This window comes from Crocodylus siamensis, chromosome 6 (assembly GCF_052110815.1).
Source record: "Crocodylus siamensis isolate JL-2025a chromosome 6, ASM5211081v1, whole genome shotgun sequence".
NCBI lineage: Eukaryota > Metazoa > Chordata > Crocodylia > Crocodylidae > Crocodylus > Crocodylus siamensis.
Window position 1 is genome coordinate 23484353 of NC_143400.1, and position 108859 is coordinate 23593211.

The window sequence follows — 108859 nt, forward strand, 5'->3', positions numbered from 1 at the left end:
CCTCCCATCTTTGGGCTCATTTTTAGCCACGATTAATTAGGCCGAGAATGAGGGGGTGTCGGCAAGATGATTTATTGCTCTGCAGAGGGGTGCTTCATGTCTAAAGACAAAAGAGCCCCCCACCTTGAGTTTACAACTTGATATTTATACATTAAACGTTACATAGCTGCGCGTGCATTCAAGGTCTTTTGTCTGCTGTTACAAAGTTGCAGGACACAGCTTTAGACTGTTTGGAACTAGTTCTGTGATTAACCTTGCCGGCAAAAGATTCATGGTTTTGCTTACTGTCAGCAAAAAGCTTAGGGAAAAGTCAGCAAAAGTTTAGCATTAGATCCTCTGTTCAGCAAGGGGTCTTCTGCTTTTTATGGGTTATATTATTTTTCTGACAGTATCCAGGCTAATGACCTCTCATACTCTAACGTGCTTGATTCCAGACCCTTTCAGGAGTGGATATGGAGTCCTGATTCCTATCTCTGTACTCTGATTAGGCTCTCCCCAACCCCCCTGCCACAGCTGGGAGAGATCCCAGGCATTCTGTTGGCTAAGGCACTCTGTGTAGACACCATATGACTCCATGTAATTGAAAATACCTGTTAAGTATCCAAAAGGTTCAGGATGTCCCTAGAATCAGAACTTCATGGAAGGGGAGGCCAGAAGGGGGCACTAGACCAAGCATTTGTGCTGTCTTTAGGCAATAGAATATCTCCTGTACTCAATACTCATTGCTATATTCTAGGCCTCCCAAAACCTAAGCTGTGGGCCTTGGGCAAAGAACTGGCTGTGGATATATGTAGCTGGGGGTGGCGTGGGGAAGTGTCCTTGGCTTGTACAGGGAGAGGGAAGAGTCATAGAGATGTCAGGCTGCCACAGTCCCCTGGGAAAGACCACCCCATGAAAGTGTCTGCCCAACCTGCTCTTGAGGACATGGGAGAGGACCTTCTCAGCAGCACAGCAGCAGAAAGGGATAGGAAAGGTTGTGTAACGATTTTGAAGACCAACAGATGGAGATGATGCACGGTGAAGGACAGGGGTGTGCCGTTGGGAGTAGATGGATCAGAGTGGATGACTTAGCAGTAAGCAACGTCTATTAATTTTGGCCAGCTGATGCACACAGCCTGGAATCAGTAGGAGTACATCCCCAACATGATATGGACTGTGACAGCACTGAGGTCATCAAAGGCATTCTGGACTGGCATCTGTCCAACTATCTGGATCGTTGGAGCTACTTCTCCCCATCCCGTGGCCCCTTGTCTGGTGATACATATGAGCAAAGACACAATCAGATAAAACCCCACCTCTCACACCATGATTTGCCTTTCTTTCTCACACCTAACTCATTGAAATGATCCTTCACAGAGCAGGAGTGCAAGATCAAGCCCCAGAATCTACCGACTCTGGTTTCCAGATCTGCCTGCGTGTATAAGAGATTTTCTTCATGATACTGTGGTGTGATAACCCTTGAATGTGTGCCATACATCTCTATTTGCCTTCAGTGGGACTTGTACCCAGTGCTTCACTGGGACGGCAGAAAACCTTTGGCTCCAGGAAGACCTGGGATGACCATGTTGTTCTGTTCAAACTATGGGCTCATAAACACTACAAGCTTTTCTGCCCCCCACCTTCCAGACAGCAATGTCTCATAAACTCTTTCTAGAGTCCTCTCCAATTCCCAAACAGTTATTTCAAGCCTTGCAAAACCTAGTAGTATATTGGTAGGGGTAGGTGATGAAGGGATTTTTCAGGGCTGGGATCCAGGATTCCTGGGGTCTCCCCCGCAGATCTGGTTGTGGGGTTGGGTCTAGTGGGGTTGGGAAGGTCCAGTGGGGTAGAGAATCAGGGTTGTGTGGTTGGGAAGCAGGTCCAGTGAGGTTGGGAATCAGGACACCTGGGTTTTATCCCAGAAAGAGAAGTTGGGGCGGGGGGGTCTGGGAATCGCATACAGAGTGGAGCAAGATCACTTATCTTTCATTGCAGTGGAAAAGATGAAGAACAAGTGCAGCTTTGCCCCTCTGCTTTTATCCCCACATGAGATAGCCCTGCTGATTCCCCACCCCCGAAACTGTAAATGTCCTCACCTGGGGGGTTGGGGGAGGGCAGAGCCATCAATCCTGCCTTCACCTGGGCTTGTCTCACTTGAGCCAGGATCTCAGGAGGGCTTTGGATGCACCAAATTCCCACCCCTCATTTCCTGATTGCAATCACACTGAGGGCACAAAACACCCGGATCTCACTGGTCTGATTCACTAACCTCCACTGCCAAGGTGTCCTGGATGCACTAAGGCAGTGGTTCTCAATCTGTTTTGTATAAGGACCTATTTTTAAACACTGATGGCCGGTCCTGAGCTCATGCTGGACTTTGGCACACTGACAGGACCTCAAGATGGGAAAGAGAAGAGTGTCAGGAGGTCCACAGACACTTCCATCTTTGTGTCCAGGCCCTGTCACTCCCCACCCCACCCCACCCCCAACCATCCAAGACCACAGCCATATGACTCTGCTCTGCTTTCCCAGCCCTCATACCCCCATTTCCTGTTCTACTTCAACAAGGTTTGAGTGTCCCCTGGTAAAGACCATTGGGCCCCATCCAGAGACAGCTGAATCTTGCCCTCAGCCCTCAGTGCTCTTTGGAACAGGCCTGACACCACCTCACCATTCAGAGAGCAAAGGAGTCACTGAAAGTTTTGCCAATAGTGCTATCTTCAAGAACCATGGCCTTGTAATCCAGGGAGGCACCACCAACCAGTGTCTTGGGTTGCATTCCCACCTCCGCCATGGCCTGCCAAGGGAGATTTGAACCCTCAGTGCCTTACCCCCATGACCAGACAAAGGAAGATACAGGTTCCCCCTCCCTCATTTCATTTGACCCAGTGGGGACCCTAATGCAGCCCCCACTGCACTGGACAGGCAGATGAATGCACCCAGAGAGGATATAGGAAGGGTTCTGACTGGCAACTGGGACTTGATAGGCAGCCAGCTGTTTTGGGATGGTTAGGTAAGGCAAGGGAGAGAGATGATTCTGCACCTGAGGGGAAGAAGAAGAAAGTGGAGTTACCAGAACTGGGCTCCTACTTGGCCCAGCTCCCTAGGGAGCCGCGTGACTGGATGCCAGTGCAAGAACCAGCTTGGGGAGGCACTCACCTATCCCCTCCTTTGGTGGGGGGAGGGAAACCCCTTTTAGCCCCCTGAAAACAGTGCGGCACCGGCCAGCCCTTCTGCACATGTGCACAGTTTAAAAAGGACCCAGCCATGGTACAAACTGCACTTGGGATCCAGCTCCGGCGTGAGACACGTGGATGTATGCTGGCTGCATTGGAGTGACCTGTGAGCAGCTCATCTGGGGGGTGCGGCTCTTTCTGCTGCATGCATCCTGGGAGGTATGGGTGGTGCATGCCCCTAATGTGCACAGGGCAGGGTGGGCTGCCACTGTGGACTGGGGCTCTGGCTGCACTAGGCTCTTCCTGGTTTGGGGGTGGGGTGGGCAAGGGAGCTGTACTATGCTTGGGGTGGGTGGCGGTGGTGATGGGAGGTGGCTATGGGTGCAGGGGGCAAAGATTCCCCAAGATTCACCATAGCCCATTGAATCCCCCTCCCAGCACCACTGTGGCCTGCTCCCAGCGTAGTGTGCCCTGCATCTCCTTTCCCTCCGTGCAGCCCCGAACTGGACTTATTTAGTCTAGAGAAGAGAACACTGAGAGGGAATTTCATAGCAGCCTTCAACTGCCTGCAGGGGGGTTGCAAAGAGGATGAAGCTGAACTGCTCTCAGAACAAGGAGCAATGGGCTCAAGCTGCAGCAAGGGAAGTTTAAGTTAGATATGAGGAAGAATTTTCTTACCAGGAGGGGACTAAAACACTGGAACAGGTTATCCAGAGAGGTGGTTGAATATCCATCCTTGAAGGATTTTAAGACTAGGCTAGACAAAACCTTGGCTAAAGTGATCTAGTTGGGGTTGGTCCTACTTTGAGCAGGGTGTTGGACTAGATGTGAGCTCCTAAGGTCCCTTCCAACCCTCACTTTCCATGATTCTATGAATCTATGACCTGAGACCCCTTTCAGGTTGACCGCTCAATGATTCTATGGCAACTTGGTCTAGCACCCCCTTGTGGCCATGACTTCAAGGACCTCTCAACACCCCCACCTTTAATGAACAGGGCTTTTGAAACACTGGAGCCTCCTTCATGCAATGTCCCCACAAAGTTATCATCACCAGCTCGACACTTGGGTTCTGTCCCAGCTCTGGGAGGAGACTGGGGTCTGGTGCATGAGTTAGAGTGGCACATCCCACTGTCAAAGGGATAACGCCATCCCAGACATCTCATAGGTTTGGTGAAATGAGCCATTTTGCACTCTTTTTAGCTATTTCCCATATCCTGGTCTCCAGGGCTCTATACTTCCCCTGCTGGTTCACTCAGCTAAGACCAGAGATTAGATATAGCTGAGCATGTTTGTGCACATTTTGGGATGCACAAAATGTGGTCATCCTGCTTAAACCTGATAAATCTGGGAGCCCGGATCCCTGGGTTCATCAGACTGGGGAAATGTCATAAGCCCAGTTAGAGATAATAAAGCTGGAACCCAGACTCCTGGTTTCTTGGAACTGGGGAAGTGTGGTCACCCACATCAAAACTCATAAAGCTGGGTGCCAGGACTCATGGGTTCACAGGTCTAGGGAAATGTTACTTTAGTTGGAGCAGCTAAAGTTAGGAGCCTTGACTCTGGGATCTATTACCAATATATCAAGTATATGTTCTTGAATCCTTATATTTAACAATGATAGTAACATTTCAGCGAGTTTCTCCCATAATGGCCACAAAACTATAGAATCATAGGACACGAGAGTTAGAAGGGACCTCAGGAGGTCACTTCTAGTGCAACCCCTTGCTCAAAGCAGAACCAACCCCAACTAGATCATCCCAGCCAAGGCTTTGTCTAGCCAGATCTTCAAAACCTCTGAGGACGGATGTTCCACCACCTCTTTAGGGTTTCTGCTCCAATATTTCACTACCTTTCTAGTGAGAAAGTTCTTTCTAATATCTAACCTTAACTTCCCTTGCTGGAGCTTGAGCCCATTGCTCCCTGTTCTGTCATCTGCCCCCACTGAGAACAGTCCAGCTCCATCCTCATTGGATCCATGCTTCAGGGAGTTGAAGGCTGCTATTCAATGCCCCCTCAATCTTTTCTTCTTCTTCATGTCCCATTCTTAGGCTAAATATTGAGCAGCTGCTTTTTATTAAACCTTCCTTGTTCTCCCCTCCACCCCAGTTTCATCAGCTCTTTCATCAACAAGTGGCTGTTGGACTTGCCCTTTTCATGCTAGGATTGTCAGGCAGTGTGGCCAGGCCTCTAAATGCTGTGTGTGCAGAGGCCCAGTGAAGGTGTGTGGTGGAGCTGGGAGGAAGCTGGGAGCTCAGCACTGGGGGCAAAACTTTTCTGAGAAGTAGGAAGAAAATCGTAGTTTCCCTTGCTGCAATGTCAGCTTCTTGCTCCTTCCATGGTCTCTTGAAGCCACAGAGAAACATCCCCCCTTATACTCCATGGATCACCACTCTCTCCCCTTCAGAGACTGGAAGGCTGGGATCAAATCCTCCCTTTCATTTTCTCTTCTCCAGACTCCATTGTCCCACTTCTCCCAGCTTGCCCTCCTGGGCCCAGTCTCTCAGATTTATCCTTGGCTCTGTTGCTGTCTGAGATCTTTCTAATCTGTCCACGTCACTCGTAGCTCACGTGAATGCGGAGCAGCTGACTTCACCCATCCCCCACCTATGGAGGGGCTGAGTGCAGATCCAGCCAGCCCTGGTATAAGAGCAGAGGGGCAGGGCTGCGGCCACAGAACAGAGAGAAACCAGGAGCAGAGACCATATCCTACATCCCCGCCACCACAGCAGAGCCCAGCTGTGAGCAGTGTAAGATCAAGTGGTAAGTGGCTTGGCTCTACTCTGTGCCTGATCCCCAAGGGCTGCTCTGGGGCTAGAACCCAGGTGTCCTGGCTGCTGTTCCTCATTTGCTCCAACCCACTAGATGCTACTTCCTTCCCACCCCTGTGCTGGACCCCAGGTGTCCTGACTCCCAGTGAACCCCCAAACCAGGAGAGTGTGTGTGTCTCAGATGGAGGGGGCTGACCTTATCCAAGATCCCACCCTCTCTCTGTGCCTCCTTTTCCACAGCTGTGAAAGGGGTCTCCTGCTACTCACCTCCTCTGAGATTTGGGTATGACCAGCCTTTGATAGGGGGAAGGAATAAAAATCCCACTGGATCGCTCCCCATTCCTTAAAGTCCTTCTTGACCTGTTGATCTCGTGGCCCCAGAAAACCCTCAAGCATCCCCCAGTGGCCCCTGATTTCCTCTCACCCCCTTCCTATAGGTCCAGTCTCTCCCTTCTCCTCCAGCTTGAGAGTTCGCTGTACCTGAGATCCCCAGTGCCGACCCCATGGCTGTCACAATGAAGGCTGTCTTAGCTCTACTCTTCCTTCTTGCCTCTCTCCTGACTGCAGGTGAGTCTTGGGCTTTCCCCTGGAGGTGCCCTTATCTCTGCCCACCTGAGACCCAGCCCAGGGTCTTTTGTTTGAGCAACACATTGTAACCTTCCAACAAGGGTATGGTTGTATGCAGAGGGCTGTGGAGAAATCACGGGTGCCTGTACAAACAAAGGAGTGAGCAAGGCTGGAAACAGCAACAGTAAAGTCATGGAATCACCATAGCTGGAGCTGAGAGAACCCAGCTCTTGGTGAAGAAACTCCAAGAGCCCTTCAAATTATCCAGAGGGGTTGAGATATCCCAAGAGTCTGAGCTGCATGGAAGTGCAAGCTAGAAGGGGGCACTAGACCAAGCTATTGTACTGTCTGTAGGTGATAAGTTGTTGCATCTCTATCCAAAACTCAATGCCTGAAGATGTTGGGAATTGGGAGATGGTCCCTCAGGGCTGTTGGTTACAAAAAGACCAAGGGTCTGCAGAGGTCATCTATTGCTCTACAATTAAAGTTGATTATTTAGTTCTTCTCATTCATTGTATGCCTGTGTTGAGTGAGCCCAGTGATGATCACTACACCTCTCCATTCAAAGAGGGTCCTTTTACTCCATGCACAGAAGCCAGGAGATACCCACAAGGCATCAGCAATACCTGGGGAGACAGGGGACCAGGGTGTTCCAACAAGGCCAAGTCCCCACAACTGGTGTAAATGCACCATTGTTCCATGAGGGGGATGGGGCAAAGGCCTCCCTGGGGTGCATAAGGTGTGGCTGCTGCATTGAGGTGGATCTAATCCATCTCTGTTGGGCCAAGACCCTGGCAGATGTCAGTGGCTCTGGCAAGGCCAACTCATCCCAGCAAAAAGGACCTGCTCTGGGGGTACCCAGGCCTAGGGTCAGAGAGGACCTAGTCAGGGAACATCTGGAGGGACTGGATGTATTTAAATCAGCTGGTCCGGACGATCTCCACCCCCAAGTGCTAAGGGAATTAGCTGAGGCCATTGTGGAACCCCTGGCACGGCAGTACGAGCACTGGTGGTGCTCTGGTGTGGTGCCGGAGGACTGGAAGAGGCCAACGTGGTTCCCATCTTCAAAAAAGAGAGGAAGGAGGGCCTGGGAAACCATAGGCCAGTTAGTCTTACCTCGATCCTGGGGAAGTTTTTTGAGAGAATTATTCTGGCACATGTCCACGAGGGACCACCGGGGGAGGTTATGCTTAGGGGCAACCGACACGGGTTCATTAGAGGCAGGTCCTGTCAGACCAACCTGCTGGCCTTCTATGTCCAGGTCACAAAATCCTAGATGCAGGGGTAGCAGTGGACGTAGTCTAGAAATAACGGTCACAAGCTGGCACAGGGTAGATACGGGCTACGTATCAGGAGGCGCTACTTCACGGTCAGGGCAGCTAGGATCTGGAACCATCTTCCAAGAGAAGTGGTGCTGGCTCCTACCCTGGGGGTCTTTAAGAGGAGGTTAGATGCACACCTGGCCGGGGTCGTTTGACCCCAGTACTCTTTCCTGCCAGGGCAGGGGGTCGGACTTGATGATCTGCTCAGGTCCCTTCCGACCTGACCAACTATGAAACTATGAAACAAGAATCATGGATCAGGAGTGGTGCTGACCCTGGGGCTTCCAAGACCGGGAGAGGCCAGAGCGTGATGGAACCTTTCCCCCTCCCCTCGCCAGAGTCCACCCTCCAGTGCGAGCAGTGCTTTGCTCAAGACAAGACCTGCATGGGACAGATGATGAACTGCAGCATTGGAGAGGACACCTGCATGATCATTGCAACACAAAACCTAATAGGTAGGTGTAGTGGGCTGGGGTTTTGGTATCCAAGCTGGACACCTGGGTTCTCTTCCCAGTTACGGAGGGGAGTGGGGTCCACTGGGTTATACAGGGGGGCTGTTGAGCATTGGGATGCCGGGGCTCTGTCCTCAGGTCTAGGAGGGTAGCGGGTGTCTAGTAGGTAGGAGCTGGCAGGAATCCTGAATTCTTTTTCCAGCTCTGAGAGAGGAGTTGGGTGGGAGAGGGGGTTAATGGGGTGGAGTAGAAGGAGCTGATAGGACTCCTGGGTTTTAGCCCTAGATGTCGAAAAAGAATGGATTTTAGTGGTGGGGGATGGAGCTGGGAACAAGGGCTCCTGGGTGCTACACTGGGGCTTGAGGCCAGCATTAGTCCTGAGTACTCCTCTGCAGCTCAGTTTCCCCAAACAAGGGTGAGAAGCCTGCTGTGAGGGGCGCAGAGATGGGGTAGAAATGCCCCTTGGACCCACCCCAGCTTCTTCCTCCCAGATGGTGTGAAGACCATGAGTGTCACCAAGACCTGTGGGGTCTCCAGCAGCTGCAATCAACCTCCCACTCTCCAGAACTTCGGGAAAGCCTTAAGCGTCATCTCCTCCATTCACTGCTGCACGGGAGATGCCTGCAAAAACGCCTCTGCTCTGAGTGCGTAGCTGTGATTGCTCCCTTTCTTCCCTCCCTCCCTCTACCTAGAGCATGATCCTCACAACAGGCCTCCAGGGGGCACCCTTCTGGGTCTCTGGGTCTATACCCCCATTGGAGGCCAGCTGTGAGGGGAATAGTCCTCCAGTCCTGAAGGGGTGCCCCACTGAATACCCGTGGGTCCCTGCTAGAGTCTTACAGGGAAAGCCCCATTGGGTACTACTGGGTATCTGGAGATGGTTCTCCAGCCCTGCTGGGGGCACCCCCATTGGCTAACACTGGACCCATAGGATAGTCTGCCAGCCCTGTTAGGGGCACCCCATTGGATAACACTAGGTCCCTGGGAAAGTTTTGTAGGGGGCACCCCATTAGATACCACTGGGTCCATGGGAGAGTCTTCTGGTCCTGTAGGGGGTGCCCCCTTGGATACCACTGGCTTCAACAGGCAGGTAGGATTATGGGCGACGTTCAGGACACCCCACTGCCAACCTCTCTGGTTCACCCCTCCCTTAGTGTGCCTGGAGCTACATCACTCCCTTCAGGGGCGGGGGGGTCTGCATTGTCCACCCACCGATGACCTCTCTGGAAAGTACCCCAAGGTGACCATTTATGTTCTGCTGGTTCCAGTTCCTAATAAAGACACTATTCCAAATGGGATCTCGTGCCCTGCCTGCTACGCCATAGACTCATCCCTGTGTCCTAAGGAGTCAGTGAATTGCACCGGGCCAGAAACCAAGTGCTTGGACCTCGCCGAACAAGTCACATCTGGTAATTTCTAAGGGTTCCTTTCCTTTCTGCCTCTGTCCTCAGGCCTGGGTGAGACAGGGGCTTTGTCTGGGTGGCAGGAAGCCCCAGTGGTCACCAAGTACCCCTTCCATCAAAGAGTTGCTGGTCCCAAAAAGGACCTGGGGGAAAGAGTAGGGAAATTGAGTTATGGAGCAATGAAGGGAGTTGTCTCAGGCCACGCTGGGAGGCAGTGGCAGAGCTGGGAAGGGAGCCCATGTCCCCTGGTGGTGCCACAGTGAGCCATAGGGTGAGGGTTACAGGAGATCCCACAGCTACCACAAACTGAGTGAATCTTTGGCTGCCTGGAGGTGTCAAACCTATTCTGGAGCCTAGTGAGGGCTCAGGACAGGACCCAAGGGACTTCCTCAGGGAGGCACATCATGTGGGAATGGAGAAGCAGTGGCCAGATCGGTTGGGAGGAGAGGTGCGGGGGGGGGGGAAAGAGGGAGGTCTCGTGTCTGGGTGATCTGAGGGAGTGGAGTGATAGGGACGGGACATGCACAGAAAGGAGGTCCCCAGCCTCTCCTGACCCTGCTGCTCTATCTTCCCCTGCACCAGCTAGTGGCAAGATTCAGCTCATCATGAAGGGCTGCGTTACCCCAAATGTTTGCACCAATTTGCAAACGGGCTCCATGATCAATCAGGGAACCACCATCGACATCACCAAGGTGGCTTGCACGTCTGGGGGGGCCCCGGGACTCTCTGGGCTCCTCCCAGCCCTGGCTGGGCTGCTGATGCTGAAGCTCCTTCCATGATCCCTGCCCCAGGTGACACATCATGGAGCTCCTCATCCATACCCAGCCTTTACTCACCCTGCAGCCCCCAGCTCTGCCTGGCTCCAGGGCTCCATGCAGTTTTGCTTTCCCCATGCATTTGTCCCAGCAAATAAAATAAGCTGTGAGATGCATGTTCTGACCCTGGCTTTTATTTGCATTGGGAGAATGTGTATTTCCATGTGGGGAGAGTAAATTCTAGCAGGGGGCACATGGGAAGGAAACAAAATGTTTGGAGGCCCCTGGTGGTGGAAATCGGCAACACCAGCTGGGATCTCCAGAGCCCAGGAAACCCCTAGGACATGTCTATGCCCCCATGGAAGGAATCTCCCATTAGACTCATCCCTGCTGAGTCTGGGCTTGTCTTCAGCTGGCAGTGCCCCCTGGAGGTGGAGGACCGAAATTCTAGGTCATAATAGCTTGGTGATTGGTCCAAATTGGAGAGAGCAGGTTTGGAATGGCAGAGGGTGTGGAAGGTCTCAAGAGAGTCCTGAAGCTCTGGAGAATGTGACTGAGGGTCAAACTATGCCTAAGGGCCTTGCTGCAGGTGGGGCTGTGACGGTGGGGCCACCAAGACGTTATGGACCATGTCTCCATAGTACAAGGAAGTCCTGCTTTCTCTATATGGACCCGAAGAGCCTTCGCATTGCAGTGTCCCTCAAAGCCCCTCTCCCCAACTCCCTGCCCCCATCCTCCACCCCAAATATCTGCTTCTCATGGACACCTGAAAAAGAAGTCTCTACAGCTTCTCTCCACAGCTTCCTCCTACAAGCTGTCCTCCTCGTTTGACCCTGAGATGCCTTGAGGTCCCCTTCCCAGAGCTTGGGTCTCCATCTACTTCCCTGCTGTTGTCACCCATGACCAACAGTCCTGCCTTCAGAAAGAGTCATTCCTGCTTTTCTTTATGGCAGCCCTTCAGGGATATGGCAACCAGAACTGGGATAGAACCTAGATGTCCTTATTGGGAATAAAATACCACCATTTATGTATTGTATGAATCAGGCCACCTTCACTAAAGACAGAAGTGTTAGGAAGTCCTCAGAATTGCAGGTTCATGGAGGTGTTGGCCACAAAGGGGCACTAGACCAAACTACTGTAGAGTCATAGAAGAACAGAGCTAGAAGGAGCCTCAGAAGCCCCCACCTCCTGCTCCTGGCTGTGTCTGACCCCCTGGGACCCCTCAGAAGTGGTGTTTCCTCATCCAGCTGCTTTCCTTCATGCTGGCTTCTGGCACTCAACAACCTGCCATAGAAAAATCCCTGGGTGCGGCCAGATCAAGCAAATGTGCAAATTTATTAAGAAGATTAATAACTCTCCATTGTTTGGTGGTGCAGCTGGGCTCTGGGGTAGAGGCTGGGCGGTGCTTGTGTCAGTAAATTCTTCTGAAGCTCAAGGTCAGCTATGTCTGGGCTCTCCCAGCTCATTGCCAGCTTGTCATGTGTGTGGCAGTGGCTACAGGAATGGAGTTGGCATTGACCTACAGGCAGAGGCCTGGTATGAAGGGTTCTGCTCTCCATGCTCTAAAAGGAGCACTGAGCTGACTGTTTGGGTGGTAGAAACACTGCAAATGCAGGCCTGCCTGGGTGATGCTGGGAGAAGAGAAGGGTCTGGGGGGCTTAGATCAGGTGGCTGGTTCTATCCCAGCCATGGGCAGAGAGTGAGGTCTGATGAACACGTAGAGAGCTGAGCCCTACCCCTGACTATGGGAATGGGGGAGATTCTAGGACTCCCAGGTTCTACTTCTTGCTGAGGGAGGAGCCTGATATCTAGGAAGTTAAGCTATTGTGGGGAGAGCTAGGACTCCTGGGTTCTGTGTGAGCTCTGGAAGGGGAGTGGGGTCAAGTGGGTTAGAGCAAGGGGGCTGGGAGCCAGGACTCCTGGGTCCTATGTCACCTCAGGAGGAGCATGGGAGCTGTGCCGGGGCGTCTGGGAACCGAGCTGTCTGGGATCTCTTCTGAGTTTGGAACTGAGTTCCGGCCTTGTTCTGGAAGGGGAGTAGGGTCTGAGGAGGTTAGACTCAGATACCTGGGTTCTCTCCTAGCTCTCCAAGGGGAGTGTGGTGTCCTGTTTAGCCTGTGATTAGAGTCACCCCAGCCCAGGGACCTACAGCCTAAGCCCCATGGTCCAGGGAGTCCTTGCAGTCCCTCCACTTCCAGTCATGTGCCCCCTGCTGACTGGGAGAAAACAGAGTCCACAGCACAGGGAAGGGAGACAGATCCTGCTCTACCTACGTGGACTCAGGCACCCAAACTCAGCTCTGTTACACCCTGCTGGAATCCCATGAGCCTATCAACAACTGGGCAGGTCCCTTCTCCTTACAGCTTGTCAGTGGCCCAATTGTATGGCCAAGACATCACACAAGCAGGATTGTGCTTACATCTACTCTGGCACTGCCTCAGTGGATCAAAATTTGGTCCCTGCCCTCCAACCTGGATCTGAATTCTGGAAGGTTCCCCTGAGGGGGAACGAAGCTATGGTTGGTGGAACCATTGGTGACCCCCCTCCCCCTTCCACAGCTTGGATAGAAGCCAAGTGTCCTGGATCCCTGCTCAACCCTACTGCATCCCACTCACATCTCAGAGCTGGGGTTGAACCCAGTGTCTTGGCTCCCAGATCTGTCCATAGATTTCATAGATTTCATAGACATTTGGGCTGGAAGGGACCCCGGAGGATCACTGAGTCCAACCCCCTGCCCCAGGGGCAGGAAGTCAGCAGGGATCATAGGATCCCAGCAAGATAAGCATCCAAATGTCTTGAAGGCATTCAAAGTGGGTGCTTGAACCACCTCTGGTGGCAGGCTATTCCAAACCTTGGGGGCTCGGACAGTGAAGAAGTTCTTTCTTATGTCCAGACTGAATCAGTCACGGCTAAGTTTGTGACCATTCAATCTTGTCATCCCTGGGGGGTCTCTAGTGAACAGACGTTCTCCCAGATCCTGATGAGCACCCCTGACAAACTTATAGGTAGCCATGAGATCACCCCGAGCCTGCGCGTTTCCAGGCTGAATAGCCCCATAGCTCTCAGCCTCTTATCATAAGGTCTGTTTTCCTGACCTCTGATCATGCGTGTGGCTCTCCTCTGCACCCTCTCAAGCTTCTCCACATCCCTTTTGAATTGTGGAGCCCAAAACTGAATGCAGTACTCCAGCTGTGGCCTCACCAAAGCCAAGTACAGAGGGAGAATGACATCCCGGGATCTGCTTGAGAAGCATCCCACTGGAACCTACTCTGTTCCCAGAGCTGAGATACAGCCCAGGTGTCCTGGCTCCCAGATACATCCAACTAGACCTCACCACACTTCCAAAGTCAGAATAGGACCAAGCTGTCCTGGCTCCCAGGTCAACCCTACTGGACCCCACTGACCTTCAGAGCTGGGATAGAGCCCAGGTGTCCTGGCTCCTAGCTCTAGCCCACTGGACTCCACTCTGCTCCCAGAGCTGGAATAGAAACCAGGCATCCTGCTGGTGAAGAGAACACTGTGGAACATGGTCAGAATCAGGCCACAGCATTCAAAGAGCCTTATTCACTCAAGGCAGAGGTGTTGAAAGGCCCTTGGAATCAGCTTCATCAAAATCTACGCCACAAGGGGGCACTAGACCAAGCTACCATAGACTCTTAAAAGAATATGGCTACACGGGCTCTCAGGAGGTAATCTGTATCCCTACCCTTTCTCCAGGCAGCATATGACCTCCCTGGGATGCTGCAGATGTGGTTTTTCACCCCAGTGATCCATGTCAGGCCTCAATGCAAGTGTTAGACCCAGTTTTCCAGGGCTCTGGCACACCCAACCCCTGAGGGCGCTGCATGGGTGGATCATCTTGAGATGACACAAGCCCAGATGAGCCACTGCTGTGGAAGGCTGACCCCGCCCTGTTCCTTGAAGGTTTGGGAGCACCGGATGATGATCTAGGAAATCAGGAGTCCCCAAAGGACATCACAGCTTTTGCCCAAGCCCTCTATAAAAGAAGGAGCACACACACCCTTCGAGCCTCCTCTGAATCACCTGTGTTCTCCCAGCCAGCACAGATCCTGCTAGGAGCTTGTTAGGAGCAGCTGGTAAGTGATTTTTCCCTCTGGTCTCTGGGACTCCAAACTGCCTTTCCAGATCAAGGCAAATAATCCACCAGACCCCATGCCCTAGCTAGACCCAAGGCCAAAACCCAGGGGTCCTAGCTCCTAGGGTGAGAGCCCAGAGCTAGGATAGAACCAAGGTGTCCTGGGTCCCAGAGTCCCCACCCCTTGCCCTGCTCCCACCAGAGCTCATGAGAGCCAATGAGAGAACCCAGGCATCTGGGCTCCCAGCCCCCCAGCCTTCATTCTCCTCCCACATGTGCAGGAAAAGGCCAAAATGCCCCTTTCCCCGTCACTCTATCTAATGACCTTTACTGTATTTATGTATTTCTGATATCTAATGGTTTTTACCATATTAATGTGCATACAAACCTCCCCCACAAAAGGCCCATACCTTTCTCAGAGAAGATGGAGTTAAAAAAGAAAAGAAGATTTTTCCTTTTAACTGAACAGCTCATTCAAGACTCATGGCTCAATTTGTGAGCTTGAAGTTTCAGGAAAAAGGAGTGTGTGGTACGTGAATAAATACGGTATTACTCTGTTGATCCTTCAGCCTGCAACAATACCACAGCCAGACAGTCTACCACCCCATCCTCTCCTGGCTCCCACGATGAAGGCTCCCATCACCCTCCTTCTCTTCCTTGCTGCCCTCCTGGCTACAGGTAAGACAGGATGGTTCCCAACCAGGGCTGGGTTTTTCTCCTGGTCCCAAGAGCACCAACCCTGTCCCAGGCCTGTTGATTCATGGATGCTATGGACAAAGTCTGTCACGTAGGCGTTGTGGTAGAGAGGAGGTGTAAGGAAGCAGGCCAGATGTCCCACCAAGAACAGGGCCATGTGGGTTGATACTAGTCCCAGGGAGGGGTCAAAACCCAAGCAGCATTATGAATGATCTAAAGGGCAGGCATGGGCCCAACATGGGTGCAAATCCATTGCAGGGGTCACATTAGCAGCTGGGGGAAATCACTCCTCAGGTTACAGTGGGGCAAGCCCTGAGGAGCTGTTGGTGCATTGGGATGAAGCCAGAAGCCTAGGGGCCAAGAACCTGGTGGGTGTCTCTGGTGCTGGGCTGCTCTTCAGGGACCCATTTTAGGGGTTGCAAAGCCCAAGGGAGTTCCTAGCCACAGCCTTTGGGGAATGGGGTCCCTCCAGGCAAGGGTGAGGGGCAGGAGGGGCTCTGGGGGGAGCAGGAGGCTGGGGAGCACGGTGGAACTGCTGAATCCTGGGGGCTGGATCCTGATTGAGGCATTTCTCTTCCCCTCTCCAGGAACCTGCCTGGAGTGTGAGGTGTGCACAGGGCTGACCAAGTTTTGCAAGGGGCCCATGGAGCGCTGTGGCCCTGGACTGGACACCTGTGCTATTGGGACAATTGAAACCACAATGGGTCAGTGATGTGGAACTTAAATCATAGTGTGTGCAGAGTGGAGAGCCAGGGAGGGAAAAAAGGGTCTGGGGCGTCAAGCTGGTGGCACTGGTACCCGGGGCACCTGGGATCTTTCCCAGCTCTTGGGTGGTACAATAGAGCAGGGGAACTGGAGGCCCAGATGCCTGGTCTCTCATGAAGGGAGGTGGGGTCTGGTGGGTTCGAACAGCAGGATCTAGGAGTCTGGACACCTGGGGTCTCTTGGAGGGGAGTCAGGGATGGGGCTTAAAGCAAGGGGTTCTGGAAGCCTGGATGCCTGGGTTCTTCTCTCAGGTCTGTGAGGTCTATGGGGGTGGAGCAGAGGGGCCAAAAGCCCAGATACCTGGACTCTTTCCCAGCTCCGGAAGGGGAGGGGAGTCTTCAGTGTTAGAGCATGGGGTTCTGGGAGCCTGGATGTCTGGCTTTTCTCCCTGATCTGGGAGTGGGGTAGGGTCTGGTGGGCTACAGCAGGTGGGGGTAGGAGCCTTGACACCCGGGTTCTCTCCAGCTCTGGAAGGGCAGCGGGAACTGGTGGGTTAGATCGGGGAGTGCTGGGAGCCCAGACACTTAGGTTCTCAACTTCCACCACCTTGTTTCTTCCACCCCCCCCCCACACTCCCCTATAGGTGACATCCGGACAGAGACCTTCAGCAAGCGCTGCATGCCTCGCAGTGTGTGCCAGGGCGGCGCCTTCATCTACAACCTGGGCAAAGCCATGAAAATTCGGAAGAGCTTCATCTGCTGCTCTGGCAATAACTGCATCATGGACCCTCCCATACGTATGTGAGACCCTTCCCCCCCAAAAAATGCCCTTCCCCTGCTTCTTTCAGCCTATATCACCCATCTCTGTCTGCCTGCCGTACTAATTGCAGAGAGGCTCGGGCATCTGTGGAAATTCCCCCCAGCCCTGTAGGGGGCGCTGCGTTGAATATCGCTGGGTTCCTATGAACAGTCCTCCAGCCCTGCAGGGGGGGCACCATTGAATTTCATTGGGTAGAGTCCTCCAGCCCTGTAGAGGGCAACCCATGGAATATCACATGGCTGCTGGGAATGGCCCTCCAATGGTGGGGGGGGGGACGACTCCATTGTATAGCCCTGGGAATGGTTTTATGTGATGGGGGCTCTGGGCTGCTATTTGTTTTCTTTCTCCCCCCCCCAACCCCACAGTTGATTCCATCGGGGCAGAAGCTCCTAGGGCAACTGGTGCCCCCTGGAGGGAGCGGCAACCCCTGCCTAATCCTGCCCCCAAGCTGCCCCTGGAAGATCCACCCTGTTGACCACATTGTTCTGTTTCCTCCAGTGCCCCCTGCCGATAATGTCCCCAATGGCCTGCAGTGCCCGGCCTGCCATGCCATATACCCCAATATCTGCCCAAATGAGACAGTTTTCTGCACTGGACCTGAGACCCGCTGCCTTGAGGCGTCTTCATCTGTCATCGAGGGTAACTTGGAGTTCTCCTTCCACCCTTTTCCTAGTGGATGACATCCTCTGGGAATCTCTTTCCCCATGGGATGGGTCTAAGATGCCATGCGATTCATGCAACCATGGTCTGGGTGCAGGTCAGGGCTTTGTGGGATTCTGCTTCCAGCCATGGCCCCTCCCTGGGCTCCTCTTTCTCTTCCTGCATCTCCTCTTTGAATTCCTTGGGGTAAGGGCTGTACTTGGGTATCGGGAAGTCACTGAGCCCCTGCCTCAAAGAGCTGATGGTCAGAATGGGACCCAAGGGAAACTGAGGCATAAAGAAATCAAGAGACTTGCCCCAGGTTGTTCAGAGAGGCTGTGGAAGACCTGGGAAGGGAACCTGGGTCACCAGGACCCCCTGGTGGTGCCACAGTAAACTGTGGGGCTGCAATTTTTGGAGATCCAATGTCTGCCACCAACTGTGATAAAGTTCTGAACACTGAGTTGTGCCAGTGGCCTTTTTATACCTGGGACCAGTTTGATGGGCAAGAGGGCAATGGGCCTGGCCCACAGGAAGATTGAAGCCTCTGGGGGAGGACCAATGGACACATCACATGGGAGAAGAGGGGAGCAGGCAGTCTTCACAGGCAGAGCAAGACAGTTCGGAGGGCTGGATACATGTGGAGAGGGAAAGGCCTGAGGCTCTCCTGACTCCAATGCTTCTGTTTTTCCCCAGACCATGGTGAGACCGAGCTCATCATGAAGGGCTGCACGACCCAAGCTGTCTGCTCACGCTTGCAACATACCGGGGGATCCCTGGAGGGCATCAAGGCACGCAGCAGCTCCTATGAGTGCTACCCGGCTTCTACCGCAGGCCCGGGACCTGCTGGGCTGCTGCTCCCAGCCCTGGCTGGGCTGCTTCTGGCACAATTGCTCTCCTGAGTTCCAGCTCAACCAAGACCTCCTCTGCAGCCCCCTCCCTGCCACTGCCTGGCCTGGCTCTCTCATAGGCTGGCTTCTCCCTTTTAGCTGGTTCTAGACAATAAAACCAGCTAGGAGCCAAATTGAAGGCATCTGGCTCTGCTTTGGAGGGGTGGGAGCTGTAGGTCAATGACTGCAAATTCCTTCCAGCAGGGGGTGACCTTGGAAAGGGAAGTGGATGTTTGGTGCCTCCTAGTAGTGGAATTTGGTGACCCTGGGGGTCTGTTGTGGGACCTGGGATTGTTTGGGTAGCGAATGAATGTGTGTGTGTGCACATGCAAATGGGTGGGCTTGGAAAGTGCCATACAAACAGGATGTGTGTGTATGTGTGCGGAGGGTGGGGGGTAGAGCTGGTAAGAAGGTGTTGGGTTGGGATAGTGTGTGTGTCCAGGACACCTGGGTTCTGGGTTGGTAGACACATTGGTCTTAGACACATGGTGTGTGTCTTCGTGTGTTTGTGTGTGTACACATGCATGTGCACAAAGGGGTGGGGGTGGGCACATGCCGTGCAAACAGGATGTGTGGCAAGGGATAGAGCTGGTAAGAGGGTGTTGGATAAACAGTGTGTGTATGTCCCAGACACTTAGGTTGTGTTGGTAGGCACACTGGTTTCAGATACCTGGCTTGTTTGTGTGTGTGTGCATACAAAGGGGTGGGAGTGGGCATGTGCCATGCAAACAAAATGTGTGTGGGGGAGGACTAGAGCTGGTAAGAGGGTGTTGGATTGGAATAGAGAGTGTGTGTGTGTCCTGGACACCTGGGTTCTGTGTCAGTTTTCACAATGGTTTCAGATGCCTGGATTCTGTGTGTGTGTGTGTGGGCGGGCGGGTGGGTGTGTGTAGGCATGTGTGGGTGGGTGGGTGTGTTCCTGCAAGATGAGACAAGCCCTGTTTAGTGTGTCCTGGACTCTTGGGTGCTGGGTGTGTGCATGTCCCAGATGCCTGGGTACTGGGTGTGTCTGTGTGTATCCTAGATGCATGGGTTTTGTGTGTGTGTCTATGTGTCTCCAGATGCCCGGCTTTCGTGTGTACATATCTCTATACACATGGTGGAGGGGAGGAGCATAGCTGGGCATGCTGCAGGACCTCCTTGCAGCTGAGTTGTGCCAGTGGCCTTTTTATACCTGGGACCAATCTATGACCCCCAGCCCAGCCTTCCCCTGGCCCACCCACAGCCCCAAGTCCACCATCCTCAGGCCTCTATAGGGTCAGTGGCCCACCTACCTACCCCCTTCCCCCACTCAGCTTATTCACAAGACCCCCACCCAGCCCAGTTCACAGCCCCCTGGCTTCACTTCCCTCCACCCACACCCCCATCTAGCCTCTTGATCCCAGGGTCTGTCTACCCCCACGCCCATTCACAGCCCCACTTGCCCACCCTAAGTAGTGCCCCATGGCCAAACTCCTCACAGGCCCATCCCAGATCAAATCCCCATGGCCTGCCATCCTCACCTCAACGATCCTCAACCCCTTGGGCCTCTTCAACCATCCTTTCCTGCCAGGTCACTGCCCTATACCACCTACCCCATAGCCCCATGAACCCCCTACACAGCTCACCCAAGACCCTTCCCCACCCGCACCCCCCGAGTCACACTCAGAGTAGCTCCTTCCCCTCAAAGCAAGGGTCTCAGGCTCTCTGCAGACCCGGTCACCTTGTGGAGTAGGGGCATAAGTTAGCGCTTTCCTTCCCAATCCCTGTTTGTGCCTTTAAAACCCTGCAGCGCTCTTGTCTGGAAGAGCACTTCTGACCTCTGCTGGTGGATGTGGAGCAGTGCAGCATGAAGCCCCAGGACTATCCCCACCCTGTATTTGGGGAAGCTGTGGGGTTGGTCTAGGACACTGGTTCTCTTCCTGTTTGCCATAGTGAGTCACACCTGCAGCTCTGAAGGTGTTATGTGGGCCACAGCCACACAACTTACCTCCTATGTATCCATTTTTTAAATATTTTAACAGGATGTCATGTGGGCCACAGCAGTGTGCTGATTGGGCCGCATGCAGCCCATGGGCAGCTGGTTGAGAACCACTGATCTAGGGCCGTGGGCTTTGGAAGTCTGTAGAGAGTGTTGGCTGCTGCTGCCTACAGAATTGTTGAGGAACAACAACTCTGTGCAAGCCAGGCCTCATTTGCGTAGGATTTCTGGGTCATTTGGGACATTTTTCATTAAAATCCAGTGGCATTGGGAAAGTAGGACCTATAAAGCACCATCAGTCTTGACTGAGAAGGCAAACAAAGGAGAATGGCATCAAATATGCCCAGGGAGAGGAAGCCACCGAAAATAATGTCTGGTTGAAACTGGAGACTATTGGATAACTCCCAAAGCTATGAGAGAGGATAAAGAAAGGACAGGAGTTGAGGCTGGTCTGAAGAAGCAAGAGGACCTGGAAGGACACAGGGACCAGCCAGTTAAGGTAAGGAGTTATCCAGGAGATGAGAGGGGTCATGTGGCAGGGGTGTGGGGAGTTCAGGTGTGCAAGGGTAGGTTACATGAGTTGGATATAGTACGTGGTAGATCAGAGGTGGGGAATAGGGGTTACTTCAGGGGATGGGGAGCATATTGAGGGGTGTTTTGGAGGGGAGGGGAGGGATGTGGGGAGTTGAGGTGTGTAAAGGTAGGTTACAGACCAGGTTGGATGTAGTAGATGGTAGATCTGCAGGGATGGAGCAGGAAATAGGGGTCACTTCAGAGGGTGAGGGAGTCTTGTGGGAGCATATTGAGGGTGCTTTTGGGAAGGATGTGGGGAGTTGAGGTATGTGAGGGTGGGTTACAGACTGGTTGGATGTAGTAGGTGATAAATCTGCCAGGATGGAGGTGGGAATAAGGAGGGGAGGGAGCAAATGCCAATAAGGAGCATTCATGCCATGGTGGGGGAAGCCAGGAGGAAGATGGCTTGTGCAGGCAGCGAGCAGAGGTGAGAGGACCCGAGAGCCCTCTGCAAACACCCAAAGGGCTGCCACGATGACAAGGGAATACATCTTGTCTATCTCACTGTGGAGAGCAGGACATGGACCAATGCCTTGAAGGTATAGCCAAGTCGGATTAGATTGGAGATCAGGAAAAAGGTATTTGCTGACAAAGCAGGGGGGTCATTGAAGTCCACAGAAGGTGCATCACTGAAGGGGTTCAAGAAGAGGGTGGACAGCCAGTGGGCAGGGGTGACTTCCCAGGGTTATGGGTTTTGCTGGTTGCCTCCACCCCTTTCTGCTTCGTGGGTCAGCAGGTTCTTAAGCCTCCCTCAGAGGCACTGAGTAGTGGCTACAGCCCAGACTGGGGATGGGGATGGGGATGGGGATTGGCCTGTGCCACCGCTCCTGCTGTGACCAACTCCAGAGGGTCCTGGCAAGAGGGTCTTGCCCCTCTGCTTGGAATTAGACTGATGCCAGATTTGGGGCCAGGAAGGAATTTTCCCCCACGCTCAGATTGATATGGACTGGGTGGGATTTGCCTTCCTCTGAAGCAGGGAGTGTGGCCTCTGCCTGGGATCTCTTGCGTGTATATTAGCAACCGCTTTAGAAGCAGGACATTGGCTGCTGTGGTCCCCCTGCTTTCACTGGAGCAGGTTGGGATATGATGTCTCGTGTCAGGGCTGACACTCTACTTACGTAGGGTTTAAATGATGGAAGTGTCTGGGATAGTTTGAATAGGGCGAGATGATTTGGATCAGGCAGGGAGTTGGGCTAGATGCGGCTTCTGGAAGTCCTTTCCAGCCCTGCCTCTCCATGACCATGATTATGACCATGACTCTATGACCTCTGTAGGTCTCTTCCAGCCTGACTGCTTGATGACTTGATGAGTATAAATTTGTATAGGTTGGCTTGGGTAGGGCTGATCCTGCCTCAGGTAGGGGGTTGGACTAGATGCTGCTTCTGGAGGTCCCTTTCAGCCCTGCTTCTCTGCGAGTTTTGTAATAGCGTCACAATATGGGAAGCAGGGACCAGCAGTAGGTGGAGACCACGAGGGGAGGTTGAGGGCACAAAGATGTGTTGGAGGGAACAGCCAGAGGGAACTGAGATGATACAAACACCGTGGTAGGTGGTTGCCGGGAAGACCTATTGGTTTGGAGCTGCAGTGAGCGCAGCTGAGGAAAGGAGTGAATGTGACGGCTGGTGGAGGTGGGAGCAGCATGGAGATGAGGCACCATGGAGGCGGTGGTGGAAGCTGAAGCCACCTCCCCAAAGGCTCCAAGGAGAGCCTCCCTCCCTGTCCCATCAGCCAGGTGAGGTAGCAACACCATCTCTGTCTTGGATAAGAGCTGCGCCAACCAGGAATTTCCTGCTGCAGATGCCCAACAGGAAATCGGGTGTGGCAGAAGAAGAGAGCAGGATAATAGGTGCTTTCTAGTCTACTCAGGGTGTGGCCAGGAAGATGGGTATGAGGGCTATTGCCACAGCCCTGTGGGTGGTGGTGGCCTGTCCTATTTCTAATTCACTGGCTTGGTATTCCCAACTTATCCTTTTCCCCCTGACAAATAAATGCCCTGATTCATGGTCAGCCCATTGCGGCAATATTGAGGTCTATGGGTGGCATTTCAAGACGATGGCACTGACTGTTCCAGAGCAAATGTCCTAGGGAAGCCATCTTGGGATCATGGCTCCAGAAGTGCAGGGGGATTTAACTGAATACCTGCCCCTCTTGCCACCGAATCATGTTCTACCCCTTCTTTTTTAATTGCTGTTGGCTTCCTCTGGCCACTGCACTAGACCTGAGATCCGCTGTCCCTGGGAGCTGGCCTTCTTCCTGGGATCTCTTCTTGAGTGTGTTTTAACAACCTCTTACTTAAGCAGGACACTGGTTGTCCCGGCTTTCCCTGTGGCAGGGTTGGGTGTGATGTCTGCTGCTGGGTCAGGATTGATGGTACTTTTACGAAGAATTTAGATGATGGGTTTGTATAGGATGATTGGACAGGGCTGATCCTGCTTCAGGCAGGGGTTGGGCTAAATGTGACCTCTGGAGGCCCCTTCTAGCCCTGCTTCTTTGACCATGACTGTAGGACCTTGGCAGGTCCCTTCCAGCCTGGCTTCTCTTTGGTCCTATGATTATGGATTTGTATAGGATGCTTTGGACAGGGCTGATCCTGCCTCAGGCAAGGTTTGGATTAGATGCAACTTCTGGAGCACCCTTCCAGCCCCACTTCTCTGATTCATTTACAGTATGGGGTACGCTTCTGTGACTATAGATTAGCCAATGACTTGGACGCTATCAAAATGACAGGGCATTGGCATTGCCCTTCACTCTGATTCTGTGGCCTGAAGTGGTGTGTGAGGTTGGAAGTGGTGATATTGGGGAAGTCCCTTGAGCCAGTAGATGCCAGAGACTGGACTTGATGTCCTTGGAGTTCCCTTCCAGTTCTGTGCCCCTACATGGTGGGTTGCCATCATAGATAATGCAACACACACTGTCTGCCTCTGTTGACTGTGGGACAAGTAATGGGGCATTCTGTTCTTTTAATTTGGAAGGTATTTTCTGGGAGTTCTCCATAAGGAAAGAGCCGTGATTCTCAAATACTTCCCCGTGAGTTTTGTTTGAAGGGTGATACACAATGTTAGCACTCTGATGTGTGCAACACCCTGCATGTGATTCATCAGATAGAGCCAGAGATTTCCAATACACATCCGGAGAGTCAAGCCCATTCTGTTGCATGTGTTCAGAAGAATTGTTTTAGGAAGTTTCCATAGTCAAGAAAGATAAGAGCTGGTATTTTCCAGGGGGGCTGGGATCTAGTGAGGTGAGGCCTAAAAACACTGAGGACCACTGGCATGGAGGTAATCACAGAATCATAGAAAATGAGGGATGGAAGGGACCTCAAGAGGTCACATCTAGTCCAACTCCCAGCTTAAAGCAGTACCAGCCCCAGCTGAACCATCCCAGCTAAGGCTTTGTCTAGCTGGGTCTCCAAAACCACCACAGATGGAGATCCCACCAGCTCTCTGGGGAGCCTGTTCCAGTGCTATATTACCCTCCTACCACCGTCTGGGTAACATGTTGCAGTGCTTCACCACCCTCCGAGTGAGTAAATTCATCCTAGTATCTAACCTAAGCTTCCCTTGCTGCAGCATGAGTCCATTGCGCCTTGTTCTGTCACCTGCCCCCACTGAGAACAGCCCAGCTCCATCCTCTCTGCACCCCCCCCGCAGGGAGTTGAAGGCTGCTATTAAATCCCCGCTCAGTCTTCTCTTCTTGAGACTAAATAAGCCCAGTTTCTTCAGCCTCTCCTCGCAAGTCATGTTCCCGAGCCCTCAAACGCTCTTCATTGCCCTCTAGAGAACTCTTTTCAATCCCTTCTGTAGTGGGGAACCCAAAACTGGACACAGGACTCTAGATTTGTGGCCTCCCCAGTGCCGAATAGAGTGGATGAATCACTTCCCTCAATCTGCTGGCAATGCTCCGACTCATGCAGTAATGTGTCTGGGTAACACTGGCTGCTCATGTAACTCCCAACTGAGTGTCTGTGGTTAGCAGCAGATAACCAACCATCTTCTTACATCTCTTGCTGGGTGGGGTAACCTCATCATCCAGACAAAGTCTGTTCTGCTGCTCACACCTACCTATCAATGTATTCTTTGGAGAGCTCAAAGGAGATTAAAAAGATAAAGCCAAGATAGGTAGGAAAATCTGGGGCTCTGTGACTCTAATTGGCTACTCCAGGGCACCACCCACTGGAGGGAACCCCCCCCCCCATTTTCCCATCCCCATGGAAATACAGTATCCCTGGCATCCAGAACAGAGTCAGATGCATCAGTTCTGTCTCCAAGCTGCTTTTATTTGCTGGAGCCAGTTGAAGGGAGAAGAAAATCTATGTGGAGGTGAGGGCTGGCTACAGCGGGGGCTTGGAGGGGTGTGGTTGTCATCTGTGGTGGGGCTCAGGAAAGAAGTATCTCCAGAAGCAGCCCAGTGAGAGCCAGGAGCAGGGGCCAGAAGGATCCCAGAGCTGGGCCTGCTGTATCGGAGAATCCTGAACACTTTTCGTTGATGACTTTGTACCCAAGTTTTTCCACAATCTCCTTGGTACAGGCAGATGGAGTAATACAGACCCCAGGGGAGCTCTGACCCTTGTTGGTACCTTAGGATAGGAAAGAACAGAGGGGTCAGGGTCACTCCCCTCCCTTGGAAAGCCCACACTAAAAACCCTTCCCCTGCCCTCTCTGCTCTGCTGCCCCAGCCTGTGGGGGACCCTGATAGCTGTTCTCTCCCCAGCAAGGTCTACCTCCCTTGGTAATACCCATTGGGCTCCAGTCCAGAGCCATCTGGCTTCCCCCCACCCCCTCCCCCCCAGCTGTCAATGATATGGAACAGGCCTGACGCCACCTCAGCGTTCAGGCAATGACGGAGTCATTCACGTTTGGTGTGAGAGTGGGATCTCCAGGATCTGCAGCCCTGTAGCACCTCAAGGCACCAGAAAGGGGCAGCAGTGGCCTGCTTCCTTTCCCAGCTCTGCTGGAGCCTCCCAAGGTGACCGGGGGCACGTCCCTTCCTCCCTCTGTGCCTCACTTTCCCTTCTAGTAAAAGGATGATGGAGACCCTTGCACTGTGCACCTAGCTGAGATGTAGGAGGGGAGAGGGAGGCTATGAGTGGGACCAGGACTGGGAGTAGAGCCCTGGCAGGGTCCCAGCCTGCAGCCCAGACTTGATGGGCATGGGGATGTTCTGTGTATGTTGTGGAGAAATCACGCCCCAGTCTGCCTCACTGTGGCAAGCAGACAGCCCCAGTGCCCCTGTGTCACCTGCCTGCCTGACTAACTGGGCTGTAAAAATTCCAAAAGGAGGGGGAACCTGCCCCTACTTTTGTCTCTGGTTCCTGCCCTTGCAGGTCATGTGACTAGTCATCTCACCTGGTCAGTCTGATGTCAATTGGAAGCACCGGTCTGCAGCCAATGGGGCTACTTCTGGTGGGAACTTAGTGATGAGGTCATGACAGGTGTATAAGAAGGTCCCCATGAGGAAGGGGGACAGACATCTTTGGTAACATGAAAGCAAGCAAATGGCTTCTGGAGCTCTTTTAGACTCTGTATGAACATGTGGGGAACCTTCCTGAAATTTAGCCAGTAACTTAGGATCAAGTGTTCTCGAAGCATATCAAAAGGCTATCAAGTCACTTCCATTTGCTCAGGGTTATTCTTTTGATATTTCTTTGCCTTGTACCCCTCCCCATGCCTACCTTCTCTACCCAGTAAAGCTATCTGTTACAGCAAGCCTTGTTGTACATGCTTGAAAGGGATTGGGCAGGCCTTTTTTCCCCTTTGCTTGGCTGACTAAGGGAGGCTACTTTATGGGTTTTTGGCTATAGGAAGCACCCAGATATATATTGCTGGGGCTGAGCAACCCCTAAGTTTACTGGGCCTGTGTAGCCTGAGTGGCACAGAGCCTAAACAGAGACCAGAGCTCAGGTGGTGGCAGCTGTTACCCCAGGTTTGTGGGTGAGCTCCAGGAAGGGGTTGACCAGAAGTTGGTGCCCCTGGGGAGGTATCCAAAGCTTGTTTTTGGTTGGGCTCAGTGAGGCAGGTGGCTTGGTGCAGCAGCACCCCCTACTGGTCTGTCACACATGTAGGGTAAGGAAGGGGGCAGAGATGATCTCACACATGGGGAGGAGGGAGAAGGGGGTAGAGGTACCAGAGCCTGGAGTCCAGGTGACATTCAGGCATCCAGGCTTCTTCATAGGGCATGCTGAGACAACCTTATCACAGCCATAGGAATCCTCTTTTGGCTCACAGATGGGGCAGTAACTGTCAACTGGGATGATGTTCTTGGGTACTGGAACAAACAGAGCAAAGGCAATCAGCTTGGGGGACCTTCCATCCTGGTTTTCAGTTCCAGGTACAAAGACCGGGACCCCAGCAACCTCCAGGCACAATTCCACCCACCCCAGGGATCTAGGGAGACTGAATGGGGAACTGTTTCCAGGGACCCAGTGCTATTCAGTGGGGTGTCCCTGCAGAATTGGAAGACCATTCATAGAGACCCCCAGTGGCTTCTTCTCCAGGATGGAGGTGGACCCATGCGAGGCGGGAATGGAGTTGAGGGGCCAAGGGGCAGAGACCCCATTCCTTACTTTGAACAGGGATGGTTTTGCAGGCATCCCCTGTGCAGCACTTGAAGGCTGCCCGAGCTTTCATGAATGGCCCAAAATCCATGAACTTCGTGCCTGAGCAGACACTGGAGGCCACACAGCCCTTGAACATGTGTGTGTGTATCTCTCCCTCTGGAAAGCAGAAGACAGGAGCTGACCCCTCTGGCATTTCCTCTGCCCTTCCCCTCCTCTCCCAATGGGGAAACTGAGGCAGAAACAGGAGCCTGGGACACATACCTGAGGTCACACAGGCCCTGGAGTGACACCCAGGTGTCCAAGATTCCACCTCTCCCAACCCTCCTGCTCTAGGCCCACCGTATCTCACTCACCTCATAGGGTGGGGAGAGAACCCATGAGTCCTGCCCCCTTCCTCTCCCCCCCACTCTAGCCCAGCAGATTCCCCTCCCTTCCCAGAGCTGGGAGACAGCCCAAGCATCCGGGGCTCTCAAACCCATCTCTTTATTCAGCCATTCTCACTGTGGAGAGAATCTTCCATCGTGGCAATGAAGCAGCTGTCTTCTCCAGGACCACAGGACTTCTTTGTGCAGGTCTTGTCTTCACCAGTGCAGTGCTCACACTCCAGGCTGGACCCTGGAGAAGGGGAGAGAAAAGGATCTGGCCCCTTCCTGAATTTGGGTTTAAATGGGAAGCTCCAGGCCCAGTGCCTGGCTTTCCCCAGGGTTCCTGTCCTAACATCCCAGACACCCTGGGGCTACCATTGGCTTTTAAGAATATGAGCTGCCATATCCTGGGTCAGATCTTAGATCCATCTTGCCCAGGCTCCTGTGTCATGTGGCAGCCAAGAGTAGAGGCTGGAAGGGAGAGTGAGCTGGGTTTTCCCCTGATCCTCTTTCCTTGGCAGCCTCCAGTATTTCAGGCCCAGGAGCTTCTGGTTCGGAGGCCATGCCCCTCACTTCCCTCCTCCGTAGCTCCCAATGCACCTTTCCTCCAAGAACAGGTCTAATCCCATTGCAAATCTGGCTACACTCTCAGCTTCTGCTGCCTCTGGTGGCTACGAGCTCCCCACTTTTCATTCCACACTGGGTGAAAAAGACCTGCCTGGTGTTCGTTAGCAACTGATGGCCTGTTTCTTTCATGTCATGGACCCTCATTCTTGTCTAGTGGGAGACAGTCAGTAACTGCCTACTGCCTTTCTCTTCACCATTTAGTGTGTTGTAAATCCTTCTCATGTCCTCCCTCAAGCATCTCTTTTCCAATCTGACCAGGCCTGGCCTCATTAGTTTCTCCTCTTATGTAACCCCATCCATACTGCTACTCATCCTCATAGCCCTTCTCTGGATGTTCTCTAATTCTTCTAGATCTGCTTTGAGGTGTAAGGGCCAGACCTGGGCACAGGATTCAAGATGTGGATGTCCTGTAGATATATGAAGGGGCAAGACAATGTTTTCTGATGCTTCCTCTTTTGCTGAGAATAATCCACAGGTTGGGAATTGCAATCTACTGGGCAACCTAAAGCTGGTGACACCTGCCAGGCACTTCGCTCTTTGAAGCCCACTCGAACAATGGTGCATTTCCACCCACAGAGCGTACATTAGGATTTCCTGATGATCAGGCGCCTGGCGCCTGGGTAAGAGCATCATTTCTGGCTATCAGCTCCCAGATGCCCTCTTCTTCCATACCTGAGGAAGTGCTAATGAACTGGAAACCTATTGTTAGCACTTCCTACTTCCTTCTGGCTCTGATCCCTCTTTTGTTGTTGTGTTTCCATTACAATTTGATGCTCCTCCCGCCCCTCTGAGAGATTTTCTGCTCTGGTTTTATGTTAGAGAGGTGGTTCACAAACTCATTAACCTTGAGGCACTCCCTTCCCTCAGCTTGTTAACCTTGAGGCCCCCCACTTGAAAAACACCATCTCCTTGCTTTCATAAACTGGGCTTGACAGAAGTCATGTCTGGTCCCAACCCCCTGCTTTAGGCAGGATCAGCCCTACAGAAGTCCTGGTCTGATCTGTTCCTACACAACCCTGTCACACAACTACAAGGCCCATTGCCCCAAGATGCCATGACCCCCTGAACCCCACGTAAAGCAGGAAGAGCATGGAGAAATGGGGCTGGAAGGGACCTCCAGTGGTCATAGTCTTAGTCATGGAGTCATAGAGAAGGTAGGGTGGAAGGGACCTCCAGATGTCACATGTAGACCAACCCCTGCTTGAGGCAAGGTCAGCCCTGTCCAAATCATCCCAGATACATCCATCATTTAAATTCTTTGTAATCTACCAGCAACCCTGACACAACACCTGACATCACACCTGAACCTGCCACAGAGAAAACAGGGGGACTGCAGCAGCCAGTGTCCTGCTGTAAGAGGTCATTATATGCTCAAGAGATCCCAGGTAGAAGCTGTGGCCAAACTACAGAGGAAGTCAATAACTACCCCGGCCTATACCAATCCAAGCATGGGGGAAAATTCCTTTCTGACCCTAAATGCAGCATTGGTCTGACTCTGAGCAGGGGGGTGAGACCCTCTAGCCAGAACTCTCCAGCTTTGATCTCAGCAAGAGCATTAGCACATCCCTTCCCCATTCCCAGCCTGGGCCGTAGCCAGCATCCAGTACCTCTGAGGGAGGCTTAAAGCCCCCCTGGCACATGGCGCAGGAAGTTGGGAGATAACCAGCAAAGTCCAGAAGCCTGGCAAATCCCCACAGCAGAACATGGACATCACTATGCCTAAATCATCCCCACCCAGTGGCTGTCCATCCTCTTCTTGAAGACTTCTAGTGATGAAGAGTCCACAGCTCCCCTGGATGTCTATTCCACAACCTCCTTGCTGTAACAGGGTTGACGGGTGGCACTATCCTGCCACTGCAAGGAAGGTTAAAGTTTTTTGACTATGGAAAAAATCCAGGACTGAGCCTTCCATTGCAAAGAACTGGGGGCCAGAGGGGTTGGGCCACTTGGGATCCTATTAGAAACCTCTGCATGAATTTTGTGGAAGTATGGGTAGATTTGTACATGGTGGTCATGTTATGTGGCACCCCAAAAGAGATCTCATGGAATTCCAGCTGAGAATCACTGCATTAAATAAAAGAAATGGGCTGAGCAGAGAAGCTGTTGGACTGACCTGCATCCAGGAGAGCAGCAAGGAAGAGGAGGAGGGTGATGGGAGCCTTCATTGTGATATTCCAGTGGGTGGAGGTGATGCTGGAGGTCTCTGATGGATAAAACTCTCTGGAATCCGTGTGGCGGGACCTGGAAATGGGAACAAAAGGCTTCATCAATTACACCTCCATCCACCTTGTTTAATGGGGAGAAATGGAGTGAAACCCAATAAGAAGAGGATCATCCCATCATAGCTGATTGCTTCCAATGGCTGAGCTCACTGGCTTGAGGTCCCTCCCGGTAGATCTCCACTCCCTATCTTTTCTTTCCTTTGAAGGCTTCCAAATAAGAATGAGGACTCCTGGGTTCTGCAGCTGACACACGGAGGAGCTGGCATTGCAATGACTTGCTCAGTGCTAACGGGAATACAGGAAGGTCTGGGAGCAGGGGTGATGTGTCATGATTTAGAACAGGATGGGCTGAGCTTCCAAGTGCCTGGGTCCAATACGGGGGGGCGGCTAAAACTAGCACGTTAGAGTGGGGGAAGGGCAAGGCTGGTAGACTGTCTCTTGGAATCCATCTCAAGGACACGGGGAGGTGGTTGCATCCAGTGGCCTTGAGCAAGGGGTGGGGAACACCTGGGTTCAACCTCTGTTCATGGAGGGGAGCGCGCTCTGGTGGGTTGGAGCCCTGGGACGGGGAGAGGATCTTCTGGGTTAGATCATCGGGTGCCTTTCCCATGCTGGGGGAAAGGAGTGGGATTTCCCGGCACAGAGGGGCTGGGAGCTGGGACGCCTGGGTTCTGTCCCAGTTGAGGGAGGGAGGTGGAAGCAGGCAAAAGCTGGGAGGCAGGAGTCCCAGGTTCTCTTCCAGCTGTGGGAGAAGAGTGGGGTCTAGTGGGTTCGAATAGGGAGGCTGAGAGCCCAAACACCTGGGTTCTCTCTAGCTTGAGGGAGGGGTGAGAACAGGAGGGGATGAGAGCCCAGACACCTGGGCTCCCTTCTGGCTCTGAGATGGGGGTAAGGTCTAATCAGCAACCTGTGGGGGGTGTTGATGATGCCCTTCACCACATCCCACCAACAAACACTTCCCAGCGACTCCCAGTGACTTTTCGAACCCCCCCACCCCAACACACACCATCTAGTGACTGCATCCCAGCAGGGCATGGATGGGGAGCAGGACACTTGGGGTCCTAAGCATGCATCTCGGAGGGGAGTCACTTACCGAGAGCTCCTGGCAAGCTTCAGGCTGGGTGTTGCCCTTTGTCTTCCAAGTGTTCCTTCCCTTATGAAATGCAGGCTCTTTTATGTGCTTACAGCCACGGGGCTGGCTCACACATCAGCGGAAATGAAGGCGTGGTTGCAGGGATCTACCATAGAGCACCACCACCTCATTGCCATGTGTGTTGTAATTATGATGGTCTCATGACAGAGTGGGATTTGATTGGCATCAGGGGAAGTGGGTACACTTGGGAATGGATGTTCACCTGATCCCCAATGTGGGGCTTCCTGAGGTTGCATAAAGGTTAGGGGTTGCTTGGACCCTGCTACAGCCTTGGGGTGTCAGACTGAGGCCATAGTCTGTTAGTGGATTAATCTTCCTGGACAGGGTCCCAACAGAGCTGGAGGTTGCATGGATCCCAGCCTTCACCCCGGATGTTTCAATAGAAGGTGTCTCCTGGGTTTTCCTCCTGAACCCACCTCCTTCCTAGTGGACTTTCCAACTGGCCCTGTCTTCTCCTGGATTAGTGCCCCCATTTTGGGGAAGAATGGCTGAACTCGCAGCCCACAGGTATGACATCAAGCAGGAGCTGACCCTAGGCAGAGCTAAATCAGGGCTTTCCATAGTAGAGTCCAATCCCCTCCACCCCCATAAACCTTCCCTGTTAGATTATAGCTGGTAATGAGCAATTTATGGCCAAGAATTCCAGTCCTCCTCCAGCAGGGGGTGCTAGCAGTTGAAAAGTTGGTAGTGCTGGACCTTCTGGGGGGGCTGGGATACAAGACCTTGCCCAACATTCAAATTCAAGCTGGATAGAAACTAGCAATAAAGTCATTACACATTTTCAGGCATTCACTTCACAACTGATTGGCTCTTTTTTGTAGATGGACGGCCATTTTGATTGCCTGATAATTACTTCAAAGGCATGGCCCATGTAAATGTATTGTGTGATTCACCAGTTACTTGCATGATAATTACTTCATATTGTCGCGCCCCTAATGCCGGTGCACCCTTGACCTGCAAGCCTGGGTCGGAACGACCGGCTTGGCACGAGGAGGGGGATTTATAACCGGACAGGTGGGTGATAACGGTGAGCAGGAGTCAGATGATTTAAACACAGCGTATTGGTTACACAGAAAGTTTATTTTACTTATGCTACTGATGTGATGCAGCGTAGGCAGAGTATTTGATTTCTTCAGTTACAGCATGCAGATATCACGTTACCCAGCATTTACAGGGTGGGTAAGAGAGTTGCTTCCGAGCGATTCACACAAGCCATTGCAGTCTGCAGATTACCGAGAGCTCTTGATAAGAAAGATAACGACAAAGATAGACGGGCCGGCAAGACGGGGGTACGCCAGAAAGATACGTAGGTGAAGAGATAATATTTGTTGTGCACAATCTGTTCTTCTTGAGTGTATACACAGTTCGCTGCTTTGGGTGGAAGTTCTTTCAAAGTTATATTTGGCAAAGTGACCAATTATTACACGCCAGGCATGAATAATTAACGAGTTGGCACTTATGCTGTCTTTGCTCAAGTTTCAGAAAAAAAGGGGGGTTATTTTTACTGGGGTGGTACTGGTCCTCTTTGGTCACAGGATGGCGCGCATAGTATATTACTTTAATTTTGCAATTTCTTCAAAGACAGGCAATTTGGTATCTCGTTACCAGGTTATGGTATCTTTCTTGACATCATAGCCCTTGAGTTATGTACAATTCAAGGTTAGCTTCTCTTTCTCATATGGGAGACTCAGGTGATTAAAAATGAGGCACAGACAGGGGTGTATATATGCAGCACTGTTAATACAGAGGGATAAATTACAACCACAGAGTTTGTTGTGTTAGCTTCTGACCTTTTGCCATCTGACCTTTTGCCATCGGCATCTCAAATCAAAGACTTTGATCTTTGACACATATATGTGACTAGTCTTATTTTGCATGTGTGGCCAGTGCAAATGTATTGAGCAACTAACCAGTTAATTGCGCAATACATGTAACGTGTGGCCACAGACGCAATGTGGGTTTTACTGGTCTCCAGTACTGCCCAGTCTCACCACCAGGGGGCTCCAGAGACCTCATCGCCACCTACTACACTTCCCCCAAGGATGTAGAGTTTCTTCCCTAGACCAATCAGAACCAGACTTACCACAGCTACCACCCAGGTCTCTCTTATTTACTCCCATGATTCAACAGGGAAGCAAACCAGTCCACGGCAGCTGCAGGGAGGGCTGGGCTTGGCTGCACAGCCAGCATTCAGTGCCACAGCATTGTTGCCTTGCAAGAAGGAACCCAACAAGTGCCAGGAGCAGGAGCCCTGTGGGTCCCAGGGACTTACCAGATGAACAACCTACCTTGGTCTCCACTATGCCCATTCCTGGGCTTGGAATAAACCAGCCTCCATCTCACCACTCACACAAAGCTCACTCCTGGTTGGTGATAATGGTGGGATATCTGGGAACTGGGGCCCTGTGGTGGATTGCAGGGCTTCCAGGGAGCACCAGTGACCTGGCTTCTATTCCTAGTTTAGCAACAGCCTACTAGGGTGACCTGGGGAAAGACCCTTCATCCAGGCCTCAGTTTTATCCATGGGCGACGGGTGCCTCCTGAGTCTGGGGGTGGGGTGGGGGCACCAGATCACCAACAGAGGCGGGGCTGGGGGGTCCTCAGTGGCTGATTGCCGAGGCCGGAACCGCCTGTGGCGAATCTGGAAATGCACTTCTGCTGGCACTTCCAGTTTCATGGCTGGCACTTCCAGGGGGTGCACGGCCAATCTCAGGGGGTGCACGTGCACCCGCGTGAACCCTCTATGCATCGCCAATGGTTTTACCCACTCATAAAGAAAACCCTTTCTTCGTGGCCATCTTGGATTGCCAGTTCTCCGGAGCAGGGGCAGCTCAGTGACTAACCAGACCTGCTATTACATGGGCATAGTCACTGCCCCACAGAGCCCCCAGCCTTGGTGTAGGAGGTGGAAGGGAGGCCAGAGAGGGCCCGGAGTGGGTAGGACTAGGAGGAGAAGCCAGTAAGGTCCTGATCTGCTGCCCAGGCCACAACCCACCTGTTTGCGGTGGGAGACTGTCCCACACTAATATTGAACCCATGCAGGGAAAAAGCAGTGGAAGAGGTTGATGTTACTGGACTCAGGTTCTGCCACAAAGTCGGGGCACCGGGTTTCCAAGCTGGTGCAACTGACCATCTTGTTTTCACATGGTGCAGGCATAGCAGTTTGGACAGCTCTGCCTGCTGGGGGTGTTGCTCGTGGGAGGACACTGGGGGACACTGGGACCGGAAGACAAATGCAGTTCACCCTGGGGGATCTCCCAAGGAGGTCTTAGGGGCAGGTGAAGCTGAGGACAGGGCAGACCCTCCTCACAACCCTACAGGGGTGCTGTCACTCTGGCTGTACTGAGGAAGGGGTAAAGCAGGGCAGATTGTTGTGGTGGGAAGCCCCTAATCCTGTCCCAGGGGCAATTCACTGGGGGGCAGAGAGAGCGGGAGACTGGCCTGAGCCCCAGCCACTTCATTCAGTGCGGTGCCCCTTTCAGGGCTTGAGGTCTATCCCCAGGTGCTATGCAGCAGGGTGCCCCCTGAAAGTCTGTTCCCAGGGACGCAGTGGTAGTGGAGGACCCCCATCAGGGTTGGAGGTCCATCCCCAGGGTGCCAGAGTGGGTTGCCCAAGGAGCAGGGGGTGCAGAGCGGCAGGTGGGAAGTGAGGGGATGGAGCAGAGGCTTGGTTACATACATGGAGTGGGAGTGACCTCTCGGGCATCCCAGCTGCAGCAGGCATTGGACAGGGGTGGCAAGGCCACCTCCACAACCTCTTGACAGCGTTCTCCATCTTCTTTCCATCAGTGAGGGGCAGGCACCCTCCACCCTGGCCTGTCTGTCTCTTCCTCACAGAGATGATTCCTGCCCCTTGCTCTCCGTATGAGGAAACTGAGGCACTGTGTGAGGGGGTGTGTGGTGCAGGGAGAAGTTGCAGCTGGATACTCCTAGCTCACAACTCCCCACCCACACCCTGCTCTGACCCACCTGAGACCTAACCACCCTCCCCCCCACAACAGTAGACCCCAATTTCTTCCCAGCACTGAGGGGAGACCCCAGGAGTCCTGGTGCCTGGCACTGCCCTGTCCTAAGCCATCACAGTCCCCATCTCCCTTCCTGCAGCCTAAAACCCCAGTGTCCTGGTGCCCAGTATGGCCCTGCTCTAACCCACTGGACTGGATCCCCGCCCCACGCCTCTCCCAGAACCGAGGCTTGGACCCAGGTGTTCAGCACTGCAAGGAGACCCCAGGCCTATTGCACATGTGTATAATGCTGCCGGTGTGCCTGAACCCACAGATATCATATCGGTGGGGGCAGGGCTTTGTGGGGCCTGAGCAGGAGTCGCCTGGGCTGGCACACTTCAGCCCAGTCCCTGGAGAGGGGAGGAGAAAAGGATCAGGATTAGACCCCAGCCCCTTTTCCAACATCCAGTGATACTCACTGGGGACTTGGCCCTACTGACCCCAGGGGAAGGATGAGCTGTTTCCACCCCGGGGGGTTTCCTCGCCTAGGTTCTGCCCCTAGCTGAGAGGGTCTCTGGATATCCTCTCCACAGGCCTCTCCTGCAGCTTGCATGAGGAAGCGCTGACTTCCTGCAAGCTCAGTGTTGACTCTTCTCCCTTTCCTCCCATGACCTCCTCACCTTCCTTCTTCAGCTGCTGATTTTCCACAGTCATTTTAACCCCTGCACTGAGCTGCTTTTAGATAAAAAACAAACACAAAAGAGAATGTGCCAGGCTTGCCTGCAGCCAGGATGGCTGTGCAGAGCAGAAAGGCAAAGGAAGCCTTCACTGGAATAACCAGAGGGGGTCAGCACTGGGGGTCTCAGAGCCATGTTCATGGGAGGGGTCATGTGCTCAATAATTTTTGCCTCTGTCAATGATTTTTAATATCAGAAATGGGCGAAATGTGCTGAGAATGGGATCATCCCAGGGTGGCTGGTGGCAGCTCAAGGCAGATCCTCACTCCCTACTTCTCTCACTTCTGAAAGCTCCCAAGCAGCTCGTGCGGAGGGTCGGGACTCTCGGGTTCTCTGCGGGACACAGGAGGTCCAGGCTTATAATGATTTGCTCAATATTAATCAGATCACAACAAGATTTGGTAGGGTCATACAATGTGTAGCGGGCTTCTGGAGGATGGATGGGACCTGTGGACTCTGTTTGCATTTGGCTGGAGAGTGCAATGTAACACATCAGAGTGATGCCAAGTGTGCGGAGGGACTGGGGTTCTAGCCAAGCTCTGTCCTGGTTCTGGGAGAGAAATGGGTCCTTGTGAATTTGAGGAGGGGGGTTAAGAGCCAGGACTCCTGGGTTTTCTCTTGACCCTGATGAGGGGGTACAATCTAACATGGGGGTCTCAATGTCTCTCCTCCTCCCTTATAAATCTTTCCAGTTCTGGACAGAAATTGACCGCCCCCCCCGGGACCTGGATTTCCAGTCCTCTTCCTTCAGGACACTGGGAGGGGAGGGGACAGGAGTTGGTGGTGACGGAGCTGAAGAGGCACCCACCTGCTGGACTTCACTTGCCCCCATGGGAGTAGAGTTTTCCTCCGTGTCAATAAGACACCCACACTGATTTGTCCTTATTTTATTTGCTGCAATCAATGGAGGGGGAAACACCCCCATGCAGAGCCCTGGAGCAGTTGGCACAGGCTGTCCCAGATGCAGGTGGGGGCACTGGGGACCACATCACTGTTGCCTGAGTGGGGTTCAGGAGAGGAGCTTTGCCAGGAGCAGCCCAGGAGCCTGGCTAGTCTTGGGGCCACGATGGTTGCACCAGAGGCTGGGACGCACTTGAGCTGGTTGATGTGGATGCCCATCTCTGCCAGGCTGGATCTGCTGGCATCCAGAATCTGGCAGGCAGATTCAGTCGCGCAGCCCTTCATGGTGAGGAGGGATGTGCCAGAACCTGTGGGGCAGGCAGGAGCACAGGGGTCAGGGTCAGGACAAGCCCCAAGGCCTTTCCTTCTCCCCTGTGTGTCCCTGTCACTTCCCTCCCTCGGATCGTCTAGGCCGCGATGACTTTCCCCTGCCCTCTGCTCTGCTCCTCCAGCTATTCTGGAGCTCAGTGACCTCCCTTCTTCCCTTTGTCCCCAGTCCCAAACCACCTGGCTCCCCCTCTGCCGTCCAATGGGCTTGGGAGCAGCCCATCTCCACCTCGCCATTCAGCTAATCAAGGCTTCCTGCACTGTTTGTGGGAGTTGTGGGATCCCCAGTAACCTAGGAGCTAGTAAGCTAGAAGTCGAACACGGGAGTCCTGGCTCCGTGCCCTGTGCCTTGTCCAACAGACCCTGCTCTCCTCCCACGGCTGGAGGCAAAGCCCAGGGCTCCTGGCTCTGCCCCATCAGCTCCCTCCATTAGATCCTGCCAGCTGAATGTCCGTCTCACCCACCCCAGTTAAACTGGGTCATGATGGTGCTGCACTGGTTAGCCGCATCGGGGCAGGTTACCGCTGTGCCCGTACAGCTCATGTCCGAACCGAAGCAGACCTTGCACTCCAGACCAAATCCTAGAGAGGGGAAGACACGAGGCTCTATAAGGGTCCAGTTCCTCCCAGCCCTGGGATTAGAAGAGTGGCTAGCCCTCATCCAAAGCCCCTCTGCCCCTCCCTCTAGCTGGGGTTGGGAGTTTGTAACCCCCAACTCAGGTCTTCCAGTGAGCATTGGCTAATCTTTCTTCTATCCCATCTCCTCCAATGGGCTTGGGAAGTGGGTTACCCCTTACTCACCTGAAGCCAGGAGAGCAGCAAGGAGGATGGAGGGAGCCTTCCTCATGGCAGCCAAGGATGTGTTGGTACTCAGAGATCTCAAACACGGCACACTTTGCAGCTGTCATGGGTACTTGCAGGCTGGGAGGAGAGCAAAAAGTACCATATTTACCCTCATACTACACCCAGCACCGTACCTAGACTCCTGGCAGCCCTGGGCAAACTTTAAGTATTGGGCCCTCCTTCACCAGAGATAATGATAATAATAATTGGACAACAGGAAAAAAAATTACCATTTTCAGGCCCCCTTTCTGTCCAGGCCCCAGGCAGCCACCCCGTTTGCCCACATCTGTGTCCGGCCCTGACTACCCCCCTCCCCCCAACTAAGACCTACGCCTTTTCTTTTGTAAAGACAGAATGAAAGAAAAAGAAAGACTTTTTTTTTGTTTTTTCCCTTTTAACCAATCTCTCCCAAATCACTTCCCTCAGTTAAAACAGGCTGCCCAGTTTTAAGTGGCTAATTTTAGAGGAAGGGGAATGTTTGCGTGGTATGTGAAGAAATATGGTGTGTGCCTTATGGCTTGCATACAAGAGGTTATGTCTCTCTCGGTTCTGCGTTGCGTGTCTCGGGTTCCCTCTTCCCTGTAGAAGGACTCCTCCAGGGGAGGATCCAGAGGGGGTGCAGTGATGCAATTGTACCCCCTTGTCAGATTGGACCTCACTGGGGACTTTTTTAAAGTCTCCAAAACAGGTGAGAATCTCCCCCACCTCTCCTCTGTGCTTTAAAGGCTTTGAAGCTTCCCCTGCCCTGGGACATCAGGGAAAGCAGTAGCAGAAGAGGAAGGGGAGGGGAGGGGACGTGCCTCTGAGCACAGGGGGAGAGGAAGGGGCATTTGAGAAATGCAGGGACCCCAAGAAGTTTCTTTCCTTTCTTGCCGAGAAATGATATAGCAGGGATAAGCGAAGCCAACTTTCCCCTAGGTCGGTGATGAGGTGAATAGGGACCCAGATGCCTGGGTTCCAGCTGAAGCAAGACGGCAGCATCACGTGTGGGCAGGCACTGGGTGCCAGGATACCTGGGCTCTTTATAGAGGGGAGGTGGGTGATGTGGTTGCAGGAAGGAAGGAGGACAGCTTTGCTCTGCTCCAGCCCATCCTCCACCACAGATGCCTGACCTCGGAGAAGTCATCTTGATTGCACCCTGGTCCCTTTGTTCCACGAGCGCCACGTTGGCCAAGGAGATCAACAACTTTCCTACATCATCCTATGTGGGCACAAAGCAAATTAGCACCGGTGGTGATAACAAGCATTTCCCAGATCTATTTTTTTTTCAGGCCATCAGTTTGATTGTTCTGCTCTGAAAACAAGAACCATCAGGGCCTGTGTCATGCCAGCAGTCACCCAGATCCCCAGCATTGATGTGAACCCTCTCCACAATACCTTAATCCCTAGTGCAGTGTTTCTCAACCAGAGTCCCAGGGGGATTTGAGACTCTTCTATTCACAAAATCAGCCCAGAGCTTTCCTGTAGTAATCCAGTGCCTAACCCCTCCTATTCTGCTGTGGTCTCTCTGAAGTCTTGACAACACAAGAATTGTTCTGGGATGCTTCAGTAGTCAAGAAACAAGTGAAAGCAAAGAGCTGGGATTTTTCTGAGAGGGATCTGGAGTCTAACAAGTGGGGGGTTGGGTCCAGTGAAGGGTTTCCGGAGTCTAAAATGATTGAAAGCAGCTGGTCTAGGGAGAAGGAAGAATGGTTCTCCCTTTTGAGATGGGTAGACGGGGACCCAGAGAAGTGGGATTTTCCATGTGGCAAGGAAACACTCCCTTCCCGGCAAAACAAATCTGGCACCAACTTCCACAGATTTCATAGACATTAGGGCTGGAAGGGACCTCGGGAGATCATTGAGTCCAGCCCCCTGCCCAAAGGGCAAGAAGTCATCTGGGGTCATAGGATCCCAGCAAGATAAGCATCCAATTTACTCTTGAAGGTGTTCAGTGTAGGTGCTTGAACCACCTCCGCTGGCAGGCTGCTCCAGACCTCGGGGGCTCGGACAGCAAAGAAATTCTTCCTTATGTCCAGCCTGAAACGGTCTTGCAGGAGTTTGTGACCGTTCGACCTCGTCATCCCTTGGGGCGCTCTGGTGAACAAACGCTCCCCCAGATCCTGGTGGTCACCCCTGATAAACTTATAGGTGGCCATCAGATCACCCCTGAGCCTGCGCTTTTCCAGGCTAAAGAGCCCCATGGCTCTCAGCCCATCGTCGTAAGATCTGTTTTCCTGACCTCTGATCATGCGTGTGGCTCTCCTCTGGACTCTCTCAAGCTTCTCCACGTCCTTTTTGAATTGTGGAGCCCAAAACTGGATGCAATACTCCAGCTACGGCCTCACCAAGGCCGAGTACAAGGGGAGAATGACGTCCCGGGATTTGCTCGAGAAGCATCTATGGATGCAAGCTAGCATTTTGGTCGCTTTACTAGCCGCAGCATCGCGTTGCAGGCTCATGTTCATCTTGTGGTCAATGATGACCCCCAAGTCTCTTTCTTCTGTAGTGCTAGCCAGTGTAGCACTGCCGAGCCTATAAGGAAGCTGCAGGTTTTTCCTCCCAAGGTGGAGGACCTTGCATTTTTCGGTGTTAAACACCATCAGGTTCTCGTCCACCCATTTGCTGAGTCTGTCCAGATCCACCTGAATCACCCACCTATCTTCTGGCGTGGATGCTTTGCCCCAAAGTTTGGTGTCATCAGCGAACTTGGCCAGTCCACTCCTGACTCCAATGTCCACATCATTAATGAAGATGTTGAACAGGATGGGTCCCAGGACAGAGCCTTGAGGGACCCCACTGGTCACAGGGCACCACGATGAGTGACTGCCATCAATTACTACCCTCTGGGTCTGACCACAGAGCCAATTTCCCAGCCAGCGGATCGTGGTGGAGCCAAGGCCACAACTGGCCGTTTGGCCAAGAGGTGATCATGGGATACCAGATCAAAAGCTTTTTTGAAGTCAAGATATATGACATCAATCTCTTCTCCCTCGTCCAGGTGATAGGTCACTTGGTCGTAGAAGGAAATGAGATTGGTCAAACAAGACCTACCCGCAACAAACCCGTGCTGGCTATCCCTTAGAATGTTAGCCTGGGCCAGTCCATCAAGGATGGCCTCCTTAATAAACTTTTCTAAGATCTTCCCCAGGATAGAAGTCAGGCTGATGGGCCTGTAGTTAGCCGGATCCACTCTCCTCCCTTTCTTGAAGATCGGCACCACATTGGCCTTCTTCCAGTCTTCGAGCACTACACCAGAGCGCCAGGAGCTCTCGGAGATCTGTGCCAGGGGTTGGGCTATGACGCTTACCAGCTCCTTGAGTACCCTGGGGTGCAGATTGTCAAGGCCGGCTGATTTGAAGGTATCCAGCTTCTCAAGGTGTTCCTTCACAAAGTCAGCATTTATGGAGGGTAGGGGATCCCCATCACCCGGATCTCCCTGTCCCATAGCAGGCATGGGCGTCCCATGGGACTGATGAAAGACTGACGCAAAGTACCTATTTAACAGGTTGGCTTTTTCCTGGGCGTCAGTTGTCAGTTGCCCCATCTGGTTTAGCAGGGGTCCAACATTGCCCTTGCTTTTCCTCCGGCTCCCCACATATTTGAAAAAGGACTTTTTGTTGTCCTTGATGCTTGAAGCTAGTTGGAGTTCAGTTGCAGCCTTGGCTTTCCTGGTTTGCTCCCTTGTTGGTTTCAAAGGCACTTAAGACATTCACAGCAGTAGGCAGGTCTCTGGTGGCCTGTGTTTCTTTCCCAAGGCCAGATAGGACATCTGTGGCTACCCCCAGGCTCCCTTGGTCCTGACAGGGGGGTCTGGTTAACCAGAAGGCCAGTAGGCCACCTGTCCATGAGATCCCACTGCTAACACCCAGGAGGAGCTGTCGCTTGGCTAGTTGGCAGCTAGCAGTAAAGCCATTGAAGTCTGTGGACTCTAGGTCTGGGTTCGAGCGACTCACCAAGGCTGGACTGGGGCAAAGGAGGGAAGAAGATGCCATAGGTCGGGTGAGTTGCAGGGAGATCAGAAGAAGGCATGGACACCCCAGTGGGACTATGGATTATTTATCCCAGTTGCAGACTGGGCCTCACTGGAACCATGGGTCACGGGGGATCTTATCCCACAGACTCCTGTGGAGCTGGGCTGGGTTGGGCTGGTGCCATCCGGTGCCTGGATCTTGCTCCATTTGTGGAAACAGCAGCTGGAAGCTCTCCAGGCAGCTGCCAACATCAGTGTTGGCACTCTCTGCTTTCTGGGTCACTGCAGCTCCCATGTGACAAGCCGGGACTTCCCCTGAGTGCAGGTGACAGGAAATTTTTCAAGGCACTGTATGGCACAGGGAGGGCTCCCTTTGTGTTCCAGGAAGCGCAAATGAGGCTGTTACAGAAGGAGCCTGGCTGGGTAGGGCAGTGGTTAAAACACTCCCCCAGGAGTCAATAGATTTCAAGGCCTTGCTGCTGCCTCTTGCATTTAACAGTCATGGGATAAAACACCCCATACTGGTTCTACCCCCATTGTACCCCCTTAACCATAGAGAGACAGCCTAGAATATTTCCCATTCACTGTATTATGCCTCTAACCATAGAGATGCAGCCTAAAGTGCCCCATGAACTGGAGTGCCCCTAGCCATAGAGACACAGTCTAGAGTGTGCCCCATTCCCTGTATTATGCCTAGGGTGGCCATTCATCCAGTTTTGTGGAGGACAGTCCGGTTTTCTGGTCCTCCGTCCTCTGTCGATATGAAACCGGACGCCTTTATGTCCTCTATTTTTCACCGCTCAGCACCCCCGCCCCCTCCACCACCACCAATACTACTGCAGCTACCTGTGGGAGCTCCCTGCTTGGACTGCCTCCATCGCTGACACCACCGCAGCTGCCTGTGGGACCTCCCAGCTCACCACTGCCATGCCTCCACCACCACCACCACCACCACTGCCTGCGGGAGCTCGCTGTGTCCCCCTACCTCGGGAGGCACGCGACGTTCATGGTGTTGGGGACAGTTGCACTAAATGCAATTATCCTCTATTCTTGAGGTACCTCAATGGCCATCCTAATTACGCCTCTAACCCTAGAGACATAGTCTGGAGTGTCCATGCACTGAAGTGACCCTAACCATAGACAGCCTAGAGAGGCCCCAGGCACTGGAATGCCCTTACCATAGAGACTCAGCCTAGAGTGTTCCCATGCACTGGAGTGCCCCTAACCATAGAAACCTCACCTTGAGTGTACCTTATGCATGGCTGTATGCCCTTTGCCATAGAGACACAACCTAGGGTATCCCCTGTGCATTGTAGTGTGCTCCTAACCATAGAGACCTCACCTAGAGTGTCCTCTCAGGCACTGCCATGTGTCCTTCTCTTCTAGCCATGTAGACTCCCACCCAAGATACTCAGTTGTGTGCTGTCAAGAGTTTTTAAGCAGAATAATACCCCCCCAAAATGTGGTCTTCTGTGGTTTCCACCATACCCTGTAGGTGGACCTCAAATGCATGTGGTCCAATAAAGTTCTCCTTTGTACCTAGCATGGGCGACTTATTGGGAGTGGGTCTAGATCATGCCTTGGGGTTGCCTTGGCTTGGCTGACTAAGGGAGACCACTATTTGTGCTTCCAACTGAAGGAAGCACCCCAAGTTGAAGTGAATCAAGTACCCTGGAGGGCTTCTAGGCTTGTGTTTCCCAGGGTGCACAGAGCCAGAGCCAGCCCTGGGTGGTGGCAATGGAACCCCCAGGCTAGCGGGTGTGCTCCAGGAAGGGGGTTGGCCAGGCGTGAGGCGCCCCCAGGGAGGCACTCGGAGCCTGGAAGGTTGCTGGGCGCGGTGAGATGGGTGACTCAATGCAGGAACACCCCATACTGGCCCACCACAGAGTCCACTTCCATTTTGCACTTCTTTCCATTTATTACTACAGTTGCAATAATCTCAGAACCTTGAGTTTCAACAGCACCACCATTTTTAATCAAATATAGTTTTTGTGCCTGACGTTCTGGGGAGGACTCTAATATGTGAGTGGATTGGGAATTTCTTTTTGTCTTCTGGAACTGGCCTTCAAGTAGCAAGCCCTCTCTCTGTGGCCCTTCTTCTTGCAGGCATGACACTCTGACTTCCTAAACCTGCACTCCCTTCATCTATGTTGGCTGCCACAACTCAGACATGTCCGTGGATTAATTGGCTTATGTGGTGCTGTTGGTGAGGGTATAAATCCACTGAATTTGCTGGTGATGATCTGATTATTGATTTTTTGGAGTAAGTGGACATTGCTAGAAAACGCCTGGCAAATTTCTCTCACATTATGGGGTGCTGCTTCAGCTGCCAAAGCTTTTTCTTGTGCAGTAGCCAAGGTCAAATTTAGTTCAGAGAGCAGGTGACATTGGATTGCTTCATCTTAAGCCCACAAACAAGTTGCCTTTCAGAAAATGAAAATGAAATCTCTCCAGGGTGACAGATAGCCTTGGGCAAAAATGTGCCTTTAGTGGGGCAATAGTTCAGCATAAGACTTGGTGTTTGGTAAGACAGGTGCTGTGAGGGAAAGAACAATGGGAAATGTTTTGGCACCACAGGCTGTCAGAAGGATTGCTTCTTTGTCTGCTTCCAGGTAATAGGATAGACTTTCCAAATAAGAGACCCATGAAGCCAGCTGGCTGACATCAAATTCTTCTATATGCCCCAATGTAGTCATTCTAACTAACATCAGCTGTAATAGAGAGAAAAGAAGAAGAAAAAAACTTCCCTCTAATCACAAAACACACCCTGGTCTCAGAACGTCGTCCTACAATCTAGGGGTGTCTTTTCAGCAAAGTATCCCCTCCTCGTCACCAGATGATATGTTGTGAGTTCAGCAACAACACTCTGGACACTCCTGGGTTGAACTAACAGTTACTTATTATTATAATTTTCTGGGGTCATATCCAGGTGGATCTTAACAATTGCCCCCAGTAGACATGCAGAATTTATACTTGCTCTGCCTCTGACTTGACCCAGTCTAGTCCTTTGGAGGCAGAGGAACCAAGAAAGCCTCTGGCTCTTTGTGGCAGAGAAAATGGAGCCCCTGTGCTGCAAAAACTGCCACAAGCAAAGTGAACCCTGCAGTGCTCAACATGAGAGCTTTGGCCTTCAAGGGACAGTGCAAGGAAAACACGAGACGACACAACAGACTCTATGACCTCTGAAGGTCCCTTCCATGCCTACTTCTCTAGGACTCCATGACTAGGACTATAAGACCTCTAGAGGTCCCTTCCAGCCCAACTTCTCTACGACTCGCTTGTGATTCAGACTGAACTGCTTCTTGAATCAGAGTATCCACAGGGAGAAACATAGTGACGCACCCCACTCAGCAAAAAGAGTTGAGGGATGTTCAGGACTGCCCACCAGCATGCGATGATGTACCACGCCGCCCCTACCCACCTTTTCAAAAGCCTAAATCCACCTATGGAGATGCCATGGCTGCCCACAACAAAACCCCACTGGGATTCAAACTTAGCATTGAGGTCTTGTTGCCAAGGATGTGAAACACTTTGATCAGAGGCTCCTTTAACATCCGCTTTTTGCTTGGCTCCTCTGGAGCGATGTAGCCGTGATGGTCCAGGAAATACTGGGTTTTTCCTGTTTCTTTCCCGTGGGCAAGAAACAACTGAAAGCAAAGAGGGGGCATTTTCTGAGGGGGGCCTTGGCTCTAATAGGGTGGGAGTCTGGGTCTAAGCAGGTTGAGAACCCGTGATCTAGTAGGTGAAGTAGCCCCAGATGAACAGCCATCATCTTGTGCTCTTGGAAAGAATTAACTGGACATGGGTCATGGTGATTTGGCCTCCAGCTGGGGTTGATGCCAATGCTTTGTGTGTTGAAGCTGGCTCTGCATTGGTGGTGAACATGTTGGGCTTCTAATTATTTGGGTGAGTGTCGTCGATGGCATCTTAGCTTCTTGGAGGCACTTTGGTCGCCTGATTTTTCACATCCAGTTGTAATAAACTTTAATGCAATCTGCACTGAGTGGCGTTTCTTTGCCAAAGCATCTGGGGGCCACGTCATTTCAAGAGGTGAAATGGAAACCTGGTGACCCATTTCACACACACACACACACACACACACACACACACACACACACCATTTATTAAGACTGTGGTTTTCCTATTTGTGTCCCCAAGCAGCTGATAGCCTTTGTAGAGGCCAAGAAGCGACTCACAAAAAAAGTGTGTGATGCATGTGCGTGTAGGTCCTGAATGCCTGGGTTCTGTGTGTGTGTGTGTCCCAGATGCCTGAGTTGCGTCAACGCAAGTCCTGGACACTTGTAATTTTTGTGTGGGGCAGGGAGGGTAGGTGTATCCTGGACACCTGAGGGGGTGTGTGTGTGTGTGTGTTCCCACAATCTTGATTCTGCATGCTTGCCCTGGACACCTGGGCTCTGAGTGTGTGTACCTCAGACCACCTGAGGGGGATGGATGGGTGTGTGCCTGTGTGTGTGTGAGTCAGACACTTAGGGGAGGAGTATTTTGCAGATGTCCGAGTTCTGTGCACGTGCCCTGGATGCCTGAGTTCTGTGTGTATGCATCCCAGAAATTTGGGGGTGGTGTATGTGTGTCCCAGACACTTTGGGAGTGTGTGTGTGTGTGGGGGGGGGGGGGCAAGGTGTATTTCCAGGATGCCTGAGTTCTGCATGCGTGTTCCTGGACACATAGGTTCTGTGTGTGTGCATCCCAGACACTTGGGTGTGTGTATGTTTGGGTGTGTGTGTGTCCCAGACACTTGGTGGGGGAGTGCATGTGTATTTCCCAGACACCTGAGTTCTGTGTGTGTGCACCCCAGACACTTTTTTTTTTTTTTGGGGGGGGGGGGGTAATGTGTGTGGGTGTATCTTCCAGAAACCTGGATTCTGTTGGCATGTGTGTTTATGGTGCAGTGTGTGTGTACACTGTATCACCCCCCCCCCCACCGCACACACACTGCCTCCCACTCCCCCCAGGCAGATGGCACCACTCTGTGAAGCCTGGGGTTGGGGAAGGGATCTTAGCTCGGATCCCTCCCTCCCCATCACTGCAGGTTGGATGCAGTGCCCCTCCCACAGACTTGTCATGTGTATCCATATTTGCTGCTACTGCTGGGGAGAAGGGGAGGGCCTGGGAGGAAAAGGAAACAGAAAGCAACTGGTCACAGGAAGAACCCAGGCATCCAGGTTGGCAGGCCAGAGGCCCCTCACCGTGCCCTGAAACAGGCTGAGAGAGACCCTGCCCCACTCAAGCAGGGGTCTGGAGGAATAAGAGACACTCTCACACAAAGGAGGAAGCTGGCAGAGACGGACGGACAACACACGTGTAGACACACAGGCACTCATCTCCTCCCCGAACCACCGTGAACCATCCTGTCACACAAGGCACGGTGAGCCCTGGTATTCTCGTGGGCTTTGAGAGCCAGGTTAGGGTTAGGGTCAGGGTTATCTCTGAGGCTAATATACCTCTCTGTTAGCTCCTATAGGCAGAACCAGACCAATCCCGGCCTTTCCAGGAAGCTGCGGTCCACGCCAGTGCAACGGGGGGGCCTGGGCAGCTTCAGCCTGTTCACGCCAAACTATTTTCCCACTGTACAGTTTGGGAAACTCCTCTTCCCCTTCCCCGGCCAGAAAATCCCTGCTCTGGTCCCATCTCTTTTCCAGTAACACTCAGCCTTTCTTTTCCCCTTCCCCCCCTACAGACATTGCCCTTGACTTTCAGTCCACCTCTGAAGAGCCCAGATGCGTGTGTGTGCGTGTGTGTGTGTGTGTGTGTGTGGTAAAAACACCCAATCAGAAAAACTTCCCAATGCCTCTTATTTTGAAAGACAAGGTTCTTTGGGTAAATACTATCTCTTTTATTAGACCAACTCAAGTAATTGGAAAAATTCTTAGTAAGCATTTGTGTGCATGCACCCTTTGTCAGGCTGAGGAAGCATTTCACCTCCCTCTGCTCCTTTTGTTTGTGCGTTCAGTTCTTCTGTGGGATTGTGCAAAGGCTGGAAAATTTCAGAGACTTGATTGTCTTATATTCTGGGAGGCGAAAGGCTGGATTTTGCCCTTAAAAATAACTGCCGAACTACAAGGCTGGCATATCTCCGAGGTCTGCTTGTAATCAGAACGGAGCAATAAGCAACATAAAAAGTTTTTAAAGCAGCAAGAAAGTAAAAAAAAAAAATCATGATTTGTGCTTGCTCAGAGCTGGAATGCGATATTTGATAGCCTTTTTCCCCTCCCCCCTAATAGCTCATTGACGAGGCCATTGGATGCTGACATCTATACTGAAACCAAAAGCAGCTGGGGCTGGGGGGAGCACAGTTCAAGGTTGATTTGTTTTTTAACTTGTTTTTCCCCCCCACCTCTGTTTCCCTAGAGTTTTCTGGGCTCTGATGAAGTGCGCTGGGGGCTGACAAACCCTTGTGCTAGCCATGTCTGCATTATTTTTTTTTTTAGTCTATAAGGTGCAAATCTGCCCTGCCTTCTTCATGAGCTTATGGACCAATTTGGCTCTTCTTGATCTGGGTTCAAATCCTTTTTTCCTCTGAGATGGGTTCTGCTGTCACCAGGGATCGCTCTCTCCTTTCTTTTTCTAAAAAACAGGCCTTACTTGGTTCTATCCCTTGCTCCTCCTTTTGCCTAAAAATCAGCAATTGAAAATTGCTACTAATATAAGATCATCAGATTTTGGGGTCAGGAAGAAATCCCCTGTGGTCAGACTTGTACAGACTTGGGAGGGTTTTGCCATCCTCTGCAGAGAGGACACAGCCTCTCCCTGGGATCTCTGGAGTGTATATTGACAACCTTGTACAGCAGCAAGGCATTGGCTGCCTCAGTTGCCCTGCTTTCCCTATGGTGTGATGTCTGGTGTTGTTGACGGTAGTTACAGTGTGATGATGGATTTGTCTGGGGTGGTTTGGACAGGGCTGATCCTATCTCAGGCAGGGGGTTGGAGGAGATGTGACCTTTGGAGCTCCCTTCTAGCCCAATGTCTCTGTGACTCTATGGTTATGGACTTTTAGAGATGGTTTGGACAAGACTTATCCTGCCTCAGGCAGGGGTTCGAGTGGATGTGACCTCTGCAGGTGCCTTCCGGCCCCACTTCTCTATGACTTCATGAAGTTATGCTGGCTGGATCCTTCAGGGTTACATCTGGCCCAGCCCCCAGCCAAGAGTCTGTCCATCCTACTCAGCAACCTCTTGACCAATGGTTGCAAAAAAGGCTGACAGCCTCCTGGGTTGTATTCACAGGAGTGCCACTTGCAAGTCAAGAGCAGTGATTCTCCCACTGGGAAAGTCCCCCCTAGAGGCTTGAATCCAGGTGTGGGCCCCACCATTCAAGAAGGGGGTGGACAGGTTGGAAAGAGTCCAACACAGAGCAACAGAAATTATTTGGGGCCTCCGGAAGGAGGACTGCTAAGGATACACTGAAAGAACTAGGGTGACTGAGGCTGGAGAAGAGAAGACAGGGGATTTGATCACAGTTGTCTGATCCCTGAAGGGCTATGATAGAGAGGTTGGAGAAGGGCTTTTTCTCTGTACCCACAAGGGACAGGGCTAGGAGCAATGGCCTCAAGCTGCAGGACAGGAAACTGAGGCTGGAGATGAGGAGGAACTTTCTGATTCTGGGGGTGGTCGAGCTTTGAAACAGGCTTCCCAGAGATCCCACCCCTGGAAAGCTTCAAGAGCAGGTTGGATGGACCCTTGGCTGGGTTGGTTTAGTCAAGGATGCTCCTGCCTTGACCAGGAAAGGACTAATGTCACCTCCTGAGGTCCCTTCTAGCCTGACTTTCCTACGATCCTACATGTGGAAGAGCAAGACCCTCTAGCCAGGAGCCATTGGGTTTGCTAAATCCCATCACTTAGCAAGACGCAACAAGTCATCCTTCCGCTTCACTCAGCCTTGATGAGGCCACAGATGGAGTACTACATCCAGTTCTCAGCTCCATACTTTAGAAAGGATGTGGAGAAGCTTGAGAGAGTCCAGAGCAGAGCCACAGCATGATTAGAGGTCAAGCGAACAGGCCTTATGAGGAGAGGCTGAGAGGTACGGGACTCTTCAGCCTGGAGAAACAAAAGCTCAGGGGTGACTTGGTGTATAAGGGGTGTGCATCAGGATCTGGGAGAACGTCTGTTCACCAGGGCACCCCAAGGGAAGACAAGGTCTAATGGCCACAAAGTGCTGGAAGACCCTTTTAGACTGGACATAAAGGAAAACTTCCTTACCATCTGAATCTCCAGAGTATGGAATAGACTCCTGGCAGAAGTGGTGCAAGGATGCTTATGTTGCTGGGGTGATCTGACCCCAGCTGACTTCTTGCCCTTTGGGCAGGGGCTGGACTCAATGATCTTGCAAGGTCCCTTCCAACCCTGTAAAATCTATGAAAAAGCACCACAGTCCCAACTCCCAGGCCAGGCTGTAGCCAACACCCAATGCAAAAAAAAAGCCCTGATGTCCATAGCAATGGGAGGGGGGAAATTCCTTCCCGGCCTCAAATGGAAACCAGCAAAGCCCTACAGGATCCATCTTATGGGATGGAGGAATCACAGAAACATGGAGAAGTGGGGCTGGAAGGGACCTCCAGAGCAAATAGAGTCACAGAATCATGGGGAAGAAGGGCTGGGAGGGACCTCCAGAGTTCATAGACTTCATAGTCATAGACTCATAGAGAGGCGGGGCTGGACGCAATCTCCAGAAGTCACATCTAGGCCAACCCCCTGCCTGAGGCAGGTTCAGCCCTGTCCAAACCATCGCAGACAGATCCATTGCCCAGCCTCTTAGCAAAACTACACAATCACATCTGCAGGTCCAGTCATTTGGCAGTAGGGGAGCAGCAATTAATACTGCAACTGTTGCCCTGCTACCAAATTTGTAGACCCCCAGGAAGCCCTGTGGGCTGCATCTAGGCACCCCTGAAGTCTATGAAGCCTGGTCCTCTCATGAATCATAGAGGAGTAGGGTTGGAAAGGACCTCCAGAAGTTATGTCTAGTCCAGCCACTACTTAAGGCAGGATCATCCCTGTCCAAATCAGCCCAGACACTTCCATCATCTAAACTCCATGTAAGACCACCATCAACCCTGACACAAAACAGACCTAACACCTGAACCTGCCCAGAGGAACGATGGCAGCCAATGTCCTGCTTCCATGAAATGTTTTTAATATACACTGAAGATCCCAAGCAGAGGGCCACTTCCCAGCTACACAGGAAGGCAAACCCCCCACAGTTTATGCCAATCTGACCAGAGGGTAAAATTCCTTCCTTACCTCAAATCTGGCTTTAGTCTGACCCTGAGCAGAGGGGAAAGACCCTTTAGTGAGGACCCTCCAGCTTTGGTCCCAGCAGGAACATTGGTATAGCTCAGTCAAAATCCCCAGCCTTCCCTCTAGCCAACAGCCAGTGCTTCTGAAGAAGCCCTGAAACCACCATGACACATGTTGCCAGGACAATCAGCTGCAGAGAACATGGCTTTTCTTAAGGTCTCAAGTCTTAGGGGTGCTGGGGGGGCTGTGGGTCCAATATCAACCCAATAACAAAGCTGGTTTCTTCTGGTCTTCTCCAAGGTGACCATGGCTTCAGACGCCTTTGGAGAAGCTGTCCATGAGGGTGACCTGGCTAAAGCCCTCTTCCATGTGCATGAGAGGCCCCTCGAGTCATTCCTCCATGAGCCCCTGGACATCGCAGTGGTGGGTGAGTCAGGTGCCGGAAAATCCTCCTTCATCAATGCCCTGCGGGGTCTCAGGGAGGAAGACGAAGGAGCAGCTGAGACAGGGCTGGTGGGCGGGCAGCAGGACCCTAGGCCTTACCGCCACCCTGGCCTGCCCCTCATGACCCTGTGGGAGCTGCCGGGGGTGGAGACGCCACTGAGTGCCCCCCAGAAGGAGCCTGACCTCAGCCACTATGACTTCTTCATTGTCGTGGGCTCCCAACGTTTCCGCTCGGCCCATGCCAACCTGGCCCACACCATTGAGGGCCTGGGCCGGCGGTTCTTCTTTGTCCGCACCAAGGTGGACCTGGACTTAGAGGCCTCCCGAAGGCAACGTCCTGGCAGCTTTAATGAGGCTGAGGTACTTCACCATATCTGGCAGGATTGTGACCAGGGCCTGCGAGGTGAGGGGGTGGCCCAACCCCAGGTCTTTGTGGTGGCCAACTGGGAGCCCAACCACTACAACTTCCCCCTCCTGCAGGAGACCCTCAAGAAGGAGCTGCCAGCTCTCAGGAGACAAGCATCCCTCTTCCGGCATCTCCCCATGTGCTCACGCATCCTGGAGCAGAAGCAATCCTCCCTGATGCTGGAGGTCTGGAAAGTCACCCTGTTGAGCGGCCTCCTGGCTGCCCTTCCTATCCCTGGCTTGTCCTTCATCTGCACTTACTTCCTGTTCCGGGCGCACTTTGCCCGCTACTGCAAGAGCTTCGGCTTGGATGAGCGGTCCCTCGCTGCACTGGCCTGGCGCATGGGGAAGCCCGTAGGCGAGCTGGAAGCTGTGAGGGAGCACCCGGGAGCGACACGGGTCCCATGGCTCAAGCTGATGGCAGATGCAGCCAGTGCTGCAGCCATATTGGTGGGCAGATGGAAGGGTTTCACCGTTGCTGGCTGCCTGGTATCTGCTGGGCTGGCATTCATCCCCACCTATGCCCTGCTGCGGAAGGCGGTAGGATACCTGGCCAAGGATACCCAGAGGGTCCTACACCAAGCCCTGAAAGCGGAGGGGAAGAAGTCCATGTAAGAACCATCCCATTAGTGCAGGGGTCCAGCTGGGCACCAAGGAAGTGAGGCAGAGCCCCCTCACTTCGCCAAGCAACACATGAGGGCTCTTTTCCCCTAGACCACACAGGGAGACCCCCCCCAATCTTTGCTCTATGGGAGCTGGGGATGAATTTCCAGCAGTCAAAGTCCCTGCTTTGAAACCAGTATTTTCAGCTTCAGCCCCAGTTCTTACCTTCTCTTCAGACCTACCAACCTATCCCTATTCATCCTGAGGAAGAAGCATCTGCATTGACAGCAAAGGTTTTAGTGTGGGTCTGATGGTGGGAAGCTATTTTGTGTGGCGGGGGTGAGACGCAGAAACAAGCCTGTGGTCTAGGGTCAGCAGTGTCATCATTGCTGTGGTCCTCATTAGGGTTTATTGATGTGCTGTCAGCATTGGCATCTCAGGAACCGCGGTATCGACAAGTCACAGACAGGCGATCCCAATGCCAGTCTTGTCTTGAAGGACCACAGGCTCCATTCGGTGGTGAATTTCCAGCCAGGTGTATTATCTACAAGAACTGCCTTTGTTTGGCCTCATGAGTACATCAGACTGGGAGCTAAGACAAGGTCATCAGCACAACAAGGCCACTCTGATGTTCCCATACTTGCCAGCCTTCCTTTTATACAGTGATAGAAACCAGTGGTGTCTTGCGCTCCATCTCCATCTCCATCCTGAACATCTCAAACCATGTTGTACCGCGGGCTTGTTTCACACCCTGACCTGTGTGTTCCCCTTCCAGCCTTATGATAGAATCATAGAGAACGAGGGCTGGAAGGGAGCTCAGGAGGTCACATCTAGTCCAGCCCCCTGCTCCAAACAAGACCACCCCCAACTACATCATCCCAGCCAAGGCATATTCTACCCAAGTCTTCAAAACCTTCAAGGATAGAGATTCTCACCCCATCTTAATACATCCTAGCACTGGACTATCCTGCCATGTACCATAAGTGTAAATTGATGCCGGTATCAAATTTATGTCCAATTATTTACTGCACAGTAGCATATGTAGATGTCTTACTGCACAGTAACATTGTGTGTGTGGACTGACATGGGACAAACTTTAGTCCCAAGTCAGCGTTAATGTGCCTTAATGCCTGCATGTATAGATGCCAGTCTATTCCTGCTTACTGTGCAGTAACACATGCCAACTGTGGCAGTGACCTCAAGAGAGCTAGTCTGTCTACTTTGAACCTGCAAATAAATTATGTTGGTATAAACCTGCCATGTGTCCAGGACCCAGGAGACATCCTGGGTAGTCCATGCTGGTTGCATTCACATCCTCCTGGGATCATTTCTCCTCAGTAGCTTGCTGTCTTCTTATGTACACCCAAATTTCACATCCACCAGCCAGAAAATTGGCCTTGATCTCTGCTACCCTATCCATGTATTTTTGTTTGCTCCTGAGTTTGTAATCATTGCACTGTGGGAGGTGCTGAAGCTTCTATTGGGGTCCATCCAGAGCAGGATGGACATCAGCCCATGAACCCACGTGTTAAGCTCCTGTGCTGCTATTTGCTTTTGTGTTGCATAGACAGAAGGGATGGCTGGCTGGAGAAAGACATATGGATGGTCGGATGGAGATGTGGGAACAGAGACAGAGGGAGAAAAATGTATGGGGTGTTTATGTTTAGGGATGGATGGAAAGACAAATGGATGGTTCATGGAGGGATGGAGAAAGAGAGATGTGGATGGCTGGCTGGGCTGATAGTGTGAGGATAGAGGGAGAGGTAGAAATATAGACGGAAGGTTTGTAAGAATGGATGAATGGAGAGCGAAAGAGTGAGATGTACATGGATGGATGTGTAGGGATAGATGGATGGAGACTGAGATGGAGAAGGGTGGAAGGGATGGGGGGGTGGGGTTGGATGTGCACACACAGTAGAAAGCCAATCAGCCAGCATCACTCATGCCAGTGCTCTTCTGGATCATCCATTGCTTCAGACCAGCAAGTGGTGATGGCATTAACCCTCTGATGACTCTGAAATTCATGCTAGGCTGGGGCCTACTCACAAAAGTTAAAATACAAAATACTGATGCTTACGGCATAGTGCAAGAGGATGCAAGTTCATGGCTATGCCATCTGAGAAGAAATAACGAGGTCTCCCTTCCAACTTATCTTACTATATTCATGATGATTTTAAGCAGGTGCCTAGTTGTCTGGTATGTAACTGTGTGAAATGTCTATCCTTAATTAATTAGTATGGTACATATGTCTCTTGCAATAAACTCATGTTATGTACAGGAACAGTCAATCTCCTCCACAAGAGAAGGCTGAGGGGGATCTAGTGGCCTTTTACAAACTAGTCAGAGGGGACCAGCAGGCACTGGGGGAGTCCCTGTTCCCCCGAGCACTGCCAGGAGTGACCAGGAATAACAGTCACAAGCTGGCAGAGGGGAGGTTCAGACTAGACATCAGGAGGCGCCACTTCGGTCAGGGCGGCTAGGAGCTGGAACCAACTTCTAAGAGAAGTGGTGCTGGCTCCTACCCTGGGGGGCTTTAAGAGGAGGCTAGATATACACCTTGCTGGGGTCATTTGTCCCCAGTACTCTTTCCTGCTATGGCAGGGGGTCGGACTGGATGATCTGCTCAGGTCCCTTCCGACCCTAGAAACTACGAAACTATGAAACAAGAGTGCTTTGAAGATGCGGGACAAAAGGCCTTTGTACATGACATGTGTTTTGCCCTTTTTGTGCTGCAGAGATGATTGTTTGCACAAGTGGGTTTTTATGGATGCTTTAAAAGTCTTCCTGGTGCATTAAAGTAAAATTCCTCAAACATAGTTTAGTTTGGCTCATGGTGAATTAAAGCCTCACATCCATGGATTCATTGCATGCAAGCACAAAGGCACTCAAAGCCATGTAATGAGCCTCTTTGTCCACCAGATGACACTGCGACTTTTTCGTAGTTCACCCTTTAGAATTGCTTCCCCTTTTTTTTTATCTTGTGCCATTTTCCAGCTCCGTGCTCCCACAGCTGCATGGCAGGGCACAGGTTGGGGGGGCGGAGGCAGGCAGCAGCCGGAGGGAGCAGGGGGGCAGTGCTGAACTGTCCCGCTCTCCCGTGGTGCTGACCAGGGACCGGGCTAAGTTCATTCAGAAACCAAGGGCAAGCAAATACTGATGCGACACTCCAAAACAGATTTACATTTTATAAAACTATTTAATTTAATCAGGATTAAACTCCATGGAGTGTACAGGCACTTTAAGGGTGTAAGAAACAAGTGGGACAGCTCAGTGTGCACTTCAAAAATGAAAGATCTCGCTGACAAGAATGGCTGCTGTGCCCCAGCCATCTTGAGACTCTGGAAGAAACAGACCATCTCTCTTGTTGCCTGTTTGGTGAGAAATCATCATCTTATAACTAATTACTGGACTTTCCTTTAATCTGGGCTGACAAGACTTTGAATTCTTGTAGCAAATAAAGCCTTTCTGTCACTCATGGAATGAGGTGTTGTGTCAATCCCTTAGGCTGGTTTGGAAGCCTAGGTTTTTATTTGCTAGCCTTCCCCCGCCCCCCCTGCTTACACCAGAACCAGGTTATCTGACCACAGAGATGCCCTGGGGTCCCTATCCAGCCAGCAAGGCTGCAATGAGAGATACAGCTGGCTCCTGCCCTGGCCTCTCAGCCCCACCACAATTTGTACCCTCAAGCCCCCCCATGTCCCAGCTCCATGAGTCTGCCTACCATTCTGGACAGCATTAATGACCCCCTGTTCCCATCCTATGGGAAGGAGGAGCTCTTATGGGGGTGACCCCCCCATGCTGCACCTTGTGGGGTGGGAGTGGGCGACACTGTGCTTCAAAAGGCAACATGTGGTGGGGGGTTCTGGGTAGGTGTCAAGGTGAAACAGGAGGGGGTACTGTGCAAATGGCCAACAGGGACTCCCAGGGGGCACTAGACACACACCAGCCCAGCTGTGGGTGTAGTGGTCAACAGGGGCCACTAGAGGTCATTAGACCCATTGCAATCCAACTAAGGGTCCACTAGGTGCCCTCTAGGGCAGCTCTAACCAGGGTGGGGCAATAGCAGGGGTGGAGGCAGACTGCTGGGGGTGTTCTGGATGGGGCTTTTTTTCTGCTACTGGCAGTTGGGGGAGGGATACTGGGGCTGCAGAGAGCCCCCTCCAAGGGGTGAATTGGGGGCTGCACCCCCTTTTAGGGTACCTCCCCCTGGGATTGCAGTAGGAGATGCTGTTGGGCTTGGGGGGTGGTAATTAAGACTTTCACTGGTCCCTCCCACCCCTGAACCCTCCCTCCCCCCTCAAAAAATGTCAGTCCAGGACACGGGGATGGATGGACAGATGGACACACACACACACACACACAGAGAGAAAGCCTGGGAGACACCCCTGCCCTTCCCTGGGGGCCCTTTTTTTGTGCAAGTGATACTCCTCCTCCAAGTATGTGCATATACTAGGTTTTGTTGGGGGGTGGGCATGTGGGTGTGCTGTTGGGGGTGGGGAGGGGCTCTACCTGCTCCCAAAAAACCCAGGTGTCTGGGCACTCCATGTCCCACCCTCCCCAGAGCAACTCACCCCCCTTCTCAACAAAACTCTTCTCAATATCTGGCCTTGGGTTATAGGCAGGGGGTGGGGGAGAGAGGCAGGCAGGGTGTAGTTGACACCAATATGGCACTCCTCCACTACAGGGTAACGAAGCAGGAGAACAGGGCAGAGGCTGTGGGTGGGTTGGCCCACTTCCACCGGGGCCTACTGGGAGCTGAGTCTACTCAAACAGCTATGCCGAGATGGACATCAAGGCATTGGTCAACCCAAGGTCTTCATGGTCTGCGGCTTCCTGGCATTGGCTGGCAGCTTGAAGGTGGAGTTTGAAACACCCACCCCCGGTTGGGGAGCTGCTGAGGTCATGGAAGCGGGGACTGGTGGCCAAGCAGGCATTAGAGAGGGTCATCTGGATGGCATCATTGACATCAGGGGGTGGCCGCTCCAGAGCCTGCTCCCAACATGTGACATGGCCCTGTGGCTCAGGAGCTGTGGCGTGGGGTTCTTGGGGACCTTCAGGGTAAACTCAGGTGTCCAGGAGGCCAAGATGGCCACTAACGGAGCAATGCAGGGATTGATGGTACTGGGAGGAGCCGGGGAATGGTCATGACGTCTGGCTCCTCCCAGGGAGCCCTCCTGGTCTCCAAGGGAGGCAAAGCCAGTAGGGAAGGGGCAGAGCCAAGAAGAGGGGGAGGGCTTTACCACTCACCACAGCCTGCCCCCTGCCTGCTGTGATTGGACAGCTATGGGCACTGAGGGGCACTTGTGAGGTGGGGGGTGGGCGTTCCCCAATAATCCCCACCCCAGTCCATAGACCCCGCCTCCCATACAACACACAGATCCTTAAAGAAACAGCAGCTTTATTCAGCAACAGGTGAGCAGCACCGAATGCCTGGGTCCCGTGTCTAGCGAGAGGGGGACTGAGCGAACCCGGACACCTGGGTCCCGCCCCCGGCTCACAGCTGCGTGGTAGGAGCACAGTTGCCTCTTACTTCATCCAGTCCCAGCTGCTGGGGCCAGTGGTCTCCCACAGATGGGGGAAGGGGCTTTGGAGCCCCTGCTGTCCCCAACCTTGGGCTGGGGGGGTTAGATACCCCTAGGGGGTCCGGGGGGGGGGGCCGCTCAGGCCAGCAGGCGGCTGTACTCTGCCAGTGCTGATGACTTCTTCACCCCATCCCAGATCCGCGCTGCATAGTGGAACCTGCCGGGGGCCAAAAAAAAAAAAGGGGGGGCAAAAAAGGGGAGTAAGAGAGAGCCTTGTCCCTCTCCCATATTTACCCAAAAGCCTTTGCTTCCCGAACCGCTTCTTGTTCTGCATAACCCAGAACACCCCTTGCTCAGTCCTGCTGCCTACCTAGAAGCCCCTGCTCTCGCTCCTGTTTCCTACCCAAAAGCCCGTGCCAATACACACTCCCGCTAGTCGCCAACTGCCTCCTCTGCTACCCCAACCCCCCTGCTTCCAATCCTGTTCCCCACCAACAATGCCCTTATCTAGCCAGAACCACCTCTGATCCAGTTCATTATCCACAATCCCATTCCCCTACCCACAATGCCCTGCTCTTCTATCCAGAAGCCCTTACTTCTGAACTTGTTCCATATCTACAGTCCCCTGATCCTGACCCCTACCCAGAACCCCCTTGGTTCCCGTACAGTCCCAGTTAACTCAGCTACCCATAACCCTCTGCTCCCTAATAATAATCCCTGACCCATAACCTCCTGCTTCCTTACACTCCCAATCAACTCAGCTGCCCATAACTCCCTGCTCCCCACCCAGCTCAGATACCCACAACCCCCCTCCCCACCCCAAAGACCGGCTCCTCACAGTCCTACCAGTTCTTCTCTGTGAGGATGGTGTGGGAGAGCTGAGGCCGTGCCATGGACATGATCTGGCTGCGCAGTTTGGCGACCAGGGAGGGGAAGCTGGGGTGGCCCTTGTAGCCCGGCAGCAGTGAGAAGAGGGGGCCGCCCCCGGGGGCTGTAACAATGGGGTGGGGGAAGGGAGGAAGGCAGTCAAAATGGCCCCCTGGGGCAAGGGGGCAGGAACTTGCAGCCCTGGAAGCAATAAGTCGGGTGCCCCTCAAAGGATGCCAGTAGCATTACAAGGCTGGAGGACCCTGGGGGTGGGGGTCCCAAGCACCCACCTGACTTGGGCAGGGTCTCGTCGGCATCAGCGTCCATGAAGGGCAGCAGGAAGAGGTTCACCTCCGTGTCCAGGTAGTCATACGGCAGCCCGGGGAAGATGTTACACTCCAGCATGGAAAGGGTACCTGGAGGGGAAAATAAGATGTTTCAGGGAGGGGGGTGCCCTGCATGGGCCAACAAGGACAACCAGGCAGCGTCAGGTCAGCGTTTCCCCAGCTCAGGCTGCAGTGGCCAACAACAGTTACTAGGGGGCAGCAGACACAATGCAATCCCAATGGGGGCAATGTGTCCTCCCCCCTCATGTTGTGATGGACTGGGGGGGCATGGCAAGCCATAGCCCACCTACACCCTGACCCATCCACACCCGCACATGGCTACTGCCAGCCAATCCCGTACTCCCCAGAACCCAGGTGTCTGGGTCCAGGGCCACCTACCCTTGTACTTGAGGTGTGAGTGCATCATGATCTTATCCACGATCTGGTGCATTTGCTTCAACCTCCGGGGGCAAAAACACTCACGCTTGGCCTTGTTCTGGAGGAAAACTGGAGATTGGGGGGGGGAGTGTGCAAAACTCAGCCCCAGAGCCCCTGCACCAGCATCAGGGGATGCTGTGCTACAAGCAGGACTGGGGGAGGGGCTCTGGGAGCACTACTGGGCACCAGGCAGTGGCCAGTGGGGACCCCCAAGGGGCTCTAGATGTGCATCAGCCCAGCTAGAGGCTACAGTGGCCAATGTGGGCCACTAGGGAGCAGAAGACACAATAATACCACTGGGGAGGGCATATCCCCTTTCTGAGGTTGCGACGGCACTAGGGTGTGTCACTAGGGTGTGTTGTTCTACAGGGGCAGGGAGCGGGGGAGGGCATCTGGCCAGCCTCTGAGGTGCTGTGCAGTGATCTACACAGAACCCCAGGGGATACTGGACATGGCTAAGAGTGGCCACTAGGGGGCATGACACATTGCAATACCGCTAGGGACCACCAGGGGCACCGCATCCCCTCTCTGATGTCCCCAGTCCCAGGGGGGCACAAGGGAGGAAAAGTCAGGGGTCTCTGGCCAGGCCCCAGGTAGGGAGGCCCACCCAGGGAACCCATGCTTACCTATGTGGGGGTAGTACTCAGTGCCCTCATCAGGCCCAGCTGAACCGCTGGACTCGTGGCTGGGGGAGGGTGTGGATGGCTTCACCATCTCAGCCGTCTGCAGGAACCTACGGTGACAAGGCAGGGGGCAGGGGGTTAATTCCTGGGGTGAGGGCAGGGAAGGGCAGGGCCAGAATTGGGCCAGCCTCCGGTACCTGTACCTGTACCTGTACCTGTACCTGTACCTGTAAAGGCTGAGGTCAGTGAACCAATCCTGCACCACGATGACCACATGGCAGACGGTGAAGAGGAAGGCGGCAATCTGCAGGGACTGGAGAGTTGGAGGATTGTCAGGGAGGGAACCCAGGCAGCCAGGAGGCCCTGTCCCGCCCCCCCCAGAGGTCGCTTGGTGGGTCTCCTTTGTCCCCCTACTCCCACCACAGAAAGGGTCTAGGACTGGGCCAGGGGGCAGGGCCCAGGATTGAGCCACCCCCAGAGGGCCCAGGCCCCAGCCACCCCCACAACAGGATTGAGCCCCACACCCACCTGCATCTCTACATAGGTGTGGGGCAGGTTGTACTCGGGGGGCAGCTTCCGGTCGTTGTTGATGAGATGGTCTAGGATGGACGGGCTGAGGATGGGCTGGGGAGGGAGGGAAGGATTAAATCCAGGAAATGCAGGGATGGAGGTGGGGTAAAACTGGATATACACAGGGAACCCAGGTGTCTGGGACACTTGCGTGCCAAATCCTGGTATCCAGGGAACACATGCACGCACACAGAGGGCACCCAGGAGTCCAGGACACATGTACACACGCGGAACCCAGACATGCAGGACACATTCACAGGGAACTCAGGCACCCAGGATACATGTACACGCGCGCGCACACACACACACACACACACACACACACACACACACACACACACACACACACACACACACGAAACCCCCTGCTCCCATTCATTCCTTCCCCCTTGGGTGTCCCAACTCCCCCCCAGTCCCTCTACTCCCCCAGCTACCAGGAGGCTCCCTTGTCCTCCCCTCCCAAACCATAGACACACCGAGACTCAGACACGCCCCATAGCAGGAGCAGACACCGCACTACCCCCGGGTGCCCGGGGGTGGAACTGCAGCTGGGTGCTCCATAACCCAGTGGGGGGTAAGGGGGACATGTATTTGACTTGGCACACCTGGGTGTCGAGGAAGATGATGCGCTCCTGGGTGATGAAGAAGTCAATGCCGCTGGTTTGGTTGCCCCCACGCTCCTTAATTTCCTGGCCCTGGGGGCGGAAGACGTAGGCCCTGGGGTGGGGGTGGGGAAGTCAGGGGCGGAGTCTACACAGGAGACGGGGAAGGGTTTGGATGAAGATCCCCCCCCTACAAAATCCCAGCCACGTGACCCAGAACAGCCCCCAATCCCACCTGTTGTTACTACGCCCCTTTACCCCTCTATGCCCCATGCCCAGTACCTCTGGTCCTCCTCAGGCTGGTTGGCTGAGAGCAGTGACATCACCGTGGACTTGCCGGTGCCCTGAAGACCCAGGATGCCCACCACCAGCACGTCTGTCTGGTCCAGCAGGTACTGGGGGACGGGAGCGGGGGGGTGGTCAGAAGCATAGGCTGGATGGGCTGGGAGCACCTAGGAGTCCGGGGAGGTCGGGGCAGGAGCACAGGGAGGACCCGAGGATCCGGCATGGCGAGAGTTAGGGCTAAGGTTAGGTTTGGGTGTGGGGCACAAGACTAGAGAACCCCGTAGGGAACCCAGGAGTCTGAGCAGGCATGAGGAGAGCCCAGGCATCTGGGAGTGGATCTGGGTGGGGGACCCAGGAGACCGGAAACATGGGGAGGGACCCTTGAGGAGAACTCAGGTTCCCAGGAGCAGGGTCCCGGGGTAGGGTCAGAGGTCAGGGATCACATACGTCGATGGCGCTATCACACCAGTTCATCTGCTCATCCACCAGTTTGATGCTGTGCTTCATCTTCTCGGGGGCCACCAGCTTGGCCTGGCCCACCACAGCTGGGGGCACAGGGGGCAGAGTCAGCAGAGGGGAGGCATCTGGCCCTGCCCCCAGCCATTAGCTCCACCCACTGTGAGCCCATAGCCCTGCCCCTGGTACACCGAGCCCCACCCCTTCAAAGCCCTGCCCCTTCTGCCAGCTCCTCCCCTTGGTGCTAGGCCATGGCCTCTGACCCCGCCCCTTTATGCTAGCCCCTCCCCTTTACCCCAAGCCCTCTTGCTTTACTCAGGGCTGAGCCCCAGCCTGCCCCATAGGCACACCCCTTCCCCAATCCCTACCCCATCCCCCTTGTCCGCTCTTTAGTCCCATCTCCATTAGCTCTGCCCATGGTCTGGCTCCACCCCTTCTGCTTGCTCCACCCCTTCTATTACCACACCTCTGCCCAGTCTGTCCCCCCTGCCCTTTAACCCTGCCTCCATTAACTCCAACCCTTACCTAGCCCCACCCCTTTGCCCAAGCCCAGCCTCTTCCATTAGCCCCACCCTTCATCCCCAACCCCTCCCCTTTCTTAGCCATGCCCCTTCCCTCCAGCATCCACCACCACCTCAGCTGCCCCCCTACCTACCCACAAGCCCTGCCCCGGGGCTCCGCCCCCCACTCACGGTCCAGGGTGGTGCTGGGGGCGGCGGCACCCATGCCACGGTTCTGGATCTGGTAGACAGGTTGCGTGGGGCGCTGTCCCTCCTTCTCCACCTTGGCCCCTGCAGCACCTGTGACCCCTGCCGCCGCCATGGTGGGGGGCGCCCCCCCCTCAGGCTTCCCCTCCTCCCGAGACTTCATCAGCACGATGGGCTTCTCCAGTGGGGGTGGGGCTGCAGGGGTTGGAGTAGGTGTGGGGGGCGGGGCCAGCTTTGACTGTGGTGGGGGGGTGGAGATAGGTTTTGAAACACCTAGACCACCCCCCACAGCCGCCCCGTGATGAAGAGAAGACCCAGGTTTCCGGGCTCCCAGTGACGCCTTTAGTCAGCCCCCCCACCCACTTCCTTCCTGGACGGAGGGAGGTCCCAGCCATCTGGGGTCCCAGGCCCCTTTCTCTCAACCCCCAGACCCCAATCCCCTCCCAGAGCCAGCGGTGACCCAGGGTCCCGGCCCTGTGCCCTCACCCGCTCTGCGGGTGGCTTGGCCAGGATAATGGGTGTCTTCTGCATCACGGTGCCTGGCGTCTCCTCTGGGGGGTCCTGTTGGCGGGGGAGGGGGATCAGAGTTGGGGGTCAGACCCCAAGCCCTCCCCCCTTGTCTCCCTCTCTCCCCTACACTTACCCGGCGCTCCCGGTCCCAGGGGGTGAAGTCCCGGTCACGGCCAGGCCCCGAGAGGCTCTGGGGACCCCCGGGCAGGCCCAGCTCCTTGTCTCGGGGCCAGCGGCGCCGGCGCTCAGGGCCGTACAGCCCAGGCTGGCTGTGCCCAGAGTCCGACATCCCTGGAGAAGAGGCCGCGGGACCGTTACGTGGGCTGGCAGAGGAGCGCAGCCCTGCGTGGGCCGATAGGGGCTACGGCCGGGCTCGGTGGGCCGTAGCGCCTCTACCGACCACAGCAAAGAGACCAGCAAAAGCACGTGCTGGGATGATATGGACCAGCAAGGCCACAGTGGGTCTGTAGAGACCAGAGGAGGGCTGTGGCCAGGGCTGCGGCGGGTCCCCTGCGACCCGGTGTCGCTGCAGCAAGACCCTCCCTCGCAGGCGGCTGCAACGCACCTGCATGGACTCAACACGGGGCCGGACCAGGGCGATATTGGCACTATGTAGGCTGGCGGAGGGATACAGGGTTGTACAGGGATTATACAGCTCTGGGACCAAGAGGCCCTGGCGGAGGGATACCGGGCTGTATCGGGCCATATAGCCCTGGAACAAGAGTCCCAACAGAAGGATCCGGAGCCTCACTGAGCCCATGTGGCTCCGGCGGAGGGATACGGGGCCATATTGGGTCCATGCGGCCCGGAGAAGGGCTATGGGCCCTCCTGGCACTACCCAACTCGGGGACCGGACCCTGTCCCCCACGTAGGTGACTTGCCGCAGAGGAATACCGCTAGCGCGAACTATTTACGGAGCGGAGGGATACCGCGAGGTGAAGGGTCTCGGCTTAGGAACTATATGCCGTTCCCCAATTCACCCTCCCCCGGGGCGAAGCGATACCTCGAATCCACGCGGTGTGTCCTCGGAAGCGGAAGGGCACGAACGAGCAGGCGGCACCAGCCCACGAGGGGCCCCTTGATCGCGCTTCGGTAGCCGGGTAGGACTGAACCCTCGCGGCCACCGTTGGGCATCTAACGGCCCTCCGCCCTTCCCTTAAGCGCGTGCGCAGCAGGTGCCAGGGAAGTCGCGGCGCTGTGCCCTTCCCTCGCGCGCATGCCTAGTCCCGTCCCCAGGCCCACCGCAGACGAGCAGGGCCGCCATCTTGGAATGTCGGGGGAATAGGCGGGAGGGGTTCACTGCGCAGGCGCGGAGCGCGCTCGAGGACTGCAGGCGGAGACTGGACGGGACGGAAGCGAGGCTGGGGGTGGGACCGGACGCCTGGGATCGCTCCCCGCCCAAGAACAAGGCATGGAAGACCAGAAATAGCTCCGTTTATTCCCAAAATATATTCGTCCAATGTACAAAACCCATCCCCACCGATCTCCATAACCATTTATTAAGTAGTTGACAGTACTGGACCCTACACGACTACCCCCCCCCGCCCCTCTACCCTCCGCATGCGAAAATCCCGCCCTGTAGCCATTAGGTGCTTTACGGTAGCGCCCCCCCCCCCCCCGCCCAGATGACATTCACACATTACGGTAGTAGGCAAACAGTAGGGAGCGGAGACCAGTGCAAAGCTCAGGAGCCCCTATCCCCCCCCGTGGCAGCCGACCAACTCTGCATTAGGTGTATTCCAGTAGACACCTGGGCCTTACCGCTGCACACCTAATAGGGAGAACAACCACTTTTTCATACTAGTGCTTAACTTGTGGCAAGCACTACCATAATACCCTAAGACATGTAATAGGTACGGCTGTCACTCAATAAGGTTGCACCTTTATCAGGTGCATTACTGTAGCCGCTATAGCGCTACCGCAGTACGCCTAATGGGGGTGGGAGTGTGTGTGTGTGTTACCACAATGCCCCTAATAACCCCAACAGGTGTAAGCACAGTCGAGTAACTGCCATCTGGCTCTACCGTAATGAACCTAATAACCACTACTTCAAAAAAACCCAACCCAGTGCAATAAATTCCACTGTCCTTGGTGGGTCTCCATGGCCCAGTACAAGGGACACCATGCATGTGCAAAGCCGTGCAAGACAGAACCCTGCCTCTGGGGCTTGCGCAAGGGTCCCTTCATGCCAATACATGCAATGTGCCCAGGGCCGCTGAGGTCCGTCACACTGCAGGAGGTATCGGCTGGTCCAATGTGTCCTATAGGTGGGCCCCAGGGCACTGGGGGGGAAGTTTCCAGCCCCCCCTCACCGCCCTGTGGGGAAGAGGAGACAGATGTGAGATCATAAAGGGGGGGCTGGCCCTTTACACTGCAGCCAGCAGCTCCCTCCAAGGGGGGCTCACCCCAGCATGTGGAGGTGAGAGGCACTGGCAGGGTGGGGTTCTGTGGGTGGGGGTTGAGGGGCACGGCAGGGCAGGCGGGCAGGGAGTGCGGGGCATGGCATGCACCTGGGGGGGTGGGGGGAGGACCGGGGGCCCCCAGGCGCCGTGCAAGGGCATCCAGCTTCCACTCCAGCCCGTCCAGACGCTGCCGCAGCTCCTGCTGCCCGGAGCTGAGCCCCGCGCTGATTTCATCCAGCACCAGCTGCATCTTGGGGACCGAAGGCAGAGCCCAGGGGATCAGGGCATTATGGGACAAGCTGTAACGCCCCCCTTCACCCCCTGCCCCAGCCCCCACTCCCCTCCCAGGGCCCGCAGGTGTCTGGGCTCCCGGCCCCAGCTGGAGAGAACCCAAGTGTCTGGGACAGCGGGGCAGGGGAGGGTTGGGCCTCACCTTGGAGATGTCGACCATGGAGTTCACCTGCTCCCGCAGTGCCCGGTGCTGCAGGCGAACCTCCCGGAACCTGCCGGAACAGGGGTTAGCAGTGCCCCTCGCTCCCGACCAGCGGCCCTGCCGGTGCCCCTCGCTCCCGACCCGTGGCCCCTCACGTGTGCAGGGCGCTGAGCAGGCGGCGCTGGTGCTGTCGGGCTCGGGCTGGCTCCTGGCGGCGCCGGTACCAGTGAACGCGCCAGGCTTCTTGCAGGATGGTGGCTGCCGTGTGCTTCATCTACGGGGAGCAGGGAAGCAAATCAGGGCTGAGGGGGTAGTCCTCTACCTTCCCACAATGCCCTGGGAAAGCCAGAACCTCTCCCCCTCAACCTTGATTTTCCCCTGATGCCCTAGGGCAATGGTCACCCTATTACCACCTTCCCACAATGCCTGGGCCACTGGGGACACTCTCCCCCTCCCCCCACCCAAGCCTTGGCCTTCCCATAATGCTCCAGGGAGGGAGGTGGTCCACTGCCACCTTCCCATAATGCACCTGGCTGAAGGGGCTGCAAAGAGCTGAGTTTGCTCAGTCTCCCTCAGCCCAGGCTGGGAGATCCCGGGGGCGCTGGTCCCCTCCAGCTCTGGGTGGGGGGGAGGAGGGGAGCCCGGACGCCTAGGTGCCCACCTTCCGGGCACACTCCATGCCCAGCATGAAGTTGTGGACATGCTTCTCAGCCCGCGTGAACTCCAGCTTCTCAGCCGCCACTGCCACAAGCAGCGCCGTGCACCCCACACCCTGCGGGGAGAGGGAGAGGGAGAGGGAGGGGGAGGGGGAAGGGAGGTCAGCTAGCTGCTGCAGGTTGGGAGCAAGGGGCAGTGGGGTGGCTGGGGCTGGGGGTCAGGAGTGAGGGCACTGGCTGGGCTGGGGGAGGACAGGGGCCTGCGGGTCGGGCATGAGGGGCACCGGGGGGCTCACCAGGATGCCAGTCACCAGGCAGACGAGACGGCCGCAGATGGTGCTGGGCACAAGGTCGCCGTAGCCAATCGTCAGGAACGTGATGGGCACCAGCCACAGCGTCGCCCCCAGACCCCCAGCGCCCCCTGGGACCCCCCTGCAGCAGGGGCAGTGTCAGAGACTCCCTCAATTGCCCTAGTCCCTGTCCCACAATCCCTTGGGGCCTTGTCCCTACAGTCCTGCCATTTCCTAGGGCCCAGACCCTCCCACTATCCCACAATACCCCAGGGTTTGGTACCTTGCTATCCCAGCATGCTGTAGGGGCCCTGCTCTTGCACAGTCCCCCCAGAGCTCCCGGTATCGCAGCATGCCCCATGGGCTGTTCCCCTACTATCCCACAATGCCCCCACTCCTCTGCTCATCCAGACTGCGCTGGTATCCAGCCCCCTCCCCTCCCAGCCTCTGCTATCCCGCAATGCTGTGGGGCCAGCTCTCCCATCATGCTCTGGGGTCCCCCACTCTCCTAGCCTGCCTGGGGGCCCTGACTGCTCCACTTTCCCAAAATGCCCCAGGGCTGGCTCCCCATCCTTCCCATCATGCTCTGCAGCTCCTGCTCTCCCAGCAGGCCACAGGGCCCAACCCCCTCCACCATCCCACAATGCCCAAGGGCTAGCTCCCCATCCTTCCCATCATGCTCTGGGGCCCCCACTCTCCCATGCCTTGGGGCTCCCCTAGCCTGTCCCAGGGCCCAGACCCCCTCCACTATCCCACGATGCCCCAGGCCCTCACCTCTCACAGGCAGCCAGCACCCAGGCGCTCAGGACCCAGGCGCCCAGCGCCAGCGCCAGCAGCAGGGCGGCTGGGTGCCGAGCCAGGAGGGCGCGCAGGGCGAAGGGGCCGCGCACCCGCACCCGGCCCAGCCCCCCCAGCCCCCCCAGCGCCCCCCCGGCCCCCGGTGCTGCGCCCATCAGGGCGGCGCGGGGCACCAAGTACAGCCGCAGCAGCATGGCCAGCGCCAGGCCCAGCCCCGGGCCGGCCAGGGGGCAGGGAGGACCAAGCGGTGGGGGTGGGGGGTGCAGAGCACACACCCCCAGCTCCAGCAGGATCAGGCCCAGCCGGGCCGGCCCCACTGCTACACGCCAGTCCCTCAGCCCGTATTCCAGCATGTAGAGCTGCAGGGACAGGGGGACAGGGTCAGGGGACCCAGGCATTCGGCCCCCCAGCCCCCCCTCCCACCCCCAGCCCTAACTCCCCTCCCAGGCGTCCGTGCTCCAGTCACAGCCCACCCCCCTCCACTCTCAACCCCCAGTTCTGCACCTGCCCCCCCCAGAGTGGTATGGAGCCCAGGTGGGGAGTGGGCATGGCCAGCAGGGAGGGGGCGGGGTCTGTGGGGCCAGGGGCTCCAGCCTCACCTGGATGTCCTTGATGTGGAAAGCCAGGATGAGGCCCAGGAGGACAAGGGTGGAGGCTGAGACCAGCCCCCGGAGCAGGATGGGAACCGGGGGCCACTGGGGGGAGGGCAGGATCAGGGCCAGGATTGGGCCCAGGTTCCCCCCCCCACCTGCACACACACAAGCGGGGGAGTAGGGAACCCAGGCATCCAGGCCCCCAACCCCAATTCCCCAGGTGTCCGGGCTCCCAGCCCCTCCCCGGCTCTAATCCCGCCCCCCCCCCCCCCCAGTTGGACAGAATCCAGGCCTCCAGGCTGTCCCCCGCATAGGAATTGCCTGCCCCCGCCACCCTCTGGAGTCAATATTTACCCTGTTACCAGGCCCAGCCCCCTCCCCTTCCCCGTAATAAGGGCCCTTTGTACCCTGGGCCCTGGGGGCAGATGCGGGGGGGGGGAAGAACAGGAACCAGGGGAATCCCATGGGGCACAAGGTTGGGGGAGGGGGCAAACAGAGGGCTGTGGATTGGGAGTGAGGGGCGCCAGGGGAGCAAGGGGCTGCACGTCAGGAGTGAGGGGCACCAGGGGAGCAAGAGGCTGCAGGTCAGGAGTGAGGGGAACCAGCAGAGCTAGGGGCTGCGGGTCAGGAGTGAGGGGAACCAGCAGAGCTAGGGGCTGCGGGTCAGGAGTGAGGGGCACCAGGGGAAGAGGCTGCAGGTCAGGATTGAGGGTCACCACGGGAGCAAGGGGCTGCAGGTTGGGAGTGAGGGGCACCAGCAGGGCTGGGTGCTGCAGGTCAGGAGTAAGGGGCACCAGGGGAGTAGGGGCTGTGGGTTGGGAGTGAGGAGGGACACCGGGGGGCTGCAGGTGGGGAGTGAGGGGCACCAAAGGAGTAGGGGGCTGCAGGATGAGAGTGAGCGGCCCCAGCCCCCACTTACCTGGCAGGCTCCAGCCCAGGCGAGCTCCATGTCCAGCACCATGAGGGCGACACCACCCAGCGCCAGCCCCAGCGCCCCCTGCACCAACCGCCCTTCAGCCTCCAGCAGTGCCCGGCGCCGGCCCAGTCCCTGCAGTGGGGTGGAGGGCACGTGGCCCCCCCCCTTGGGGGCTGGGGGGTGGCCCTGCGGCAGAGGCAGACCGGGGGGCTGGGGCATATCTGGGGGGGGACCCACCAGTTGGGGACCCACCCTGGGGGCCCCCCAGCCCCCCTTCCGCTTCAGCAGCCAGGAAGTCGCCAGGGCTGACGGACAGACGCACACGGGGTTGGGGGTGCAGGGGACCAGGACAGACAAATGCAGCCGGCCCGGGCGTGCAGACACACATGGGCGTGCAGACATGAATGGGCGGGTGGCAAGAGGGCGGGACGGGGTGTGCCCTGTGCCTGGCACCCACCAAGCCTGGCAGCACAGGCCAGCAGTGGGGACTGAGGGTTGGGAGTAAGGGGCACCGGCAGGGACTAGCTGGTGCCCCTTACTCCCCAACCTGCAGCCCCCTAACCCCAGCTTTGCCAGTTCCTCTTACTCCCAACCTGCAGCCCCATCAGTGCCAAGGGCATGCGGCCCCGCCAGCAGGAACCCAATCAGGATGTGACTCAGGCCCGAGTCACCGGGACTGGTTACACTCAGTCCCTGAAGGCCCCACCCCAGAACCAGCCACCTCCAGGCCCGTTACACTCAGCCCAGGCACCCCAGAGCCAGGTGCATCCTGGGGGTCCCCTGTTCTACCCAGGCCCTGCCCCCCCGACCAGCCTTGCCCAGTCTTGTTGGTGCCCTTCACTCCTGACCTGCAGCCCTCTACTTTCCTGGTGCCCCACACTCCCGACCTGCAGCCCCCAACCCCACTCCATAGCCAGCTGCATTTTTTCCTGCCCGGAGGACAAGGGACCTTGTGTGCTCAGCCCCACCCCAGAAGCAGCTGTATGTCGGCGGGAAAGGAACCAAGATCAACCCTGAGGAAGAGAAAGGATGAATCACGGCAGGACGGGAGGGGCCCGGGGCGGAAAGAATGAATCTGGCCCTGGGGGCAGGGGCTGCAGGGCAGGAGTGAGGGGCACTGGTGCTCGGCCCTGTACCCGAGGGGAGTTGGCCCGGGTTTGACTGTAGCAGTCCCAGGGGTTCTTCACCCGGCTCCTCACCTGTCACCACGTGCAGGGAACCAGGGCATCTGAGCTCCCAGCCCCCAACCCGCCCCGCACCCCTCTTTTGTCCCCGTGGCTCATCCCAGTAACATCCCAGTCTCCCCGAGCTCATCCCAGTAACACTCCAGGACCTCTAGCCATCCCAAGACTCCCAGTATATCCTAGGAACACCCCAATATCTCCCTATCTATCCCAATAACACCCCAGTGTCCCCCAGTCTATCCCAGTAAAATTTTTCCCATTTTATCATCCCAGTACATCCCAGTCTCTTCCAGTAACACCCCAAGTTCTCCCTAATCTATCCTAACAACACCAGTTTCCCCTATTCTATGCTAGTAAAACCCAGACTATCCCAGTAATACCCCAGCTCCCCGTTTATCTCAGTACCATGTCTATTCCAATACCACCCCCCGTTTTATCCCAGTACACTCCAGGCTATCCCAGTGACACCCCAGTTTCCCCCAGTAATCCCCCCAGTCTATTCCCCTCCCATTTTATCCCAGTATACCCCAGTCTACTGCAGTAACACCCTGGGGTCTCCCTAGTCTATCCCAATAACACCTGTTTTCCCCATTATGCCAGTGCACCCCAGTCTATCCCAGTAACACCCATTTCACCCATCTATCCTAGTACCCCATTTGTCTCAGTAACCCCACTTTCTCCCCAGTCTTTGCCAGGACCCTGCAGTCCATCCCAGTCCCAGTCCAGTCCCACTGCCCCCCACCCACCCCAGTACCCTGTTTAATGCCCCCCACCCCCAGGGCCCTCTATCCCTCCCAGTAACATCCTGGTACCCCTCTCCCCACCCCCTGTCCATCCCCCCAGGTATATTTGGGCTCTGGAACCACACTCACCCATGCGCGCTTATTAACAATTTAAGGCTTTTTATTACAAGTGGGAGGAGTTTGTGGCCCCTCCCCTACAAAACTGCATATGCAAATATGGCCCCGCCCACACCAGCCTGGATAGACCCAGGGACAAGATAAGTTAAAGGCACCAATGACTGTACAGCTGAGGTAGGAACCAGGCAATAAACCCAGGCATCCGGGCCCCCAGGCCCTCCTGCTCTCACCCCCGCAGAGAACCCAGGTGTCCAGGCCCCTGCTTTCGCAGGACCCCGGTGTCTGGGGACCCAGGCCCCCCAGCCCATCCTTCCCTGCAGAGCTGGAGAGAACCCAGGCATCCGGGAGCGGCCATCACGTCCAGAGTTTCACCTGGTCTCAGCCCAGGCAGTCAACAACCCTTGGAGGAGAGGGGTCAGGCCCGGCCCGTGCGGTGGGTGAGTCTCCGGAGCCGCTCGGGGCTTGGCTTCTTGGGCCGGGAGAGTTTGGGGGCCCCCCCCAGCCCTCCAAGGTAGAGAAGGGTGAGGGGGGGCAGAGTGGGGACGAAGCCCACCAGGGGCTGGGGGCCAGGTAGCCACAGCGGGGCTGGGACGTACAGCACCTCGCATGCCTGCTGGGGGGAGGGGAAAAGAGAGCGGGGTTAGTACAGGAATGTGGCTGGCTCCGAGAGGGATTGGGTTGGGTGTAACAGTGCTAGGGGCAGCTGGCTCTGTGGGGGGTGGGACTAGGCGGGGTGTAACAGCACTGGGGGCAGCTGGTTCTGTGGGGGCTGGGTTGGGCATAACAGTGTTGGGGGTGGCTGGTTCTGGGAGAGCCAGGCTGGGTTTAACAGTGCTGGCAGGGGGACTGGGTTAGGTGTAACAGGGATGGGGGCAGCTGGTTCTGGGGGAGATTGGGCTAAGTGTAACAGGGCTGTGGGGGCTGGGCTGGGTGTAATGGCACTCACTGCAGCTGGCTCTGGGGGAGCCAAGCTGGGTGGAATGGAGCTGGGGACAGCTGGCTCTGGGGAGGATTGGGCTAGGTGTAACAGGACTGGGGGTGGCTTGATTGAGAGGGCAGGGCGGCGGGGCATTACCTGGGTGCAGGGCTTCTGCGGAGGGGTGCGACTGGGGTATGGTTGTCGCTGTGGGGATGGCGCTTCATCCTCCGATGATGACATCACTGATGAGGTCATGTCCGACGGGGTTGGCGAGGCTGAGGGCTCCTCTGGAGTCTCGGGGTCGGAGGTAACCAGGGGCCCAATCCGGAACGGGGGGTTGTGTTCACCCAGCCTGGGGGGAATAGAGAACCCAGGCGTCCGGGAAGGTCCCACGGGGTGGAGGAGAGAACCCAGGCGCCTGTGGAGGACCGCAGGGGACCCAGGCATCTGGGAGACGGAGGCTCACCTGCAACTGACCTCGCCGGGGTCGATCCAGAGGGTGAGGTCAGGGGGCAGCATCAGCATGGCCCAGTCCAGCCCCGCAGCCTGGGCAGCCCCCACCACTGCTGCATCTGCCCGTGCCCCTGTCTCGATGCGGATACACCTGTGGTGGGGGGGGTGTCAGAAGGGTCGGGGGATGACAGAGGGCCCCCCTGGTGGGGGCAGCGGCAGCTCCCAGGCTGGGGGGGAAACCCAGGCACCCAGGGATGGACCTAGGCATCTGGGGGCTGACCGTGGGGTGAACCCAGGTGTCCAGAGCAAGCCTAGACGTCGAAGAGTGGCTGCAGGGTGAACCCAGGTGTCCGGGGACCGACTGCAGCGTGAAACCAAGCATCTGGGGTTGAACCCAGGTGTCCAGGGCCGGCCGTGGGGGGGTGACCCAGGCATCTGGGGCCTGGCTCCAGAGTGGCTCCAAGCATCTGGGATTGAACCAGCCATTTGGGGCTGAACTTGAATGTTCAGAGGTGCCCATGGGATGAACCCAGGAGGCTAGGGCCCAGTTGCAGGGTGGATCCAGGCATCTGAGGATGAATCCAAGTGTCCAGGGGCCAGCTGCAGAATGGATCCAGGTATCCAGGGCTGGCCATAGGGTGGACCTAGGCATCTGGGGCAAGCTTTGATGTCTGGTGGTCGCCATGGGCCGAACCCAGGAGGCTGGGGATAGCCATGGGGTGGATCCAGGCACCTGAGGGTGGACACAGGCATCCAGGGGCTGGTCACAGGATGAACCCAGTCATCTGAGGCTGAACCTAGATGTCCAAAGTGTCCCATGGGATAAGCCCAGGTGTCCAGGGAATGGCTGTGAGGTGGACCAGGCATTTGAGGATGAACCCAAGCGTCCAGGGGCCAGCTGTGGGGTGAACCCAGGAGTCTGGGGCTTAACCTAGGTGTCCATGGGATGAATCCAGGCGTCTGGGGCCTGGCTGTGGGGAGCAGAACCAGGCATCCAGGAACAAACCCAGGTGTCCAGGGATAGCCATGGGGTGGACCCAGGCATTCAGAGCTGAACTTATCCAGAGGTGCCTGCAGGGCGAACCCAGGCATCTGGGAGGTGCCCCTGCCCCATACCTGTAGGCCTGGCCACGGGCCGGCTGGGCTGGGTACCAGTGGCTGTGGTAGCGCTGGCTCAGGGCCGTGGCCAGGCGGGCACCTAGCTCCTCGGTCCCCCCAGGTACCCCCCGCGTCAGCAGCTGTGCCAGGAACCGGGCGCCTGCCTCCACCTCCTCCCGCATGGCTTAGACGCCTGGGTCCTCCGCTCCTTGTTGCAGTCCTGCAAGGGGTGGGGGGAAAGATGAACAGGGCTGATAGGATTCACCTTCCCCCACCCCGTCATTCATGAACCCAGGTGTCCTGGGTTCCCCTTGGCTGGCGGGAGGGGGGGCATGGCCAAGCTGTGACTAAAGCGGTGATGTCATCAGAAGAAAATTGCAGGCAGTTACATCAGGGAGGGGGTTGCCCCCCCAATCCCACTTCCTCTGGGAACCCCGCTGTCCAAGACCTCCCCCAAAACACAGAGAAACCAGGTGTCCAAGACCTCCCCTCCCTAAACAGAACCCAGGCTTCCAGACCCCCCCAAAACACAGAGAACCCAGGCACCTGCCCCCCAGCCCAGAGAGAACCCAGGCCTCCCCAACACAGGCGCCCGGGGACACCCCCCCCCACACAAACACAGGGGACTGTGGCGCCCGGGAACCACCCCAGACAAACACGGGGGAGCCAGGCGTCCGCCCGAGCCCCGCCAACACACAGAGAACCCAGACGTCCGGGGTCCCCCCCGACACAGGGGACCCAGGCGCCGAGGGACTCCCCAAACACGGGGGACCCAGGGATCCGGGGACCACCCCCGCCCCCCCGCCCAGGCTTCCGGGGCTCCCACCTGGCCGCTGCTGCCTCTGCTCCGGCCACGCGGCGCCGCTTCGCCCCAGGGGGCGGAGCCGGCGGAAGGGAATCCCCCGCCCTGACGTCACAGTCCATACAAGGACATCCTGCGGAATACGGGGCGGGGCTCCCCGTGGGAACTTCCAGGGGGCTGGATGAACCCTGCCCTTCACCGAGAGAGCCGAGACGTCCGAGCCCCCCACCCCAGGGTCCCCAGGCCGGGCAACAGCCCGCCCCCAAAAAGAACCCAGGCGTCCGAGCCCCCCAGCCGAGAAGGAGGTTACTGGGGGGCTGAGTTTATTGCGGTCCATATGGAGGTCCATGACTCCGTCCACAGCCAATACAGCGCTGCCCTGCGGGGGCGGAGCGGGGAGGAAGAGACACGTCACTGGGGGTCAGGGCTAAGTCCCCCCTCACTGCCCCCGGGTAAGGGGGAGAGGGTGGGAGAGCCCATGGGGGGCTGACTGGAATAGTCCATTCGACCCATGGGGGGGCCATGGGACTGGTATGGGGGGATGGAAGATTGTATGGGGAAGGGGGCTGGGAGAGTCCATGGGGGGTGCGTGGAAGGGTCCATGGCCTGGTCTATGGGGAAAGTCCACTGGGGCCCATGGGGGGGAGGAGTCCATGGGGCGGATCTACAGGGAGTGGGGGGGACACTCACCCCAGCAGCAAGGTGCCCAGCAAGGCGCTGAGTGCCAGCCCCAGGCCCAGCAGCAGAGCTGGAGGGGAGCGCAGAGAGCCAGGGGCAGCCAGGAGGGCCCACAGCCCTGGCCTGGCCCTCTCTGCTTCCCCCTGGCTCCCCGCGGCCCGCGCCAGCACCGCCCTGAACGTGGCCTGCAGCCCCTGCTCCAGGCCCCCCCGGCGTGCCGTCACTGTGGGCACAGCGAACCCCAGCATCTGGGTCACTCCCTGGTGTGGAGGGGGCCCCAGCATCCAGGGAGGCCTGGTCTGACCCCTAAACCAGCCCCACCACCTGCCCAGAGAACCCAGATGTCCAGCCTCCCAGCCCCCCCGCTCACCCCCATTCCCTCCAAAATGGAGAGCACCCAGGTGTCTGGGGTCCCTGCCCTGCAACTCTACCTCCCATAGGCCCCACTGGCCCTCCTAAAGGATCCAGGCATCCGGACGCCCAGGTCCCCCTGCTGTCAACCCCCCCAGCCCCCAGGCTTCCAGGCCCTACACATCCGGTGCACCGTTGAGGTAGAAGTAGCGCCGGGCCAGCAGCTGGGCCCCAGCATGGAGCTGGCAGACGAAGGTGCCACGTTGCGAGGCCTGGGCTGACCGGATCACAAGCCCCTGGGCCAAGCCTCCGGCCACCCCCTGCTCCCCAAACAACGACAGGTCCTGGCTGCGCACCTGGGGGGAGAGGGGGGAACAGTCAGGGAACCCAGGTGTCTGGGCGGCAGGTACCCCATGTGTCTGGGACACGGGAAGAGAGAGAGAACCCAAGCTTCCAGGACACACACATACACATACACACACACAGAGGAAACTCAGGTGTCTAACACACACGCACACACACAGGACCCAGGTGTCCAACACATACACAACAGGACACAGGCATCTAGGCCCCCCCATACTCACGTCCTTGGCGAAACCCCATGTGGCCACCACATCTGGGGGTGTTGGGAAAGGCAGGGAGCAGCGCAGGGACACCCGGTCGCCCTCCTCGCGCCACACATCCTCCACTGGGGGTGAGAAATGCAGCTGACTCTGGGCTGGGTGTAACAGTGCTGGGGTTGGCTGGCTCTGGGGGGCTGGGCTGGGCGTAATGGCACTAGCACAGCTGCCTCTGGGGGGGCGATCGGACTGGGTGTAATGGCACCAGTTGTGGCTGGCTCTTGGGGGGCAGGGAGCTATGGTATGAGACAGCACTGGGGGGTGGCTGGCTCTGGGGGACAGGGATCAGGCTGAGTGTAACACGGCTGGAGGCAGCTGGCTCTGGGGTGGGCCGGACTACATGCAATGGACACAGACTCACCTGGGCAGTCTAGGGGCAGCTGGCAGTCCACGATCCGGCAGACAGCACATTTATAGACCTGGGCATCCTGCTGGTAGCCTGGGAGGGAGGGAGGGGCAGGTGGTTGTGGTTCAGGAGTGAGGGGCACCAGCAGGGTGGTGGTGGGGGGGGCAGGTGGCTGTGGTTCAGGAGTGAGGGGCACCAGCAGAGTAGGGGGCACTCACCGCAGGGTGGGACACAGGCCGGGGCTGTGGGGGGCAGAGATGCAGTTAATACAGACCCCACATGCACCCCACCCCAGCCCCAATCCTGCCCCCACCCTGCAAGGGGTCTTTGCATCTGGGGGGGCTCCTGGGTTCCCTCCAGCTCTGGGGGCCCGGACACCTGGGTCCCCCAAACTCACCTGGTGGGATCTTGGCCACCTCCTGCCATGTCCAGGCCACGGCCCCGTCCAGGGAGCGCTCATATGGGGCTGCGAGACAAGGAGTGAGACCCACCCCCCGTCCAAATCCTCCCCCAGCCTCCCGCCACACCCACTCCCCAGTTCCTCCCTGTAACACCCCGGCACTCTGGCCCCGCCCCCACCCCCACCCCCACCTCCTTGGCTCCTCCCGCCCCTGCTAGCCCCACCCCCTCCAGCGCCCTCAACACCTCCCCGCCCCGCCCACGCCGTCTAGCCCCCCCCATTCACTCCTAGTCCTGCCCCCACTACCTTCCTGCCCCGCCCATCCCCTCTTAGGGGGCACTCACCGCATCCCACCCCTTCTAGCCCCGCCCCCCCTTCTAAGCTCCCCTCCAGGCCCGGTCCGGCCCGTCACTCACCCCCCGCCTCCCCCTGCTCCTCCAGCCGCTGCAGTCCCTGGGCCAAGGCTTCGCGCAGGCGCCCCACGGCCGGGACCCCTGGTGGGGCACGGACACGGGTGTGTGGCGGGGCAAGGGCAGGGGGTCCCTAGGAGGTGGTGACCGGGGCAGCAGGTAACCGTGGCAACAGAGGGGAGGAGGGGGAAGCCTAGGCCAGGTGGGATCCCCATCTCCATGGCAACCGTCTCCAAAGGCTGGGGAAATCCCCAAGACAACCATGCCTAGGAAAGAGGGGGGCGGGGCTTCCTGAGGCGGGTTCCCCGGGGGGCGGGGCTCCTAGGTAGAGGGGTTCTCCAGGGGGGTGGTGCCTCCTGACTGGGGCTCCAAAGGGGCGGGGTAGCCCCCCCAGGGGGCGGGACTCGGGGCCGTACCCACGGCGACGGCGTCGAGGGGTGCGTAGACCTGGCGCAGGCGGCGCAGGCAGCGCACGTGCTCGCGGCTCGCGGCCCCCAGGAAGAGGCGGCAGAGGCGCAGGCGCTGCTCCCCCGACGACAGGCAGGGCAGGCAGCCCCCCGCCTCCCCCAGTGCTCCCAGTACCACCAGCAGCGCCCGCAGCATGGCCTAGGGCCGCCTCTGCCCTGGAGGCGACTGGCTCTGGGGTGGAACAGTGCCGGGGTGGGGGCGTGGCCAGTTCTAGCCCCGCCCATTGGCATCACAGGGTAGGGCGGGATTTCCAGTATCACCAGTTCGGGGTGGGGAGGGCACTATAACCAGCGCCCAGTTAGGGAGTGAACAGTATCACCAGTTTCAGGGAAGAGGGGGTCCCAGTCTAACCAGTGCCCAGCTAGGCAGCAACCAGTAACCCCAGGTCAGAGGACAGGGGTGCTCAGGCAAGGAACAACCAGTACGACCAGTTCAGAGGAATAGTGGCCCTAGTATAACCAGTGCACAACTAGGGAACAACCAGTAGCACCAGGTTAGAGAAGAGGAGCCCCCAGTATGACCAGTTTGCAGCTAGGGAGCAGCCAGCACCACCAGTTCAGAGGAGAGGGGTCCCAGTATAACCAGTGCACAACTCGAGAGCAACCAGTATCATGAGTTCAGAGAGGGGGTCCAGTATAATTAGTGCCTAGTTAGGGAGCACCCAGTATCACCAGTTCAGAGGGGGGCCAGCATAACCTTTTGAGGCTCCCAGCAGAACCAGTGCCAGGCTAGCAAGGGCCCAGTAGCACCAGTTCGAGGATGCCTGGGATTCCCAGTACAACCAGTGCCAGGGAGAAGTCCAGACATCTGGGTTCTCTGAGGGGGCTGGGGGTGAGAGTGGGGGGCAGCTGGGAGCCCAGGCACCTGGGTTCTCCAGGAGAGGAGTGGGGTCCCGGGGAGTTAGGAGCCCAGGCACCTGGGCCACCCGCCCCGCCCAGTGGGGGGGCCACCCGCCCAGTTCCCAAGGCCTCACCTGTGAGCTCTGGGCTCCCTCACAGGATAAGGGTCTCAGGGACCGAGAGGGAGGCCTAGGGGGGTGGGGCAGGGGCCCGGGGGCAGGACCTAAGGGCTGGAGGGCGGGGCTTGAGGGCAGGGCCCCCAAAGGGCTGGAAGGGCACCCATGGAAGCAGGGCCCCTTGGTGGGGTGGGGCTAGGAGCTGCTGAGCAGTGATTGATTGTTGTGGGGGGGGGGGTGGAGAATCAGTTATTAGCTATTGATCCCTAGGCCTGATCAATGACCCGGACATGAGACTCCATCAGTGGCTCGGCTCAGGATCTGCTCAGTGAATGAGGAGCCAATCAGAGGGGCCGGAGACAATGGCCACCAGCAGCCGATTGGCTGTTGGCAGGTTGATGGATCAGGGATGGGATGGATCTGGGTGATAGGGGAGGTATGCATCAGGTAGTGACATCACTCACCACGGTAGGGGCGGAGCCAGAAGTGGGGGGGCAGAGGTCCAGATGAGGGTGGGGCTTGACTGCTGGCACCTGAATGTGGGGTTCAGCCCCCCAACAGCCCAGAGCCACCAGCGTCCCTACCCCATGGCAATCCCCACACATACATACACACAATCTGGCATACGCACACACATACAACCCAGGCATCCAGGACACAGGCGCACACACAACTCAGGCGTCCCCCGCCCCCCCACACATCCTGAAAAGAGACAGATACCCCCCACTGCACACACAGTGCCCCCTCTCACACTCACACACAATGACAAGCCCAGACACTCATGCACACGTACACACCATGACACTGCGAGTCTCTCTCGCACACAATGTCCAGACACACCCCTCTCCACACATATGTACAGGCAGAAAACCCAGGTGTCTGGGCCTACACACACACCCAGAGCCTAGCAGCGGGGGGAGACAGACAGACAGACAGACAGACACACACACACACACACACACACACAGAACCTAGGTGTCCGTGATACACATACAAAGAAACCCAGGCATCTGCTACACACACACACAACCCAGGCATGTGGGAGAAAGACAGAGATATACACACTGAACTCAGGAATCCAGATACACACACCCAGGAGCCAGGCGTCCAAGAGACAGATACAGTTACACACACACACACACACACAACCCAGGTGTTTGGGAGAAAGACACCCTCCTAGGCATCCAAGAGAAAGACAGACAGCCACAAAGACACGCACACAAAAGGAACCCAGGCATCCGACACACACACACACGCAATTCAGGTGTCTGGGGGAAAGACAGATACACGCACACTGAACCCAGGAATCTGGACAGACACACCACACGCACACACAACCCACTCAGAAGCCAGGCGTCCGGGAGACACACACACACTGAACTCAGGCATCTGGGCCCACACACACACACAGAACCCAGGTGTCCAGGCCCACACAGTCACACAGCACAGGCATCTGGGGGACACACACTGAACCCAGGCATCCAGGCCCGCATACACACACACACACATAACCCAGGCATCAGGGAGAAAGACACACACCCACACCCTAGGAGCCTAAGAGCTAGACATGCGCACGCGCGCGCACACACACACACACACACACACATGCACATGCAGAACCCAGGCGTCTGGGCCACTCCCCCGTCTCCCCAGACACCTGAGCCCCCCCCACCTCCCCCTAGGGACCCGACACCCCCCTCCTCCTTCCCACGCTCCCTTGCTCCGACACCCCCAGCTCTGACCTGCCCTTGCTCCACGCCTCCATCCCTGTGTGTGTGTGTGTGTGTGTGTGTGTGTGTGTGTGTGCGCGCGCGCGTCGGCTCTGGCCGCGCTGTCGTCTATCGCATTGCGGCTGTGGGCTGGGCGGGGGGGGGGGCGGGGAGGGGGGGTACCTAACGCACCACAACACCACCGGTGCCAGCCGTGGGCTGCACCATGGGGTAACGCGGGGGCCCATGGCTTCATGTAACACACAATGACACACGGGTAAGCACAGTGCACAGGGACACAAGGCATCGCACAACAACACACAGGGATGCAAGGCAATACACAGGGAGATGCAACACATAGGGACACAGGGCAACACGCAACCCCACACAACAACACACAGGATGACACAACACACAGGGACACAGGGCAACACATAACCCCACACAACAATACATGACAGTGACATACAACACGCAGGGACACAGGGGAACACAGGCACACAACAACGCACCAGGACACAGGGAAACATAAAACAGGGAAATGCACACGGCAACACACAGGGAGATGCAATACACAGGAACACGGCAACATACAACTACACACGGGCAGAGGGCAACACACTGGCACGCAACACATGGCAACACATGACAACAGTGAGATACAACACAGGGCAACATACAACCCCGCCCAAACACACAATACAGGGGGACACGCAATGCAATGCCACAGGGCTGCACACAATACAGGAGGGCAGGACAACACAGAGGATCTTGTGGTGATACACAACACACAGGGACATGCTGCTACACACAACCCCAATGACACACAACACACAGGGCAAGGCACAACCAACCTCATTCAGTGACACACAATGACACACCCACAACACAAAGGTACGCACAACCCCACATGAGAACATGTGATGACACAGAGCTACACTCAACACAGTTGACACAAGGCAACACACAACACAGCCCCACATGGAAACACACAATGCTATACACAACCCCACCCAGCATACAACACAGTGCGACACACAGCAGACAACCCCTGCTCTGTACAGCAACACACAACAGCATGGCGATGCAGGACTACACACAACCCCACACCCATCACACAGCAGTGCACAACAACACAGGGCTGAACACAGTCCCACAATACACAACCAGGACAGCACGACACAAGGCAGCACACAACCTCAACTTTAACGCACACACACCACCCGATACCACCAAAGGACAATGACAGAGATCAACACAGCCACCAGTGCCCATACACACAATATGCAACCCACAACCCCATACACACCACATCACAGGGCAATACAAAACACCCGCCAACCATGCAACACCTCAAAAGGCGACATAAACCCCCAAGATGATACCTGCCACTCAGTGCTACGAAGCAACACAACCCACAACATAACATAAGGCAACACACCACAAGTCCCTGCCCCACCACAATACAACAGCACAGGGCAACACAACCCACAACGCAATCCTTGCAGCAGTTGAAAACACTCCCCATCCCACCCAGCCCTGCTAGACACACACACCAAAACATACACCACCACAATCTCCCTGGATCATATCCCACCCCCAAACACACACTGCAACACAACCGCACACAACTCCTCTCCATGGCCTGGAACACATAAACACACCTGCTACACAACACAACACAACCCCCATCACACCTCCAAGCCACCCACAACTCAATGCAGCAAACCCACAACACCCTCACCCCCACATACGGCCCCCACTAAGAGCTACACAATTCAACACAACACCCCTCCACCAACCACAACCCCCCATTACACCCAGCAACCCAACACAACAGACTCACAACACCCCACAACCCCCACATCAGTCCCCCAAGAGATATACAATGCAACACAACACACCTCCACAACCTCATTACACCCCCAAACCACCCACAACATCCCGAAACCAACACAGGAGATCCACAACCCCCTCCACCCCCCTGAACAGCTAACGCAACACAACTCTACAATCCACCCCCTTCCTTGCCCCATCACTCACCTCCGAGCAAGCTGCAATTCCCGGGGGGGATTGCAGGCTGGTACTGGGTGCTACTGGAAGGCACTGGTGGGCACTGGGGGGGCGCGGGGAAAGCTAGGAGGCTGTACAGTTATCTCCGGGGGTGTGACTCTAAACCATACAACCTACTACCTCACCCCGGCCCCCCTACAACAGCAGGGGGCGGAGCCAGCCAGACAGGGGTGGGGCTAACAGAGTGGTGGGTGGAGCCAGGCAGCAAGGCCCAGGCTGGGTGGAGCCAGCAGGGGCTGGAAAGACAGGTAGGCGGAGTCTGTGGGCAGATGGGTGGAGCCAGACGATCGGGTGGGCTCAGTGGATCGGTGAACAGAGCCTTCGGGCCAGGGGGCGTGGCCAAGCTGGGGGTGGGGTGGAGCGTCCCGATGTCAAGGCCGAGGCCGACACAGACCCACAGAGTCGAGCTTGCATGAGGAGTGACCGCAAGTTCGGATCTACGGGTTTATGGCAACCGGCAGGCACGGGTGGTGCACGCAGGCAGTGGGCAGACCTATGCCTCGCCTGGCTCGTTAGCAGAGCAGCGATCTCAACACAGCTCACCAGCCGAGGGCGTGTCATCATGAGTGCATCTGTGCGAATATGTTTGTGTGCATGCATGCATTTGTGCGCGCGTACGTAGAACATACATATATTGACCTGTGTGTGTGTGTGTGTGTGTGTGTATTATAATATAATACACACCCCCCCACCCACACATGGAGTATGCAAAATATACATATCAATCTGCGTGTGTGGGAGTTGGTGTGTGGGTGTGTACGAGTGCTTGTATGAGTGTTTATGTGTATGCGAGAGCATCTGAGCATGTCTGTGCACGCACGTGTTTGTGTACGCAAATGCATAGAACATACATATATTGACCTATGTGTATTATAATTTATATAGATAATACACACCCCCACTTATATTTTGCAAATATCATATTTTGATATATATGTAAAATATACATATATCAACCTGCGTGTTATATGTACACACATGCACATGCATGTGTAAACATATGCATGTATGTATATACACACACACCATGCGTACAATGCAGAATTAATATATACATATACACACACACACACATGTATACACACACATACCTATACCTGTGTGTGTGTGTGTGATAAGTATAACAGGTATATAATATACACACTGTATACATGAATATATTTGCATATCATACACACATGCATAACAGAGGTTGATATATGTATATGTGCATTTTACACACACACAGGTATACATACTCACACACACAAATGTATCAGCATATGTATAAACCCCTGCATGTTACATGCATTATACACACAGATGCACAAATGCATGCATATGTATATACATACACATATGCAGACTATGCAGAATACACATAGATCAACCTCTGTGTGTGCTATGTGTGTGTGTACACATATACATATACATGTATATAGATGTATACCTAGATGTATAAATATATGTATAATACACACACAGCACAAATACATTAACATATATATCCTAATTTGTAGCCATCTCTGATATACTTATGTGTGCACACATACATGTACACAGCTACTCACATCAATATACCTAATAATCTACCTACACATATGCGTGCATACATATATTAATCTGTGTGTGTGCCTATCTACACGTATGTGTACCTAAGCATAGATAGAAACATATACATACATGTATATATGTACATTCGTATACCTCGATCCATATACACACATAAAAATATACATATGCATATCTAGAGCCATATACATACACGTATAAATATACGTATGCCTATCTAGATCAGTATACATTCATGTATAAATATATGTGTGTATATGTGCATCCATATACATATATGCACATGTGTGTGGACAGATTATTAGATATATTTATATCGATTGCTATACATACACATGTGCGCGCACATACAGATACAGATGTTAGACAAGTGGTGGGCAAAATGCAGCCCACCAAGCCATTGTATCCAGCCTGCAGGGCCCCAGAAAATTTAGAAAATTAATATTAATCTGCCCCTGGCTGCCTGTCTTGTGGCCCTCGATGGATTGCTAAAATTGAGTAAGCGGCCCTCTGCCTGAAATAATTGCCCACCCCTGTGCTAGACAATGCTGGAGATCCAAAATCAGCAGGACAAGATTAACATGTATCAATGTGGAAAGTTACTGCCAGACTGAGTTGAATATGTATTATCTCTCTATAAAAATAATATGAATATGTATCAACTCTATATAAAAAGAGTTAGAATATACAATATCTCTCTGCCCGTCTGTGTTGGTCTGCCTAGGTTGACAGACGGATGGATAGATCGATAGAAATAGAAACAGAGATGTCTATATTTCTATCTGTACACACGCGCACACAGATATATGTAGGGTTATACGCAGGTAGCTGCATGCATATATATAGAGAGAGATTATACATGACTATGTACATGGACAACTGCAGAGATGCGGTGACGTCTCATCTATCAATCTAGAGAGAGAGAGATACAGGAGGAGACATATATAGGTATATAGATTTAGATAGGTAGATAGATAGGCAGGCAGGAAGGCAGGCAGATAGCTAGGCAGGCAGGCAAGTAGGTAGATAGGCAAGCAAGCAGGTAGGTAGGTAGCTAGATAAGCAGGCAAGTAGGTGGATAGGCACGCAGGTAGATGAAAGAGGACTATGCACACGCGTGCACACGTGCAGAAACAGAGCTCTATCAGCTCTGCACACGCCACTGTGCACACCCCTGCTAAGAACTGCGGTGCTTGAGAGGAGACGAGGCTGCTACAAGCAGGGGGTGGTGCGTGGGGTCAGATTAGATCCAGGCGAACAGATGCACGTGCATTCATGCATAGCGCAAATGTGCTCACAGACAAACTTCCATTCCCTGAAAACCGTGAGAGCCAGAGGAGAAGGCTGAGAAAACCCCGAGAGGCTAAGACCGGTGGCAGCTGGCCTGAGGGACCACAGGCCTTGTTTGCCCCTGAACATATGTGAGAACAGCTGCCTGATTGATCCATTCACCTCACACTTAAAAGCACCTATCGCTATGCACATGATTGCCATCAACATGGCCTTGTTAGGGGTATTGGGTCAGAGGTCCTTGCTGATGAGAACATGGATTATTCTGCCTACATTTTATTATAACCATCTAGCCAGGGCTATCTAGCTGGCCAGTCAGGGCTACCACTAGACCTATACAACTACCAATACACACACACTCTGCCAGGCCTCTCCCGCCTGCTCTCCAGTCCCTGTTCACCAGCACAGCCCATTCCATGGTCAGGACTAACCTGGCACCCCCGACCCCAGGTCAGCCGGGGCAGGAGGGTGCGCACACCCAGCACAACTAAAATCACTGGCCACACCAGGGTGGCTGAGCTCTCTCTGAACCAACAGGAGGCCCTACCTGCCAAGAAGCTGGGCGCCGCCAGGTCCCTCTGCCTGAAGCATCGCTAGCGATGTGCTGCATCCAGGTGCCTCAACAGTTGCGGTGGCCTCGGGACAGACTCGACTTTATATATAATGATATCACAGCCCATATCTGACCAAATCACCATGGTTATAACATGTATCCCACTTGGATCTGAACTGCAACATAACAAATGTAAAATGGATATGTAATATATTAATGTATAATGAATGTATAATATTTAATATACATTTATATACATTAATAATATATATTTATAATACATCTAACACCAACAGCACCTGCTTTCATTATAGGACACCTCTGGCCCCACAACCACGGCACAGAGTGTATCTGTAATACAGCAAATGATAATTATTGTCATAAATATGAACTACAGAAATACGGGAAGCGGCATAGCCCTAACACCTGCATGGTGCAGATAGGTGACCTACTCCGGTACACTACAGCAGCATAACACAACGCTACACTTTCATATAAGAGGATATCATAGGACAATGTCATGTGCTGGAATAGAATACAGTGGAATATATATTATATTTAATATATACCACGCTATACTTACGTACAAGATATAACACTTGATCTGAGCCTTCAAGAGGCCGAGAAGCAATTACACTGATGATTACACTGATGATTTAACAGATATGATAATTCACTATAAGACAAGACACTATATCTGCTATACGAAATATGATATAATATGGTATGATAAGTGATATAATGCAGTATATGAAATGATATAGCTATATAATACACAGTACGAGATATGATATGAGATATCGCATACACGGTGAGATATATGATGTGGTGGGATATAGGATATCTGATATAGGATATAGATGTGATGTGTGATATGATATGATATTGTATGTCAAATGATATGATGTATAGAATATCTGATACAGGATAGAGATATGATGTGTCATATGATATGATAGCTAATATTGGATCTGACATAGATGTGATGTGATATATGATATGATATCGGATCGGATATCTGATATAGGGTATAGATGTGACCTGATATATATAATCTGATATCAGATAATCAGATCGGATATGTGACATTTGATATAGGATGTAGATGTGATGTGTGATATGATATATAGGACATCTGATAGTGAATCTGCTATTGGATATTTGATATAGGTGTGATGTGTTGTGATAAATATGCTGTAACGTGCTGGCTTGTCATGTAATATGTTGGAATCGATGAGAAAGATATAAATGAATCAATGATAGATGGTCCCATTAAACAGACAGGCTGATTAACGAACATTAATGACCATGATAACAACGCTCGTCACCATCATTCCTGCTATTGGACAGCCCCAGGTCCCTCCCCACAGATATACAAACACATCTATGATATTTCTATATGTACACACACCTATACATAAACACAACTACATACACACACACAGTGATACAAACACACAGAGATATATATACAGGCAGCTACATACACACATAGAGATATACAAACAAACAGGTATACACGCACAGAGATACAAACACATGCAGGTATATACACAAACACTTACACACACAGATATACAAACACATCTATAGTCTTAGTATATGTACAGGCTTCTATACACAAACACACAGCTACAAACACACACAGACATACACATATCTATTATTTGTGTGTATAGGTGTGTGTATCACATACAGAGATACACACACATCTATTATCTTTGTACACACACACATAGATCCATATGCATATCTATTACCTCTGTGTGTGCGTATGCATGCATGTGTGTGCATGTGTGTGTCCTGGACACCTGCATTACCTGCATGTGTGTGTGCATGTGTGCAATGCATGCATCTTGGACACCTGGTACCCATGTGTCCCTGCATGTCCTGGATGGGATGCGTTTGCATGTGTGTACATGTGTGCATGTATCCCAGATGCCTGGGTGGTGGGCGTGTGTATGTGGGTGCCCCAGATACCTAGATGGTATGTGCGAGTGTCCGTGCATGTGTGTGAGTGCATATGTGTCATGGACGCCAAGGTTGTCTGTCTGTGTGCGTAGCCAGGGACACACAGACCCAACAATGTGCATCCCTGACCCTGGCACGCAAAGGAAGTCGGATATACAAGGTACGATGACCTGCTAGGCATGCGTATGACATAATTTCCTGCCTGGGCTGCAATCCCAGCCGGGGCAGGGTGGGGACCTGAATGGCTGGGTTCACGTCTAGCTCGAGGGGGTGTGGGGGAGCTGGGGGCTTGGACACCTGGGTTCTCTCCAGCGTGGGGAAGAGGGGGGGCAGTAGGGGCTGGGGGATGGCAGTATGTTGCCATGGAAACCACCCACCGCTGCCTGGGACCAGTTGCCCCCCCCCAATGGAAGGGGAGGGGCCTAGGCGGTGGGTGCGGCCCAGGGGTTACCAAGGAACCCCCCTCACCCCAGCAATGCCCCAGGCCCCAGCACCCCCAGTCCTGCCAGGGCCCCTCACTCCTGTCCTGCAGCCCCCTGCCCTCCCAGTCCTGCCGGTGCCCCTCACTCCTGACCCGCATCCCCCTGCGCCCCCAAGCACACCGGTGGCCCGCAGCCCCAAGCCAGGGCAGTGGGGTGGGGGTGGCAGCGGGTGTCACTCACGCTGGATCCAGTTCGGGGGGAGGCCCGCCGGGGGGGCGGGCAGCATCCGAGGAGCATCAGATCTGCAGGGAAGAAAGGAAGGAGACAGCGGGTGAGCAGGGGAGTGCAGGGCTGTGGTGGGGCGGGGGGAGGCTGGGGAGGTGGGGAGGCCGGCTCCGGCCTTCGGGTGGGTGCCCGCGGTCGGGGGAGGGGAGGGAGCCAAAGGGAGCAAAGGATTCTGGGTAGAGCGGCCAGAGCTGCGGGCTGGCGGCCAAGGCGCGGTTAACTCTATCCTCGCCCCCCCAATCCCCCCCATAAAGGAGCAAAGGGAGCTCTCCCTTCCCCGGACACCTGGTCCCTCCAGCTCTGGGAAAGGGCTGAGGGTCCATGGGGGGGGACGGGGACCCGGACACCTGGGTGCCATCCGACTGGGGGACGGGGGCAGGTAGGCTAAGTGGGGGCCTGGTGCCAATCCCACCCCTCTGAAAAGGGATGAGGGGCAGGGCGGGGCTATAGTAGGGTGTGCCGCAGGACCCTGGGGGTGTGGCCTAAGACTTTACTGGGAAGGTCTTCATGGGGTTGGGTCAGGGCTGAGGGGCCAGGTCGGCAGTGTGGGGCGCCGGCAGGGCTGGGGGTGGGTGCAGGGCTGCAGGTCGGGAGTGAGGGGCACTAGCAGGGCGGGGGGTGGGCAGTGAGCTGTGGGTCGGGAGTGAGGAGGGGCGGGGGGCTGTGGGTCAGGAGCGAGGGGCGCCAGTTCCAGGCAGGAAAGTGTTAAGGGGGGGGATTGGGCTGTGTTAGGCCCCGTTGCCATGGCAGCAGACTGTCTAGTGCTCCCTGACCCCTGAGGGGGGGGGGTCGCTAGGGGGGAGGGGGCGGAGCCTGGAGGCCTGAGACAGCTCTGCCCAGGGGAGCCCAGGGATCGGGGACACCCCCCACTGCCCCCCAGCTTTGCTGGAGCAGGGAGAGGACCCAGGCGTGGGGGGGCAATCCCCAGTGCCCCCCAGAGCTGGAGGGAACCCAGGCGGCCGGCCACCCCAGCGCCCTTGAACTTTTAACCCTTTCTTTCCCTAAAGTTCTCTCTTCGGTAGTGGGGGGGGGGGGGGGGGGGGGGGGGGGATTGGGGCCTGAGGAACCCAGGCACCCGGGTCAGAGGTCACAGAGGTGCATGGGGAGACCCACCCCCCCAGATGAAGCAAGGGGTCCCTTTTCAACCCCTCCCCTTTGGCTGGACCCCAAACCCACCAGGGTGAGGGTGAGGGTTACCAGTGGACCAGAGAACCCGGTCGTCCCAGCCCCCCCTGCTTTGACCCCCCCAGCCCCCACCCCCACTTCCCAGAGGTCCCAGGTGCCTGGGCCCCCAGCCCCTCTGAGAGCTGGAGAGACCCCAGGCACCCGGGCCCCGCCCCCACGCCTTGGGCCTAGCCAGGCAAAGGTGCCCCCTGACCCCGCCCGTGACCTCTGACCCCGTCTGGCAGCGCAGACAGGCCCCAGCTGGGACTCGCGCCCCCTTGACCCCATCACCCCCCCTCCAGCCAGACATTAACCCTGTGTGTGCCCCAGCCTGCATGCCTGGCTTCTCCCCACAGATCTGGGAAGGCAGCGGGGTGGGGAGGGGGTGCCGGTGAGGGGGGGGCACTGGGAGCCCAGACGCCTGGGCTCTCCCTAACTGGAAGGGGGGGTGCAGAGCCCCCTGGCTCATCCTCAGACCTGAATCTCCCACCCAACTGGTGCCCTTCACTCCTGACACCCCCACCTCCACCATCCTGCCGATACCCCTCACTCCCGACCCGCAGCCCCCATCTTGTCTGGACCTGGTGGGGGGTGGGAAGACTCCCTCCCCCTCCGTCTGGCTATGGAGGTGCATTGTGGGATGCATATATTACATGGGTAAGGGAGATGCAGCCTTGGGGTGGGGGAGGGGGGTCCCCGGCTGCAGCACCCCCAGATCCCGCCCCCCCGGCAGGACTATGTGGGGGCAGAGAACCCAGGCATCCTGGCTACCCCCAGATCCCCCCTTCCTCTCCCAGGGCTGGAGGGGGGGCCCAGGCATCCGGTACCCCCTTTAACCCCCCCTCCCCCCAGCTGGAAAGAACCCAGGTGTCCTGGCTCCCAAACCTCCTCAGCTCCAGGGCTGGATGGGATCCAGGCTCCCAAACCTCCTCCCCTCCAGGGCTGGATGGGAGCCAGTTATCCAGGCTCCCAAACCTCCTTCCCTCCAGGGCTGGGTGGGACCCAGACGTCCAGGCTCCCAAACCTCCCCCGCTCCAGGGCTGGATGGGACCCAGGCATCCAGGCTCCCAAACCTCCTTCCCTCCAGGGCTGGATGGGACCCAGGCGTCCGGGCTCTCAGCATCCCCGGCCCGTCCCCGAGCGGCTCGGATCCCAGGCGCCCCCCCACAAGCACCCAGGCGTGCGAGCCGCTACCTGCTCCCGGCGCCGACGGGGTTAATTCAGCTGCGGGGGAACAAAGCGGCGGCTCCGTGTGTCCGCGCTGCCCCGCGGTAACTCCCCGGGGGGGCAGCGATCCCAGCGCCCCCCGCGGCAGGGGGCGGGGCCTGGGGGCGGGGCCTGGGGTGGACAGACGGACACGGACCCTGCTACAGCCCCCGGGATCGGGGCTAGGTTGGTGCGCCCCCCACGTCTTTCTACCGCCCCTCGCTTCCCAGCCGCAGCCCCCTGCAGTCGCAGTAGACCAGGGCCCCTAAGATGCAGCTGGCTCTGGAGAGGAGAGGAGGGGGTATAACAGAGCCCACCTGCTTCCCTGCCGCCTTGGGAGTCAGAGATCAAGGCCCTGGGGCTGAGCCCATCAAAGCCTGACCCCAGCCTGTCTGGGGCAGGTTAACCCTGCGCTGCCTTGGCCCGGGGGGGGCTGGGGGTGAGTGAGGGGTACCAGTGGCGCTGGGCATGCAGGGGACTGGGAGTCAGGAGTGAGGGGTACCAGTGGTGCTGGGGGTGCAGGGGGCTGGGGGTCGGGAGTGAGGGTTACCAGTGGTGCTGGGGGTGCAGGGGGCTGGGGGTCGGGAGTGAGGGTTACCAGTGGTGCTGGGGGTGCAGGGGGCTGGGGGTCGGGAGTGAGGGTTACCAGTGGTGCTGGGGGTGCAGGGGGCTGGGGGTCGGGAGTGAGGGTTACCAGTGGTGCTGAGGGTACAAGGGGCTGGGGGTCGGGAGTGAGGGGCACCAGTGGCGCTGGGGGTGCAGGGGGCTGGGGGTCGGGAGTGAGGGTTACCAGTGGCGCTGGACGTGCAAGGGGCTGGGGGTCGGGAGTGAGGGTTACCAGTGGCGCTGGACGTGCAAGGGGCTGGGGGTCGGGAGTGAGGGTTACCAGTGGTGCTGGGGGTGCAGGGTGCTGGGGGTCGGGAGTGAGGGTTACCAGTGGTGCTGGGGGTGCAGGGGGCTGAGGGTCGGGAGTGAGGGTTACCAGTGGTGCTGGGGGTGCAGGGGGCTGGGGGTCGGGAGTGAGGGTTACCAGTGGTGCTGGGGGTGCAGGGGGCTGGGGGTCGGGAGTGAGGGTTACCAGTGGTGCTGGGGGTGCAGGGGGCTGGGGGTCGGGAGTGAGGGTTACCAGTGGTGCTGGGGGTGCAGGGGGCTGGGGGTCGGGAGTGAGGGTTACCAGTGGTGCTGGGGGTGCAGGGGGCTGGGGGTCGGGAGTGAGGGTTACCAGTGGTGCTGAGGGTGCAAGGGGCTGGGGGTCAGGAGTGAGGGGCACCAGGTCGGACTGTGGCCTGTAGGTGGTGCTCGATGCCTGCCCTGTGTCCCAGGAGGCCTGGGTTCCCCATGTGCCTGCTCCTGCAGGCCCCCACCCCGGTGCTGAGCTCAGTGGGAGTCACCCTGTTCCCTTCCGTTCCATTGCCTCAGCCCCTCCGCCTGGCCTGTTCCCCCCGCCCCAGAGCCATTACACCCAGCCTGGCCCACCCCAGAGCCAGCCACCCCCAGCGCTGTTCTACCCCCAGGCCAGAGCTAAGGACCAGGATGTTGCAAAAAAATAACCTTTATTTGCTCTTTATAAAATACCCCCCTTATTAAATAGCTCATTAATATTACAGAGAAATAAATTAAATGTGAGAGTCCTGGGGTTTCTGATGGTGGGGGCAGGGGATACAGCCCTTGAGGGAGGATCTGGGTGTTACTGGGGGTCACTAGCCAGGGATCACATCCCCGGAAGCAGTTGCATCATCATGGGGGGTGGGAAAGAGTTGCTTGCTGGGCTCCAGCCTCCACCCATGTTATACCACCCTCATTATACCCAGTCCTAAGACCCACCCCAGAGCCAGCTCCATGTTGGGGTCCCTGTTCCATATGTTTCACCCCAGAGCTAGCTGCATTTCAGGGACCCTGTTATACCCTGCCCCAATGCTCCACCTCAGAGCCAGCTGCATGTTGGGCTCTCTGTTATACCCAGTCTTGATACTGCACTCTAGAGTCAGCTACATCTCAGGGACCCTGTTATACCACCCTGATGCCTCACCCCAGAACCAGCCACCTCTTGTGGGGGGGGTCACTGTTCCATCTACTCCACCCCAGAGCCAGCTGCATCTCAGGGGCCCTGTTATACCCAACCCTGATACCTCACCCTAGAATAAGCTTACATCCCGAAGCCTGGGAAGGGAACCCTGTTATATACAGCTCCAGTGCCTCAGGGTCCCTGTTATACCCAACCCCAGTGACCCACCCCAGAGCCACCTCATCTTGGGGCCCCTATTATACCCAGCCCTGACACCTCACCCCAAAGTCAGTTGCATCTTAAAGGCAGGGAAGGAGGTCCTGTTCTACCCAGCCCCAGGGCCCCACCCCAAAGCCAGCTGCATCTGAAGGTCACTCTTCCATTTGCTCCACCCCAGAGCCAGCTGCATATCAGCTTCTTGTTATGCTTAGCTCTTGACACCCCAGAGCCAGCTGCATATTGGTGTCCCTGTTCCATATGCTTCACCCCAGAGGCAGCCACATCTCAGGGGCCCTGTTATACTCTGCCCTGATGCCCCACCCCAGAGCCAGCTGCTCCTCAGGGGCCCTGTTGTACCACCCTGACACCTCACCCCAGAGCCAGCTGCCTCTTGGGGGGATCCCTGTTCCATCTGCTGTACCCCAGAGCCAGGTACATCTCAGGGGCCTGGTTCTACCCAGCCCCAATTCCTCACCCCAAAGCCAGCTGCCTCTCCTGGTCCCCATTATATCTGGTACCTGCCTGTCCCCCCCAGAACCAGTCACCTCCCCGGTCCCTTTTCCCTGTCCTCCACCCCGGAGCCAACTGAAGCCTTCCCTGCCCCAGCCATGGTGCGGGGGCGGCCAGACGTAGATGGGCCGACGATGAAGTCACAGGGCCGAGACCGTTTCTGGGCAGCTAACGTAAGGCTGGCCTGGCCCAGAGAACCCAGGCATCCTGGCTTCTGGCCCTGTCCCCTAGCCAGCTCCACACCCTTCCCAGAGCCAGGGAGAGGACCCTGGAGTCCTGTCGGAGCCAGAGGGGGTCCTGGCTTCTTTGGATCCAGATAACCCAAGAGTCCTGGTGCCCAGTGCCTGCCACACCTGGGCTCCCATCATCTGTCAGAGTCGGGACAGAACCCAGGTGCCGGCTTCCCCTCTGCCAAATACAGAGGGAAAGGGGAACCCAGGTGTCCCGGCTCTCCGCTCTGACCGTCTACCCCCCAGCTCTCACTCCCCTTCCTAGAACTGGGGGAAAACCCAAGCGTCCGGGCTTGCCTTGGCTGAACAAGAGCGGGAAGATGAACCCAGGCTTCCAGCCAACCCCAGCAGCACTGGAACCCAGGCGTCCGGGCTCTCGGCCCTACCAGCCGACCCCACCAGACCACAGCTGGAACCTGAAATCCAGGATGGGAAAAAGAGCCCAGGCATCCGGCCCTCCATCCCCAGGGTGGGGGAACCCAGGCGTTTAGCCACCCACCCCGGGGAGGGGGTGGAACCCAGGCTCCTGGGCGGGTCAGGCCTGCAGCCGGTACCCCCCCCGCACGCTTGCGGCAGGCCCGCCGCACCCACACCCAGTAGAGTCCGGCCATAAGGGCCCAGTAGGCAACGTAGACCCCGGCCCCTACTACCAGGTAGGCTTTCTCAGCCTGCTTGGCCTCGCCACTCCAGTCAGAACGGGCCTCGGTGGCGGCTGTATAGAGCAGCCCCCCTAGCAGCAGCAGGCCCCAGATGCCGAGGGGCAACAACGGGAGGTAGTTGCCCACCATGCGACGCCGCCCGGACGTGCCCCAGGCGCTTTGGTTCATGGTGACCATGGCCAAGTACTTGGCTGGTAGTAGGCCACCCATGTACAGCACGGCGTAGACAGACATGAGCAGCATGACAGGGTGGCCGCGCAGGCTGGCGGCGTACAGTGCCTTGAGCACAGCTACCAGCTGCACGCACAGCAGCACCCACAGCACGTCCCAGAGGCTCCCACCGTAGAAGAGCCGCAATACCGTGGCCGTGACGAAGAAGGGGAAGGCGCCAGCCACCACCGCCTCATAGGCCATCCAGGGGTGGTGCCGGTGCCACCACAGCGCGTTGTACAACCACTCCCGGAAGTAGGACTTGGTCCAGCGTGTCTGCTGCGTCAGCCACCGCAGAAACCCAGCCGGCGTCTCTGAGTAGCAGCGGGAACGGGCCGTGTACCTGTTGGATGACGAGGGGGGTGGGGGGTGAGCAGGGGACACAGGCATCTGGAAGCCTAGCCCCCCACCTCTGTTCTAACTCCCAGTGCTGCTCAAAGGCAGGAAGGGGACCCAGGACTCCATGAGCTTAGCTTCCACCTCCAAGATAATCCATAGGAGACACAAGGGGGAAACCAAGTGTCCAGGAGCTTGGCCTCCATCTCCAAGATAAGCTACAGGGGACTTAGGAGTCTGGGAGCCTGGCTCCCACCTTCAAAGATAACCCATTGGAGACGAGGGGGAATCCAGGCATCCGGGACACTGACCCCCATCTCTGTTCTACCTAACAACATGACTGAGAGAGCAGAAAGGGACCCTGGTGTCTGGGAGCTTAGCCCCTACCTCTGTTCCAACTCTTGGCACTGTTTGGAGACAGGGCGGGGACCCAGGAGTCCGGGAACCCAGCCTCCACCTCCAAGATAACCCATAGGAGACAAGAGGTCTAGCATGCAGGAGTCCGGGATGCTGGCCCTCATCTCCATGCTATCTCATGGCACTCTTTGGAGAGAGGAAAGGGACCCAGGAGTTTGGGGGTTCAGCCCCCACCTCCAAGATAATCCAGAGGAGGCAAGAGGGGACCCAGGAGCCCTGGAGCTTGGCCTCCACCTTCAAAGATAACTCACAGGAGACAAGAGGGGAAACCCAGGAGTCCGGGACTCTGGCCCCCATCTTCATTTTAGCTCATGGCATGGCTCAGGGAGAGGACAGGGACCTGGCCCTTGCCTCCAAAGATAACCTACAGGAGACAAGAGGAGACTCAGGAGTCCAGAAATGTGGCCCCCAGGTCCAAGATAACCCATGGTGCTCTCTGGAGGAAGGGAAGGAACCCGGGTATCCAGGAGCCAAGCCCCATCCCTCAGTGCCATTCTAACCCACTGCCTAGGAGAGGAGGAAAGAACCCAGGCGTCCAAACTGCCCCTTCTAATCCCCACACGTCTGGGTCTCCATGGTCCCTTCTCTGACCACCCAGCCCCACCTCCTCCCCTCCCAGAGCTGGACAGGACCCAGGCATCCAGCTCACTTGGTGGCGTAGCCAATGCTGAGCATGCGGTTGGTGAGGTGCCGGTCATCCCCAAAGGTACAGTGGGTGCCCAGGAACTTCTGGTTGTACCATGACTCCAGGAACTGCTGCAGCAGGTTGTTGCGGTACAGGCCTGCGGAGGGGGAGTGGGGCGCAGGGGTCAGAGAACCCAGCCGTCCAGGCTCCCAGACCTCCCCCTGAACCTCTATGCCCTGCCCAGAGCTGGAGAGAACCCAGGTGTCCGGGCCCCCAACACTCTCCCCCAGACCTCCAGTCCCTCCCCAAGCCTGGAGTGGGGGACCCTGAGGGTCAGAGAACCCAGGTGTCCAGGCTCCCAGACCTCCCCCTGGACCTCCATGCCCTGCCCAAAGCTGGCAAGAACACAGGCATCCAGGGTCCCGGACTCCCCATAGCCCACTCCCAGAGAGAACCCAGGTGTCCAGGGTCCTGGCTTCCTGGGACCCCACTCCCAAGTACAGAGCCCAGGTGTCCTGGCTCCCACCCTCCTCATAACCCAGGTGTCTGGGTCCCCAATTCCCCATTCTTCCCCACCAGACATCCCTATTCAGTATCTACAGATAGAACCCAGGTGTCCTGGCTCCCGGCTTGCCCTGCTCTAACCCTCTCCCTCTTCTCCACCGGTGTCAGGGAGAAGGGACCCAGGCATCTAGGACTCACCGAGGGGCCCGCTGATGCAGGAGACGCAGTCGAAGTAGGACTGGCAGGCCCGCTCAATGTTGAAGGCCATCCAGTATCGCAGGCTGCTCATGAAGCTGATGAAGGAGTCGCTGGCATTGAGGATCCGCACATCACCTCCGACTGCCCCATAACGCTCGTTGGACTCCAGCACCTTCACCAGCTCCACCGTGGCCGCTGGGTCCAGCTTGGTGTCAGAGTCGCAAACCTGCGGGTGGCCACCGGAGGGTGTCAGGGGCCAGAGTGGCATGGCTGAGGGCTGCAGTGGCCAATGAGGACCACTAGGGGGCATCAGATTGGTTGTGGCCAACAAAGACCATCAGGGGGTGTCAGGCAGACATTAGCCCAGCTGGGGCTGCAGTGGCCAACAGAGATGATCAGGGGGTGCCAGGCAGGCATTGATTGGCCCATCTGGGGGCTGCAGTGGCCAGTGGCGACTGCTAGGGGGCCTGTAACACACTGGAAGACCACTGGGGATCACACCTGGAGCCCACTGGGCTAAATGGCGCTGCAACAGCCAATGAGGAACACTAAGGGGCGCCAGACATCCATTAGCTCAATAGGCCTGCATTGACCAATGCCAGCCACCAGAGGGCAACAGGCCATAGAGGAGGCCAGCTGGGGCTGCAGTGGCCAACAGGGATCAATAGGGGGCAGCAGACAGGCTAGGGGGTACTGTCTGCTCTCCTCCCTCATTGCTGTTCTGGGGGGTGGGGCAGGGGGGAGGTTGGCACTGGGAGGGACTGTGCTGGGGGAAGCAAGGCAGGGGTCTCTGGCAGGGCCTAGGGGTGGGGCTACATGGGCACAATATCCTAGAAATGATGGGTGGACACAGAGATGGATGGATGAACTGAAAGTTAGAAAAGGTGTAGGCAAAGTGCAGGGGTGGATGGATGGTGGGGCTCTCCTTGGATGGAGGGAGGTATATAGGGCTAGAGGGATGGAGGGAAGGAGGGAAGGATAGAAGAGATGTAGATGGGGGTGGAGGGGGCTCTCCCTGGATAAGTGGAAGGATGGGCAGATGGATAGACAGCTGAGGGGTATATGGACAGAGGGATAGATCAGTGGATGGATGAAGGGATGGATGGATGTATAGGTAATTGCGTGGGTGGAGGGGTGGATAGCAGAGGCCCAGACAGAGCGGTGGCCACTCTGGGGCAGAAGCGGGGCCTACCTGGACGTAGTCCACGGCATCACCCAGCGCCCGGAAGGCCGTGTACATGACCTCACGCTTCCCCCCCCAGCGCTGCATGATGCAGACGCAGCGCCGGGTGCGCACCAGCTCCTCCACCATCAGCCGTCCCAGGTCCTCCATCTCCACCTCCGCGTAGGCTGCTGGCGGTCCCCCACCCAGCTCCTCCGGGTCAGCTGAGGGCATCTCCACGGTGACGGGGCCCCTGCCTGCCGCCATCTTGGCGCAAGCTGAGAGCCTTTCTGTGGTGATGGGGCCCGTACCCATCTCCACCTTGGTGTAGGCTGAGGGCAACCCCAGGCCTGTCTCCATGTAGGGCGTCTCCATGGCAATGTGACCTACTTCATCCACCATCTTGGTGGAGCCTGTTGCCATCTCCGTAGTAACAGGCCTTTCATCTTCCACCTCACTGGTGTAGGTGAACGGTGTCTCCATGGTGATGTGGTCTCTGCCTTCCATCATCTTGGTGTAGCCCCGTGGCATCTCCTTAGCAACAGGCCCTTCACTTTCCACCATATTGGTATAGGCCGGTGGTGCCTCCATGCCGACAGGGCTTCCACCCTCCGCCATCCTGGTGCTGGCCGGGTGGTGATAGTTGCCCTCCCACACGTAAGTGCCCACGTCCTCGCCAGCGAAGACCTCAGCAAACATGTCCAGCATGTAGTGGTCGTCAGGGCTGTTGCCATCGATCACCATGATAACGCGGAGCTTGTCGGGCGGGTAGTGCAGGGCCCGCACTGACTCCAGGCACTGGCGCAGGTAGGCCGGGTCCTCCTGGTAGGCTGAGATGGTGAGGGCCACCGTGTGGGTGTAGGAGCAGGCGGCGCCGGCGCCTGTACGCATGCGGCGGTGCTCACGCCAGGCGAAGGCGCTCTGCGTCACCAGGTGGGCGGCCAACAGGACGCCGTAGAGCCCGAAGGCCATGACGTGGTAGCGGTCGGCTGCCAGCTGCAGGCCCGTCACGTAGGCCCAGGCCAGGACCCCCAGCACCAGCAGTGCGAAGGCCACAGTCAGCACCCGGCGCCAGGCTGACGCCGCCAGGTTGGGCACCTTGGCTGTGTCCATGGCTGGGGAGGGGGGTGGGGGGGGAGAGAGAGGGAAGGGGTGAGATGGGGGTGGGAGGGAGGACCCAGGTGTCGGGGCTCCCAGACTCCCCCTGACCCACCCGTGGCCGGAGCGATGGCAGCACGGGGCTCCCAGGTCCCCTCGTCCTGGGCTGCGACTCCTGGGGTCTCTCTGCCCCCCCGGCCGCTCCCCCAGCCCTGAGCCAGGGAGGGACCCGCGCCCGGGCTCCCAGGGGAGGGGTGCGGCCAGGGCAGGCGTGTCCCGCACAGGAAGCCCAGGCCGCCTGGCTCGGGCTCGGGCTCGGGCTCGCAGCCTCCCTGCCCTAGCTCACGCTCCTCCAAGCCACGCTAGACCCCGCTCCTCTCCTTGCTCCCTCACCCCACCCCACGCACCCCAGAGAGCCCAGGCGGCCGGCTTCCAGCTCCCCACCCCCCGCTGAGTTCCCACTCCCCTCCCCTAGCTGCAAAGAACCCAGGCATCCGAGCGCCTAACTCCCCTGGACCCTGCTCCCCTCCCCTCCTAGAGAACCCAGGCGTCCGAGCGCCTAACTCTCCTGGACCCTGCTCCCCTCCCCTCCTAGAGAACCCAGGTCTCCGAGCGCCTAACTCCCCTGGAGCCTGCTCCCCTCCCCTCCTAGAGAACCCAGGCGTCCAAGCGCCTAACTCCCCTGTACCCTGCTCCCCTCCCCTCCTAGAGAACCCAGGCGTCCAAGCGCCTAACTCCCCTGGACCCTGCTCCCCTCTCCTCCTAGAGAACCCAGGTGTTGGAGCTCCTAACTCCCCTGGACCCCCCTCCACTCCTAGAGAACCCAGGCGTCCGAGCGCCTAACTCCCCTGGACCCCCCTCCCCTCCCCTCCTAGAGAACCCAGGCCTCGGGGCCCGTCTCACCTGCCCCCTGTGGCTGCCCCGTTGCTTGTGCCTCCCGTCGGGGCTGTGGGGGGGGCTTTTATTGGGGCGGGGGAAGGACTTGGGGCCCCGCCCCCCACGTCACCGCCCCCCTCCCCCGTACACTCATCCACTCACCCAGTCCACCCCCCGCCCCCCCGGGGCCGGCTCGCACTCATCTGCCCCCCCACCCCACCCCACCCCACCCCCGGCCTGTCTCCAGCTCCCTTCATCCCTCCTTCCCGGCCTAGTTTCTCTCCTCTTTTTTCTTTTTCTCCTTCTTTAGGGCCCACCCTCCCCTGGTTTCTCCCTCTCCCTTTCCCCCTTTCCTGCCTCGGGTTTTTCTTTCCTGTCGTACTCCTGGTCCCTTCCATCCCTTCTTCCACCCTCCATTTGTTCTTTCCATCCCTTTCTTTCCCTTCATCCCTTCGCTTGTTCATTCACTCTGCCCCTTCCTCCCTTCATTCATCCTTCATCCCTTCCTTGTTTCATCCTATCCCTTCATTCATTGTCTACCCCATCCTTTCATTCATCCCGTCATTTGTTCACTCATCCCTTCATTCGGTCATTCAGTCCCCTCACCCCTTCTTTCACTCAGTCATCCCTTCATCCTGGTCATTCATTCATCCCTTTATCTTACCCCTTCATTCCTCCACTCATCCCGTCTACCCTTGAGTTGCTCATTCATCCCTTCATTCTGCCCATCCGTCCATTCAGTCATTCATTCCCCTCATCCCTCGTTCGTTCTTTCATTCCTTTATCCCTTCATTCAGTCAATCTATCCCCTCCGCCTTTCATTCCTTCATTCGTCCATTTATCTTATCCCTCCATCCCTTCACTCTACCCTTTCGTCCCTTCAGTCACTTATTCTGCCCCTCCATCCCTTCACTCCTTCATCTCTTCTTTCCATCCCGCCATCCACTCTGCCCCTGCCTGCCTTCCTCTCCTCCTTTCTCCCCCTCATCCATTCGTTCCGTTTTCTTTCCTTCCTCTGCATTTCTTTTTCCTTCCTCCCATTCACTCGCTCCCTTCTTCCCTCCCATCTCTTTTCTTCTCTTCCTCTCCTCCTTCCTTTCCCCTTCCCTCCTTCTCCCACTACCTCGTGCTCTCATTCCCATCTTCCTTGCTTTCTGTCAGGCTCTCCTCCGTTCTCTTCTTTCCTTCCTCGTACTCAGCACTTTCTTCTTTCCCTTCCTTGTCTCATTACTCTCTCCCCCTCCCTCTTTCTTCTGCTCCTTTTTTCCTTCCATCGCTCCCTCTTCTCTTTCCTTGTGCTCTCCTCTTCCTTCCCTCCCTTCATTTCTTCCACCCCTTCTTTCCTCCCTCGCTTCTCCACTCCTCCGTTCCCTCCCTCCGTCTCGATCTCTCCCTTTCCCTCTGTCTCCATCCCTCCTTCCCCGCCTTCATTCCTCTGTCCCACGTCTCCTGCATGCAAGAGGGCTGCGGGGCGGGAGTGGGGGAAGGGGAGCGACCCCTGGGTGACCCCGGGTTTCCTGCCCCTAATCCCCCGGGAATTCCTGGCGCGTCTCCGGCACATTCCTGCGCCGGCTCCAGCACCTGGGGGCACCTGGAGCCACCCCGGGCGTGCGAGCCTGCTCCCGGCCCAGCCGCCCGCGCCCCCGCCCCCGCGCCAGGGCTGCAGAGAGCCCAGACGTCCGGGGCCGTCGTGACCTCGCGCGGGTGGGGCCGTCCGGCGTTGCCATGGCGATGGCAACATTTGGGGCCGGGGCTCTTTAAGAGCCGGGCGGGTGGGGTTCTGGGGAAGGGTGTTGCGTCACTCGAAGGGGCGATGACGCAACAGGGACCCCCGGGCCCCGCCTGGGTTCCCTGGGAGCGGGGAGGGAGCTCGGATGCGCGGGGTCGGTGCCCTGCCATCAGCGCCCCCCACCCCATGATGTCAGCGCCGCCCCTCCCAGTCTGGCCCTGGTGGGGGGCTTCCCCGAAGGGGCGGGGCTTTTCCGGCGCCCCCGCCCGGCCAGCGGGGCAAAGGGGGAGGCGGGGGGAGCCCCCCCCCAGTGACTCAGGGTCTTGGGCAAGAGAGGAAGGACCCGTGACGTGACCCGGGCGCCTGGGCGCCGCAGCTGGGTTCCGCGGGGGGGGGCGGGGCAGGGGGCCGCTTTGCGGCTCAGGGACGCGGGGCGCGCGGCGGCTCTGGGAGCGGCGCGGGGGCAGTCGGGGCAGAGCTGCCCGAGGCCAGGGCGCCCGCACGCCCGGTCCCTCCGGCGGGCTGCGGCTGGCGTCGCCCTGGCAACGGGCGGCTCCCGCGCTTCCCGCCCGGCCTCACCCGGCGCCTGGTACCAGGGCGGCCAATCCCCGCCCTTGGAGGCAACCCAGTGCCCCCTGCCGTCCCGGAGCCGCCAGCCACCCGGGCGTCCCGCAGCTAGGACCCCGCCCCGCCCCCCCGAGCCCTGGTGTGCGGGGTCCCAGCCCCCGCGCTCCCCCCCCATTCCCAGTGTCGCCGGCGAGCCCACCGCGTCCGGGGCTCCCCCAGCAGGAGCCCCCTACACCCCGCTCTCCCCGAGGGCCCCGGCTCCCAGTGCCCCCCCATCCCACTGCCCCCCCGATCCCCGTTGCCCGGGCTCCCAGTGCCCCCCCATCCCACTGCCCCCCCGATCCCCGGCGCCCGGGCTCCCAGTGCCCCCCTATCCCACTGGCCCCCGAGACCCCCGTCGCCCGGGCTCCCAGTGCCCTCCCCGATCCCAGTGCCCTCCCGATCCCCGGCGCCCGGGCTCCCGGTGCCCCCCCATCCCACTGCCCCCCCGATCCGCGGCGCCCGGGCTCCCAGTGTCCCCCCATCCCACTGCCCCCCCGATCCCCGTTGCCCGGGCTCCCAGTGCCCCCCCATCCCACTGCCCCCCCGATCCCCGGCGCCCGGGCTCCCAGTGCCCCCCTATCCCACTGGCCCCCGAGACCCCCGTCGCCCGGGCTCCCAGTGCCCTCCCCGATCCCAGTGCCCTCCCGATCCCCGGCGCCCGGGCTCCCGGTGCCCCCCCATCCCACTGCCCCCCCCGACTCCCGGCGCCCCACCATCCCACTGCCCCCCGAGACCCTCGGCGCCCGGGCTCCCAGTGCCCCCCCCATCCCAGTGCCCCCCCGATCCCCGGCGCCCGGGCTCCCAGTGCCCCCCTATCCCACTGCCCGCCCCGACCCCTGGCGCCCGGGCTCCCTGTGCCCCCCCCCGATCCCACTGCCCCCCGAGACCCCCGGAGCCCCGGCTCCCAGTGCCCCCCCCATCCCACTGCCCCCCGAGACCCCCGGCGCCCGGGCTCCCAGTGCCCCCCCCATCCCAGTGCCCCCCCGATCCCCGTTGCCCGGGCTCCCAGTGCCCCCCTATCCCACTGCCCCCCCCCGACCCCCGGGCTCCCAGTGCCCCCCCATCCCACTGCCCCCCCCGACCCCCGGGCTCCCAGTGCCCCCCCATCCCACTGCCCCCCGAGACCCCCAGCGCCCGGGCTCCCGGTGCCCCCCCATCCCACTGCCCCCCCAATCCCCGGCGCCGCAGTCCCCGGGCGTCCGTGCCGGCTTCCCCAGCGCCCCCTGGCGGCCGCACTGCGCCCGTGGCGCCTGGGTCCCGCGGCTCCGGGGTTGAACCCGGAACCCCCCCCCCCGCCCCCGCACACACGTGTGTCACCGGGCGCGTGAGTCAGGATGGGGTGGCACCTGCCCCGGGGGACCCAGGCGCCGACCGCCCCGCACCCCTTCCCTCTGTGCAAACCGCGCGCGCGCCCAGCGGCCGGCTCGCCGAGCCCTGCTCCCCGCGGTGCGCGCCGATGTGCGCAAGACGAGCCGTCGGGGCGCGGGGAGAAAATACTACAGCCTCGGTGTGTGCAGGCGTACATCTAGTGGGGGGCGCGCGATCAGAGAAGTGTGGAGACCCCTGTCATAGACCACGTCATGCAAGGCCGGGGTCGCCCGGGACACGCGTGTCGGTGCCGCCGGGGGTCTCTCCCGGGGAGGGGAGGGGGTGCGGGGGGGTTCTCTGGTGGGGGGGCAGATGCCCGGCTTCTTTCCCAGATGAGGGCGGGGGCGGGCACAGGTCTCATCCGTCTCTCTCGGTTTGGGTTTTTGTGGCTGCTGACTCGTTTCCCGTCCCACGGCTCCAGCCTGCAGGGGGGAGGGGGGGCTACACTTCCCCGAACCCGGGCATCCAGGCTCCCAGCCCCCCCGACCTCACTGCCCTCCGAGAGGTGGAGAGAATCAAGGAGTCCGGGCTCCCCATAGCCCCCCCAGCCCGAGGTAGCCCTGCCCTTCCCTGCCTCTAGCCCCCGCCCCGGCCCAGCTAGTCCCAGGGGCAGCGCTGAGCACAGCCGAGGCACCGGGCAGGTGAGGACGGGGGTGGGGGCATGGGGCCAGAAGGGCAGATGGGGGTGGCTCAAAGACCCTCCCCAACCCCCCCGCCCCCAAGACTTCCCAGGCCCAGGATTGGAACAAAGGATCCTCGCCTTTTAAGTCGGGTGGGGGAAACTGAGGCACAAGGTCTTAGGGGCCCCTGTGATGTCTCCAGCTCTGAGGCCCAGTGCCCACACCCCTCCCAGAGCTGGGGAGGAACCCAGGAGTCTGGTCTCCCAGCCCCCCACTTCCCCCAATGCTCCCAGAGCTGGAAAGGACCCAGGCATCTGGGCTCCCCGCCAGCACCCCAATTCCCCTCCCACAGCTGGAGGCACCCAGCTGTCTGGGCCCCATCACTCACCGGCAAGCCACTCCCATCCCAGCATGGAAAGGGAATCCAGGTGTCTGGGCCCGCAGCACCCCCTGTTCTAACCTGCCCCCCACCCTGGACCACCCCGCACCCTAGCCCCAGGCATCTGGGTCCCCAGCCCCCCGATCTGACTGCCACCCACCCCAGCCCCCGCCTGGGAGACAGCCCAGGCATCCAGGCCCCGTCTTGGAAGAGCTGAGTGTTCTCCAATAATATTTGCCCTGGGGTTGAGCCGCCCCCACCCCCCTCTAATTACCCTAGACCACAGGCTGTGACCACAGGGCCGGGGCCTGTGAGGGGGGTGGAGGGGGCAGGGAAACCAGCCTGCAATTAGTGGTGCCCTCGTTACCAGGAAGAGGGGGGCAGGGCCCTGGGCCTTCTATGGGCTCCCATCCAGGCCCCATCCTAGACCCTGATTGGCTGGGGGGGAATAGGCAGCCACCTCACCCCCAGCAGGGGCGCTGTGGTGCCTCCTGCCCCAGCGCTAGAGCTGTCCTGGGGGTCAGTGCTGGGGAGAGGGGGTGGGACGGGGCAGGGGGGATCTGGGCCTGCTTTAGGGAGCTGGCTGGAGTGGGGGCTTCTGCTCACCCCATCCGTGCCCTTCTCCAGCCAGCCGGCCAGCCAGTCCACACCCAGTCTCTCCATCTGACCGTCTCTATAACCATCCGCTCGTCCATCCCCGCCCCGCTCACTCCCCAACTCTCTCCCCCCTCCCCAGCTCTCCCCTATGGCTGATAACACCTCCGCCTACGACTACAACTACGGCTCCTATGAGGACACCGCCACCATGCCAGCACCGCCCATGGCCCTGGTGACTGTCACGCGTGGCATCTCAGTGGCGCTCTATGGCATGGCCTTCGTGCTGGGCGTGACAGGCAATGGGCTGGTCATCTGGGTCACTGGCTTCCGCATGGCACGAACAGTCAATGCCGTGTGGTTCCTGCACCTGGCCGTGGCCGACTTCGTCTTCACCCTCTTCCTCCCCCTCAGCGTGGTTTATGTGGCCCTGGGCTTCCACTGGCCGTTCGGGAGAGTCCTGTGCAAGCTGAACAGTGGCTTGGCCTTCCTCAACATGTTCGCCAGCGTCTTCCTCCTCACAGCCATCAGTGTGGACCGCTGCCTCCTGGTGGCTGCCCCGGTGTGGGCCCAGAACCACCGCCGGCCCCGCGTGGCCTCCTTGGTGGCCTTGGCCATCTGGTTGGCAGCCCTGGCTCTCAGCTCCCCCTACCCGGTGTTTCGGGACACGGGGAACCCTGGGGCGTTGGCCAATATCACCCATTGCTACAACAACTTTGCCATGGGCGTGGGGGACATGGCCACGGGGGACACGACCATGGAGGACGAAACCAAGGGTGATGCGGTGATCATCCGGCACCACGCCCTGGTGCTGACACGCTTTCTGGCCGGGTTCCTAGTGCCCTTTGCTGCCATCTTGACGTGCTATGGCATCATGGCAGCCAAGATGAAGAGGAACCAGTTGGCCCGCTCGGCCCGGCCCTATCAGATCATGGTGGCTGTGGTGGGCTGCTTCTTCCTCTCCTGGTGCCCCTACCACATCTTCTCCTTCCTGGAGCTGGCGGGGGTCATGGGGGCACCAGGGCTGGATGCCGTATTGTTGGTTGGGGTTCCCTTGGCCTCAGGCCTGGCCTACCTCAACAGCTGCCTCAACCCCATCCTCTACGTCTTCGTGGGCCGCGACTTCCGGGACCGGCTGCGGCGCTCGGTGCTGCAGGCTGTGGAGAGCGCGTTCAGCGAGCCATCCTCTCCCCGCACCGCTGGGCAGGGGATGTCCATGTAGAGGGCTCCTGGCCACCTCTCTGCTAGCCCCCACTCCCCTCCCAGAGAACCCAGGAGTCCAGGCTCCCGGTCACCTTTGACCCGAACCGAACCACCAGCCTCCACTCCCTTCCCAGAGAACCCAGGAGTCCAGGTTCGCAGCACCGCCGCGACTCCATTCCTCTCCCAAAGCAGGAGGGAGAACCCAGGAGTCCAAGCTCCCATCCGCCTCAACAGGGGGCCGTTTGGCCTCCAGGGGTGCTGGGTCCAGGACAGGATTGGCTGGAGTAGGGGAAAATGGAATAGCGATATATAGGTATAGAGGTCTGGCTGGAGATATAACCCGGGTGGCCGGGTTCCCAACTCCCCCCGTTGTAACCCCCCAGCGCCCAGCCCCCTCCCAGAGCTGGGAGAAACCAGGTGCCCTGGCCCTGCATCCTCCCAGCTCTTACCGCTGTCCCACCCCCATTGCCTGGCTCTTGGCATCAAGTCTCTGACCTGTGATATTGGGTAGAATAAAGACAAGCCTTTGATCTTCTGTGACTGGCTGGACTCTGTGCCCTGCCCCCTCCGGACCCTGCCCCCCTGCCCAACTCATCCCTCCAGTGCCAGTCTGGCACCCTCAGCTGGACGGCGGACGGACGCCCAGTCCATCCCTGTTTAAAGTGACCCCCGGGCCCCACTGAACTCCCAGAGCTGGAGGGACCCAGCCCTGCCTTGTTCTCGCCCCCAGCCCCCACTCCTAACCCAGGGCTGCAGAGGGAACCCAGGTGACCAGGCTCCAACCCCCTCCTCCCCCCCCACCCCCCGCCTTGCCTCACAGCCAGGAATAGGTGACCATGCATGTCCCAGACATGGGAGGGAGCAAGTGCAGTGGCTCGGCTGCCTCATGTCACAACTGGGGATGGAGCAAGTTCCTGCGCACGTGATGTCCTGAGGTGGGACTGGGCTGGGGGGCGGGAAGGGGCAGGGGGCATATGGACTGGCATGGCCCAGCCTAAGCCCTTTCACCCCTCCCCCTATCCCTACATCCATCCATCCATCCATTCCCACAGCCTTTTACTCCTGCCTCCCACCCACTGACACACCCTTCTGTCCATCCACGCAGACCTCCATCCACCCATCCTTTCCTTTGGCCCCTCCATCCACTGAGCCCACACACCCCTCTGCCCACCAAACCAGCACCCTTCAATCCATCCACTTCTTCCTCCATCCATCCATCTCAGCACACATCCATCCATCCCTCCATCTCTAAAAACATCCATCCATCCATCCATTTCCATAACCATCCCTCCATCCACCCATCTTTATAATCATCCATCCCTCCATTCTCCTTTTCCTTCCTTATACATTCCCCCTCTTCCTGCTCCCACCCATTCATCTCACTCCAGCTGAGCATCACTGGTTTGGAGACC

The 108859-nt window shown here is 56.7% G+C and overlaps 11 protein-coding genes across 19 annotated transcripts; 4 read left to right on the forward strand and 7 right to left on the reverse strand.

Moving 5' to 3' along the window:
- The first annotated feature begins 6438 nt into the window (after window positions 1–6438).
- Window positions 6439–10446, forward strand: LOC149861687 (phospholipase A2 inhibitor and Ly6/PLAUR domain-containing protein-like). Its single transcript, XM_090053797.1, has 5 exons — window positions 6439–6490; window positions 8151–8267; window positions 8756–8908; window positions 9533–9673; window positions 10250–10446. Exons 1-5 carry the CDS (start codon window positions 6439–6441, stop codon window positions 10444–10446), a joined length of 660 nt encoding a protein of 219 aa, XP_089909923.1.
- Window positions 10447–15144: 4698 nt separating this feature from the next.
- On the forward strand, window positions 15145–18279 carry LOC149861688 (phospholipase A2 inhibitor gamma subunit B-like). The gene is made up of 5 exons (XM_090054277.1): window positions 15145–15196; window positions 15802–15918; window positions 16563–16715; window positions 17237–17377; window positions 18074–18279. Exons 1-5 carry the CDS (start codon window positions 15145–15147, stop codon window positions 18277–18279), a joined length of 669 nt encoding a protein of 222 aa, XP_089910403.1.
- A 2028-nt stretch (window positions 18280–20307) lies between these two features.
- LOC149861689 (interferon-inducible GTPase 5-like) lies at window positions 20308–56614 on the forward strand. 3 transcript variants are annotated; one of them, XM_090054268.1, is made up of 2 exons: window positions 20308–20726; window positions 51983–56614. In XM_090054268.1, exons 1-2 carry the CDS (start codon window positions 20640–20642, stop codon window positions 53144–53146), a joined length of 1251 nt encoding a protein of 416 aa, XP_089910394.1. In that variant the 5' UTR covers window positions 20308–20639; the 3' UTR covers window positions 53147–56614. The 3 variants fall into 3 exon arrangements, with proteins under 3 accessions (XP_089910394.1, XP_089910395.1, XP_089910396.1); XM_090054269.1 differs by lacking the exon at window positions 20308–20726 and adding an exon at window positions 47558–47811; XM_090054270.1 differs by lacking the exon at window positions 20308–20726 and adding an exon at window positions 47558–47806.
- LOC149861690 (phospholipase A2 inhibitor gamma subunit B-like) lies at window positions 25062–31729 on the reverse strand. Its single transcript, XM_090054281.1, has 6 exons — window positions 31664–31729; window positions 30462–30589; window positions 27858–27971; window positions 27363–27512; window positions 26924–27064; window positions 25062–25376 (listed from the first exon to the last, which is right to left on the reverse strand). Exons 2-6 carry the CDS (start codon window positions 30511–30513, stop codon window positions 25177–25179), a joined length of 657 nt encoding a protein of 218 aa, XP_089910407.1. The 5' UTR covers window positions 30514–30589; window positions 31664–31729; the 3' UTR covers window positions 25062–25176.
- Window positions 37284–39981, reverse strand: LOC149861691 (uncharacterized). Of its 2 annotated transcripts, XM_090054279.1 has the most exons (5): window positions 39851–39945; window positions 39586–39674; window positions 38432–38551; window positions 38096–38212; window positions 37284–37612 (listed from the first exon to the last, which is right to left on the reverse strand). In XM_090054279.1, exons 3-5 carry the CDS (start codon window positions 38475–38477, stop codon window positions 37305–37307), a joined length of 471 nt encoding a protein of 156 aa, XP_089910405.1. In that variant the 5' UTR covers window positions 38478–38551; window positions 39586–39674; window positions 39851–39945; the 3' UTR covers window positions 37284–37304. The 2 variants fall into 2 exon arrangements, with proteins under 2 accessions (XP_089910405.1, XP_089910404.1); XM_090054278.1 differs by lacking the exon at window positions 39586–39674 and having other exon boundaries at window positions 39851–39981.
- A 1901-nt stretch (window positions 56615–58515) lies between the features above and the next one.
- On the reverse strand, window positions 58516–65397 carry SMG9 (SMG9 nonsense mediated mRNA decay factor). Of its 3 annotated transcripts, none has more exons than XM_090054264.1 (14): window positions 65044–65397; window positions 64174–64331; window positions 64017–64091; window positions 63516–63768; window positions 62815–62912; window positions 62365–62477; window positions 62086–62197; window positions 61439–61534; window positions 61132–61223; window positions 60914–61020; window positions 60249–60356; window positions 59814–59939; window positions 59503–59647; window positions 58516–58873 (listed from the first exon to the last, which is right to left on the reverse strand). In XM_090054264.1, the coding sequence occupies exons 2-14, from the start codon at window positions 64327–64329 to the stop codon at window positions 58795–58797; spliced, it is 1560 nt and encodes a 519-aa protein (XP_089910390.1). In that variant the 5' UTR covers window positions 64330–64331; window positions 65044–65397; the 3' UTR covers window positions 58516–58794. The 3 variants fall into 3 exon arrangements, with proteins under 3 accessions (XP_089910390.1, XP_089910392.1, XP_089910391.1); XM_090054266.1 differs by having other exon boundaries at window positions 61138–61223; window positions 65044–65390; XM_090054265.1 differs by lacking the exon at window positions 65044–65397 and adding an exon at window positions 64606–65012.
- An 828-nt stretch (window positions 65398–66225) lies between these two features.
- Window positions 66226–72001, reverse strand: KCNN4 (potassium calcium-activated channel subfamily N member 4). The gene is made up of 9 exons (XM_090054263.1): window positions 70132–72001; window positions 69219–69314; window positions 68596–68978; window positions 67828–67963; window positions 67537–67647; window positions 67031–67149; window positions 66876–66945; window positions 66551–66692; window positions 66226–66356 (listed from the first exon to the last, which is right to left on the reverse strand). Exons 1-9 carry the CDS (start codon window positions 70528–70530, stop codon window positions 66349–66351), a joined length of 1464 nt encoding a protein of 487 aa, XP_089910389.1. The 5' UTR covers window positions 70531–72001; the 3' UTR covers window positions 66226–66348.
- A 179-nt stretch (window positions 72002–72180) lies between these two features.
- On the reverse strand, window positions 72181–75994 carry LOC149861694 (protein BTG3-like). Of its 2 annotated transcripts, none has more exons than XM_090054276.1 (5): window positions 75469–75994; window positions 74661–74862; window positions 73558–73695; window positions 73248–73443; window positions 72181–72782 (listed from the first exon to the last, which is right to left on the reverse strand). In XM_090054276.1, exons 2-5 carry the CDS (start codon window positions 74822–74824, stop codon window positions 72588–72590), a joined length of 693 nt encoding a protein of 230 aa, XP_089910402.1. In that variant the 5' UTR covers window positions 74825–74862; window positions 75469–75994; the 3' UTR covers window positions 72181–72587. The 2 variants fall into 2 exon arrangements, with proteins under 2 accessions (XP_089910402.1, XP_089910401.1); XM_090054275.1 differs by having other exon boundaries at window positions 72182–72785; window positions 75469–75979.
- On the reverse strand, window positions 75724–91984 carry SPACA6 (sperm acrosome associated 6). Of its 3 annotated transcripts, none has more exons than XM_090054274.1 (9): window positions 91885–91984; window positions 89482–89543; window positions 78256–78333; window positions 77837–77905; window positions 77658–77681; window positions 77455–77532; window positions 77058–77161; window positions 76667–76829; window positions 75724–75823 (listed from the first exon to the last, which is right to left on the reverse strand). In XM_090054274.1, exons 2-9 carry the CDS (start codon window positions 89525–89527, stop codon window positions 75768–75770), a joined length of 618 nt encoding a protein of 205 aa, XP_089910400.1. In that variant the 5' UTR covers window positions 89528–89543; window positions 91885–91984; the 3' UTR covers window positions 75724–75767. The 3 variants fall into 3 exon arrangements, with proteins under 3 accessions (XP_089910400.1, XP_089910398.1, XP_089910399.1); XM_090054272.1 differs by lacking the exon at window positions 75724–75823 and adding an exon at window positions 76131–76345 and having other exon boundaries at window positions 91885–91982; XM_090054273.1 differs by lacking the exons at window positions 75724–75823; window positions 78256–78333 and adding an exon at window positions 76131–76345 and having other exon boundaries at window positions 91885–91980.
- A 1109-nt stretch (window positions 91985–93093) lies between these two features.
- On the reverse strand, window positions 93094–101061 carry LOC149861696 (hyaluronan synthase 1-like). Its single transcript, XM_090054262.1, has 5 exons — window positions 100973–101061; window positions 99002–100086; window positions 97810–98035; window positions 97132–97264; window positions 93094–96072 (listed from the first exon to the last, which is right to left on the reverse strand). Exons 2-5 carry the CDS (start codon window positions 100082–100084, stop codon window positions 94995–94997), a joined length of 2520 nt encoding a protein of 839 aa, XP_089910388.1. The 5' UTR covers window positions 100085–100086; window positions 100973–101061; the 3' UTR covers window positions 93094–94994.
- LOC149861697 (chemerin-like receptor 1) lies at window positions 99939–108069 on the forward strand. Its single transcript, XM_090054271.1, has 2 exons — window positions 99939–100060; window positions 106387–108069. The coding sequence occupies exon 2, from the start codon at window positions 106396–106398 to the stop codon at window positions 107464–107466; it is 1071 nt and encodes a 356-aa protein (XP_089910397.1). The 5' UTR covers window positions 99939–100060; window positions 106387–106395; the 3' UTR covers window positions 107467–108069.
- The last annotated feature ends 790 nt before the right edge of the window (window positions 108070–108859 follow it).

Bases quoted from the DNA above. Each gene is read 5' to 3' on its own strand.
- LOC149861687 (XM_090053797.1), top strand. From the start codon at position 6,439: ATGAAGGCTGTCTTAGCTCTACTCTTCCTTCTTGCCTCTCTCCTGACT. The intron at 6,491-8,150 runs GTGAGTCTTGGG...TCCCCTCGCCAG, and splicing joins TGCCTCTCTCCTGACTGCAG to AGTCCACCCTCCAGTGCGAG. The intron at 8,909-9,532 runs GTGCGTAGCTGT...TGCTGGTTCCAG, and splicing joins CAAAAACGCCTCTGCTCTGA to TTCCTAATAAAGACACTATT.
- LOC149861688 (XM_090054277.1), top strand. From the start codon at position 15,145: ATGAAGGCTCCCATCACCCTCCTTCTCTTCCTTGCTGCCCTCCTGGCT. The intron at 15,919-16,562 runs GTCAGTGATGTG...ACTCCCCTATAG, and splicing joins GACAATTGAAACCACAATGG to GTGACATCCGGACAGAGACC. The intron at 17,378-18,073 runs GTAACTTGGAGT...GTTTTTCCCCAG, and splicing joins GTCTTCATCTGTCATCGAGG to ACCATGGTGAGACCGAGCTC.
- LOC149861689 (XM_090054268.1), top strand. From the start codon at position 20,640: ATGAGAGAGGATAAAGAAAGGACAGGAGTTGAGGCTGGTCTGAAGAAG. The intron at 20,727-51,982 runs GTAAGGAGTTAT...GTCTTCTCCAAG, and splicing joins ACAGGGACCAGCCAGTTAAG to GTGACCATGGCTTCAGACGC.
- LOC149861690 (XM_090054281.1), bottom strand. From the start codon at position 30,513: ATGAAGGCTCCCATCACCCTCCTCCTCTTCCTTGCTGCTCTCCTGGAT. The intron at 27,972-30,461 runs GTCAGTCCAACA...CCCCTTCTCCAG, and splicing joins TGCTGCTCTCCTGGATGCAG to GGTCCAGCCTGGAGTGTGAG. The intron at 27,065-27,362 runs GTAAGGAATGGG...TGTTTGTTCCAG, and splicing joins CAAAACCATCCCTGTTCAAA to TACCCAAGAACATCATCCCA.
- LOC149861691 (XM_090054278.1), bottom strand. From the start codon at position 38,477: ATGAGGAAGGCTCCCTCCATCCTCCTTGCTGCTCTCCTGGCTTCAG. The intron at 38,213-38,431 runs GTGAGTAAGGGG...TCCCCTCTCTAG, and splicing joins TGCTGCTCTCCTGGCTTCAG to GATTTGGTCTGGAGTGCAAG. The intron at 37,613-38,095 runs GTGGGTGAGACG...CCTGCCCCACAG, and splicing joins CATGACCCAGTTTAACTGGG to GTTCTGGCACATCCCTCCTC.
- SMG9 (XM_090054264.1), bottom strand. From the start codon at position 64,329: ATGTCGGACTCTGGGCACAGCCAGCCTGGGCTGTACGGCCCTGAGCGC. The intron at 62,913-63,515 runs GTGAGTGGGGGG...CTGTGCCCCCAG, and splicing joins CCCCAGCACCACCCTGGACC to CTGTGGTGGGCCAGGCCAAG. The intron at 61,021-61,131 runs GTACAGGTACAG...TTGTCACCGTAG, and splicing joins CTCAGCCTTTACAGGTACAG to GTTCCTGCAGACGGCTGAGA.
- KCNN4 (XM_090054263.1), bottom strand. From the start codon at position 70,530: ATGTCTGCACGCCCATGTGTGTCTGCACGCCCGGGCCGGCTGCATTTG. The intron at 66,946-67,030 runs GTGAGGGGCCAC...CTGTTCCGGCAG, and splicing joins CTGCTCAGCGCCCTGCACAC to GTTCCGGGAGGTTCGCCTGC. The intron at 66,693-66,875 runs GTGAGGCCCAAC...TCGGTCCCCAAG, and splicing joins CCATGGTCGACATCTCCAAG to ATGCAGCTGGTGCTGGATGA.
- LOC149861694 (XM_090054275.1), bottom strand. From the start codon at position 74,824: ATGCGGGAGGAGGTGGAGGCAGGCGCCCGGTTCCTGGCACAGCTGCTG. The intron at 73,696-74,660 runs GTATGGGGCAGG...CCCCCACCACAG, and splicing joins GCCCGTGGCCAGGCCTACAG to GTGTATCCGCATCGAGACAG. The intron at 73,444-73,557 runs GTGAGCCTCCGT...TATTCCCCCCAG, and splicing joins CCCGGCGAGGTCAGTTGCAG to GCTGGGTGAACACAACCCCC.
- SPACA6 (XM_090054272.1), bottom strand. From the start codon at position 89,527: ATGCTGCCCGCCCCCCCGGCGGGCCTCCCCCCGAACTGGATCCAGC. The intron at 77,906-78,255 runs GTGAGTGACGGG...CTTGTCTCGCAG, and splicing joins GGAGCAGGGGGAGGCGGGGG to CCCCATATGAGCGCTCCCTG. The intron at 77,533-77,657 runs GTGAGTGCCCCC...CCTCCCTCCCAG, and splicing joins GGCCTGTGTCCCACCCTGCG to GCTACCAGCAGGATGCCCAG.
- LOC149861696 (XM_090054262.1), bottom strand. From the start codon at position 100,084: ATGGACACAGCCAAGGTGCCCAACCTGGCGGCGTCAGCCTGGCGCCGG. The intron at 98,036-99,001 runs GTAGGCCCCGCT...GGCCACCCGCAG, and splicing joins ATGCCGTGGACTACGTCCAG to GTTTGCGACTCTGACACCAA. The intron at 97,265-97,809 runs GTGAGTCCTAGA...CCCCCTCCGCAG, and splicing joins CTGCATCAGCGGGCCCCTCG to GCCTGTACCGCAACAACCTG.
- LOC149861697 (XM_090054271.1), top strand. From the start codon at position 106,396: ATGGCTGATAACACCTCCGCCTACGACTACAACTACGGCTCCTATGAG.